This window comes from Balaenoptera physalus (assembly GCF_965194825.1).
Source record: "Balaenoptera physalus genome assembly, chromosome: 3".
Lineage (NCBI taxonomy): Eukaryota > Metazoa > Chordata > Mammalia > Artiodactyla > Balaenopteridae > Balaenoptera > Balaenoptera physalus.
Window position 1 is genome coordinate 155,542,840 of NC_138890.1, and position 144,179 is coordinate 155,687,018.

The following is a 144,179-nucleotide window of genomic DNA, read 5'->3' on the forward strand; positions in this document are numbered from 1 at the left end:
CCAGTCTTCCACAATAGTGGTCATTACAGAGTTGAGCATAAGTCTCTGCAGTGTCAGAGACATTTGGGGGCACTGAATGTAGATATGACAAATTTTAAGGACCTGAAGCGCAGAGAAGCTGATTTTTGCACGTTGGAAGGAACTTGATGGAAATTGAAGCAAACACAAAAGCAAGAAAAGCAGAAAGGAGAAAGCAAAAGATACCTGATAAAGTAGTTTGAGCCCGGGAATCTAGCTAGCTCTTGGTATTTTCATTTATGAGTCAGTGAACTACTTTTCCAGCTTTTTCCTTTTTCTCTCTTTCTTTCTTTCTTTCTTTCATTTTCTTTATCTCTGCTTCCTCCCTTCCTCCCTCCCCCCTTCCTTCCTTCCTTCCTTCCATCTTCCTGTCATTCTTCATGTATGTATGTATGTATGTGTGTGTGTATGTATGTATGTATGTATCTATCTATCAAATCATCATGGTAAAGCAACAGAGCTTGGACTGATAGCTCCTGAACACTGCTCCTGAAAACTTTGCATAACTTCATATGCACCAACTCTCATCTCTCTCCTCTTGCCATATTTCCCCTATTCCATCTGGAAATCCTGAGCCATAATGACAAAAATCATATTTATTTTATATTTCCTTATTAATTTCCCTGCCTTCTCTTCGCTTTTCTGAAAACTATTAATTTGAGGACCTACAGCTATCCCAAGCTGCTAACTTTGGCTAACATTGGAACCACCAGGATGGCTTGTTAAAACACAGATTGCTGGCCTCCCCACAAAGTTTCTATTTATTCTAGTAAGAGGCCCAAGAATTGTCATTTCTAAAAAAATATTGATGCCCCTGATCTGTGATCACAGTTTTATCTGTTATCGTGGTAGAGTGATGACTTCCTAGTTCCTTATTTGTCAGACCAGAAACTAGAAGTTTCTGTCAGTCAGACTTTATCAACTTATGTGAAGGTTAACCAGTAACCTTCTTTTCACTGAAGGTATGCTGAAGAGATTACCACAAATATGGAAGATTTTTAGGAATAACAATAATCCTTATAAAACTAAAAAAAAAAAGTAATAATAATTTGAACATAAAAAAGCTAAGCAAACATCACATTTATATTGAATAAAAAGTAAAAAAGCAATTAAAATAAAAATTATGAAAATTTTAGCAGTTATTTGAAATATATACATACATTAATAAAACAAATGCGATTAAAACTGATATGATTAAACTGTATAAAGAAGATAATAATAAACCAAAAAATACAATTACACAAAAATATTTACCTGTAAAAATAACATTTACAGTGCTAACCATTCTTTGCGTTTTGTGATTAGGGGATTTTCTAATGTAAAATCTTTGTACAGTATCCACATTTTCTATACTGAGCCTGTTGCTTTTACAACAAAGATTATTTCTTTATATGTTATGAAAAAAGTTAATTGCTCACTCCTTGCATATCTCCAAGGGAACCTGGAATCATGTTGACCCTTGACCAACTCTTGGGAATGTGGCCCTCAGAAGGGTCTTAATGTTAATTATTAAGGATTTTGTTGTTTACACCTAGAACAATGGGCCATGCTGCAGCAGCTTGTCAAGCTCCCTTGGCACAAGCCTCAAGAGTGATGATTTGCATCGTGGCTCAGTTGGTTAGAGAGTGGTGCTAAAAAAAAGATTGATGATTTGCACTTTCTGTGCTTGTTGGGGGTCCTGACTTTTTGTTGCCATGGCTGGGAATATAATAGGGTGGGCCTATGTGACCTGCCTTCCATACATCCCCAAATTCTTAGACTTAAATGGATTTCTATGGGCAGAGAAATTCCACATATATTCTGGTAGTATGCTTCTAGAAAAAAAAGCATATTCTGTGTAGCCTTAGGTGAGAAAGAACTTAGATGCCTGTGTCTTTTCTTTGTGGACTCCACCCAATGTACATTTGTTTTCTGCTGCTTTTGATCTGTATCGGTTGCTGTAATAAACCTTAGCCATGCATATAACTTGCTATTTATGGAGACTTATGTATCCTTACAGTGACATCAAATTTGAAATGGTCATTCAACCTCTAAACAATATCTATATATGTATGTATGAATGTAGGTGTGTATGTGTGTGATGAACATACAGCAAATGATTATCCAATAATTCTGTTCCTATCATAGGCAACTTATATACTTTATTAGAAATAAACGGTCCCTGGGAACTCTACTCAATACTCTGTAAGGGCCTATACGGGAAAAGAATCTAAAAAAAAAAAAAAGAGTGGATAAATGTATACGTATAACTGATTCACTTTGCTGTACACCTGAAACTAACACAACATTGTAAATCAACTATACTCCAATAAAAATTTTAAAAATGGAAAGAAATATAAAGGGTCAAGTATACAAACTATTAAACAATTTAATCAGTCACACCTGTAAGTTTCCTGAAAAATTTCATTCATTTATGCATGAATTTGTTAATTTATTTAACAAATACTTTGTTAAATAAATATATTATATGCTATATACTTGGTATATAGTAGAGGACAAAATAGTCCTGCCTTCATTTTTACAATTCTTATTTTTAAAAAACTAAAGACCATACAGAACACTGCAATGCAGAGTTAAAAGTTACATCAATAAAGGAAATCAATAATATCTTCATTATTGTTAGTGCTAGTTTATATTTGTTGAGGAGTTACTCTGTGCCAGCCAATATTCTAAGCATTACCATATAATATTTCATAAGTCATATAAATTTCTATGATGTATGTCTAATTATGATTCAGATTCTGCAGATGCAGAATTGTGTCACTGAAAGATTGAGTAATTTGCAAACCATCACAAGACCAGTACTGGGTATTGCGATTTAAACGCAGTTTAGTCTGATCCTGGAAACCATACTCTTCACCTACATCAATACCACAAATTGTTTCAGAAATATAGAGATTTCAAGTCTTTTGAAAGGGTTAGTTGGAAAAGGCACCATAGATAAACTATACATTTACAAAACCCAAAGTATGAGTAGAACAAAGTTTACAAAGGGCACTGAAGTTTATAGGAAGGAAGAGGATAAGTGTTCTAGACAGAGGGAACAGCATGTTCAAAGACCCAACTCTGAAAGCAGGGATGGCTTCAGGGATATGTCCTTAGAGGGACTGTGTACTTGGGTTTTAATGATCTGTGATTACCATCTTGAAATGCTTAATAATTTTATATTCGAATTTATGTTTCAAGAGAAGTCTGATCAGTCAATAGAGCATGTGCACTGAACTCCCATTGCCTCTCTGTCTCCTTGGAAAAATTCTCTGTAGTTCCCCTATCCCGGGAGCCCCAGGTATCCCACTTGGCTTCACTTTCTTGGCCCTGATCCAGTGAAGTCTGCCACATTTAGTCTTTGGTGGGGATCTGGGCAAGGATGCAGGAAGGGTCAGAATTGGCAAGTCCCCTGCAGCCTTGGGGCAGAGCATGATGGAAGACATCTCTATCACGGGGTAGCAGTGCCATACACTTTCCCAAGGTTACTTGGTGGGAGTGAGCCTGTTGCCCACCACTGATTCAGGTACATGTCCTGACACAGAGTTTCCAGTCTCTTGGGTGTTCCTTTGTGGGTAGGGAGGGGAATCATGAGATGGGGAGATCCTTGCATGAGGCAATTTGATATTAAATAGCAAATGAAAAACACTATGTTGGGTTGAGAGTGAGGGTTTAGAAGAATGGAAAATCTTTTGTATCTTAATACCATCAATGGCACTCTTTACTGGCTTTTTGAACAAGCGTACCAGCAGTCTTTCATTTTGCACTGAGCCCTTCAAATTATGTTGCAGCCATGTGTGAGAGTCCATGGTATGCTATGCTTTAATAACCAAAAAGATATCAGTATGTGTATCAGATGGTCTTTAATGATGTGACTAAATTCTGGAGAGAAAAAGGAAGAACAAATTAGATCATACAGGAAGTTATATTCTAAAAGCAATGAAGAATGAGTGAGATGTTTTAGGTATAAGAATCTGGTGAACATATTTGTGAAATACATGGCTAATTCTCACTTATATTCTTGAGATGGATTTTATGGAATCAAGACTAGAATCAGAAAGGCTTGTTAGAATACAATTACTCTCATTTAGATAGTAGATTATTATGACCTGAATGGAGTGATGACAATGGAGAGAACTGGACTGCCTTAAAAATTTTTTGGAGATGAAATAGACAGAAATTTATGAATGAGAAGATATGGGGGGTGTTACAGGGTCAAGAAACATAACTTGGATTCTTGCTTGGCCACAAATATATAGAGGTGTAATTTACTAAAATTGTGGCAAAATCTTACTTTGAGATAATAGTTTGGAAATTCATTAACATAAAAACAATTATTTAAGCAATGAGAATAAAGTAGATGACCTGTGGAGTGTGTCTTATTTGAAAAGATAGGAATAATTGAGTCATTACCTCTAAAACCGTGCTGTTTATTACATTAGTCACTAGCCAGGTTTTTTTTTAATAATATTAATAAAATTTAAAAATAACTTCCTTAGATGCACCAGTCACATGTTAAATGTTCAATAGCCACATGTGGCTATTGGCTGCTGTATTGGACATTGCAGATTACAGAACATTTCTTTCATTACATAATGTTCAACTGGACCGCACTGTCTAAAACTTCTGGATTTCAAGGATAGACGAAGGGATAGTAATTATCATGCAAGACTGAGAACTGGTAGCTAGAAAAAGAGGAGAAAAACAGAAAGAAATGATGTGAAGGAAAGAGAGAGAGTTTTTCAAGGAGAGAATGTTCAACCACATCATATGCTAAGGGGAGTTCAAATAGCATTAGAATAAAAAAGGTCTTTTCTCAATCCCAAAACATTCAACTGGTTTTATTACTGACTTTCAAAATCAAGCATATAACATATTAACTGGCTAGAAGATGCTTAGACAAGTGAGATTTGGAAGTTACCTTTGACATATTCTGAAAATTTTGAAAATTTTTGCTTCCTCACTAATTTTTCTATATTCAGTAACCACTATACTAGACAGTACATTACAAGAAGGTGTAAAGAGCAAGATATAAACACTTAATGTTTAAGTAATGAACCAACAAATTTTCAAAGATTGTTTTGCTCATCTGAGCAGATTAAGATAATATGTACACAGGATCATTTCCAGGAAAAGTTAAGGGTCATTAATATTGCTAAATAGAAATAATACTGTCATCACAATAAAAGAAAAGTGGGCTTTTCTAGCAAAACACGTTACCTTTCTACACTTTAGAAACATTGCTGAAGTGGAGGCTGAATTTCTCATCTTTTATTCTGAAAAATATTGGTTGTAGAAAATAGTTTTGAGAGGCACTAAAGTATATTCCACTTGCTTTTATTTGAAGGTGAGAGTCCTTGAAAATGCTTTATATACCTCTTGTTACACATAATCATTTCATTCCTGGAGACTTTTGTTCCTTTTTTATTGTATTGCTGGTATTTTATTTCCATGCAGGCTTTACAGATTTCTTCTTTCAATATGTAATATTGAATATCTCCTTTCTTTAATATTTGATATAGAATTATCTTCATAGCTGTCTGTGAATGCCAAACTCTCCTGACATTCACCTACCTTCTCCATTTTCTCCATCTCTTTTTTTTTTGGCTTGAAGATCTATTTATGTTAGGAAAATCTTTTCACATTGCTAAAATGATAACTTTCTGGGGAAAAAATGAATGTGTAGGAATAAAACAAGCCAAGGAGAAAAAAAGAGGTAAGAGCATATCAATAACATATATACACCAGGAAACAAAGAGACAGATATTTATAAGTGTGTTTACATGCACACACATAAATAAGTCCATTTAACACAAAGGAAGGTTTGGAATAGTAGTGAACCATTTTATAGGATGTATAATAATCATAAAAGTTCTTGAAGAAAAAGAAAATGCAATTAGAGTTGTGAAAACTGATTTAGGATTTATGAAGCATAATTATAATTTAATAAAATGTATATTTATGTGATACTTATTAAAGCAGTTTATGATTTCTAGAAACAAACGTATTTAGCATGACAGTGAAATATTAAAATTAATGAAATGATAAGATCATTTGTGAAAAATCATTTTGGAATTGATACAGCAAATAAATAGTAAAAGCTAATAAAATATGTGTAATCTACCATGTTTATTTGACTTTGGAAAAGCTGCTTAACTTAGTCAACACTATAAATTCTATTAAAACTTTTAATTTGTTTGTTTATGTACATGATTTTTTAATGTGGAAATTGTAACTTTTCTCACTACATACAGGAGCTTTATGTTGAGACAAGGCAACCATAGAATGAAATAATTGAAACATTTGAGTCTATACTTAATTATTTTTCTTAATTGATTTTCCCCTTATTGACATGGCAGAAGAAACAAATACTGTAAAATATTTATTGTGCCAAAGTGTGTCTTTTAATGCAGCATTACTTTTGAATAAATATATCCAAAAGAGAAATATTCTTTGATTGTACAGTATTATACAAAAATTAGCAACAGATAAAAGCTAATAAATATTTGAAAAATTCTCCTTCAATATTTGTCTTGTGAGAGTTATTCAAATGAAAATAATCTATTCTCAAAAAATCTCCTTTTGAGTGGTATAGAACTTTTAGTATACCATTGTGCTGCACGTTACAGTGTACCCTGAAATTACAGGGTTAGGCTCAAATCTTCTTGCTTAATTTTTGCGTGTGCCTTTGGGAAAGGTTGGTTCTTTGCCGTACTTTTGTCATTTGCAAAATGGGGATAATTATGCCTAACATGCAGGACCGTTACAAAGATATTAAGTAATAATACACTTAAAACATTTAGTGCAGAATGTTGTACTAAATATCTGTATGTTATTTCTCTTAAGTATATTCAAAACACATGCAAATAAGTGGGTAGGGTTTGACATTAAGGAATTGTTGGCAGGCATTGTTTTTTTTTAAGTCTACTGTATTTTTGCATTTCTTACTATTGTGAATAACAAAGATGTTTGTATTCAGTGAAATGAAAATGTCTGTACTATAAATGAAAGACACACTTGTAAAGTAATAGTGAAGATAGAAAATGCTTGCACAAGATGATTATGTTACTATTGTGAGCATTTAAAAAATTACATGATATAATTGATCGAACATATAAGTTTAACCATATTTATTATATTATTTAGTCCTGAGGGGTCACCTTTTTTTTTAAACTGGGGAGAAAAATATTAAACAGAATCTCACTGAGATGTGATTTCCCAGATTGAAATTTGAATCTGGATGAGCCAACTCACCAAGTTTCCTTTGGCTCTCCTTTTGAAAGGACTGTTCATTGTCATTTTACATTCATGAAGCAATCCAATTTAATACTGAAAAAGGAAATCTAAATTCTCAAAGGCACAAGAAAGAAGATTGTTGATAAGGTTATTTGTGTATGAAACACAGAATATTTTTTCTACAAAACAGAATAATCCTCAAAGTCTTTCAGTACTTAAAGTGACTTATTATTCTTGGTATTATTTGAATAACACACACATATGCACAAACTAAAGAAAAATCATTAATTACTATATAATCATCAGATTTCTTATTTTTAAAAAAATGGTAGCTTAAAAAGTTTTCACTTTAAACTAGTGAATTCCTACTTTAAAAAATTATAGCTTTAAAACTTTAAAAAAATTTTATCATAGAATAAACTTCATTTGCTCATTCTCTGGCATTTTCAGTTTAAATTTTTTTACATTTAAATATTCGATGTTTTTAGAGTTAATTCTGGTTTTCTTATGAGGTACAAATTAAATTACCATTTCTAAGTCTTTGAAGTTGATTATGCAATTTTTATTCTTTTACTGATTCATCTGAATATTTACATTAATAGATTTTCTAGTAATGGATAACCTTTGAAATTATGAAATACATGTCTCGATTATTATGTGTGACAATTTTTAAATGCAGTTTATCCTGTTGTAGCGTATTTAATTTTAGTATTTTATATCCATATTAATATGTGAAATTGGTTACTATTTTACATTTTTATGCAATCCCGATCAGCACTGAACTTTTAAATAAATATAATTTATATGGTTTCCTTCGTTAACCATTCTCAAAAACAATGTAAATGCAACGGAATTACCTGCCATTAATAATCTGAGTAGAATTATCTGAAATATTCTGGTCTGGTTCTTTGGAGCGTTATTCTTTGAGAACTTTTTCTGTTTTTCATATGGCGATAGATATTTTTGACTTTGTACCTCTACAGTGAATTTTAATGCAGCATTTTTCAAGAAAATTACACATTTTTTAGGACTCAAAATTTATTTTAAGATGTGGTAAAAAGTAGTCACATTATTTATTATTCATTGCCCCCCCCTTTTTTTAAACACCTTCATTGGAGTATAATTGCTTTACAATGGTGTGTTAGTTTCTGCTTTATAACAAAGTGAATCAGCTATACATGTACACATATCCCCATATCTCCTCCCTCTTGCGTCTCCCTCCCACCCTCCCTATCCCACCCCTCTAGGTAGTCACAAAGCACTGGGCTGATCTCCCTGTGCTATGTGGCTGCTTCCCAGTAGCTATCTATTTTACATTTGGTAGTGTATATATGTCCATGCCACTCTCTCACTTCGTCCCAGCTTGCCCTTCCCCCTCCCCGTGTCCTCAAGTCCATTCTCTACATCTGCATCTTTATTCCTGTCCTTCCCCTAGGTTCTTCAGAACCACTTTTTTTTTTTTAGATTCCATATATATGTGTTAGCATATGGTATTTGTTTTTCTCTTTCTGACTTATTTCACTCTGTATGACAGACTCTAGGTCCATCCACCTCACTACAAATAACTCAATTTTGTTTCTTTTTATGGCTGAGTAATATTCCATTGTATATATGTGTCACATTTTCTTTATCCATTGATCTGTCGATGGACACTTAGGTTGCTTCCATGTTCTGGCTATTGTAAATAGAGCTGCAATGAACATTTTGGTACATGACTCTTTTTGAACTATGGTTTTCTCAGGGTATATGCCCAGTAGTGGGATTGCTGGGTCATATGATAGTTCTATTTTTAGTTTTTTAAGGAACCTCCATACTGTTCTCCATAGTGACTGTATCAATTTACATTCCCACCAACAGTGCAAGAGGGTTCCCTTTCCTCCACACCCTCTCCAGCATTTACTGTTTGTAGATTTTTTTGGTGATGGCCATTCTGACCGGTGTGAGGTGATACCTCATTGTAGTTTTGATTTGCATTTCTCTAATGATTAGTGATGTTGAGCATCCTTTCATGTGTTTGTTGGCAATCTGTATATCTTCTTTGGAGAAATGTCTATTTAGGTCTTCTGCCCATTTTTGGATTGTATTGTTTGTTTTTCTGACATTGAGCTGCATGAGCTGCTTGTAAATTTTGGAGATTAACCCTTTGTCAGTTGCTTCATTTGCAAATATTTTGTCCCATTCTTAGGGTTGTCTTTTCATCTTGTTTATGGTTTCCTTCGCTGTGCAAAAGCTTTTGAGTTTCATTAGGTCCCATGTTTATGTTTTTATTTCCATTTCTCTAGGAGGTGGGTCAAAAAGAATCTTGCTGTGATTTATGTCATAGAGTGTTCTGCCTATGTTTTCCTCTAAGACTTTGATAGTGTCTGGCCTTACATTTAGGTCTTTAATCCATTTTGAGTTTATTTTTGTATATGGTGTTAGAGAGTGTTCTAATTTCATTCTTTTACATGTAGCTGTCCAGTTTCCCCAGCACCACTTATTGAAGAGGCTGTCTTTTCTCATTGTATATTCTTGCCTCCTTTATCAAAAATAAGGTGACCATATGTGCACCGGTTTATCTCTGAGCTTTCTATCCTGTTCCATTGATCTATATTTCTGTTCTTGTGCCAGTACCATACTGTCTTGATTACTGTAGCTTTGTAGTAAAGTCTGAAGTCTGGGAACATGATTCCTCCAGCTCTGTCTTACTTTCTCAAGATTGCTTTGGCTATTCAGGGTCTTTTGTGTTTCCATACAAATTGTGAAATTTTTTGTTCTCATTCTGTGAAAAATGCCATTGGTATTTTGATAGGGATTGCATTGAATCTGTAGGTTGGTTTGGGTGGTATAGTCATTTTCACAATGTTGATTCTTCCAATCCAAGAACATGGTATATCTCTCCATCTGTTTGTATCATCTTTAATTTCTTTCATCAGTGTCTTATAGTTTTCTGCATACAGGTATTTTGTCTCCTTTGGTAGGTTTATTCCTAGGTATTTTATTCTTTTTGTTGCAATGGTAAATGGGAGTGTTTCCTTAATTTCTCTTTCAGATTTTTCATCACAAGTGTATAGAAATGCAAGAGATTTCTGTGCATTAGTTTTGTATCCTGCTACTTTACCAAATTCATTGATTAGCTCTAGTAGTTTTCCATTGCCCCCTTTTTAATTGTTCTTTTCTCCTAGTTACATCTTATTTTGAATATTGTTAGCTTTCTGTTCTTTTTCTTGATTAGAGGAGTTGATGGTTTTCTCTAGTTTTTAAATGTTTTAAAATATTGTCTGGCTTTCCCTATGAATTCTCTTTTTACTGTGTTCTAATAAATTGGTATCTGCTTTCCTTTTTTTGTTTATATTGTTGTACTTCATTTAACTTTTATATCTGATGGCTAAATCTAATAGCTAAATATATATACCTATGCACACAGACATACATATGTATAATGTGTATATATATACACTAATATCCATAACATATGTGTATATAATGTATAATGTATGCATAATGCATATATATGCATACGTATAAATATATATTTAATATATATAATATACATATTGATTTTAAGTGTTTAGGGCTTTAAATCAATCCTTAAGTATTGAATTATGTATTCATACATATATTAATATATGATATTCTCAATGTCATTTTTTTCAAAAAATTCTATAATTTTAATTTTTGTCCAAGAGTTATTTGATAGACGTTTTGTGGTATTGCTTTGTTTTGTTTGACTTTTTTTTGTGAGCATGTGTATGTGTTTGTTTTTAACCCAAGGTAGTCAGAGAATGCTGTCCATATTTTTTTTTCTAAATTAGTAAATTTAGTGAATTGGTCTTTTATCTTTTGCAATATATGGAAAATTTCCATGACTTTCCATGGCTACTTGTCAAGAATATATATTTTCTTTTATTAAGATTACATATTTCAATACATATATTTATAAGATTTATTTTTTACCTTGCTATTTAGATTGCCTATATCCACAGTTTTTTGACCATCTCATTTCTCTTGACTGTAGACATGTTTCAAAATCTACAATTAGTATATATTTGTTTTCTTATATATCCTATAGATGTTAATATATTTAAAATTCTGCTATGATATTTGTTGCATAGATATCTCTAACTTTTAAATAGTCTTTCTAAATTGTATCCTTTAGTCATATATTTTTTGGTCATAAATGCCAGTAAAATTGATAAAACTTTTGGAAGTCTGATTAAATAAAATATGTGGAAAAGGAGAAAAAACACACATAGATATTGGAAACAAACAAAGAAACAAAAATTCTGAAACTATTTTCAGGCAACACTATGGCAAAAATCAGAAATCCTGGAAGCAATGGTAAATTCTGCCAAAACAGAAATTTTGGTAAATAGAAAGCAAAGATTATAATTTTCCTTGAGTAAATAGTTTTGAGTTTTGTTAACTCAGACATGTTATTTCTTTTATGCAATCCTTCATATATTTTATCTGAAAAATAGTGCTAATTATTGATAATTATGGCACCAACTTAATAAGATTTTTGTAATTATTAAATGAGTTAGTTTATGGAAGTGCTTAAAACAGACTGGCATATTTTAAGTGGTATATACATATATGCTATTATAGTCTTATTATCACATTTATTATTAATAGATAGCTACCTTTTTTTTAAACCTAAAAACAAATGATGGCATTTGAGGATCATATTTAAAGTTTCTAACAGTATTTTCTTTATATTTATTTTTATATTTTTACTTATTTCTGACTTTGTAAATCTAGAAAATTATTGAAATTTGCCTTTCTTATTTTTATGAGGCCAGCAAAGAATTCTTTTAAAATATCTATGGAGGGTAGTGTCAAGAAAGAAACATTTAACTAATCTTTTTAAATAAATATTTAGTAAAAATTGTAAAAAATGTAAAAATTAAAGAAAAATATTAAGAAATTAAACAATACACTATAATACAAAATAAGATACTGTATTTTAACATAATAATTGACATAATAAATACATAATAATACATTGTATGAAAAAATTAATACTAATTGACTAAGTAGTTTCTAGTCCATAAATGCAAGAATGGCTCAATGAAGTTAAATATTAAAAACAATCAAAAAAATAAAATGAGGGTAGTTAATAGCATAAAATTTATTAATCACAAATCAATTTATAAATATAAATCCAATTAGAATTCTGTAAATTAGATTAAATATTTTATAGTTCCAAAGTAATAAAAGTGATACGAGGATAGCCTAGAAACATGAAAATCACCACCATATTAGAATAGTTAAGAGGACAAATTCTGGAGTCAAATTCTGGGGTTAAATTCTGAATATGCAACCTTACAATATTTCCCTTACCTATAAAATAGAGATGATGGTGATGTATCCTTAATTGGATTTTATGAGAATTAGTTGAGTAAAAGAGTTGTAAAAGTCTCAGAACAATGCTTGGCACATAGTAAGTAAAGACTCTTTGTTGAGTAAATAAAAATAGAAAAAATATGCCAAGTAGGCACTGGACTTAAATGTTATTAGTATGATTAAACAATGATGTTAATGGCATAGGGATCAACAAAATTATTGGTGAAAGAGGTTAGGAACACCCCCAAATAGTTCACTTTACATGCCAATAAATCACTTTCTTGTACTTAATCTCTTGCCCTCATTCCCACCCCTGTTCCACATTACTTCCTTGGCTACTAGCTACCCAAGTATTTTTTTCCCCTCATGTTCAGCATATGTAATTGTTGTTGAACTGTTATTTGATAATTTGTTAACGTACCAATTAATAATACTATACCATATGAAAGAAAAGCATTACAGTCTACAATCATTCCTGTTCATTGTGAACAAAATTGCTGGTAAATGTAGATATCAATTTTTGTAACTGAACAATGGCAACTAAATTATCTTACTTGTCTTAATTCTTAGTGACTATTTTAAAACAGAATGCAGATCTCATTTCTAAATCCTATAAATCAGTACAGGAAGAACATTTGCATACTGGAGAAACTATTTGAAGGATTGATAAATTGATAGTATTTGTCCAAAAAATTACTATTCTTCTCTTTAGAAAGATTTGGAACTTTGTATCAAAGACAAAGCTTGAAAATACAAAAAAGTAAAATGTAATAAAATTATCTAGGAGCTTATGATAGAGACATTGTTTAGGCATAGGGAAGTATGATATTTTCCAGCCCCATTTTGGTTAGATGAGAATCTTTTGATTGAATTCTAACTAATAGGATGAGAGTGGAAAAAGTATAGCATTTCTAGACCATGAAATCATTTACCATTCCACACTCCCCTTCCCATTCTTCAACGACCATGGTGGCTATGTACAATATCATAAGATGGAAGAGGCCACAGTTATCTAACTTCAGAAAATGTAAATACACTAATTGGAGGAGTACCGCCAAGGATAGTGGTTCAAACTCATTCTCGAAAGGGGTGTGAAGGAGAAATAAGATTCTCTTGAAATATGTTACTAAGATTGGGGGGAGGGGATGTTTACTACAAAGAACTAATGTTAATTCTGCTACACAACACTGAGCCATCTAACTTAATATGATGGATGCCCACAAGTATTAATCAGTATCCCCAAAAAATGTTTAAAGGGGAAAGTCATTAAAAACTTATATTTGAATCATTTTACATTAACTAGAACATAAATGCATCTATTTTGAGGAAGATATAGGTCCAACTTTTTTTCTTGGAAAATGGACATTCTAATTAGAATTCCCTGTTTTTCCTTGCATAAATTGCATTGATAGTGTAAAAGTGGCACTTAAAATTTGATATCTATAAAGGGAAAAATAAGTCAAAAATACAAAGGAAAAAATTTGAGTGCATAGGTGGGTGTATATAACCTGTTTCCTTTTATTTTTAACCTAAATAGATACCATTTTTTTAGCTTCTTATTTTCATAGAGATTTTCAATAAATACAATTTTTTCACACACATTACACTATATTATGTTTAGGAATGAGGCATTTTCTATATACAGTCCATTCTAATACAATGCTTTTTTTAAAGAGGAATTTGCTCCAACATGATTGCTATATTAGGGGATATTTTGAGCGTAAGGCTAATTTCACCTTTGCTTATGTGTGACTTTGAGTCAGGAGATAGATGGGCTCCAGGCTAGGCATTTACAACTGGCCTCCTGTTTACATTTTTTGGGGTGAGAAAAAGATGGGCTTCAGGCTGGACACTTAGAACTAGCCTCCTGTTTGCATTTCCTGATTTAGGAGATAGCTGGACTCCAGGTTAGGCATTTACAGTCAGCCTCCTGTTAGTACTTCAAAATAGAAATAACAACAGAAACAGGGTAAACAGCCAGGTTTTGTCTCCTGAGGACACTTTAACATAACAGTCATGGCAGGAGCAGAGAGAGGCTAAACCCTGTTGGAGTAAAAGATCAAGAGGTCACATATTTCCCATCCTTGGGACAAGGGAAACATGCACACTAGCAGAAAGGCTCATTGGGGGGTCAAAAAGGAGGGAGCACCACCCCATAATATGTGATGCCAAGGGTCCCCCATAGGCCTCTGGGCTTGAATCCATCTTGGAAGAAAGTTGCGCATGCATGTTGGGGAGGGTCCTTGGGCAGGTCAGGTGTGGAAAAAGAAACCAGATAATTGGTCAAAGGTAAACAAAGCCCCAGAAAAACTGCCCTATATAAATGATTTAACCACCCATTTCCTGTGCTCCTCCTCATTAGGGAGGACACCCACACCCTTGCTCTCTGGGTGTGCATCTCTGCCTTGCTTCGGTCTTAACAAACTGTTTCTCTGTGTGCTCTCCCACTTGTTGTTGTGCTGTGTCTCTAATAATAAACTTTGTACCTGTTTTTACAGTTTTTGCCTCCTTGAGAAATGCATTTTTCAGTGGGGGCAAGAGCCAGGGAAAATTTGCTTCTAGCCTCTAGCTCTTGCTGGTCTAGTGGCTAGGGTTCCTGGTTTTCATCCAGGCTACCAAGGTTCAATTGCTGGGCAGGGAACTAAGATCTCTCTTCAAGCCACCACTCATAGTTGCTGCCTCGCCAAGATCAATTTCATCTGCAAAAATCACTAGGTGATTATAGAAAATTCCACCCAGCTGAATAGAGCCTTCTAGGAATACACAAAAGCAAACACACACACATACACACACACAAAGCATCAAGCATCTACTAGTTACCTTAGTTCACCATATGTGCTATAAGCCATGTTCATTCATACCTGGTGTTACAACTTTCCTTCTGATTTCAGATAACCCTTCCATCACGTCTTCATAGTAACTAGTAAACTGTAACTCTTCTGATACTCACAAACAAATTTTAGGGCTTTTCCAAGGTGGAATACTATATCATAATTATGCATTTAACTGTTAATGTATGTAAATCTGTGATATTATTTAATTAGGTTACTGTCAATTTTGTGTATGTGTCACTGAAAATGTTCTGATGGTTTTGCCCCAACCTTATTTTTCCCTATGCTCAATTATGCATAGTGAGGTGACCTTTAGGAACATGTATATTATAATATAACTGACTGTAAATATAACTTATTGCATCTCTCCAAATGTCATAGAAAAAGTGGAAAGCATCAGTTAGCCTGGCAAGATTGTTCAAGAGGATTTGGTTAAGAGAATTCTAATGTATTGATTTAAAAACAACAAAACACAGTGATGAGAATAAGATAATACTTCTTACTTTGAAATGTTTATTGGTAATATCTGTGTTGTCACGGGTCCTTCCTCAGCCATTCTTAGGCCTTGAAGTTTGTTACCATTTCAAGAAGTCACAGAAAACCTTTTTCAGAATTTACTGTTCAAGAAGATTGCCTGATGGGCATATACTTCCCTGTACCCTCAAAATTCTATTCATAATACATACATATGATAATAAATGTATAATATACTGAATACAGAAAGGTGTGATGTCAGCAAGTGAGATAATTTGAGGAATTTCAGGACAAAAATTGTTTCAAACTAGGGCACACCCTAATGACCACATTTAACCTTAATTACCTCTTTTGAAATTAATTACATTTAATTACCCTATTTTGAAATACAGCCACATTCTGAAGTAGTGGAGACTTCAACATGTGAATTTGGATGGAAGGGTGCAAAATTCAGCCCATAACACTATATCATAAAGTAATATTAATTATTATTATTAATCAAAATAAAGTGAACATATATTTTGCCAAGGGAGGTGAGTTAAATAATTCACATAGTTTTCCTCATTTATTTATAAAATTAGTGGTTTAAAATTTTAGAGAGTTAACCTGAAGTAGACTGTATGTGCTCCATGTGCACATACATTAATGGATGTTTCACTTTGATTTTTATAAAGTTGCTATCTAACTTCATAAAAGGATTAAAATAATTTATTTTCTTTACTGTTTAATCACAAAAAAGCACCATAGTATGTATTTCTTGAGGGGTTCTTTTCTTCAAATGCTATTAAAATGCTCCCTTGTTTTCTGAACTTAACTGTTGCTTTAGGGACACATGAGGTCAATAGAATGTGTCCTGTCTTTTTAAAGAATTGCCTATTTTGTGAAGCAAACAAGACTATTTTCTTAATTTTAACATGTATTAAGTATACTTATATTTTTCTAATTGATTTTAAATGTTTCAATTTTGGGGAAAATAATGTTGCACATTATATTCATTTGCTTAAGGAAATACTTTTTAATTACATAGTAAACTATTTTTGTATATTATTTAATGTTATTCTATTTTTTAGAAATATCAATTATATTTATGTGGAATTCTCAGTTATCTCAATAGTTATCATTTTCTCTAATAATTTTTATCTTTATTTCCTTTTTATTTTGTGTCAAATTCTGAAACATATTCTCTACTCCCATGAATTTATTTTTAGCCAAGTCTGTTCTGTTTCTTTCTGTAACATGTAACTTTAATTTTGTTAAATTAAATAATTAAAATAGGCTTACTTTCTATTTCTTTATTAAATCTTCCCATTGCATTTCATATAATTTATTCTCTTCAGTAATTAATCCTCCTTTCTTATTTACATATTTCTAAAACTATTCCATTTTCTTTATAATGAGTTGTGATCATCTGCTTGAAATTTTGTTCAGGGTCATGAAAATTTTTCCTGTTATATATCCTTCATCTAGATTTTTCTTGATTTTTTGTTTATTCCATTTTCTTTGTAACATTTATGCATGCGTGCACTTTCTGCTCAATAGCGATATTGGAATAGGAACAGATCTGTCTATATCTCTGTTTACTCAACAAAAATATTTGTGTTTGAGGCAGTAGCCTGGGGGGAAGGGGAAAAGGTAACCGGTAAGTTACTTTTTGTATATATTTTTAGGCTAGGTTACCTCTCATCATATGTAGGTCTTCTTTCATTGGGGGTGTATATCTCCCTGTACTTTAGGAACTCCTTTTGGGACGAGCATATGCTCTAGGTAGGAGATCACCATGATGACAAACTGTAGACAGAGTGCTCTCTGGTGATTTACAGTGCATTCATTACTCTTCAACCGACTTTGGAAAGCAAAATTACAGGTCATTGACACTTGATCTCTTTTCTCCTGTGATCTCACCTCCAGGCCATTTTGTTGTTGTTGTTGTTACTATTGCCTGTGATGTGGTAATGGATCAAACCAGGAGAGTTCCTTCTCTTTTCCAATGCCCCATTCTCATCTGTAAACCTATAAAGCATCATTGGTCAGGTTTGTTTGTTTTTTTCCCTTTTAGAACTGTTTCATTTAGCTTTATTCTAATTTTGCCCCAAATTTAGTTATTTGATAGATATTATTAAATTGTATTATTTATAGTTATATAATTTAATATAATATGGATTTTTTTCTAATTTTGTATTATCTGTTTGCTTTCAGAAAAATATGGGAAAAGTAGAATAATAATAGCTAGATTCTGCTATCTTTAAAAATATTGCGTATTATAATTTTAAAGTCATTTTAAATAACTATAAACTGTATATTCATACCCATCAGTTACATTTGTTTGAATAAGGCGATATCCACCTTTGTAAAATATAAAAGTATGTAATATTAGTTCATATATATAAAGAAACTACATATTTTTTATGTCTGTCTTCTAATTTTCCCATTTACTCCTTAAAATGCAATAGAGTTGTGTGTACATTTCTTATAAGTAACATTTCAAAGGCACTTTATTTTTGACAGGGTATATTCTATCTAACCTCTTCCCTCCTGTACTTTGTTATGGTGAAAAGAAATTATGAAAATTAGCTCTTTAGAAATTAGATGCATAGAAATACTTTCCCTTATTATGTCCAGTAATATAAGTAAGCAAGCTCTAAAGTAATAAGAATTACTTTAAAAAGTGCCAGAGACCAATAACTGATTTAGATGTTCTTATTTACTAATTGTATGTTGTTACTGACATATATAACAATTGCTTGATAATAAGCACACAATTTCCTTGTTCTCAAGTCTTTAAAACACCATCTAATCAGGGAAAGATTTATTGGGAAATTTTGAATCTGAATCTTAAAAAGTGAAAGTTATCGTAATTGTGGTTAGAAAAACTCACTTCCAATTCCTCCTAGATTTCTTCCTCTGAGGAACCACCCACACAGTTATTACAGGCAGCAGAGTCATTGCAGTAGTGTGGCAAAGCAGCTTTCCTTCCTGCCTTCAGGCCCACTGCAGGCCATGTTCAGTTTGAAAGCTGGCACACTCTATTATGTGTGCAGAGAAACCCCATAAATGTGCTGCAACTACATGGTAGAAAAATCATTCTCTCAACATACTGCTCCTATCACTACTGAGACATGACACATAGATAGCCTCACATGTTTTCTATGTGTTTGTAGTTATTTTTTCTATTTTTAGATGTTTTAAATAGAAATTTAAAAGCACTAACAAAAATGGAGAGACGAATATAGTAAGCATCTATATGCTTGCCATTCACATCCAAGAATATCAATGTTTTGACCATGTTATTTGTTCTACTTCCTGTGCTTTCCAATTGTGCTTTTTTCTTTTTTCTGGAATATCGTTGATTTACAATGTGCAATTATGTTGTTTTATTTTAAAGTAAGCCCGTGACTTTATTTTTTTCCTGTAAATATCTCAGTATGAGTGTCTAACTGATAAGGAATTTGATAAAACCGCTGTGACATTTATCATATACCAATGGGTAAATTACATCATTTCTCCCACAGTACTCTCTCTCACCTAGTTTGGATCACCATTATTCTACCTAGTTTCTTGCAACAAATGTCTAACTAGTTTTTTTCCTCCAGTATTGTTTTTCTCTAATCTATTTTTTTTTAAATTTTATTTATTTATTTATTTATTATTTTTTTTGGCTGTGTTGGGTCTTCGTTTCTGTGCGAGGGCTTTCTCTAGTTGTGGTGAGCGGGGACCGCTCTTCATCGCGGTGTGCGGGCCTCTCACTGTTGTGGCCTCTCTTGTTGTGGAGCACAGGGTCCAGACGCGCAGGCTCAGTAGTTGTGGCTCACGGGCCTAGTTGCTCCGCGGCATGTGGGATCTTCCCAGACCAGGGCTCAAACCCGTGTCCCCTGAATTGGCAGGCAGATTCCCAACCACTGCACCACCAGGGAAGCCCCTCTAATCTATTTCTTAAAGGGCAACTGTTCTGGTCTTTTGAAAAGCAAATCTGATCATGTCACTCCCAAGTTTAAATATTTTTAAGAGTGATCTATGACTTTCTGAATAACTTTCAGATTCCTTAATATGCCTCATATGGTCCTTTATAAATTGGCTGCTGATCACTTCTCCAGCCTTATAACCGATTCAATTTAATGGCAGCATAGTCAATATTTTATCTGATATTAACCACTGGGTGTTTATATACACCATTCCTTGGCTGAAATAATCATTGCCCATTCTTTGCCAGTCCTTTAGGCTTAACTTAGATATCCATTTTGGCGGGTTGTGTTAACTGGTCTCCCAAGTCCTGGTTATCTATCCTTTCTGAATATTCACATAGCACAGTATAATTACCTCATCACTTACTACACTGCAGAGGAAGTTCCTGAGCACTTGTCTCTATTATTATTGATTTATCTTTTAACCCTGTAGCTAGTCAGTCAGTAGACTTGGTTGATCTTACTGCAAAACAATTTGAATATGTTCATTTCTCTGCATATCCACTGCTTCTAACCTAACCTAGTCACTACAAGTTATGACTTAATTACTAGTCTCTGCTTCATTTCTTACTAATTCTACAAATATTATCTACAACATGATTTTTAAAATTTCAGGTGAATTTTCCTATCAGATTATTTTTAAATCACATGATAATGATTAGTCTTAGATTAAATTACTTTTTTTTCCAATATGCTCTATATGGTCTAGCCCTTGCCTACCCCTTCTCCATCATCATTTTATGTCCCTGTCCCTTTCATATTGCTCAAGCCACACAAGTTTTATTTTTTCCTAGAAAACATTAATTTTTTTTTGTCCATCCAAGGGAATTTTTAATTCTGCTTCTTCTCTGTAGAGTGTTCTTCCAACAACTTTTGCAAAGATGGCTCCTTCATATCCTTTATGTTAAATGTTGTGATCAGGGACATTTTCCTTGAATTCTCCCATTTTCTCAACAACATTTTATATTTTTGACCTATTAAATTTGTGTACTAGAATATGGTTGAACCTTAAATGACACAGGGGTTGGGGCACTGACCCCCCACACACTCAAAAATCCATATATAACTTTACAGTGAGACCTCCATATCCATGGTTACATATCTTTGGATTCAACTAACTGTGGATCACAGATAGTATAGTATTGTAATATGTATTTATTGAAAAAAATTCATGTGTAAGCGGACCTGTGCAATTCAAACCCATGCTGTTCAAGGGTCAACTGTATAACCAATTTTCCTTTGTTGCTTGTGAATATTCTAACAATTCTTGAAAAGAAGGTGTAGTCTCTTTTTACTGGAGGTCTGTATTAGTCAGGGTTCTCCAGAAAAACAGAAAAAATAGGGTGCGTACATATACAGAAAGCTATTTATTATAGGGAATTTGCTCACACAATTATAGAAGCTGGCATGTCCAAAATCTGCAGTGTGAGCCAGCAAGCTGGAGACCCAGAAGGGCTGATGTTCCAGTTCAAGTGTGAAAGCTATCCACTGAAGAATTCTCTCTTACTCTGGGGTGGGTCAGTCATTTAGTTCTATCAGACCTTCAACTGATTGGATGAGGCCCTATGGAGGGCAATCTGCTTTACTCAAAGCCCACCAATTTAAATGCTAATCTCATTAAAAAACACCCTCACAGTAATGCCTAGAATAATGTTTGACCAACAATTTGGGCATCATGGCCCAGCCAAGTTAATACATAAAATTAACCATCACAGGGTCCAAGTTCCATAATTATATATAAGAACTTTTTTACCTATTATGATTATGTGGTTTAGATCTACTCCACCCTACCTTTTTCTTCACTTTTTGTACTTAGATTGAGAGAGGTATGTTAATGACATTTTTGATACTATGTTATTTTTTTTTCTCTCTTACATCTCAGTTTCAGATTTCTGAAAATTGGGGTTGTACTGTTTTCTAGATGAATAATTAATAATATAAACTGTATAAACTTCATTGTTATTTGTAGCTTATATCATAAAAAAGTTTTGTGCTTCATTTAATTTTATTATTTTAGCTTTAGCCTTCTCTAGGCATGTTACTTTCATTCAGAATGATTTTAGATTTTTCTTTGATAGTCAATCTGAAAATATTTTTAATCGATGAGTTGAAGCTATTTATATTTATTTTATCAACATTATTGATGTTTATTAACCTCAGTTCCATCAAGTAATTTTACATTTCATTTATTTGTAATGAAGTCTATGGTAGTATTTACTGTCTCCTTTTTTGTGTTTTTCTTTCTTTAAAACATACTTTTTGTTTATAGGGAAGGTTTGAACATTTTTCTAATGGCTACATTTATACTAACATTTCTGTAAAATATCCTTAGTTCCCTTTGTTTAATAGTGTTTATTGTTACTCTAAGCAATGATTAAATTTTCTGGTAACATTTCCTCCCATCCCCTCCTGGTTTACACCTATTTAATCATAATTATAGGGCTTTCGGAAAGCCTTATCTATTTTGACATATTGTATTCATTCTTCTCTCTCAGGTTTTGATAGTGTACTGGTTCTACCTTATTAAAGAAAGCATCTATTGCAAACAATTTTTTCTTTGTAACTATATTTTAATCTTATTGCAAAAAGAAATATATATGTGGAGATCAGCAAAATTCTTTATGTTAACATTATTTCTAGTCATTTTGGTTGTTTGAAGTCCTTTTGATAGTTGATTTTTTAGGAAGCCTCAAAAATAAAATATTTTATGAGACTTTATGTTACTAAAAGCATATCTGTGGCCTTTAAGTTTGAAAATGAGTGTGTTTAGATATACCCTTGGTTCACAATTCCTTTCTCTGAATATCATCAATAAGTTAATTTATTGTCTTCTGGCATGAGGTGCTACTGTTGAATAATATGATGGCCTACTAAATTTTTTATTTGTTTGTTTTCATTTTTTATTTTATAATTGACTTGATCTTTTTGCCTACCAGAAAGAGTACTTTTCAAAATTTAGCTTTATTTATTAAAAAAATTTGTTAATTAATTTTAGCTTTTAATATTTTTCTAAGTACAGTGTTTGTATTGTATTTTTGTATTGGCTTTAGTTTTCCTCTTCAGAAATTCATATTCATTAATTTTGCCTTTGACCACATGAAAATGTGTCCTCTTCTCTTGGAACAAGATTACACCTTCCAATATTTCATTTTTAGTAACACATTTTTCTTCTTCTGCTTTCAATTTTTCTTGACATTTCTGTTGTATTTTTCAGTGTTGTTTTCTTTCAGTTTTAGACTTATTTTCTAAATTGATATTTTTTTAAACTCATAGATTTCTAATTCATGAGATTAATCACTTAATTTCTGAGTATTACTAATTTTGATTTATCTTTCTCATATATATTATGGAATTTCAAAAATTTCTGTTAGTCCATTTGAAATATTCAGATGAAATCTGTGTTTGTTTTATGTGCAAACATTTTTGTGTGCTTTCATGATCTCAGAGGGTAGGATTCTGCTCCAATTCCTCCCAGAATTTAATTTCTCATAATAAACGGTCATGGGTTTTATAATAACCCTTTTATTTGACAGCTTTATGAGAATTAAATGGTGTTAGAATTTTTAAGGGAGATAAACCTCAGGATATATGTATTTGTGACACAAAAGTGTTAGTCTAAAAGCTAGCACTATCTGACAAAGAAGTAAGGAAAGAAGTCTCTTTTACAAGAATATCAAAAACAATAAAATACTTAAGAATATATTTATCCAATGAGGTGAAAAATCTCTACATTGATAAGAGAAATTGAATATGACACCAATAAATGGAAAGATATACATGTTCATGGATCAAAAGATTAAATGTTGTTAAAGTGTCCACACTATCCAAAGCCATCCATAGATTCAATACAATTACTATTAAGATTCCAACGGCATTTTTTACAGAAGTAGCAAAAAATAATGTTAAATTTCGTATAGAACCACAAAAGACCCTGAATAGCCAAAGCAATCCTGAGAAAGAAAAAGCTGAAGGCATCACACCCCCTGATTTCAAACTATATTATAAAGCTGTAGTAATCAAAATAGTATGGCACTAGCATAGAAACAGACACACAGATTGATGGAACAAAATAGAGAGCTAAGAAATAAACCAATGCATATATGATCAACTAATATTTAACAAGAATACTCAATTGAGAAAACACAGTCTCGTCAATAAATAGTGCTGGGGAAATTGGTTATCCATAGGCAATAGGATAAAATCTTACACCTCACAAAAAATAAAAATAAAAAACTTAAAATGATTTAAAGACTTAAATGTAAGACCTGAAATCATAAAACTCCTAAAAGAAAACATAGGGAAAAAGCTTTTTGACATGGGCCTTCGCAATGATATTTTGGATATGACACCTAAACAGGAAGAAAAATAAGTTAGACAAGTAGGATTACACCACACTTAAAAGCTTCTGCACAGCAAAGGAAACTATCAATGAAATGAAAAGACAATCTACAGAATGGGAGAAAATATTGGGTTGGCCAAAAGGTTCCTTTGGGTTCTTCTGTAAGATGTTACAGAAGAACCCAAAGGATCCTTTTGGCCAACCCAATATTTGCAAACCACACAAATGATAAGAAGTTAATATCCAAAATATATAAAGAACAGATACAACTCAATAGTAAACAAATAAACAATCAAGGAAATAAACACAAATTTTTAAACTTTAAGTTTAAAAATTTAAATTTAAAAAAAAGAGAAAAGAACCCGAATAGACATTTTCCCAAAGAAGATATTCCAGCAGCCAACAGGTACAACAGAGGTGCTCAACTTCACTAACATCAAATGCATATCAAAACCACAATGATATATCACCTCACACCTGTTAGAATGGTTATTATAAAAAAGACAACAGATAACCAATGCTGTTGAGAACGTGGAGGAAAGGGAACAATTGTGCCCTGTTGGTGGGAGTGTAAATTGGTACAGCCACTATGGAAAACAGTATGGTAGTTCCTCAAAAAAATTAAAAATAGAACTGTCATATAATTCAGTAATTCCACTTCTGGGTATTTAGCCAAAGGAAACAAAAACACTAACTCAAAAATATATATGCACCTTTATGTTTATTGCAGCAATATTTACAATAGCCAAGATATGGAAGCAACTTAAGTGCCCATTAATGGATGAATAGATAAAGAAAATGTGATTACACACATACATACACACACACACAATGGAATATTATTCAGCTATAAAAAAAGGAAATCTTGCCATGAAAGAACATGAATGGACCTTGAAGGCACTATGCTAAAAGTGAAATAAATCAAAGACAAATACCATGTGATCTCACTTATATGTGGAATCTAAAATTTTTTTTAAAAAAAGAAGAAGAAATAAAAAACTGAACTCATAGATACAGAGAAGAAGAGATTAGTTTTTTCCAAAGTCAGAGTACAGAGCGTGGGTGAAATGGGTGAAGGGTGTCAAAAGGTACAAACTTCTAGCAATACAATGAATAAGTCCAGAGGATGTAATGTGAGAAATGGTGACATAGTTAACAATACTTTATTATATATTTAAAAGTTGCCAAAAGTATAGATCTTAAAAGTTCTCATCACAAGAAAAAATTCTTAACTACGTATGGTGATCATGTCAACTAGACTAATTGTGGTGATCATTTCACAATTATATCTCAAAAAAAGTTTAAATAGGTGAAACTAATATTAAAAAAGACATTAAATTTCAATGTGAAATTTCTATCTAAAAGGAATTCAAAAGCAAGGAACAGAAACAATCCATGCCAATAAAAGTTCTCTCAGTTGAAGAAAGTTTCCCATCTAGAGAAGGTCGTGAAGCTTCAGATTGAAACATATGTAGATAAATACACTCATATTTAGAGATATCATGGTAAAATTTCAGAGCCGCAAGAACGATGAGACAAAGTAAAATGCCAGAGAAAAGGGATAGAGACAATGAAAATGAGAAACAGAATACAGAAGAGAAGGAAATAAAAAGCTACCATATGTAGAATTTTGAAAATCAACTAGTTCAATTTCTTGAGAATACACAGTAGAGAAATGTACATAGATGAACTTATGTATAGAGTCCAAGCACAAATCAGTAATTATAAAACAAAAATTTTAAATATCTAATAAAGTATGGGAATGTGGTAGGTGGAGAGGGAATTTGTCAAAGTTCCTTATTTTGATGGAGATTTAAATTGATTTTTGATGTTGATAAAAATATATACATTTATAATTATTGATAAAAATTTTAAGGGAAGTTACATAAGTAATAGAAATAAAATGTGAACTTCTCAAACTATGGGAGGGGGAAATGCTAACAATCCAAAGAAAGTCAGAAATAAAATGCAATCAAGAAAATCTGGTGTATAGAGCACATATACTAATATGACAAGCCAACTTCATTTGCTAAATAAAAATAAGAAAGAACAAAGGAAGTGATAAAAAAATACACCTTTTGTGATACAATGCAATGGAATGATCACAAAATCAATCTATAGAACAGAAACGTCTTTCCCAAACACTATGCCATCTGGAATCAAATTGAGGAAATATTTTTCATAATTCTCAGGCTGGCAGCAGAAACCATAAGTAAACTTCTTATAAACAGGTCAACGAGATCTGAGGTTATGAATAGGACACGGGAGAGGGGCATGGCCCCAAAGAGACCTTATTACACACCACTTAGATAGATAAGGAAGGAGACAGAATTCTGCTGGAGTCCTTTTATTTTCTATGACCTATTTCCTCTTTAGGGAGCCTAAAGCAGTGAGGAGGATGAAGAAGGCAGTAACCACCAAAGCACAAGAGAGAGAGCCTGTGTAGAGGCTGAGTTTGGGGTCAAATTATCCCATTTAATAACATTAAGGTGCATGTACTTACATATAATAATGATAGTACTGACAGGGTGTTTGAGAGGATGAATAATTAAGATGTGTTGACTGTTTCAGCTCATTCTGCCTACAGTCACCCTTAATTAAACGTTTTAACAATGTAAAAATACTAGAAGAAAAAATAGGAAAACTTTTTTAAATAAATAATATTCAGAAAATGATGCATTCTTGAGTTTTAAAAAATTGGAAATCAAAAAGTTGGTATTTGGTATAGCTGATTCACTTTGTTATACAGCAGAAACTAACACATTATTGTAAAGCAATTATACTCCAATAAAGATGTTAAAAAAAAATTTGGTATTTGCATAGATTTTGTTAAACAACAATCCTAGGTGTTCCACTACTCTGTGTCTATTATAAATAAGGGATTGGTCAAGTGCAGAAAAGGAATACACTAAAGGAGACTAATTCCTACACCGTTTGCAAGAGAAAAATTAAAAATGAGGAAAATACGTAAAACCCATTATTACTAGGCTATGTATTGTGGGACACTGCAGCAACTGAAATAAAAAGTCAGATTTATACCCTTTGCTGAGACAGATCATAGTATGGAGTAATGCAGTCACTCGGTTTTTAACTCAAAGGACAGGTTTCTCAAAAAATTATAACTTATAATAAAGCCTCCTCAATAAGTATTCTAAAGGTTCCTATGAGTCTTCTGAGTTTTCTAAACTGAAGTTTACTCCTTTTCTTAAAATTTAATAAATGATATATATCTATTAGTATTTAATAATATTTGTAACATCCTTTTATAAATACAACTTAAAAATATTTGCTCAGGACTCATAGTGCCAGGCAAGGTACGGATAAAAATATTTCCTATGCACTTAATTTCTTTTTTACTCCTGATAACTTTTCTCCTTGCCCTGGAACTGGGTTCAACTTTCTGATTCAGTAAAACCTCTAAATCCTTAAATGTTTCCCTTTCTGAAGTTCCTTCCAAACCCTTGCACTTAATCTCACAAATCTGAAGCAACATTGCAGAGCTCCTAGGAGTTTTTCTTACTGAATGTTTGTAAGAGTGGTGTCTATTCATTTTCCCAACTTATGTACAGTCCAGCCAAATATTTTACATATATTATATAGACACAAAAATTATACGTGTGTGTGCATGTGTGTGTATGTGTGTGTGTGTGTGTGTGTGTGTGTGTGTCTGTGAGAGGTGAGAGAGAAGAGAGGGAGAGAGAGAGATTCCTGCAAACTGATAAAAATGTCATTGGTTCTTTTGGGCTTACAATGAACTGTGCATCCTATAAGGGACCCATTCTTGTATATACATGAGGTATGAGCTAAAACATTTGAAGTATTGTAAGGGAAACATGCCAGGAAAATAGGAAAATGTTCTGATTAACCACTGAGGAGGAAGCTGTGGCATTATGCTTAGTGGACAGAGAGAAGGTGAATAATCAAATAAGTAAAGACATGGAGAAGCAGAGGAGGAACAGTACTGTACAGTGCACTGGAAGCCAGGGGGAAGGAGAATTTCCCAAGACCATCTGTTTAAGAGCATTAATACCACAATCAGTGTTTTCCCCTTTCTCCTCACTTACTAACTTTCCATACAGCACTCAGAGGAGTTATTTTGTAATTTATGTCAGAATATGGATCTCTTGTGCTAAACCTATAAATTAGCTTCTCATCTCACTCAAAATAGAATCCAAAATTTTTCCTTTGGTCTCTTCTTCCTTTGAGCCCAAGTAACCTGGCCTCATCACCTAACACTGTCTCTCCTGACCACATTATTTTTGATCCTCTGTAAGTTCCTTAAACAGACCAAGCTTGCTTGTGCCTTAGACACACTCTCTCCTGCTTCCCTTGGGAGAACTCTCTACTTTCCCACAGATTTTGTCTGAAAGGTTGCCATAGGAGAGAGCCTTCCTGATCTTTCTATTTACAAGGCCACCTTACATTCCTCTATTCACTTGCCAGGTTTTGTTCATCCATAGTGTGTTTTTTAATTTTTAATTTTTAATTTTTTTACAGTAGGTCCTTGTTGGTTATCTATTTAAAATATAGTGTACATGTCAGTCCCAAACTCCCCATTTATCCCTCCCCTCACCCTTCCCTCCTGGTAACCATAAGTTCATTCTCTAAGTCTGTGAGTCTCTTTCTGTTTTATAAATAAGTTCACTTGTATATATATATTTTTTAGATTCTGCATATAAGTGATATCATATGATATTTGTCTTTCTCTGTCTGACTTACTTCACTTAGTCTGATAATCTCCAGGTCCATCTATGTTGCTGCAAATGTCACTATTTCATTCTTTTTAATGGCTGAGTAATATTCCATTGTATATATGTACCACATCTTCTTTATCCATTCATCTGTTGGTGGACATTTAGGTTGCTTCCAGGTCTTGGCTATTGTAAATAGTGCTGCAGTGAACATTGGGGTGCATGTATCCTTTCAAACCACGTTTTTCTCTGGATATATGCCCAGGAGTGGGATTGCTGGATCATATGGTAGCTCTATTTTTAGTTTTCTAAGGAACGTCCATACTGTGCTTTTTATCACCTGAAAATAGGCAATAAGACACATTCCAAAGAGAGTATGTGAGTGATTGGATATGCAAGTGGTTAACTTGAATCAATGCTTTTTGCTTGATAACTGTAGTTCATTGGCAAAAAGAGGGAGCACCATTATAGATAAAAGCATGTTAAACATATTTGACTGAGGAAGAGATTGATTCACTGCAGGTAAAAATTTGATAGATTAAGAGCAAGATGTCGAGAGACTAATCGGTCAAACAACATGTTTATGAAAGCTAGAAATTGATGTAAGAAGAAAGAAGCAAGACTCAGTATAAGTTAAACGATACAGGTATTTTGCAATGTAAAATAAACCAGGGAAGTGCAAAAACACTTTTGAATTATCCTTTATTTTCAACATAGGAATTTCACATTGCTCCAGCAGAACAGATTGAATGATTCAGTATTCACATGGTTTTTCTCTGGTATTTATACTTTCTATTTTACTGACTGCTAGCCTGAGAATGCTCTGCAACTTACTCCTCCCCACAAACACACACCCACAAACACACACACACCATGACCTGCCTGTCTCCAACATCCTTTGCTACTGAATTCTCAGAAACTTGACTTGCTTCAGCCCTCATTCTCTATATGTGTGAAAATGTTAACTAACCTGCTGTGTTTTCATATTAAATGCTGAATTTGATGCTGGTTGTGTTAGGATATTCGGAGACAATATTAAAAATAAACACAGGATCAATTCCTCTATCAGCTCTTATCCCCCTTGTAAATAGCCTATTGCTTAAATGGGGAGGGGGAGAGGTCAGTTTCATATAAACTATGGAAATATTAGTGGAGCCATAACTGTTTTTGAACATATGTCTTATGCTGTAATGACTCTTGGCTTCTGGTATTTAAGTCTTTATCATTTTAATAAGAGTAATGCTAAAATTAATGAAAAGCACAAATGGCTCTAGAAACTTTTGATAATGTAGCGGGATAGAATTCTCCTAATAGCAGTGATTATTCTTTATTTGTACTAAGTCAAGCTGGATTATAAGAAGTAGATTCTATTTCATGCTATTAATTTCTCCTAGTAATTAGTAATTAAGTTGATCTGTAAAATCAATCTAAAAGTCCTTTTTTCACCTTTATTATTATTTTTTAAACATATTATGATTATTTTGTTCATATTTAGTTGAACATCAAAAACTTTAATGAGTTATATTCTCTGAGAAAAATTCTTCTAGTACTCTATTTTTAATATTTGAACTAAACATAGTGCTAATTTCTAAAGCGTTCCCTTTTTTCAAGAGTGGGTATTGTGCAAAATGGAATGATCAATTATGATATTATCAGCCGTGCAGTTCTAATTGTGATTTATTAATATGATCTAGAAATTGGCCATTGTTCTTTCAGACAATTAAAAAACACAGATTGCAATATGTAAGACAAAGTGTTGTTTATTTTTTTTCAAAGGATGAATAGCTAAATACAAATATTCTTAAAGAAGGGCAGAGAATTAGCAATGGATAATGAATGAACAAACCAAAAAATTGAAAAGCTAACAGACATGCCATATTTAAAAGTTGAAGATTTTTAGTGATTTTTCTAAGGTTTGGATAGATCTCAGATTTATTATTATAAGTAATAGTAGCATGCAATCATATTTAAACAGCTAAGGTAAGAGCATGAAACATGTTCACCAGAGTAATACCTCTGAAACTCCTCACCCTCTCACTTCACGTATATCAGGACTGATCTAGAGGCTCATTTGCAAAGACCACTGTACATAAGATACTTGGAGGTAGTATAATAACAGATCTATACCACCCTATACCTTCAAGAATTTCCTATATTTTTCTTCATCTTCACCTGAATGTGTTCCTTTCTAAGGGCTCCACAAATAATGCCTAAGAAGCTCAAATCCACAGTGTGCTTTATAGTTTTTTTTGTTAAATGTCAGACCAGTTGAAGCCAACTCAAATGTCTTCTCATTTTAGGAGAGAACTTGGACGTTTTTTACAATAACATGGCATTCATGGGGTTTGGATCATATTACACTTATGTAGACAAGGCTTTATATAACAAGTATGCAGTAAATATATTGAATTAATATATTATTATCTTTTCATGGAATTTGCATAAATTTAGGATATCTTTAAAAGTTACATATGTTTAAAAGCTTTCTCAACTTCTGATATGCTACAGTTCCATGCTCTCAGGCCAATTAGAAAGGATCAAGGCCCTCAAAGCAGTTTATGTGTTCAATAGGGAGATTATTTTTTTAAGTATTACATAGCTAAAATTATTTTTAGAAAATTACCATATGCCTCTAGGTTACAAAAGAACTAATATGTTTCTGCTTTCAGCTGATTTTTTTCAACATCTAATTTTTTTAAGATAAAGGGTATTTTTTAAAGTATATTTATTTTTCAGAGGCTCAGTCATTTTCTTTTCTCCCAAAGTAATGTATGGATTTGCAGGCATTTTTACATAATCTGCTAATTTCTTCTGTGTTGATGAAAATTAGTCCTTATTATTCCCCATTGGGGTAATCAAGTTTGATGAGTAAGTTAGCTGTCTACAGTGTTAAAGTTGTATGGGCCTTTATGTATTTTTCACAATAGATTTGCTTATTTAGCCTAGAGATATAGTTTACTGTTGTAATTGGCATTTAGTGAAATTTGTTTCCGGTAACCTTCAACTCTCTTAAATTTTTTTCATTTCTTTTTTTTAATAGTACCTGTTTTATTAGCTTTATGTTTTCCCTTTCAAATGCCTCATCAGTTTTTGAAAATCTTTTTTTTTTCAGTTAAAGAAAATTGCCAGTTACAGAGAATCTCTTAACCCAGTATAACCTACTTGACCTATTATCATTTTTCATAGGAGTTTTTTACTATAATTTTCTTGTGATCATTACACACTGCCATAGAGAATATTTTCAGAGTTCTTTCCTCAACAAACAACAAAATAACAATGAAAACAAACGATAACTTCAAACATGGGCAAAGTGAAATAATGAAATTTTCTAAAGACACAAGTTTAAAAGCAGAGTCAGAGAAAATAGAATATAAAAAAAATGAATATATGGAGATGAAAGATGATGAAAAGAGGCTTTTTAGCTCCCCAAAGAGAAATATCAATACATTCATATTTGCTGCTTTACTAGTCAGTGTGAGCCCTGCTTATAGAAGAGACTAATGTATTCATATCTGAAGTTATTTGAAAGTTTAGTTTTTATCTCATTGTTTGTAGGTAAATATAAAAACTACCTATAGAATTAGTTATTTACAAAGAGAAACTTTAAAACCTTCTGAAAGGTACACAGAAATATTTTTATACACACACACACAAACACACAATGATGGACCTAAAAATACCAGTGCAAATCCTAAATACATGTTTTCTCTCATATTCTCAATAAAGAGCTATTGGTAATGAAACTATGAAAGTCAACAGCTACTTCTACCTTCCTAGAAATAAATCTTACCTCTAGTGAGTATCTTTTAACACGTTATTTAAGGCTATTCACATTTACTTCTATACTTTATCTACATTGGTTAATTTCTTATGTAAAACGCATGTATTTTGTATGATATCTGAATCAATTTCTTAACCTTGAAATCCATACGCTGACTTATCTTCATTTATATGAGTCTGAAAATTAAATTTGTTAGAGAAATTAAACACTATCTAATAGTGTCCTCATATTCTAGGAAAACTTGAATAAGACAATTTGAGATCATGTGAAATTATATATACATGTTGTATTTCAGGATTAGCAAGAGGAGAAAGCTACTTTTATGCCAATGATGCAACACCAGTGAAGAATACTTTTAGCTAATTACTAGGGAATTTTATAGGGAAATATATTAAAATTATAATAAAATGTAGAGTTAAAAGCACAGACAAGTGTACTATAGTAATGAAATGTGGACACTCTTACTCGTTCTATAAAGTGTAGTGATCCAGAAAGGTAATTCCTTTGCTATTTCCCTTGTATGATTTGACCTTTTCATTTATTTTCCCCCTGGTGATTTTCCCACTGATTATCTCTTCCACTAGATGTCAGGCAAGAGGAGGGAGTGGTAATGAATCTAAAACTAAGAACACATTTACTTTTAAAAGTGTTAAAATTATGACTAAATGCAGCCAAACGGAGTAGTGATTAGGCACGTGGAAGATAAAATGCTCTGATAATTAGTTTGAAGTAAATATTAATAACAGCAGCTGCAGGAGGAACCATATTCTTTTATGATAATATCAGTCTTTATTTTGTCTTCCTCTGGGAAATATTCCCTGTTTAGAAAGTTTAGCTCCACTTCTGCTTTCCAAAAACAACATGTATGTGTCCTTTGTAGCACTCAATACAATTTTAATTGAATAATTAATTTTGTCAAGGTCGATTTAATGCACATCCCACTACCACCTCTCACATGTTAATCTCGTAAGGTAGGGACTAAGTCTGTTTTGTCAATTTCTTTATCCACAGACTCAGCATAATACATTGGGAGAGTGTAAATGAAGAAAAAAAAGTGTATTGAAGGAGTGACTAAATTTAAAAAAGGAATAAATATGAGTGAATGAATGAATGAATGAATGGATGGCATTATAGAGTTATCCACTTCAAATAGAAATACAGTCTAGATTCATTGTTTGAGCTCGATTTACATATATTATCTTAACAAATAAGACTCATAACAATGATATATGAAGGCTTTGTGGTCTCTTTATTAGACAGCCTATAATATTTTGGTTAAGATGTCCTCAGTAGGACATAAATGATGGTATTGACACCAAATAAAAAAGACAGAAATTAGGAAGATGTAGCCAACGCACAACAGGTATATGAGCTCTTCTGAGCACATTATCCATGTTTTACCATATTGTAGTTCACTTTGTTGCATGCCAGTTCCTCTGATGAGGACTTTAAAATTGTACAACAGAAGATAACTTACGATCCTTGCTGCTTCTTGTCCAGCTCATGTCCCGTGCCTTTGAATAAACTGTCTCTTCTCCCTAGAAAATTCATCTTCCTCACTCTTAACAGCTGTGAAGATTTTCTTACGGATTCCTCAGGGGACATCTACATACTACCTTCTCAATAAAGCATTTCCCAGTTTCCTAGGTATATAATTGCTCAGTCCTCTATTCCCATTGCACATTTTGTAGCCTCTGCAATTAAACTGAGCAAATTTTATCACAGCTTAGCAGTTTATTTGCATGTTCCCCCCTAACTATTGAATCCCCTTATAAAATGGCCATCTCTGTATCTAGAGTACTTTGCAGAGTTCTTGACAGGAGTTGAACTAGTAAATTTGTCAAATAAATTAATAAAGTAATAAAGTACATTTAGGCTGAGGGGGAACTAAGACCTTCATCATTGAGAGTAGGCATTGAAATAGTATAATCAATCAAAGATTTAGTCCCATTAAATTATGTAATTTGAGTATAAGACAATTATCAGGTTTTAAGAGTTGCATCCCTATTTTTCTTCTCTGATCTGATATTTAGCTCTTTACCTTCAGGACTATGGCATATCTTATTTTGCTAGTTTCCAGGAATAATTTTCCTTTGCTTCATGACTTTAAATTCTATATTCCTTTGATGCCTTCACCACTCCACAACAAGTATTTCTTCTTTAGGACTTTGTGTTGTTTTTCAGAGTTCTAAACATTTCAACTGTAATATACATGGTTGCCAATCATCAATCAATAGTAAATTTAATATTAATAAACTTCACATTGTCTTTCATGTACAGAAAAACATGATTATAACCTACTACAAAACATGAAGTTTAAGTGGATTATTTATGCTCACAAAAATCTAGCTTTTCCTATTTTGAGAAAATTCTATTATGGTAATAAATGTATGAAAATAGACTCAAGAATGGATGAATAACTTCTATACAGAAAAAGGAAATTATTTTGTAAGTTTTTTCTCAGTGCATTGATTAAATGGGAGACTTAGGATTTCAGTAGAATAAGCGTGTTACGGTGTCAACCAAATTTATCTCAAACATGTCTCATTTTATTATGCTTCATTTTATTGTTCTTCACAGATAATGCATGTTTCACACATTGGAGGTTTGTGGCAACCTCTGTCCAGCAAGTGTATAGGCACCATTTATCCAATAGCATCTGATCAGTTTGTGTCTCTATGTAACATTTTGGTAATTCGCACAATATTTCAAACTTTTTCATTATTATTAGATTTGTTATGGTGATCTGTAATCAGTGAACTTTGAGGTTACTATTATACTTGTTTTTGGGCACCACAAACCATGCCCATATAAGAAGGCAAACAATTGATAAATGTTACATGTGTTCTGCCTGCTCCACCAACTGGTTGTTCCTCCTATTTGGACCTCCCTATTCCCTGAGAAATAATAATATTAAAATTAGGTAATTAAAAAAAATAGGTAATTAATAATCCTACAATGGACTCTAAGTGTTCAAGTGAAAGAAAGAGTTGCAGTTCTTGCACTTTAAATCAAAAGCTAGAAATATTTAATCCTAGTGAGGAAGGCATGTTGAAAGCTGAGATAGGTTGGGCTTCTTGCACCAAATATTTAGCCTAGTTGTGAATGCAAAGAAAATGTTTCTGAAGGAAATTAAAAGTGCTACTGTAACAGGGAAGAGCCAAATCAGACTACATGTTGGATCTGTTTCTTTTACTTTAACCTTTGCTTTCCACTGCTTTTGTTCACTGAAAAGATACTGTCTATACATAATGGCCTGCCTCAGGGAACCCTGCCCCTCTGCCTGAATGTTAAACCAAAGTGCCTTTGTTCAGGGAAACATCCAGACCCTGTTCCACCTGCAGATGACTACAGGAAAGAAGAATTTTTTTTAACACATCCCCTCCCTGAGGCTGACCATTCAGGGGATATTTGCAAAACTTATAGCCTTTTTACTTTACTTCCCCATCTCCTTCCCATCTCTGTGCTATAAAAGAAACTGGCATCCAAACCCCGATAAGATGGTTATTTTGAGACTTTAGTCTGCCATCTTCTCGGTCTGCTGGCTTTCCAAATAAAGTCATATTCCTTGCCTCAACACCTCGTCTCGGATTTATTGGCCTGTCGTGCAGCAAGCAGAGTGAGCTTGGACTCGGTAACACTACTCCAGTGAACACACAAATGATAGGAAAATGAAACCGCCTTATTGCTGGTATGGAGAATGTTTTAGTGGTCCGGATAGAAGATCAGGCCAGCCACATTTCCTTAAGCCAAAGCCTCATCCAGAGCAAAGCCCTAACTCTCTTCAATTCTATGAACGCTGAGAGTTTGAAGCTAGCAGAGGTTGGTTCATGAGATTTAAGGAAAGAAGCCATCTCCATAACTTCAAAGTGCAAGGTGAAGTAGCAAGCGCTGATGTAGAAGCTGCTGCAAGTTATCCAGAAGATCTAGGTAAGATAATTAAAAAGGTGGCTATGCTAAACAAAAGATTTTCAATGTAGACAAAATAGTCTTCTATTGGAAAAAGATGCCATCTAGGACTTTCATAGCTGGAGATGAGGAGTCAGTGCCTGGTTTCAAAGCTTCAAAGGACAGGCTGACTCTCTTATTAGGGATTACTGCAGTTGGTGTCTTTAAGTTGAAGCTAGTGCTCATTTATCATTCCAGAAATCCTAGGGCCCTTAGTAAATTATACTAAATCTACTCTGCCTCTGGACTATAAATGGAACAACAAAACCTGGATGACAGTACATTTATTTATAACATGGTTTGCTGAATATTTTAAGACCACTGCTGAGAACTCCTGCTCAGAAAAAATAATCTCTTGCAAAATATTAGTGCTCATTGACAATGCACCTGGTCACCCAAGAGTTCTGATGGAGATGTGTCGATACAAGGAGGAGAACATTGTTTTTATGCCTGCTAACACAACATCCATTCTGCAGCCCATGGATCAAGGAGTAAATTTGACTAAGGCTGCCATAGATAGTGATTCCTCTGACGGATCTGGGCAAAGTCAATTGAAAACCTTAATGAAAGGCGTGACCATTCTAGATACCATTAAGAACATTTGTGATTCATGGGAAGAATTCAAAGCATCAATATTAACAGGAGTTTGGAAGGAGTTGATTCCAAACCTCATGATTGACTTTGAGGGATTCAAGACTTCAGTGAAGGAAGTAACTGCAGATGTGGTGGAAATAGCAAAAGAACTAGGATTAGAAGTGGAGCCTGAAGATGAAACTGAATTGCTGCCATCTCATGATACAATTTGAACGGCTGAGGAGTTGCTTCCTATGGATGAGCAAAGAAAGTGGTTTCTTGAGATGAAATCTACTTGTGATCAAGATGCCATGAAGACTGTTAAGATGACAACAAATGATTTAGAATATTACATAAACTTAGTTGAGAAAGCAGTGGCAGTTTTTGAGAGGATTGACTCCAATTTTGAAAGAAGTTGTAGTGTGAATAAAATGCTATCAAACAGCATTGCCTGCTACAGAGAAATCTTTCATGAAAGGAAGAGTCAAGGGTTGTGGCAAAGTTCATTGTTATCTTATTTTAAGAAATTGCTACAGCCATCCCAACCTTCAGCAGCCATTGCCCTGAACAGTCAACAGCCATCAACATTGAGGCAACACTTTCCACCGGCAAAAAGATGACAACTTGCTAAAGGCTCAGATTATGGTTAGCATATTTTAGCAATAAAATGTTTTCAAATTAAGGCATGTGCATTTTTTGGACATAATGCTATTGCACACTTATTAGACTACTGGATAGTGTAAAAATAACTTTTATGCACACTGGGAAACCAAAACATTCATGTGATTCACTTTATTATGATATTTGCTTTATCATGGTGGTCTGGAACCAAACCCACAATATTTCCCAGGTATGCCTGTATCCTCACTTAAATGTATTCTCAACACCTTGCATTTACAGTTCAACTGCATCCACATGTTGGAGTGAGTTCTAGTCTTTACCATTAAAATAAAGAACAAAATGACACACACACAGGGCAATAACAAAGTATCTCTTTTTTCCCCATACTCCTGTACTCTGCTACTAGCTCATTTCTTTTCTCTAAAGTTCTGTACTCATGATTTCTCTTTCACAACTCTTATTGACATATCATTACACATCAGTGAACCTAAATTTTTATCCATAAATTTACCATTGACTTCCATATTACTAAATTCAGTGGACATATCAGTTTTCATGTTTGGATTAGCTCAGCATTGTTCTCCTGCACTGGAACTTTTTTCTGTGTGTGTGTGTGTACACATATGAGATGAGTTTTTAGGGATTATGTCTTCTGTTCTTAACTGTACATGACAAGAATGCTTAGCCTATAAATACTTCTCAATAAATACTTATTGAATGAACAAATAAAAATGTAAATTAATAAATTATTTAATTGGCGTTACCAATTTTCCTAGTGGAATAATTTTAGAGATGTTAGTCTCTAAATTTATGTTCACAGATATAGTAAAGGGAGAGATGTCTTCTATATTGAAACATTGTTATGAAGATTACATTTGACTATCTATTAAAGGAACACTTAACATATATAGTCATTTCAATTTGTTGACCCTAAGGTACTTATGGTACATCCAAGTGAAAGTCCAAAACTACCTGGCAAATTATTCAGGAGAAAGCTACTTAGGAAGTAATTAGAGGGAGAAATCTGTACATTTGCTCTCAGAATTTTTCAACCATTCTGCATTGTATAAAATTGTGTGTGTGTGTGTGTGTGTTTCTGGCAAGATTCTGTTTTTGAGGTTATGTATTATTAAAAGTGAAATGCTTAGGCATGGTCTTAGATACAATTTTTTTCTACCTACATCACAGGATCTCAGTTGTCTTTAGGTGGCTAAAAGAAAAAACATCCTGTGAGTTATTAGGACCATGCTCTATCCTAGTGAGCTTACTGACCCAAAACATTCTGTTCTTATTCTCATACAGGAAATGAGAAAGCTGAGACATTAGCATCATGTCACATGTTTATGGTATTTCCTCACAATTAGCATAACCTTTGTTGAACTAAAACTAGTGATAGCTATTTCAGAATGAATGAAATTTTACTCACATATAGTCTATCAGCCATCATTTACTGCCTGCCTTCTATAAAATAATATGATCAAAGCTGTCGTCTTATGAATATGCTTTATGTTATGAGTATACTTTATGTTATGCCTCATTTTTTCATGAATATATTTCTAAATGCCTACATTGCTGCTATTATTTATTCATAACCATCTCCAAAAGAAAAATAAAAACAGCAGGTTGCATAAGCAATGGTAAGCTAACATGTTGACAAGGAAAACATTTCACCAAAATTGCATTACACAGTTGAGGAATTGAAGACAACATTGTCACCCATCCAATGCATTGATGATGTTTATTTAGGAATTGGAGTTTAGAATTACAGCAGATATTCAAGAAGTATATGCTCTACATATGAAGAAAGTGTTAAATAATTCTTGGTATCTGTAAGAACATAAAGCAAATATTTTGATTTTAAGTATGTGATACCAAGATGAAGGGCTCAGTAGGAAATGGAAGCTAATACTGAAATATGTGGAGTAAAAGTACAGATGTGTTATAAAAGAATAAGAAATAGTAAGTGGTTATTTAAAAAAACATTTAATACTGAAACATTTGTAGGAATAATATATATCAAGAATTCTCCTAGGTGCCAGGATATCAGAGATAAATAAGATAAACAAGTCCTTTCCCAAATAGAACTTACATTATAATGGAGGAGTTAGAAAGTAATATATATATAGTAATTTATATATACACGTGTATATATACACACATACAAATATACAATGTGGAAAATATACAAAAGCAGTAAAGTGATAGAGAATTACTGGGGTGGAAATGTTAATGTAGAAAATAAAATCAGCGAATGTCTGGTTAAGGAGTTTTCATTTTATTACAAACCTGAATGAATGAAGTGAGACTGAGAAACAAGTGAAATTACTGGGAGAATGTTCATACAAAAGCCAGTACACAGGTGTTAATAGCAGCTTCATGTGTAATAGCCAAGAACTGAAAACAACCCAAATGTCTTTTAATGGTGAATGGACAAACTAGCTCTGGTACAGCCATACAGTGCAATAATACTAAGGAACAAAAAGGAGCAAACTATTGATACACACGAGAACTTAGTGGATTTCAAGTGTTTTATGCTGAGTGAAAAAGTCAATTTCAAAGGGTTATATGCTGAATTATTCCATATATATAACGTTCTCAAAGACAAAATTATGATGGACACAGATAAGTGTTTGCCAAAGTTTAGGGTTGGTGAAAGGGTTTGACAATTAAGAGCTTATGTAAGGGAATTTCTTTGTGGTGATGGATGGAATCCATATACTGATTGTGGTGATAGTTACTCAAATATATTCTATTTATGTGATAAAACTTCACAGAACTATACACCAGCCAAATTCATACCACTCCCCAAAATAGTGCATGTAAAAACTGCTGAAATCCAAATAAGTTATGTAGCCAAAATAATAGTACTATACTAACATCAATTCCCTGTGTTTGCAATGTCCTATGGTTATATAAGATATTATCCTTTGGTACACTTCAACTCTTTGTGCTATTTTTGCAAGTTCTTCTGCAAAATAGTCAAACTATTTCAAAATTAAAACAAAATAGTAGAAAAAGAGCAACTGTTAGATATCTAGGTGTGAAAAAACATAACATGTTAGAGGAACCTATTAAACTTTTACTGCCCATGGAGAGTACTATGCTCATATTTGTAAAATAAATAAAAGTAATTAAACAACAAATCTTCAAATATAATTAAAGTGAGATAATCAAGGGATACATGTAGAAGAAAAGGTTAGAGGTAACGAGGGTCTCATTACTATTCAAATTTTATCTTAACTGTTACAGGAAAACATTAAAGTATTCGGAGCCAGAAAGTAAATTGAATTCACTTTTACTTTACATAATAGCCAGGTTTCCCTCTGAGAGCAGTAATATTCATCATTGTACTAGTGGTTTTAGCCAGTGCAATAGGTGAAGAAGATAGAGAAGGTATAATAAATTTAAAAGAATTGTAATTACTGGAAGATAGTATGATCTATTCTTTGAAAACTGCAAAGAGACTTTCAAGTAAGTTTTATTTGATTTAAGTGGATCTAAAAAGTTTATTGTCACAAGGCCACTGATTGCAATCAATGCATTTCTATATGTCAGTGATACAAAACATAGTTTTAAAAAATGATATAATACAACTGAATGAAAAATATCAAATGCCTAGGTAAAGAATCTAACAAAAGATATTCCAGACTGTGCACAGAAAATTAGAAAGCATTACTGTAAGACATTATTGAAGACCTAAATCAATGGATGGTTGCTTAAAGTATTGTAAGTCTCATCATCGTGAAGATTTAAATTTTCCTCAAATTTATCTATTGATTCAATGCAATTCCAATCAAAACCCTATTGAATTCTTTTGGTAGATTTTGAATGTCTGATTCTAAATTTTATATGGAGTACATTACTCCAAGAAGAGTCAAAATATTCTTGAAGAAGAAAAAAAATAGAAGATTTACTTTACTAGATATCGTTAAATCTATAACAATGAAATAACGTGGGTTTGTCACAAGTGTACACATATAGCCCAACATGTATTATAAAGAGACCAACAGTAGACCAATATTTACAAAACTGGCATTTCAAAGCAGCATAAGAAAGACAGTCTTTTCAATAAATAGTAATTATTAAATTGGAATATCCATATGAAATGTAAATAAATAAAACTTGGTACATACGTCAACCTTTCACAAAAATTGGACTTAGGTAGAATTTATATCTAAAAGAGAATGTTAAAAAATGAAGATTACATTAGATGACATATGAGAATACTTTCACTAATTGAAGAAATAGATTTAATTATCAACCCAAGTTTTTGGATTATGTTTCTGCCATTTCTCCTTCTAAAGAGATGAGGTACATTCACCTGTTGTCCCCTCTTGACTTCAGATGTGACCATTTGACGTGCTTTGTTGATTAAATGATCCAGAAATGACAAGAAGCCATTTGCAAGCTTGGCACTTAGCAGACTTGACTGTTTGATCTTCTACTCTGCTCTGCCTAGAGAAGAAGATGCACCAGCAAGCCCTCTAATTCTAAGAGGAGGATGAGAGGCACTTGGAGGGCCATCCCAGCTGAGCTGAAGCCTGAAGCAGAGGCAACACAGCTGCACCACACATGTGCAGTGAGAAGCAGTGTCAACTTGCCAACCCTGACCCTCTGCATACTTGTTAATAAAAATTAAATATCGTTGTTTGAAGCCACTAAATATTGGGGTGGCTTGATAGTGATCATTAGAATAAGTTAGCATAAGTTAGTACTGGGGATAGCTACCATGAATTTGTGGAAGAAAACTCTATTTTTTTAAACAGAAATCAAACAATTCTCAACATAAACAAAATATTGATAAAATTACATTAAAATTAACAACATTAAACATTAACAACATCAAAAACTACATACGAAAGTAAAATTTAAAGGAGACTTTTTTCCAGAAAACACGAAAATATTTTACAAATCAATAGGAAAAACACATTAAAATAGAAAAATGAGCAAGAAGTTTTCACAGGTACTTCATTAAACAGCATATCCAAATGAACAATAAACATTTGAAAAGGTGCCTCATTTTATTATAAATTGCATTAATGTTAATTAAACACAGATCAATGGAAACTCATGATTTCATTAATGCAAATTAAAACAAATATGAGACACCACAAAACACCCCAAAATTAACAAAACTTAAAGGCCTGAAATAACAAGTATTGGATGCGAGGCAACTGGAGCTGTCAAATGTTGCTTGTGAGATTATAAATCAGTAGAGCAATGTCAGAAAACCATTTGGTACTTTTTAGTAAATTTAGTAATACATGCACTCAAGATTGATAATTCTACTAATAGGTATACATAAGTGTTCATGAACACTGAGATATTATAAGAATGTTCAGAGCAGCATTATTTATAATGACAAATATCTAGAAACAGACAAAATATTCACTGACAGTGTAATGATGGAAAATAAACAAAATATACTTACAGTCAGCAAGGATAACTCTCATGAGATAATGCTGGGGAAAGAAGTCACACAAACAAAGTATACATATTTTATAATTCATGTTATATATATTTTTTAAACCAGACAAAACTAATACATAATGTTAGAAGGCAAGATGGTGGTTATCATCGTGGAGTAGGGAGTTTGTATTTGTTGGGATGTAAAACTAGGGTGGCTTCTGCAGTGTGGGTGATCTATTTCTTGACCTGGGCCATGGTTATAAGAGAGCTCTCAAACTGTGAGGTTCATTCAGTTGTTCATTAAAAGAATATACATTTTTGAGTTTGATTATTTTGCTACAGTGAAAATTTACCCATAATGATCTGTAGAGAAGAGACTATAGTGAGTCTCAAGTGTAGTTAGAAATGCCAGTCAAATGCTGGCTGGGATTATGTTATTAGTGGAGGGGGCTAATAGTGATGAGTTGTAGTGGGAAGCTATGGATGCAGTTAACCTTAGGTTAACTTATGATGATCATAGTGATGATCATTTAATGGTTTGTCACAGCCCATGACAACTCCAACAAAATGCTTTTTTTTCCTACATTTAGGCCCACATTTTTCCCCCCAGTGGTTTACAACAATGTTTATGTATGTATTTATTTATTTATTTATTTATTTATTATTTCAATTATATATATACATGTATCTATTCTTTTTCAAATTCTTTTCCCATTTAGGTTGTTATGTAATATTGAGCAGAGTTCCCTGTGTTATACAGTAGGTCCTTGTTTGTTATCCATTTTAAATATTGCAGTGTGTACATGTCAATCCCAAACTCCCTAACTATCCCTTCCCCCAACCTTTCCCCCCTCATAACCATAAGTTCATTATTTAAGTCTGTGAGTCTGTTTCTGTTTTGTAAATAAGTTCATTTGTATCATTTCTTTTTATATTCCACATACAAGCGATATCATACAATATTTGTCCTTCTCTGTCTGACTTACTTCACTCAGTATGATGATATCTAGACCCATCCATGTTGCTGCAAATGGCATTATTTCATTCTTTTTTAATGGCTGAATAATATTCCATTGTATATATGTACCACATCTTTTCTTTATTCATTCCTCTGTCAATGGACATTTAAGTTGCTTTCATGTCTTGGTTATTGTAAACAGTGCTGCAATGAACACTGGAGTTCATGTATCCTTTTGGACCATGTTATTCTCTGGATAGATGCCCAGGAGTGGGATTACAGGATCAAAAAACAAAACAAAACAAAAAAAACAGAACTAAAAATAGAGCTAGGCCCATCTTTTTGAAACTTAACAGAAGATGTTTGTTCTGAGGAGTGTAAGTGTTGACATTGCTGCACAAAAAGAAGCTATTTTGATTTCAGAATATCAATACTTTTTAGCCATTGATTAGTTGAATTAATTAATAGGCTTTTTTGACTACTCCTCATTCTCTAGCCAGGCACACCATAAACCCATATGGACAAATTTGTTTATAATAGGCTATCTTGATGGACCATGTATGCCTGCTAAAGCTTTTTATAAATCAAGGCCCTCCATTAATATTCCACTGGTAAATACCATTAGAATGTTTATCAGGAATTCTGATATATTGCATTTTTTTTCTCCAAGAAGATTTGACTTAGATTATTTCTTCTTCTGAGACTTCTGTGATGGAGTAGTCAATGGTAATAGTCCTCATGCTTACCTCCATTTCTTTACTGTATGTAATTGCTTTTTCTTAAAATTATGGCTTATACTCTCAAATAATATGTAATAAAAGATATTAACTCACCTATTTAGGTGTTGATATAACACATATTGAATCATTATATGAGATAAATATTTTTGTTTTGTATAATATGACTGGCCATATATTTTTAAAAATTACTTTTTAAAATATCTATTTAAGTTTTATTCTAACAATTTATCTCCCAAAAAGAAATGGGAGATAAAAAGAAATGACTTTAAGGTCTAATTTTTAAAGATATCAATGAAAAAATTTGCAAGAAATGATTTAAATATTTAGTTGAAAAGACATGAGTTAAAATATCTTCAATTCTATTATGAAATGCTACATTATATTCCAAGATTTATATTCTAATTAACAGCTTTATCTAAAATAATTAATTTGTAGATTTTCCTGATGTATCCTACAATATTTTGTCTTTATTAAATCTAAATTTCCTCAACTTAAATTCCTAATAGTAACAAAATCGATTAGATGGGAACACCACTTCATAATTATACTGTAAGACTAACACATCTCCCAGGAGCAGATAAGATCAGTAAAAAAAAAAGTAAGGATATAAAGTATCTAAACAACATAGTAAAAATGATCTAATTTAGATATAATATGTACTAAAGAATGAGAATTCCCATTGTTTTCAATGATATATGTTACATTTACCAAAACTGACTATGCTGTGTCATAAACTATTGAAATCATTAAAATATGTTATCTGTTTACAGTGGATTAAGCTAGGAATAAATATTAAAAAAAAAGATAATTCATTCATTTGGAACAAATCACTTCTAAGTAACCTATGATTTATAAGAAATATTTAAAATTTTAAATAAAGGATAGTGAAAAAACAACATATAAATCTTGTGGGATGCAGTTACACTTTGCTCAGGGAATAATTTTTGCTTTAAGTGCATATATTTATAATGAAAGAAGGCAGAAAATCATGGATAAAATATTTCATATCAAAATGCCAGGAAAAAAATAAAATCAAGTATAAAAACACAGAATAAGGAAATAATAACAGAAGAATATCATTAATAAAATTGAAATTAAATGTAAAATACAGTAACATTGAAAAAAGAAAATAGTTGTTTCTTTGAAAAGATTATTAATTTTGATAACAACTCCTCCATAACAATGATGAAGAAAATTAATTTAAAAATACAAAAATTTATTTCAGCAATGAAATAGGAGACATCCTCATACATTTAATAGGAGACTGTTTAAATAATTTAGATTCAATAAATTTAGCATTTTTGAGTAAATAGAAAGTCATTTTTAAAATAAAATTATAAAAACTGTCACAAAGAGTTGAAAATCTCAGTGTCTCTAAACATTTTTAAGGAATCAAACAATTTTTTAAAATTATTTTTGGCTGTGTTGGGTCTTCGTTGCTGTGTGCAGGCTTTCTCTAGTTGAGGCAGCAGGGGCTACTCTTCTTTGCAGTGCGTGTGCTTCTCATTGTGGTGGCTTCTCTTGTTGCAGGGCACGGGCTCTAGGCGCGTGGGCTTCAGTAGTTGTGACTCACGGGCTCTAGAGCGCAGGCTCAGTAGTTGTGGCGCACGGACTTAGTTGCTCCGCGGCATGTGGGATTTTCCCAGACCAGGGATCGAACCCATGTCCCCTGCACTGGCAGGCCATTCTTAACCACTGAGCCACCAGGGAAGTCCCCAAAGATACTTAATGTACATCTTCCTGATATCAGTGAGGGTGAAATTCCTTTTATATGATTATTGACCTTTTATGTGTCCTTCGTGTGTGTGAACTGACTGTTCATATCTGTCTCTGACTGGTAGAAAGGCTGTTCAAGCCACTATTTGGATAAATCATATGAGACTAATCTGTTCCAAGAATAAAGAGGGCAGAGTGTCAGAATACCTCATGGAGGGATCAGCACCATCATCCAGGACAGTTGAGGTCTAGTGTTTGGAGCCCTCCAAAGGAATCAAGAAATTTAAGAGAACAGGCCATAAAGGATTGTGCTGCACTTTAGATGTACTTTTATTTGGAAGAAAAATAGTAACAAACATATCTTGTAAAAATAGAAGAAACCATTAAATAAACTTTTTCTATCAGAAATTTTGTAAGAATGATTTTCTCAGTCTGGTCAAAGTTATGAATGAAATTTCTTTTGAAATGGAAGTGAAAGATTTTATATGTGATAGCATTTTCTGGAAGAAAACAAAAACTATACTTTCTCATGGCTGAGTGTAACTTCTGTTTCTGTATTAAGAAATGCAAAAGTTTATAGCTGACACACATTCATTTTTAATACATTTATATGAACATCTACAAGCTGCTCAGCCTCCAATTACTTTTTTATTGCTTTATAAGGAAAGTGCTATATTCTAAAAAACTTAATGCCCTGTATTAAACTATATTTTATATTTTACAAGGAATATTAATCCTCAAAGTAATAGTACAAAATTACTACTTACTACTATGACTTAAATAAATGATACCAACTTGAGAAACACAGCTTTGTCATTGTGAAAAAAAAGGGCACTCTTTTCAAAAACCAGAGTCAGGATACAAAAGAGAATATCAATTAAATAATATCTTCATGGCAAAAATTGTTTTTCCAAATATTAATATATTACTTCAAAAGTTTGAATCCAGCTATATACAATTCACCAAGTCCAACAATTATCATTCAAAATTATTCTAGCTTTATTCACTTTGAAGTAGTTAAATACAGGATCTTTTTTACTACTTATAGAAAAGCTCACACTATCTTGACCAAACAAATTCATCAAGATGTATGACTTATACCATCTAGGAGATATTATTTCAAATATGTTTTATCATTATATGATATGTGAGTATTTTATGTAAGGTAGTACAAAAAATTAAGATATTGCCAAACTCTTTCATTCTACAACTCAATTTCAAAATATAACAACATATGTAATATAGATAAAATTTACTTTTCAAAATAGTAATTACAAACTTGCCATTCTATTTCTAAATAATAACAACATAAAATATGTTTTAATTTTACATTATATATTGAAGGTAGTTATCATTTCTTAATATACTTGTTTGGGATAGTTATCAAACAATGCTAAATTAAGAGGAGAAAATCTCTAACTGCAAAAGTAACTTTGTGCCCCTCGGACATTAAGACAATATCAAATGGAAAGGCAGCAATGATTAGCAAATATTTTAATACAATTATGTTCAGACACTATTTTAATACACGGAGATAACTTCTTATACAACTATTTGATCTCTTAATTTACATAATTCCATTAATGACAACATTATTTGAACTTCGTTTTAAATATGGATTTTGATATGTTTCTGTGAGGGTTTCTGCATGGTTACATTTTGATAAATCCCATAGTACAGCTTTATACTTTTTAAATTGCCAAAACAAACAAAAAAAAATCAGTACTAAAAGTCAGTATGTTGGGTTGTGAAAACAGTAAGTGGAATTATATACATATATATATAATATGGATAGCAATGATATCTATACACATATGTATGTGTATATATATTTGTGTATGTGTGTAAGTAGGTGCATATTTATGGATGATGGATTAAACAGAATGACATTGGTTTTGGTATCAGAATGAATTTGCAGGTGTTTATTCACTTATCGACCCTCAATTAATTTTAGTTGATTTTTTTTTAAATTATCTTCTTCAAGGCGTTGGATGCTACTTAATCCTTGTACTTTATCGTAATGTATTTTCTACCCCCATGAGCTCTCAGTAAACATCCAGTAATTACAGGAGAGCTGTGTGAATGTGTATGGACCAGTAGAAAGAGCACAGGCTATGGAACTAGTCAGAATGGATGCCTCTCCTTCTAGCATAGATACTTCCTTTAATAACAGAAAACACCTGTTATTAATTGTATTCATTTTTCTTTTACCAGACATAGTTCCTGATATTTTTAAAGCATTTGCTAAATATGTTTATACATGAAGGAGAAAGTGGATGAATAAATAAACAAATGTGTATGTTCACTATTATAGAATTAGACTTTGAGAACTTATATGTGTGTGTGTATATATATATATTTTATATATATATATATATATATATATATATATATATTGCATGTATGTCTTTGTTTTTGATGATGCTGATGCTGTTTTTAAAATAATTGCATGCATTCACTGATCCTGTCTTAATATTTAATGGTTTACCTAGTATTTTTCAGGAACTGATTGAGAGGATGTAGGTGATAGCTTACAATTATAGCAATGATGATGATGATGAAGAAGAAGAAGAAATAAAAACATTGTCTCTCTATTCATTGAACTTCTATTAAGGAAGAAGTTACCACAAATGCAGAAAGAAGATTAACATGCAGTATAGCCTGAGAAATGTCATGGTTAATATCCAGAAGTAGTTTCATTTCATCTCTCTCTAGTGAGCGGCCTCCAGATACCAACAATAGTTAGAAAAGTCTTCCTGAGTGAAGTGATCAACAAGCTTAGTCTTAAAAACAAGAAATTTTTAATTTTTCAGTGGTTATTGGGGCCGGGTAGGGAATAGGAGATTAAACTAAAAAAGTATGCCAGGATCAGTTGTTGAAGGTTTTATGCCAATACACACACAGATACACACTCTTAGGTTGCTTCCATGTCTTTGTTATTGTAAACAATGCTGCAGTGAACATAGGTGTGCAGATATCTCTTTGGCATCATAATTTTATTTCCTTTGGGTACCCAGAAGTGGAACTGTTGGATAATACGGTAGTTATATTTTTAATTTTTTGAGGCCCCTCCATACCATCGCTATACCAATTTACATTGCCACCAACAATGCACAAGTGTTCTCTTTTCTCCACATTCTCTCCATCATTTGCTACCTCTTGTCTTTTTGATGATAGCCATTCTAACAGGTGTGAAGTGATATCTCATTGTGGTTTTGCTTTGAATTTCTCTAATAAGTAGTTATGTTGAGCACCTCTTCATGTACCTATTGGCCATTTGAATATCTTCTTTGGAAAAATGTCTATTCAGGTCCTTTGCCCATTTTTAATTGAATTATGTTTTTTGTTTGTTTGCTATTGAGTTGTATGAGTTTTTTATATATTTTGGATATTACTCCTGATCAGACATAGGATTTGCAAATACTTTCTTCCATTCCATAGGTTTCCTTTTCATTCTGCTGATTGTTTCTTTTGCCGTGCAGAAGTGTTTTAGTTTGGTGTTATTCCAGTTGCTGATTTTTTATTTTTCTTCTTGTGTTTTAGGTGTTTCATCCAAAAAATCATTGCCAAGACCCATGTCAAGAAGATTTTCCCCTAGGAGTTTTTTAGTTCCAGGTCTTACATTTAAGTCTTTCATTAATTTTGAGCTAAATTTCATGAGTGATGTAAGAGAGGGGTCTAGTTTCATTTTTTACATATGAATATTCAATTTCCCCAGTGCTATTTATTAAAGAGGCTGTCATTTTTTTGTTGTTATTTGTGGCTCCCTTGTGAAGTATTAGTTGACTGTATATGCATGGGTTTATTAAGTTTATTTTCTAAAATTTTACAAGGTGAAAACAACTAGATAGAGAGCTTAGATAATAGAAATTGGGGACAAATAAATGTATGGCTTTTGGCCAATGATAATAATGGTTCTTGTATGAATTAGAAAATTATTGTTCTTTTTATAAAATTTTGGCATGTCACGTGACCAAACTAATTTCATTCCCATGAACAATGGGCACTGTGCAATATGTTATCACAAATATTATTTCATGGGGGGTGGGATGGACTGGGAGTTAGGGGGAAAAAGAAGAAAAATTTTTTTCATTTAATTCCCATAAATGATATCCACCTCTTTTCACATAGATATGTATTTGCTGGATAAATAAAAAAAGCATCACTAATAATTCTACTGATAATCTAAACCCTCTGAATTGAGAGAGGCACTGACCTCAATCATTTTCATTTGATTCTGTGCTGAAAATATATATTTCTGTAAATTCATAAAGACTTTATCTTATAGTTTTATAATCTAGTCTTAAACTGTCCCTCTTTAATTAAATTATTTTAAAAATTGAGGTATAGTCTCAACATCTAGTTTTCTAAAGAAATGCTGAGAAGAGCATAGCTTCACATTATGAGTAATATTATTTTACCATTCCTTTATCTAAAATCAAGAAATTATGCTAATAAAGGAAGCAAGAACTTATTCTCCGCAAGAGTATTCAAGGTATTTTAACTTTATATTATGGTCTATTTCACAGATTTTGTCTGAAATCCTAAGGAAAAGTAATGTCTTTTTTAAAGTTTTTACAAGATCCTCTAACTATATAGACATATCTATTCAAAACATTTTAAAATTTGTTTTAGAATGTCTTACTGCCTTAAGAACCAAATATCTAGATAAGCCATGGTGATTTAGAAATGGAGAAGAAAGATTAAGATACATAATTGTAGCATTAGTAATGTAAGTTTTTTTTTTTTTTTTTTAGTAATATAAGTTTTAAGAAAATCTACTTATGGTAGCATATGAATTCAAGAAATGCTAACCTTAAGGTAATGGAGCTAAAATAAATATGTTCAACATCAGTTTAGGATCAACTAAATATAAACTAAAATTGAGGATAGTATTTTCTCTTATCTTCTAAAAGAACATAAATTAATTTTAACATAAATTTAGCAATTAAATTATGAGTGTCCACAGAAAAGCTCTGTGGTGTTTATTATAAAGTGTTTTCATTAAATCTGAGGATTGCAGTAGGTCCTTGTCTTATTTAGAAAGAACAAAATAAATGGTATATGAATAATGAAAATATGATATGATAATTTGTACAGCTATATCATCATAATGAAATACTTGAAAATGCAATTCCTTCCTTAAAGTGCATATTTGAAGGAAATTACCATAATGACTTGTTATGCTTATCTATGTTATGATATGCAGGTAAGAAAAGTATTATTCACTGGATAAATTACCATTACTATGAACAGATGATGATTTACATATATTCTCAAGCACCAAAATATTTTATTAAACTTAAATGTATTGCATATTTCTAGCCTCTAAGAATAGTGTTTCTCTTATTAAAACATGCTAAAGGTAAAAATAAAACTCACAGTATGGAAGCCCATAGTTTGGAATCGCAATTAAGACAGAAATAAGTTATATCTCTGCCCATTCTCTCTAGCTGATAATAAAAGGGATAAAGGAAAAACAGAAAGAAAGCTATGTCTCCTATGCAGCAAGGAAACACATAATTCTAGCAAGAGTTTATATATGAAGAATAAATATTAAGTAATATGAAATAAAATCCTAGGAACAGGCAGATCATGCATCAAGGAAGTATTTATGTGGAAATCTTGGCACAAACAAAAATAGTAAAGACAAATCAAAACTAAAACTCAGAAAAATTGTATTATGAAACATATATAAATTATTAACAATGGAGTGACATCATGGAATTTGGTGGAATAAGAAGCTCTAAGAATCAGTTCCTGGACTGAAACAACTATTGAGCTGGCAAGAACAGTCAGAATAAAATATGTCAGAACTCTGGTGTCTAGGTGTCCAGCGGAGTGTTTATTAAAGTGAGAGGCTGATATGTTTCAAATGTTGGTATTTCACATAGTAGCTATCATTCCCTAATTCCCAGCCTATGGAAGACATTCCTAGGGTTGGCAGACTACATTCTTTATGTGGTTTGCTGGTGCCAAGGTGGACATAAAGACCTTGTAGTCTAAAAATTGGGGTTATGTGTTTTAAGCATCCTGGAGGTTCACTGGCAACACAGGCTGGCCTTTGTTTTCACCCCACTGGGCTGAAGTGACTTCCTGGGAAGCATCTGTCAAAATAATTCAAAGAGGCAGAATGCATTTTTGCTTAGCTTGTCTTTTGGGATCCAGACGTTTAAGGAAATCACTCTGAGGTCACTGACTGACTGAAAAGTTAATGAAACAGAGATTTGAGTGACCACACACAACAAGGAATATCGTCATTGCAAAATATTTTGAAAAGGACACTAAACAAATGGATGACTACAGCTCTCAACCAAACAACAGCAAACAGTGGGGAAAGGGAGAATCTGATTTCCAAGTTTACTAGATTACAATCTTCACTATGTCCAGTTATCAACAACAACAATTACAAATGACAAAACACACACACACACACAAAAACACAAAAGAAAAAGAAAGAAGAAAAGTGACCAGAGCCTAAGGGACCTATGGAACGCCATCAAAGGTACCACCATACACATTATGTGAGTTTCAGAGGAAAAGATGGAGAGAAAGGGGGGGAAAGAAACATTGGAAGAAATGATGACCTGCAACTACCTGTTGAAAGCCAAACCCAAAGAGAGTATCTTGTAAGTAGCAAGAGAGAAGTGACATACAGGTGTATCAATCAGGGTTATCCAGAGAAAAAGAACCAATAGGATATAGGAGATCTATAGAGAAATTTTATGGAAATGGTTTACAAGAAGATTGTGAGGTCTGGAATGTCCAATATTTGTAGGACAGGCTGGCAGCCTGAAAGTTCAGATAAGAGTCAAATAACCCAACTGAAAAATGTGCAAAATATTAGAATAGACATTTCTCAAGGAAGATATACAAAAGACCAACAAGTACATGAAAAGATGTTCAACATCACTGGTTATTAAGGAAATGCAAATCAAAACCACAATGAGATACCACTTCACACTCAATAGAATGGTTACAATAAAAATAAAGGAAAATAGCAAGTGGTGGTATGTTTGCACTTTTAACCCTCTCACTTAGTTAGAACAATCATTATCGGACCTCACTCTGTTCCTGTTCAGATCCCACTCAACTCACAGATTTTCAAGCTTCAGTGCTCTGTGACTCAGCAATTACTTTGTTGACAAATTACCTGCCTAACCTTGGGATTTATGACTCTTGTATCTGTGGACTCTATACCTGTTCAAGGCAAGCTGTAGTCTGTGCATAATCCAGCCACTTAACCACAGAGACCCTTAGATCTCACTAACCTGTCCTCTTGTGAACATTAGTCACCCAGTGACAATGTACCCATCTCATTATTGGTTCTTTTGAATGCAGTCTTCCTTCATCATGGTACCCATTCTGTTCTTTCAGCCATGCAATAGCATGGAAAACCACCTCATGTGAGCAGCTACTCTGTGTTGCCTATGAATTCATCAGCAAGTATCACAAAGAAGAATTAGGCTGTTACTCATGAGCAAGAAATCAGCAGGTACATGGACAACATCCTGTGGAGAAATATACTTGGACTGGAACACAACTGTGTACACTGTGCGTCTGGAGTCCAACAGAGAACCATCCCTCTGTGGCTCTTTCATTTTATAAAACATGCTTGAGGGGTAGTGGTTGGGTTATAGGGAGACAATTGTTTTGGGTTAAGGCACCAAGCAGTCTAAGAAGATAAGAAACGTTCAGAACAAAGAAAATTTATTTTTGATGCCATGGGAAGTTGAGTCTAGATGGGAGTTGTAAGTGGGGAATTGAAAGATTTTGTTGGCAGACAAAAAGAAAGATAGTTAAGCAAACAATCATATTTTTTTCAAATATTCCATTGTAGTCTATGAATTTGGTTTATTATTATTGTATAAAAGAACTATAAATTTTAAGAAGAAATCAAAATGTTTATTATTTTTTGACTTCAGAAATTTTATAGAGTTTGAGTTACCTTTACACTATATAAATATCCACAATTCAATAAAGGATTATAGACACTGGGAAGGCACATTTAAAATAAGGAGAATGAATTCAATTACCATACTTTTTGAATACAGAATATAATTGAATGCACTTCTATATTATCAACTTAAACTGAGGCCTGGATGTTCACAGGGTCTCCAACTTTTCACTTTATTTCTGTTCAATGAATGGGAAAACAGCATTGTAATGCAACAACTCTAAATTCTTTTACTTTTTGTACCATTTAAATGAGTGAAGGGATATTTAGCTATTTCTATTGTTGCAGAAAGGCAGTGTTTTTGATAAGGCATTATAATTTATTCATGTTAATTATAAAAGTCATACAATAAAACATCTAATTTAGAGGTCAAGAACCTAAGAACTAAGTCCTATTCAAATGTAGGATAATATGAGTAACTATCCTCCAGAGATTTTGTTGAAAGCAAATCCAAGTTCAAACTGTGACTCTAACACTCTTCTTTTGAATAATTTCCTACATCTCTAAATTTTGTCTTTTAGACTGGCTACATGACTTTTATTCTACTGTATTCTAAACAGTTTTCCAGAGAAACAGAACCAGCAGGATGTGTATATATGCAAAGAGAGAAATTTAAGAAATTGCTCATGTGATTGTGAAGGTTAGCAAGTTCAAAATCTGCCAGGCAGGCCAACAGGTTGGAGATACAAGGAAGAGTTGATGTTACAGCTTGAGTCCAAAGGCAATCCGGAGACAATTCCCTCTTTCTTGAAGGATCTCAATCTGTTTTCTGTTAAGGCCTTCAACTGATTGGATGAGACCCACCCACCTTATGGAGGGTAATCTGCTTTACTCAAAGTTGGCTGATATAAACGTTAATGTCATCTTAAAAATTCCTTCACAATAACATCCAAACTGGTGTTTGACCAAATATCTGGGTACCATGGCCCAGCCAAGTTGACACATACAATTAACTATCACATATACCTAATAATAAAGTAAGATGGACTAATGCATTCCTGATTTTCTTTTCTCTACCTTTAGTATGCAGAGCTTAATGGAGATTCATAAACCTACAGGTGACCAGTTAGTGTTGATAGTGCCTTTGGTTGTATATGCTAAAAGTAAGTCAAAGAACAACAGAAGGCATCAATGACAAACATGTCAGTTGTAAAGGAGAAGAAAAAAGGAAAAAAAAAAGCTAGACGAAATCACTAGAAAGGAAGAATTGTTAGAAATATGAGAGGAAATATGCTCACATTAGTGAATCAAATTGAGTCAACAGCTTTTGGTCTTAGACAAAGTATACACTATCAATTTTATCTATCTTCCTTTTTTATACTTCCGTGTTATTTACATTTTCTTACCATAGAAATAACTTTCAAGTCTTTGTAGACTTTTTTTTCAGATATATGAAGGGTTGATGTCAACTGAATTAAAAGTTTAGTGCTTAGGTACTTCTGTACTTTAATAACCATATCAATTTTAAACAGATGCTACCATCTGTTTTTAAAGCCTCCAGGAAAGTTTAAACTAGGTTTAGGCTGTAAGCAGGGGATGACTTACTTCTCATTGAAGAGAAGGAGAAACTAATGATTTAGGTAAAATGATTTAGAGTAATTTGCCACTATTCTTCCAGTTGAATGACTGTCAATCAAAATTGTTTACAGAGATTCCACAATTTGAAAAATTTTAGTTCATTTTATGCTCACTCATTTTAAACGTTTTGCCTTTAGACTTGAATCTTCACAAAATCTTTACTTTCCATGTACTTATATGCTATACAACATAGGAAAAAAACAACAGGAAGGTTGAAAATATGATATCCAGTAAAAAGGCAATACAATCTGGAAGAGAAATGAAGGAAAGATTCAGAAATATGTAACAGCATAGAGAGCAACCCATGAAGACAACAGAAAGACATAGTAATCTAGAAGAAAAGATCAAAAAAATAGAATATCTCAGTTTCTTCAGAATTCTATCAAAGAATTAGAGATAAATTAGGAATAAATATATAGTGTACATGACCACACAGGGCAGTGATTCACTACAAAACAATCATTGTACAAGAAAATGAATGTGATATTACTTCACTTGGCAGTAAGCAATGTGTTTAAAATTATAATTAAATAATAAATATTGATATAATCAAAAAGCTCTTATAAAATTATATTGGGAGAACAAAGTGAAATGTTTATGTTTTTGTTGAGGCATGTAAAAGAGATTAAAATCTAAATTGACTATTGGAGGCATTCAATAGATAATGTATATAATACAAAAAATAGTTATGTAAATAAGTTGGTTAAAAGGAGTTAACTAATGGAGGAAGGGCGGTAGAGATGTTAAAGCACACCTTCTTTCCTTCAAGTCTAGTATCAGAGCTGTGAATTTCCCCCAGTCAGTTCTATATATTCAATTTTAGAGGAAGAGCTCTAGAAGTTCTTCTTGGAATGACAAATGGGCAGTGCTCTTCACCGGACTCTTTTATCACCCCAAATCAATCTTTTACAACTTGGCTTTGTTTTTTATGTTTATCCCACAATCTTAATGGCTAAGATTGTATAGGTTCTCCAGAATCTTGTCTGTATGTTGCAAATAAATTGCGGTCTTACAGGGGAGTTACAGTTGAAGCTTTTCCAATAGTTTATCTCTTAATTAGCCTTTTGGTAATTAGAGGAACAGTCTGAGACTGTTTTCAGAGGTGTTTCAAATCATTCTGTCTTTAGAGAATCTCCTCTGTCTGGAGGAGAATAAAGGCAAAACTTCAGATTTGAGAATTGTAGCCTTCCCTTCCCTATCCTATCTGGTAACTTTATCTAGCATCTTGTATTTTCATTAAAAGTTAATGGTCTATTAATATAAGTAAGATTGATCTGGTATTTTAACTTTATCTGGCATCTTGTACTGAAAGCTAATAATCTCTTCATATCAGATTTTGAACTCTATATTTTCTCTAAATATATATATATATATATGTACAGTACATATAATATGAAAGGCATTATATGTTATATTTATATTTATAAATATAATTAAATTATTTATATTACATATATATAGTAGCTCTGAGATATTGGGATTCTAGAAGTCCATATTTTCAAAGGTGCCTTATTATATTTCTTTTTAAATTTTTAATGATTATCAAGTAACTATTCCTTAAAATTTATACAGAACTTTTTCTACAACAAAAAGACAGGTAATTACTAATTTAGGACAACTTTAATAGCTGTAGCTGACAAGCAACCATTTTCTGTGATGTCCATTTGGCTCTGATGAATTTGACTTGATGCCCTCCTTAGGGTTAATATTATGTTTATACAGTTTAAGTTAGGACCTATAGACTACTTTCAACTTTCCAAGCATCAGATTTTATTGCCTGATACAATGGTTGTCCCCTAGATGGAGGTATAATTTTATTTTAATCATTCACTCTATGGAAAGACTCTTGGCTCATTCCATTTAGAGCAAAAAAAATTTTTTCTCAAAATTTCAGTGACCCATATCAAAGTACAGCATATTTTAAAATTCCATACAGATCAGCAAATATGAAAAGGGAAAATGGAAATGGGAAAAATGACCAAATGTTTTACCCACCATGTCTCAACACAATAATTATCCTCTCACAAAAGGAAAAGCCTCACGTTTTCACTTAATAACATATCAGAGTACTGAATTTACTCACAACCTTATCATGCTGACTATACTAAAGTTTTATGGAAATTCTTGCCTAAATAGCAAGAGAGAGTCCTTTCTCCATGCTAGACAATAAATTGAATTATATTTTATGATTGAAAGATTTGGACCTCAATAAGACAGACAGAATTGATGTGATTTGTATTAAAAATATTATTTTCCCATTTGTTGTTTAACCGAAGATTGTGCTGTCATAGATGTCTGCTCATTGTTTTACTTTCCTTTAGTTGCTTCACATATCTGAGCAGTGATAATCTGTTCTGTTAAGAGTGGCAGACGAATAGGGATTCATTAATTGTGATATTCCATGGATGTGTCCTTTCTACTGTGATTGGTAAAAGCAAAATAAACCACTCAGATTAGTATTTTTAAGAAAAAATTGGCTTATTAGATTGACATAAAATGGTAACATTTAATGAGAATGTTGTGCATGCAGTAGATATTAAATAGCATATTCTTCCATCTAGCTCTTTTTTCTCCCTGATTCTTGGTTGACACTCATTTGTTGGGTCTGCTTCTGCTTTCTAATATGTCTGTCTCTGAAAACAGGCTCAGTGGGAAAAAAAATAAACAAACAAATAACTAGTTAATCTAAGAAACCCCTAACATAGTCTTTTTGTAACTCAGTCTTGAAATGAATGTGAATTTTGGGATAGTTAGATTATTTTTTAATTTAAAATGATTATTATCTTGGGAGGAAGTATCTCAGTATTTTTCTTCCTCATTGGCAGCAGGAATGACAAGTTATAAACTGGCAAGGGTTATCTGGAATACATGCTAAAAATATATATAAATATTATAATAATATACTTTATATATACATTTAATCAGAATAGGCCTGCATAAGCCATGTCTTAAGTGAAGGGAGTTTGGACTCCATAATGGACACCAGGCTCCAATATAATATCTAAGGAGCCAGAGAAATATCTCAATGATGTAGGCATGTATGTTGAGAGGAATGAAAGAAGTATGACCCTATTTTTGGTACCACACTTTGTGTATTAGTCAAGGACTTGCTTTTATCTGCTTGATATGTACATAGCTCAGTTTAATTGGATACTTGAGGCAGCATCATGAAAAACTCTCACTAGAACTATTCCAGAACTCTTCATATACCCCAATAAGTGCTAATATGTTTGAAAATATATCTTACCTCTTACAGTTTAATCACTGCATAGATATCTGGCATGGATATATGTGTGTTAATACATTTGACACTCATGGTTTTCTTCCCTGAAAATGTTCTTCCATAAAAGTGGAAGCTCAAATATTCTTGAATTAACTATCATAAATTTTTAACAGTGAAATTCAAACTCTTAAAAGATTGCATTATTATAAAGCATACTATTGGGCTTTTATATTTTTTCCAGTTTTATTAAGATATAATTGAGATATAACATTTTGTAAAGTTAAGGTGCACACAACATGTTGATTTGATACACATATGTGAACAGAATTTTAAAAACTGGTTTTTAAGTATTTCTGGATTTGAAAAGTTTAGGGCAGTGTTTTATACACAGAACATGCATAATTCAGTGAAGGTAATACAGCTGAGCCCTGAGATTTTTTTGGGGGGGCAGGTTTAAAAGTAAAATTGTCAGTGGAAAACAGTCACATAGATACAAGAAATATTGCCAAATAGGAACTATAAACTATATTTATTACAAATTACAGACAAAAGATTCTGAAAATTGAACAATTTCTATAAAAATAAATTGCAACTGGAATGGGTTAAGGCTAGCTTGATACATTCAATGTTTAAGAATTTATTAACTCCTAAATAATAATTTTTTAATCTGTTTCTAATTTCCAAATAATTCCTAAGTAATTAATTCATGTATTAATCAATTTATTGATGCAACATCAATAAATTAAACTTTAAATTTTCTAAACTCTTGAATTTTTTTCTTTGTAGTCATATGATTTAAGTAAATTTTAAGATGTGATGTTGAATTTAAATATCTTAAAATATAATTGACAACTGGCTTCCTAATTGTCATGTAAGATAAATCAATTCTAGGTTACTAATTATGTGCAGCAGCAGTTTTGTGGAATTGCACATTGTCACATATCACAAATTAAGAAATCAGTTCCCTTGGGGAAAGAGAAAACTTTAAAGCCCATTCAACAAGTAAAAGATGCAGATTCCCAACTTTCCCATTACTTGCATAAGAAGTATCAGGGTTCAAGCTGCTTGTTGGACATCAAGTATATGTACATGATTTAGTATTCCATATTGCTATAATTGCACATTCTAATAGTGCGAGTGTGAGTGACTTTATCCATGAAATGTGCTATTAGATGATCTGGTACCAGCCTCTTCTGGATTTAGGTACCAGCAAGTCAAAAGAGTTGTCTGGCATCAGCCTTGCCCATAACCTGGAAGTCTTGGTGAATGGGACATTGTAGCCCTCTTACCAGGATGTGGAAGCCACAGGACAAATGGGAAACAGAGGTTGTCTACATGCTCTCTGTGAGAAGAGGAAGACAATTCCTTTCAACTAATGTTGTCCAGACCACTCAAATCAAGATCACAGAGCCATTTTTGGATAATCTGATTTCTGCATCAAGTGACATCACTGTTAATGGTGATATATCTAAGATATACCATTCTGATATGAAAGCACTCCAGTTACTACTGTCGACTGAAAAAAAAATGCACGACCTAAAAGTTGAGAGTTGTGTTTGATTTGGTGCACATTCTGAGGACTTCAAGTCCAGGAGACCAGCCTCACAGATAGCTCTGAGAGGCTGCTCCAAAGAGGTAAGGGAGGAACCAGGATACATAGGAGTTTTGCAACAAAGACCAGGTAGTCGGAACATCAAAAGATTACTATTAATTAAAGAAAACCAGACATTTCAAGTTAATGAATTTAGTGCTTTTCTATGAATGGGAAGATGCAAAAGTCTGAGCTCATTGAAATCATTCCTTTTATATGCACCTCAGCTATCTGGGCCCAGTAACCTGTGCTTTCTCATCCTGAGTCTCCTCAGGGTGCATTGCTGGGTTGGATGAAATGGCTGACTGCTCGATGGTGGGCATCCTCTTTCTATCCTGAGTTTCCTCAAGGCTCACCATCGGCACCATTGTAATGTGATGGCTTGATAGCTGCAGCATCCTTTGTTTACTGTTATGGCAGCCAACATTTTTTTCATTCACACTATTATGTGTAACAATCCACCCCAAACCTAGTAGTATAAATCAACATTTGGTTACTCCTATGAATTCTTTGATCAGGAATTTGGACAGATAGAGTAACCTGTTTCTGCTCTACTCAACAGTGTGGCACGGGAGTCACCTGGATGCATCTTCAATTAGATGTCTGAAAATTTATGTGTGCTGGAACCTCAGCTAAGCTGTCAACCCTAACAACCCACCAAGATATTCCACATGGCCTTTCTGCACAAGCTTAAGTTTCCTTACACAATTATATCTGTGCTCAAAGAATAAGTTTCCTAAGAAAGAAAGGTGGAACTTCATGACATTTTTATAATACAGTCTCAGAATTCAAAAGCATCACTTTTGTCATATTCTATTAATCAAAGCAGTCTAAAAAGCCCATCAGATTCAAGGAAGGATAAAGTCAAGGGGCTCCTCCTTATGGGGGAGTATCAAGGTTCAAGAAGAGATAAGGGATAAGGGGGATAATGTCTTAAAATCTTTGGGAAACATAATATGCTACAAAGAGTTAAAAGCATTTACATGATACAATTATACTCAAATTATTGTAAAAACATTTAAATTTACCAGCTCCATTTCCTGCTTTTAATCAAATTCACTTTGTTTCTGCCTGGAAAGTGTTTTTGTTACATAGGTAATAGAGACTTAAAAGAGAGAGTTAAAGGAATACCTCGGAAAAATAAAAATGACTGAAAATTCTGAAAGGGCCAAGCACAATATATTCATCTATTAATTGTCTAACAAAGAAATAAATCAAGAACAGCTATTAACCCTGGGCTAAGAGGATAATGAAACTTCCTCCTTCCCTTCCTTTCTATTTTATTTCTTTTTTGTGTTTCTTTTTGTAAGAAGAAAAAAAAAAAAAAAGGAAATCTATCCATCAGGCTTTTGTTTTGTACCTCTAGAGAAACTTTATAAGGAGTAGATTTTTGTCATCTGAGATTTTGTGCTGTGTTTGTCTTTATCTTAGTAGAAATCTTCAGTCTTGGGATTTTAAAGGGGCCAAGGCCATCAGAAAATTTCTTGTGGGAGGTGATTACATAAAGTTTGTTCTACTTAATAAGAAGGTGGCAAATAAATATGTGTGATGAATTCTGTTCCCTAGATTTTCTTTCATATTGCTTGGCTAAAATAAATAGGGTAGGAAGGTAGACGATGATTGATTCTATTTGTCAAAATCACGAATTTAGTACATAAAGAATTTAGTACAGGGCTTCCCTGGTGGCACAGTGGTTGAGAATCTGCCTGCCAATGCAGGGGACACGGGTTCGAGCCCTGGTCTGGTAAGATCCCACATGCTGCGGAGCAACTAGGCCCGTGAGCCACAATTACTGAGCCTGCGCGTCTGGAGCCTGTGCTCCGCAACAAGAGAGGCTGCGATAATGAGAGCCCCGTGCACCGCGATGAAGAGTGGCCCCCACTTGCTGCAACTAGAGAAAGCCCTCGCACAGAAACAAAGACCCAACACAGCTATAAATAAATAAATAAATAAATAAATAAATAAATAAACCCAAAGTTAAAAAAAAAAAAGAATTTAGTACATAATGTAGTGAAGCATCAGAAATTCTAAAAATATTTAACTATAATAAGGAAACATTTAATTTTATAATTATTGAATTTATTAATATGTCAATCAAATTATAGTTACATTGTAGACGCTTGAGGTAACATTCTACATATGGCTATTTATACTTTTAATCAAAATAAACTGTTGGACTTGTCAGTTTTTTTTTTTTTTTTTTTTTTTTTGTCAGTTTTTTGAGTCAACAGTACAATTACTTTTGACATATTCTTGGTATTTAAAATTGAAAAGAATTGAGGATTGAGTAGCAAATAATTCAGGGCATCAAAACAGGAGTAGCAAAAATGATAATTTTAAAAGGTGCTATTTTTACTTTGAAATAATCTGTATAGTTTATTCTGTAATTCTTTATATTCCTGTGCCATAAGTGATAATATGTAACCCCCCTAATTCATATGGATTTTAAAACCTAAACTCATGCTAATAGGTGCAAACTGACTGCCAGGTTTTAACTTCCTGTAGTTAGGTCAGAGTCTTATTTTCAAGTAGAGCAGACAGTTAACTCTACTTATCACCTAGCATCCATTGTCATGTAATTGTAGGTTAATTAAGATTTGTTACGCTGCTGCTCTAATAAAATGTTTTGACTATCTCTATGGATTATGACAGAGGTATATTTATAAACTATGCTATACTTTGATCCCAATTCAGGCCACTGTTAAGTTTAACTGTATCAAAATATCCTTTGTACACCATAATAGCACATATCATTTCATATGAAAAAGGCTCTACCATTTAGCAAAAAAAATTCTCTCACATTTTTTATTCTCCCTGAAACTTTGAAGGAATATGTGTAGTTCTCATAAGATGTAGGCTCTTAGAAATAAGGCATTCATATGTACTAAGATTTAACTATTGTTCATTGAAATTAAAAGAAATACACAAAAATTACTAGGAAGAAAATAAAATATTGAGTAGATTTTGTAATTTTTTCCCAGATTTACCGAAGAAAAATAATCATTTCTGTGAAGTTGTATTTATAATGGGGTACACAGGTTATTTAGATTGTCAAAGATAAGACCAAATTGTTTGATTGCAAAGTTTAAATCATCAACAGAAAAAATGCAATTTAAACTAACAAGGTCTTATTATTGGCATAATAATCTTCTGAAGCTTTTCTGTTGAAAGCAAGATTCCATAAATGTCTGAAATCCACACATGACCCAAAGGTCTTCTTAAGTATATAATCCATTGCTGAAATGAATGAGTACATCTAATCTAAGAATCAACATTTTTCCGAGATGTGGATTTAAGTGCCCTCATTCATGATCATAGTTACTCATCTAGTGACAGAGGAACTCATGTGATAATGGCAGCTCTGATCCATAAAAGCCTATCTATTTGAACTTTATAAGCATTGAAATTTTTTCTGTTTCTAAATCAAACCTTTTATTGTGTCATATTCTTAGTCCATTAATACACTGACATATGTTTAAATTACATGATATATCTCACTCTAATTGATATAAACTGTATCACTTATGTCTTATTTCCCTTCCATTTCTGATGGCACCATCTAGTTTATTTTACCATATGCTAACACCCTCCTCCTGACTTCTGAGGATCCCTTCTTTCCAAACACCAACCAATTATGTTGCCTCCAGTGATCATTTCTAAGGACATAATGGTTGTATTATATTATTTCATCTCTCAGAAATATTTAGTGGACTTTTATACTCTATTAAAGAAAACAATCCTACTCTCCTTACCATCACTACTGACATATATATATATATATATATATATATATATATATATATATATACATATATATATATAAAACATACACACACACACATAAAAGATATAGCCTTTGTATTTTCTATGCCTCCATACTCCCTTCAGTCATATCTTCTTCTCAAGAATCTACTTGCACATATATTATCGAGTGGACATTTAACAAAGGAATTCCTACAGGGCTAATGTTTCTCTACCAGTGATTTGTAATTTGGTCACAGTAATTTGAGTCAGTCTCATGAATATTCAGTCTCAGAAAGGCATATAGAAAACTGGAGTAGGCATTTTCCATTGTTTGTGTAGAGAAACACTGAACCGTTAAACAATATTTATGTACAGACAGTATGTGCCAAACAACATATTAAATAGTATTTAATACAATGGGAGCCTCAAAAATAGTCTCTCCCTTTTGAATCTAGTGCAGACATCCAATCCTTAAACAGTGGGAAGAATGAAGTCATCACTAAGAGAGAAGAAAAAGTGACAGTGCAGGTGGAAACTGAAGCTGGTTCTTTAGTTTCTGGTTGCTTTCCCAGTTCCATGTTCCAGTCTCCCAGCAAATCTAGCTTAACGTATTTACTTCATTTTTTTTTTTTTTTGGTGAGATTTCAGAATCCCCTTTCACAGATGAGCCCATTGTCCATTTACTCAATGTAGGACATGCAAGATGTTTCCAATTTCTCATACATTATTGTTTCCCTAAGGTAGTGCACCTGCACTGTTATAGCCAATGATGGGGTGTGAGTTGAATAGCTTTTTGACTTTGGAGCATTTGGATGTCCACTCTATTATGAATATATTATTTTGCAGCCAACTTTGATTTATGTCTCACAGTGTGCTACCTACTCAGCTAGCTCATGCCATAAAGTCCAAGGTTTAAGAGTTATATTTCCCTCTTAAAATATTCTATTCCTTGGCAACCTGCCTCCTCTTTTCAGGTGCAAACATTTAATGTAACTAATTAGCCATAAGAGAACATTAGAGAGTTACAGTGATGAGACATGGAAACATTTAGGATTTGGGGGATAAACACAAGGGGTATTAAATCTATGATATTAAATATATCTTCATAAAAAGTAAGTAGGGCTTGATAATCAGAGATCATAAGCCTAACAAAGATATTCTCTTATTTAATTTTTTAAAAATGTGTTTTCTTACAACCAAGTGATTCCTGACTGCAGTTATATTCTTCAATGTTACCTGATTATTGTTAGGGTAATATATGTTCTCCATAAAATAAGTTAAAAACACCATATTACTTACCTCTCTGATACTATATCCCCATATAGATGCTCACTCACTACCTGTCCCTTTTCACTAACACAAATCTTACCTACACTAAAATTAGCTCGCTTTCTATTCATTGAGTTCACTTAGAAAATGTATTTTGTTTGTTTGCTGACTGTGCTTTAATGGGATAACTTCTACTCTTAATTTACAATATAGGTTTTATATTCTCCAGTTGCCTTCTTTCACTACACACTCCTCCCTGACTTAAGTTCATAAATTTTTCTTCATGTCCTTTTATGTACAGCTTATAGCACCTTTTCCATACTTCTACCATAAGATCAATAAAATATGTGGATTCCTTGATTTTTTTTTTTTTTTTTTTTTTTGCCTATTGATGTCACTAGACAGAGATGGTATGGAAAATGAATTCTATTAGTTCTTGCATTATCTGTATAAAGTACATTTGGCAGATATTAGGCATTTGGTAATTATTTGTTGAATGAAAGAACGTCCTTCCTCAGTTATATTAGTCTAGATGAAGTCATTGCATCCTTTTTTATCACTAAGTTCTATATTGCTACCTTTGAATTAACATTGCCCTGGATTTGAATTTCAGCATAGCAATTCACTGTAGGGTTTGGAGCAAGCCTTTTACACCCATGAATTCTAGTTTTATCATCTATAAATATAAATAGCCAGCTTTTATTCTTTCATATTTAATGCGATCAAGCTACCAACGATGGATGGGAGAGTGGGGAGAGGGAACAGTAAATATAAAGTATATAATGTAAAACTGAACAGTAACTGAAACACTATCCTAACTCCTAAGCTATGTGGAGAGCCTTATTTTATAAGGTGTATAGTTATAATACAGTGATGTAGAGGATAAAGGATACTGATGAATGGAATGAGACAACATAAGGGAATAAACAACAGAACAATATCAACCTTACTTTTTTTCCCTTTGTCCCACACTATCCTCATTATTTCCTTATCTTACTCTTATTGCTCACTGTATTCTTTGTTTTACTAACTTCCTCTAGACATGGCTAGTACTAGGTCTTTGTACAGACTGAGTTTTTTTCATTTTCCTTTGTTGTATCTGCATATTCATCTTTAATTTCTTTGTCTTTTTCTTGCACTTCCTATTTTCTAGGCTGTTAAGAATCCACTTAAGCATTATTATTAGCATATATAATAATAAAATATGGAAAAGAATATTATGGTGAAAACATCCATTTTTATACCGCAATTCCTAGTCAAAGAATTTTCTTCATTCCTATGTATGAATTAGGTAAATTTTAAGTACTGCATTTGATCAAATAAAGAATGACTTATAATTTATTAACCCCATTGAGCTAGAATTGTTTCAAAATAAAATCTGTGAGACTATTTAACATTTATAATAGTATAAAATTTGGGTACACAAAAGTTGTTATTGCATTTTTTTTCTTATTTCCAAGAAGGAGAAGACCAATGGTCAATGACAAAACAATTTTACCTATTTGGTATTAAAGAGTTAATATAGTTGTTGTTTTTTTACATTTGTGGGTTTTTAAAATTGAAGTAGAGTTGATTTACAATGTTGTGTTAGTTTCAGGTGTACAGCAAAGTGATAATATGTATTCTTCTTCAGATTATTTTCCATTATAGTTATTAAAAGGTGCTGAATATAATTCCTTGAGCTATACAGTAGGTCCTTGTTGTTTATCTATTTTTTATATATAGTAGTATGTATCTGTTAAACCCAAACTCCTAATTTTCCCCCTCTCCTTTCCCCTTTGGTAACCATAAGTTTGTTTTCTATGTTTGTGAGTCTATTTTTGCTTTGTAAATAAGTTCATTTGTATCATTTTTTTAGATTCCATATATGTGATATCATATGATATTTGTCTGTCTGATTTACTTCACTTAGTATAATAATATCTAGGTCCATCCATGTTGCTGCAAATGGCATTATTTTGTTTTTTTATGGCTGCATAATATTCCATTGTACATATATGCCACATCTTCTTTATCCATTCATCTGTCAATGGGCATTTAATGCCCTTGTCTTGGCTATTGTAAATAGTTCTGCTATGAACATTGGGGTGCATGTATGTTTTTGAATTAGAGTTTTCTCTGGATATATGCCCAGGAGTGGGATTGATGGATCATAGCGTAACTTTATTTTCAGTGTTTTAAGGAACCTCCATTCTGTTCTCCATAGTGGTTGTAGCAATTTACATTCCCACCAACAGTGTAGGAGTGTTCCCTTTTCTCAACACCCACTTCAGCATTTATTATTTGTGGACTTTAAAAGTTAATATAGTTTTTAAATAATCATATAAAAGGATATTCAATTTTATTGATAAGCAGGAAAATACAAATTAAATTCACACTGGGGGTCTGCAGGACTGATCCTGCCTGAAAATTTCAGTACTGAATATATGGTAGTTATTATTATTTCCATGTCTGTTTCTTCATTCAGCATTCATATTGCTTACCAGTTTCTTCACCTCCAAAGAAACCAGACAATTGATTTGTATGCTCTTGAGGCCTTTCCAAATTACCCTCATATCTTTATCTATTTTTGTATTTCTTAATATTAATTAGTTTAGATTATGTCATATGCCCTCTCTAGTTGGTAAAATCATTATATATTTTACACAACCAAGCTTATTTGCTTATACTAAACAAAAGTTGGTTGAATGACTTAGTTTATCCATTTCAGTTGGCATGATTAAAATTTTGAGTTAGTTTTTCCTCAAGAGCTAAATCTTTATTCCTTGCTGATGATGTCCCCAGCATCCCCCCATGTATCATTTAATTTTCTCCAGTTTAACACATATAAACCTTCAATAAACCTCTTAGATTCTACTTACTGCTCCCACATTGGCATGCATTGTAGCTGAGCAGTAGGGGAGATATTTCTATTAAGAGGATTCAAAGGTAATGCTATTATTACCTTACAGCTTTCAAGCTTCTTTCACATTATCATTTTGCTTAATCTCCAAAGAAATAAATATTATTATCATTTACTTTATTCCCCAAAAGAAAAAAAGGCAATCTTACTTATTTAAAAGTACATACTTCAAAACACATATTTATTTTCAGACTGTCCTTTTCTCCTGAAATATGTATAAATCTAGCCAATATATTAACTCACATGCATTTCTTTGAATCCTTTGATCACTTAGCTAAATCTTTATGTCAAGATAGTAAGTATGAATGATTGTTTCTCTCTTTTCTTTTAGATAACTATTTTTAATAATCTCTGTTAATATGAAAGTTTAACTAGGTTAAATTTCAATACAAGTAATTAAGAGACATCACTTTGGAAGTAATTAAAAGATAACTCATGCTAATTATAAAACCAAACCACTGAAGTATAACTTTATAATAGTGGCTACTTTTATAGCTAGATAAGGTGCTATTATTTTAAGATTTAACTACACTAGATCTTGTCAAAAAGTCCTCAACGGTTACAGAATCTTGTGAATAACAGGGTAATAAAATCCTTTATCTTTAGTGCAAATATGTGCTTTAAAAAAAATACCAAGACTCAAATTGTAGTCTAGAAACCGATGAGTTAGTGTAATGCCAAAAGCACATAAAGGTAGATTCTGTAAATTTCCCATGAGAGATGATTCATTATTTTGACGATGTCAATCAGACAGATGTTACATTAGAGTTACTTCCTCTAGTTTCTCTCAATTATCCTTCACTTGCTAGTATATGTGAGAAATACAGATTTTCTAGAATGATATTCCTGTCTAATGTTCATCTTTTGCTCTCAGTTCCTGGGGCTTTGAACATGCGAGCATCTATTTTTGCAAGGAAATGATGGCATAATTAATTTTTGAATAGCAATGTTCTCTGAGTAACTATTATCCCTGAGTAATTATTCAGTAAATAATCATCTAGCATTATTCTGAACTGCATATATTTGCAAGTGAAGCAGCTATACTTTGAAATCTTGTCTGAGGCACATCAACACATTAAGAGTGAATTATTTTATGTGTGTTAAGTCTATGTTTGTTTACAATTTCAGCTTTTATTTCATTGTATTAAGGATATTTATCATGTTCATTATCATCCATGCCTAGGATTTTTTTTTTTCTTTGAAAAATGCCATTGGAATTTGGCTATGAATAGTATTGAATCTGTAGATCAACTTGGGTAGTGTGGAGATTTTAACAATATTAAGTCTTCCAATATATAAACAAGGGATATCTTTCTATTTGTTTGTGTTTTCTTCAATTTCTTTTATCTATATTTTGCAGTTTTGCATGTACAAGTCCTTCACTTCCTTTGTTAATTCCTAAGTAGTTTATTCCTTTTGATGTTATTATAAATGAGATCATTTTCTTAATTTCCTTTAGGGTTAGTTTATTGTTAGTGCACAGAAACACAACTGATTTCTATATGTTGGTTTTGTATCTTGAAACTTGACTGAATTCGTTTATCAAATCAAACAGTAGTTTTGTGGGTTTTCTACATATAAGATCATGACATCTGCAAACATATAACTTTACTTTTTCCTTCCCAATTTGGATGTCTCTTATTTCTTTTTCTTACCTAATTCCTCTGGCTAGGACCTCCAGTACTATAGTTAGTAGAAGTGATGAGAGTGGGCATCCTTGCTTTGTTCTTGATCATAGAGGACATGTTTTCAGTTTTTCATCATTAAGTATGATGTTAGCTGTGTACTTTTCATGTATGTCATGTTGACAGTTTTTCTTATGATGAGTGTTGACTTTTGCCAAATGCTTTCTCTGAGTCTATTGATATGATCATATGATTTTTATCCTTCATTCTCTTAATGTGACATATTGCATTATATGTTTTGCCTATGTTGAACTGTCCTTTTCTCCCAGTGATAAATCTCACTTCATCATGATGTGTGATCCTTTTAATGTGCTGTTGTATTTGATTTGCTAATTTGGAACCACAAAAAGACTCCAAATAACCAAAGCATTATTGAGAAAGAAGAACAGAGCTGGAGGTATAACATTTCCTGACTTCAAAATATATTATAAAGCTAGAGTAATTAAAAAAGCATGATACTGAGATAAAAATAGACATATTACTCAATGGAACAGAATAGAGAGTACAGAAGTAAACCCATGAATATGGCCAACTGATCTTTGACAAGAGTGCCAAGAATACACAATGGGGAAAGGTTATTCTTTTCAATAATGGTGGGAAAACTAGATATCCACATGTAAAAGAATAAAATTGGATGCTTATTTTACATCAAAAATTAAAATCAACTCAAATAAATTAAAGACTTAAATGTAAGATGTGAAAATATAAAATTCCTAGAAGAAAACATAGGGGAAAATATTCATGACACTGTTACTGGCAACTCTTTCTTGGATGACACCAAAGCACAAGAAACAAAAGCAAAAACAGACAAGTAGGACAATATCAAACTAAAAAGCTTCTGCACAGCAAAGGAAACAATCAGCAGAGTAAACAAAAAACCTATTAAATGGGAGAAAATATTTGCAAACCATATATTTCATATGGGATTAATCTCTAAAATATATAAATAGCTCCTACCGTTCAATAATATAGGCACAACAAACCCTGTCTAAACAATGGACAAAAGACTTGAGTAAACATTTCTTCAAAGTATACATACAAATGACAACAGGTATGTGAAACCACACTAAATATGACTAGTCATCAGAGAAATGCAAATCAAAACCACAATGAGGTGCCACCTCCCACCTGCTAAATGACTATTATCAAGCAAAAAAAGGATAAGTGTTGGTGAGAATGTGACTATATTGGAATGTTCTTATGCTATTGGCAGAAACATAAAATGGCACAGTTGCTATGGAAACAGTATGAAGTTTCCTCAAAAACTAAAAAAAAAAAAAAGAACTACCATATGATCCAGAAATCCCATTTCTGGGTCTATATTCAAAAGAATTGAAATCAGAATCTCTAAGAGTTGTCTGCACTCCCATGTTCATTGCAGCATTAGTCACAATATCTAAGATATGGAAATAACCTAAATGTCGTCAATGATGAATGGATAAAGCACATACAGTAGAACATAATTCATTCTTAAAAAAAAAAAATCTTGCTATATGTGATAACATGAATGAATCTGGAGGACATTATGTTAAGGGAAATAAGGCTGTCACATAAGGAAAAATACTGAATAATTGCTCTTATATGAGGAATTTAAAATAGTCAAGCTCACAGAAACAAGGCAGAATGGTGGTGTTCCAGGAATGGGAAAAGGAGAAAAAGGTGAGTTGCTCTTCAAGAGGTATATAGGTACAGTTATGCAAGATGAGGAAATTTTAGGTGTCTGCTGTACATTGTGCCTATAGTTAACAATACTCTATTAAAATTTAAAAGTTTGCCAAGAGAGCAGATCTCATCTTAACTGTTCTCTCCCAATAGCAGTAATTAAATGAGAGGTCATCTAAGCCTAGCCCAGAACTAACACAGAAGCTTACCCATTGAAAAAAAAAATTTTTTTTTCTAATTGTGGCTCGCGGGATCTAGAGCGCAGGCTCAGTAGTTGTGGCACACAGGCTTAGTTGCTCCACGGCATGTGGGATCTTCCTGGACCAGGGCTCGAACCTGAGTCGCCTGCATTGGCAGGCGGATTCTTAACCACTGTGCCACCAGGGAAGTCTCCCATTGAAATTTTTGTACTTACAGAATATGGTTTTAGCAGAGAGTTAGTGGTCTCTGACACCACTAACCATAGGGATACATCTTGAATTCCACACTTGCTAAAATACAAATCTTAAGGAAATACCAATTAAGGTATATTTGAGAAAGGAACAGCAGGGTAGAAATCAGGCCAATCCTGAACTAGCTAAAGTTATAGAACAAAAATCAAACTGTAAATCAAGACATCTGTTTCCTTGAAGTAGCTGAAGCTAATTTCTGAAATAAGGCCTCCATGTTCTCACTTATACTTGAGGCTCTTGATGCAACCTATCACCAGTAATCTTTCCCATGTTACAATTTTAGTTTTGTAGAAACTTGTGATTTTTTTTTTTAATCAGCACAAAAGTTATGTTTTAAAAAAACGATATTGCATTGAGTTTGCTGAACTGCATATTGATCATATGAGCAGATCTGTGTCAGAGTGCAATAAATATGTTTAGAAACTTTGGGTATTTCTCTTCAAGAAGGTCTCCATTGAAAGAGCATGGACTTCGAAATGGCTCTGCTGCTTGTCTGTCATTAAATTACATTGGACAATGCACCCTACTGAGACTTAGGCTTTCATCTCCAAAGTAGAAAAGAGAAGGGATAAATTTTAGAGGTGTTGGGAAGACAAGCAGTAATCTATATGAAATGAATATTATAATGCCTGACATAATATAAACTGTGATGATATAAATAATTACCAAAATTAATAATCTGTGGTAAATGTATAGAGGTGGCTTGAAGATTGAACCCTTATAAAAATTAAATTATTTGGTTTGGATAAAGAAACTCTATATCTGAATAACCTTAATAATTAATAGTTATAAGAATATCTATGCCAGACAATTTTACCTATGTTATCATATTCAATAATCACAATATGTTATGAGTAGCTATTTGGAATAAAATCAATAAAAACAGCAAATAACCATATACAGCTCATCTCCTTGGAGCATGTACTTCACACTATTATTTGTGTTTATGCACTATCTAGTCCCTTCAGGGAGCTGCTTTTTATATTATGTACAGAATTTATAGTTGTTATCTGCAAGAAGGTCTACCTGAAAGGCCTTACTCAGACCTCACTGGGGGCAGAATTTCCACTGATCTATTCTTAAAATGTAAATTTTATCATCCTTAAAAGCCATCAACGGCTTCACATTGTTCTTAGGATAAAACTCAAAGTATTAGATTTGCCTGGTTCTTAATAATTCTAATACAGCAGAGGCTTCCGCTTCCCTCTCTGCATTTCTCAACATGATTCATTTATGCTGCCTTCTCTCTTCCTTTAATCTCCTTTTGTCTCTCTGTCTAGGGCTTTCATTTATGTAGTTCAATTTATACACATTCCTTTCCTTTTCTTTTCCACCTAACTGCTATGTTGAAGTGTGTTTTCCTCAAAAAAGCCAATACTGTCCTGCCATTCAAGATGAGGGTCCATTCATAAATTTTCTTGAAACATTTTATAATTTTTCTTTAAACTTTTAGAGTTATTTATGTAATCCCTTGTATTTACATGTTTAGGTATGAGTTCAGTCATTGCAAAAAACATAATTATCATATTCAGTAGTTATCACATAGTAAGGTGCAATAAATATTTGTAGAAGGAATGAATGATTGAATCCTAAATGAGGCCACACTATTTTACCTTGTGTGTTTGTTTGCTTATTCACTTGATTTGGTTTTATTTTCTATTTCAACATTATTTTACTCCATTAACACACTTTAAAGAATTTTGAATAAAATGACTTATCAAAGTTATCCTTCTAACAACCTTTCCTCAGAAAGAGACTGAACTAAGGGTTTGAGGATGTATACTATGTTCTCATATTTTATTTTACTATCCAACTTGTGTGGAAACTTACAGCAAAATTAAATAATTATTAGTGGTATAATTTAAGTAAAATAAGGTTAGCTTAATTAACTTCATCTATAAATTTTAAGGAATGAACATTTTTCGTTTAATATCACATTTTTTCAAGTTACCAAAGTTTCAAGAAAGCTACAGCAAATTCATTTTAAATTAATTAACTCCACTTAGACTAGAGACTAGAGAAGATATTCCAAAAAAAATTAAAATGTGTTTGTAAACTTGTGAAATTCCCTGATGAAATCTCCCAGATTTTATTATTAAGTGATCTTTATATGTATTTCCTACAGAGCAGCAAACATAGATCTCAGCAACACCTTCTCTGTGTATCACCACATAATATATATAAAATACATAAATTGACTTCTCCATTCTACTTTTGATAAAGTCATCCTCCTAGACCTTTACGTTATGTGGTATTGGAATTTTGTGTTAGGTTCCTCTGTTCCCATAGTACCTGGTACTTCAATCTCTTGTTAAAATTATACACTCCATTCTAACAAGTTAATGTCCTGACTCCTTCCCTCATATAGTGTGATCTACTTTAGGATAAGAAACACAGGACTTTTATTTCATTATCTTAAAATCTTACACTTTTCATTGTTACAATAACTAAAATCAGGTTTTATAGGCAAAATGACATAAGTAGATAACAGAGTGATAAAAAGATTAATAGGGGTTAGAATACCTTCCTGATATCTATGAAAGCATGAGATTGGAGGCTCTGTTGAATGTGGATAGAAAGAAAACACAAAAATCTGTGAGCAATTTGCCAGGTGTTCAGGAAAATGCTGAGGCTAACACAGTTGCTTTAATGATGTGAGATGATATGAAATCTAACAATGGATGGACTTCTGTGTCTCAACAGTTCACTCTGTGCTTATTCACATCTTTAATGATGCTCTGAAGAATTACTCACCAATCCAGAAGGTTAGTTATAAATCAGTCCCTGCTTTTGAAGTAGGTGATTACTATAGACAAAGGAATAAAAGGCAATACATCTTGTGTTTTAAGTCAGATGATACTGTCCACGATTATGACAAAAATTATCTAATAGTACATGGAAGTCAACAGAACAAGTTTCCTCACTTGTTTTCTAGATGGAAAACTTTGGAGTAGAAAAGTCTAAGACAAATGTAAAGGCAGAAATTAAAAGTGATTGAGGGGAATTTGGGAAAGATGACATCAACAGCAGATTTTGACTTTTCACATTAAAACAAGAGAACGAGCAAAACCCCTGAAATCTTGGGCAACATTTACAACAAAACTAGTTGAAAAATTATCCTACCTCCCCCTAAATACAAGCAAATGGTGACAAATTGTCAACACACACAAGATGTGCATGGTGTCAACATCTGTGGAGTGAAAAGAAGAAGGAAGTAGAAAGATGGAATCTGGTGGCATTGAGAAAAGGAAAATATTAAGAGAGCCAATAGATATTCACTAAAAAGCAGGTGAAAATGGAAGGGTTTTACCCTCTCCAATGCCTGGTGAATGGGAGGAGCATACAGTAAGGACTGAAGGAGCTGTGATCCCTTAGAAGTCTTAAAGGTCCTTTCTATATGGAAGAAAAGAGGAGGGCCAGAACAAAATGGGATTAGGTAACAGCACCAGAAAGTTCCGGAACACAAGCAAAAATATTTTTGAAAACTACACAAAATTTAGGTAAGGTGAAAAGTCTGTGACATTAGAAACATATCCTGATCCTTGCTTTATTCAAAAAGTGAGAAAAACTAATTTCAAATGGAAATAAGGAACATAAAAGTATCAATGTAAAATCTCATTAAAAAGTACTATAAGGAGAGAGAGAGAGTGAAAGAATTACCTCCCTGCAAACATTAATTTTCCCAGAAAGATATGTATCCAAAAATGATTTAAAGGTAATGTACTCTCTCAAAATGAGTTAAAATAAAATAAGAAAATAGCAAAAGACATTAAAGAACATAAATCAGAACTAGATAAACTCAGAATGAGGTGAAAGAAAGTAGATAGAAAATTATTTTAAAAATTAGGATTAACTAGATGCAACACATGAGCAAATAAGCATAACAGATAAGAGAAAAAGGAGAAAAAGGAAAATTTTAAAAAATGAAAAATGCAAAATAAATAAAGAGACTTCCATCAAGCGGATAACATTGACTGGATATTCCCTCTTACCTGAAACAAAGAAACAAACAAACAAGAACAGAAGAACATTCCTGAGAGATGAGAAATAAATAAGATAAGCTCTACAAGTGGTCCAGTCTAGTGCCTTAATAGATTCTAAGATTCTGTAGAATGAGGGGAACCCAGACAGGCACAGCAGAATCCCACAGTTGAGGAGATGAAATTAAGAATGACACTGTTGTGAAACAGATCTCTATAATTTATTCATCTTGTATAAATGTAACTTTATACCCATGAACAATAACACACCATATCCTCCTCCCTCTATCCACCAGGAACCACCATTATACAATCTGCTTCTATAAGTTTGACCATTTTATGTACCCCATATAAGAATCATGGTGTATGTATATGTCCAAACTCATCGAAATGTATACATTAAATATGTGTAATTTTTGGTTTATTAATAATACTTCAATAAAGGTGTAACAAAAGAGACATTTTGCCTATTAGATAGATTTAAAAAAAGAATCTGGGAAAACCAAGGAAGCTAGATCTCACAAGATAGTGTATCAAATGTAAACAAAGAGAGCCCCTGAAGATCTGCAGAGGGTACTCAACAGAGTTCTAGACATGATCTAAGGCTGGATAGATAACTATCTGAAAGAATTAGAGAAAAACCATACAGGAAAACTGAAATGGGGTTAAGGATAATACCTATTTCCACCAACTTTATTTGCAAACCTCAAAATTCACATAGCACTGAGTATTCAGAATGACCCTGCCTCAATAGTGAGGAATAATTAGCCACAGACTAAATGCTTAAGGTTAGGTCCCATCTAACATACCCAAAATATTTATGCACCTAATGACAGTTTCAAAATAAACCTGATAACAGAGAAGCCAGAACCAAGAAAACTGAAAGAAAATATAGACATATCAACAATCATACTCAGGAATTTCAACACTCTTCTCTCAGTACTTAATAGAACAATAGATACTGTATTAAATCAGCAAGGTTGTCTTAGACCTGAACAGCACCATCAACCAACATAACCTAACTGGCATTACAGAATACTCCACCCGACGCTCCACACTAAAAGAATACATATTCTTTTGAAGGACTTGCTGAATGTTAATCAAGATAGATCATGTTCTGAGTCACAAAGCATGTCTCAATGAATTTAATAGGTTTTATGTAATACAAGATATGATCCCTGAGACTAATGGAATTAACTTAGAAATCAATTACATAAGCATATTTCAAAATGCCCCCAACATGTGGATAGTGAATACACACACTTTTCATCAACCAATGGGTGAAAAAGAAATTGAAAGAGAAGGAGGCTTTTTGAACTGAATGAAAATGAAAACACACCATATTGAAATTTGTGTGATGCCACTAAAACATCACTTAGGAGTGACATAGTACTAGACACCTGTATTAGAGATAAAGTTCTTAAATCACTGTCAGGAAATCAGTAAAGATATAGAAGATTTGAGCAACTCTATCCACTAAGTTGATCTAATAGACATTTGTAGATACACCACGCTAAAGGCATGTAGAATATACATTCTTTCAAGTGCATAAGGACCATTTACCAGTATAGACTAAATTGCAAGCCATAAAACAGATCTTGGTAAATTTAAAGTAAGTTAATTCAGATAAATTATGTTTTCTGATCACAGTGGAATTACATTAAAAATCAGTAACAGAAATATGTCTGGAAAATCCCCAAATATTTTGAAACAAATAGCATACTTTTAATAATAAATAGGTCAGAGAAAAATTCAAAAGAAAAATTAAATTAACCATACTTTGAACTGAATGAAAATGAATACACAATATATAATTTGTGTAATGCTCTGAATAGCTCTGAATGCCTATAATTGAAATGAAGGAAGTTCTCAAATTAATGATGTCAGCTTCCACTTTAAGAAACTAGAAAAGGAAAGGTAAATTAAGCCCAAAGAGAACAGAAAAAAAAGTAACAAGATAAAAGCAAATATTTGTAAAATAGAAAAAAGAAAAATGATAAAGAAAATCAAAGAAACAAATGTTAGTTCCTTTAGAAGATGATTAATATAGATCAACCTCTATTCATAATTTGACAATTTCAGGAATGAGAAAAAAATGAGAGGAACACCTATTGAATCACTAAAGAGTCTATAGGTACTAAATGAATAATAAGGGGATATTATAAACCATATTGTACTATTAAATGTGAAAATTTAGATTAAAAATATAAATTCTTTGAAAGATATAAACAAAATTAACTAAAGAACAAATAATAGATAGCCCTATGTCTATGAAATGAATTAAATTTGCAGTTAAAAACAATATTTCAAAGAGAACTCCTGATCCAAGTGGCTTCACAGTGAATTCTATCAAGCATTTAAGGAAGAAATAATAATAATTTTACAAAAATCTTTCAGAAACTTAAAGAGGTTATACTTCCCAATTTATTCTATGAGAATAGCCTTACCTTTATACCAAAGCCAGACAAAACATTAGGAGAAAATAAACATCCCTTGTGAACTTATATTATTCATTAACATATGTGCAAAAATTCTAAATAGTAGTTTAGGTATTCAAATCTAGCAACATATAAAAGTAATAAATATATCATGATCAAGTGGAGTTTATACATAAATATAGGGTTGTTTAACATTTAAAGCTCTATCAGTATGTTTTGTCACGTTAAAAAAATTTTAAAGAAAAAGGTATGATCATCTTCATAGATGCAGAAAAACATCTGACAGAATCTAACATCCATTCCTAATAAATAAGTGAAACAAGAATAGAAGAAAACTTCCTTAATCCAATAGAGGGTATCTTAAAAAAAATCTACAGCTTATCTAATATCTAATGATGAAAGATTTAATTCTTTACCCCTAAGATCAGAAATAAGATAAGAGTGTCTGCTCTTAGCACCCCTATCAGCATTGTACTAGACATTATAGTCAGCGCAATTAGGTAAGAAAAAGGAAGAAATTAAAACCAAATTGGAAAGTGTCAACTAAAAAACAATACAGGATGCTGCAAATAAGAAAAGAGTTTATTTGAGATCTTAAGAGCTGCAATTCAGGAGATACAAATTTGGATAAAACTAAAAGAGTGTTCTGGGAAAAAGAAAGACTCAGGGGCTTATAAGGAGAAAAAGCCAAGAGGTTGTTAAAAGTTGCCTGGTAAGATTTTGATTGACTCTGATGGGAGTCAGGAAATATTTGTCCTTGAGAGATCACAAGTTCCTTCAGGGTAGGGGTCCAATAAGAATCTTGAGTTTCTGGCTGATGTTCTGGATGACTTCATCAGGACAATAAATGATCAAAAGATCAGATTCTATCCAGGCTGAGATGTGTATAAGTCACACTTCCTTAATGGCCACATGGCTCCATTTTAGAGAGCTCTCTTAGCAATATCAACTCCATTTTGATTTTCCTTTCACATTTTCCCTTTTGCAATGATTTGTATAACTAGTTGCAATCCAGATCTCAGTAAGCCACAAGTCCAGAGGGGAACCAGCTGAAAAAGATTTTTTAGATGTCACAGTCAAAACATCTTTTTTTTTTTCTTTTAATTCACAAATTCATTAATTTTTCTGGGTTTTCTTAGACAATGAAAATGTAAAAAAAATGTGGAATGAACATTTTCCATGAGGTTGAACAGATAACAACATTTGGAAATAAAAGTATTAAACAGATAACAACATTTGGAAATAAAAGTATTAAAATAAAAAAAATGTGGAATGAACATTTTCCATGAGGTTGAACAGATAACAACATTTGGAAATAAAAGTATTAAACAAGGAATAGATTCTTCGGATACTAAATTCTTTGTATGCTATAATAATTTAAACTATAAAAATGGCATCATGCAATGGAATATTACTCAGCCATAAAAAGGAATGAAATTGGGTTATTGGTAGAGAGGTGGATGGACCTAGAGACTGTCATACAGAGTGAAGTAAGTCAGAAAGAGAAAAACAAATATTGTATATTAATGAATATATGTGGAATCTGAAAAACGTGGTAAAAACGATCTTATTTACAAAGCAGAAATAGAGACATATTCAAAACATCTTTTGCAGTTTTTAATATGTCTGATGATGTCATCTAGTGTTTATGTAGAGGGCAGTTTTAGTTCTCAATGATTCCGAAGATGGAAATGTCAGTCTGGAGAGTCATAGCTAAATATTAGAGGAAACCAGAAGAATTTAGGATCTAGTCCAGTTTACAGCTTAAAAAACTTCAAAGATGGTTAACAGCACTATCCCCTAATATCCACAAAGGTATATTATTAAAACATAATTTTTCTCTCCAAGATCACCCTTGTTTCTAACAAAGCTAGTCATATTAAGACTAATTTGTTTGCAAAACAGGTCAAGTTTCAATAAACCTGGCCTGATTTTTTACATATGTCTAACAAGGATACCAACTGATCATATAGGCTCTCTTAAATCTACTTTGTTAGAACTTTTCACAAGGAGTATCAGATTGAACTTTTAAAGACCTCTTGGGGACAGGAAAGCCAAACCAAGGACCTGCCAAAAGACTTTACCTGCAACACCTACACACTTGGGTGAATTCCTCTATTTTCAAGGTCCCCCAAATATCTTGAGATTCCTGTACCTGCCAGGAAGTGACCTTCCTTACACACCTGGTAAGGCTGCTGGGAACCCTGTAAATGAGGTACTTGGCTGTTTTTCCAAGGGTCTTTATTGGCTCCATAAAGTCAGTCTTTGTTCCTTAAAGCTGTCTGGTCATATCTGAATCTATGCACGTCTCTCTCAAATATGACATTCCTGCTAAAGCCTTGGTAATATAACCAATATTTCTAGCTGTGTCTTGTTATGAGCAGAATGGATTCTTATTTAATTTATTCAAATAACTATATTGCCATGAAAATAAGAATACTCACTAATAGTTTCTGAATTCTGGAGGGATCAGGTAGGGAGAAAAAAACTGAAGTTTCATCTTTGTTTACAAAGGTATACTTTTCAAATTTATGCAAGCCAATGATAGCTTGAGATAAAAGGTTACCTTAAATCTGGAAAAGCAAAACATAAAAGAACCAGTAGTGTTTAAAATAAAAAGTCAGTCATAAAAATTATAATCATCCTCATCAGTTCATTCAGTCCCATGGAATTAATTCTTGATCTTGACCTTTCATTAGCTTTTTTATGAAACCATCAGTTTCTTCATTAGAGTTCTGTAAACTCTTACCCAGTTCAATGATGTGATCTGAAAGTTGATCAGAAACCTGTACTCCAGAGTGTCAGAGTCCTTTCCATGAGTCTCTCTGAGGATAAAACATATTTGTAAAAGCAACATAGTGAAACAACAACTGTTTTTAAATGACAAAAGACTTTAAAATGGCATGGTTAAAGAGCTGATTACAATGCAGTTGACAAGAAAATTAAGTTATTTCTGTGACATACAACAAGTTAAGATAACAACTAGAATTATGAATGATAACATTATACCAGGAAATACCGTATTTCCAAGAATTTCACATAGTTTCTGAAACACTTATACATATAGAGACTCCACATAAAGAAAGCTTAGTATTACATTTTATTTCTCAATACTTCCCATTTAATTTAACATATTAAGTAAGCCTGATTAGTTTAACATCTCCCTTTTAATAAGGATAGAGAACAAATCTTTGCGATATATCAGGGGCCCTCTGAAGCATCTCATCTCAAAGTTAGTTGTAAGTCGAAAGAACAAACTTAGAATTTGATTTTGCGAATTTTGTCAAAAATATCAAAAATTTTTAAAACACTTGGTCAAATAGGATCATAGGTCACTATGAAACAATGCGTAGATGTCTACTTAACAAAATGACAAGCAAAGACCTCATAGGCAAATATAGAAGGTTGCATAGTTGTAAAAAGGCTTAGCTACAAGATGGAGAATCTTTGTTTCTAGACAGATTACATTAAAGTAGAGAAAATCTTTGTGTACAATTTCGTATTAAGAGCAGATCAATTATCCAAGAAAACTTTGTCCTTTTAAAAGAGAGAAAACCGAAATTTTAATTTTGCACCAGCTTACTTTTGATATTAAATCTCATTCACTTAATTAAATTCACTTCAATTTCAGCCAGTCACACTTACAATTCTTTTCTAAAATGACCTGTATTTCACAAATCTTTTGCAACTCCTTATGTCCATTTTAGTTTCTCACAACAAAATGCATTTTCATTCCTTATACCTTTTTTTGGAAAACTTCCTTGCATACAAATACATTTTTCTTATTAATTTTGTAATCTTAATTATATGTATACATTAATTAGAACTTTTAATCCTTAGAAACCTTAATTTCTAATGAAAACTAAGAAGTACACAATTATAAACTGTCTTTCACATTAGGATTCTATAGGTTGGCAAACTTATAAATACTTTCATAATTTCTGGAATCGTGTTTTCTCATAGAAAATATCTCAGTGTGGCACTAAATATGTTTACTCATAGTCCCAAATATCTTTAGTGTCTCTGTAAATGGCAGTTTATATTCAGTAATCAATGTTTAAATATTTTATTTGGGAATTATCTAGATATTCAAAAAATGTCTATCATTTAATTTAACAAAACTCTAAAGTTTCAAGTTGCAAAAAGTTTGGAGAAACTATTTTTAAGTAGACATATCATAAAACATCATCATTCTTAAAGAGTTTACCTAAAACTCATATCCCATTTACATTTAATTTACTTATAAAAACATTATCATACCAAGTTATTTTTCTTGCTCACAAATTTTTTAACGGAGATAATATAAACTTATTTGACTTATAGTAAACCTAGGTACAATAAAAGTATTATATTTAATGTTGCTAACTCTAAAGACATGTTTGTACTAACTAAACCAACAAAGTAATTTTAATACTGAATATTAATTTAATACCAAATATTTCCCAGATCATATAAACCTGAAACTCATTTGGGTGAGTTTCCATTATATTTCTGAGAATTTATATAACTGCCTAATTTTCTTTAAGTCAATTGAATACAGTTCTTTTACAAATTCATTTTGGCAATAACATCCAAAGGTAGAAACATACCATATCTATAACATACATACATATATATACTGTGGTACACAATGGAATACTGCTCAGTCACACAAATGAATGAAATAAGTGCATGGAAACATGGAAATGTGGATGAATCTCAAAATAATTTTGCTGAGTTATAGAAGCCAAACAGAAAGAGTACATTTTACATGATTCCATGGATGTAAATTCTAGGCAATAAAAACTAATGTATAATGACAGAAAGCAGATCAGTGCTGGGGAGAAGGGTAGTCTGGGATGAGGAGAGGAGAAAGAGAGGGAAAACAAAGGGGTTTTGGGGAAATTTTGGAAGCTAATGGATGTGTTTATTGTGGTTTCATAAGTATACACATATGTCAAAACATTTCATCTCAAAATTTGAAGAAACACCATGTGTTATATTCTTCACTAAGACACATTTTTATATGATGGCTGAAGGTAATAACATGTTTTGTCACAAATTCCTTTTGGATGTAAAATATCAAGTTATTAGTAAACCAAAATATTTTTCTAACTTGTGATGAGTTCTCAAAAAATTCTATATTGAAGATGCAAAGGCTTAATAAACATTTAATCTCACACAGAGAATTAAGGAACCACACAGTAAACTCACCACAAAATAGTGGCAGAACACCAAGTGAAACACAACTTCTGAATCTGAAGAGTTATATATTATGCATTGTCCTCTATTAGTAGAGAAGCCCACATTAAAGTGGAATATCTTTCAAGTTCAGTCAGAAATTATTTTTTAATATGTTGGGAAGTTCGTGTTCTATAAATAATGATATTAATGATATATAATAGCTCAAAAGGCCAGCACATTAATCAAAAATATTCACTGAAACATTGAAAATTGACCAAAATCATAAAGCATTTTGTGTAGTTAAAGTGATCTTATAGTAGACTGTGTCTTACATACAAATGCTTAAGGAAATGTAATTGTGGGAATTGGTACATGAAAGCATTACTAAAAATCTGAGGAAAGCCCTAAGGTGTTAAGAGAATGATCATGCAGATTTAGTAGTTATCTAATTTCACTTGAAATATATGACTTTCCTTTTCCTTGATAAATGCATATTGAGTTAAAGACATCTAGGTGTCATAAAAACAAAACATTATAATGCTGACTTCATCTTTTTATTTTATGCTTCACAAGGTAGTGTAAGAACTGGCACATATTCTAATTGATACTCAAGTAAAAGTAGGTATTATTACTCTGCAAACACCTAAACATGCACATACATACAATCCGAATAGGTATTAGTAACCAGAAAGTCCTTGGTTCCTGAGCATTAACATTATTTTTAGAAAATTATTTTCAGACGTAGCCCAAAAGCCCAAGCTCTCTCTGCTCACCACATGACAGGCAATAAATAGGGAGACGAATTGTTGGATCAAGGCGTAACAACTTTTAATCGGAAACCTAGCAGACCAAGAAGATGGCAGACTAGGGTCTCAAAAAACCATCTTCTCTCAGTCCAAATTTAAGTTCCTTTTATACAGAAGAAGGAGAGGGTGGGTCCCCACTGTGATGCCAACCAATGGCTGAGAGGGACTGCTATTGGTCAAGCCTGTCCCACCCCTATTGCAAAAATACTCTGGTAAACTCCAAAACTATTAACATTCCAAGTAAGTGAAAGTTTACCTCCTCTACCTAGTTTATGAGGCTGAACAAATTATTGAGAATAGAAGTCTCTTATAGGGCTTCCCTCGTGGCGCAGTGGTTGAGAGTCTCCCTGCCAATGCAGGGGACACGGGTTCGAGCCCTGGTCTGGGAAGATCCCACATGCCGCGGAGCAACTAGGCCCGTGAGCCACAACTACTGAGCCTGCGCGTCTGGAGCCTGTGCTCCGCAACAAGAGAGGCCGCGACAGTGAGAGACCCGCGCACCGCGATGAAGAGTGGCCCCCGCTCGCCGCAGCTGGAGAAAGCCCTCGCACAGAAACGAAGACCCAGCACAGCCATAAATAAATAAATAAATAAATAAAAATTAAAAAAAAAAAAAAGAAGTCTCTTATAAATGTTTACGTATCTGTAAAGGGTACTTGGTGAAACTTTCAAACTCAGTAAAGCCATACCCCCAGGCACATTCTGAAACCACCTTGTTAGGAGTCCAGGAAACAGCATTAGTTTTGCATTGGAAAAACAAAAAAAAAAATACAAATTCCAATTTTTATTTAGGATAATCCTAGCACCCACTTGTTCATTTCTATCCCAAAAATTCCATGGGATCAAACAAATTGGCTGTCCTAGTTACATATTCAAACATTTTTAAAAAGTTATTTTAAGAAGTACATTTACAGTAAAAAACACAGTAAATTAAAGGAAATAAAACCAGTATTTTAAAATACCTGAAACTATTTTGTTTGGTTTGATTTTACTGTTTGTTTCTTCTTTATCATTCCAGAGAGTACTTTCAATCTACTGTGATTATAGCACTCTGGCAGCATAGTGATTTTATGTTCTACTAAAAATGATTACTTTTCAAACCAAAAAAAAGGAAAAAAAATTCCATTTTGGAGTTTCACCCCCATAACTACCTAGACCCTATGTCATATTTAATTTATTCCATCTTGCCTCTGGATGAATAGAGCAGGTCACACTTTAGAGAAAGGAGTGGTGTTGGTTTCAACAGATGGCTTTGTGTCCTCCCTGATTCAAGGGCAACCATGGCAACAAGCAAAGAGGAGGTGTTGCTTAACAACTAGAAACATTAATGAAGAGATTTCCAAAGTGTATTTAGAAAAAAGATGCTTTGGAAGAACTTCAGGACTTGGCATAAATGTACACCAAAATTAATTTATGAAACATGCTGAGTATGTAATCAGAAATCTGGAAAGCATAAAGCTTTATAAGGGAAAAATATCAAATAAGTGGCTTATTTGACATTTTCTCTAAAAATAATAGTTTTGCATCAATAACAGCATTTACGTAAAAATACAGAAAAATGTTAAAATCACAAATCTTTTTTTTTGAGATGTAATAATTTAAAAAGTTAGGTTAATTACAAAATCTATTATTATCTTATGCTGTAATACAACCTGAGGTTTTAGGTAGGATCAGGAATTTAGTTGAGCTGCTATGCTGTACCATGTTTGCTAATATCCATGATGCAGTCACCCAAAACTTTTCAGAGGGTTCTCTCTCAAGCTAGAATAGGCACTGTGGTTACAAACTGTCAATGTCTGTGTTGGTTAAAATTATATTTTCCCCCAGAAAATATTTTTCTTATCAGCATTTTCCCCTGTATTATGTCTTAAACTTAATCTTGAAAAAATGACTCATGAAATATATATATTTTTGGAATTCATTAGTGAAAATAGAGCCAAACTGGGTCTCTAAGACAGGTGTGTAACTATTTTATTATCGTAAGTGCTTTTGCACTTAAATATAAATTCTAATTGATAGGTCATGTCAGGTTTGATAGAAGAATGTGTGTGTGTGTGTATATATATATATATATATATATATGACCTATACATATTTTTTATTTAATATATATGTTTTTACAAGTGTCTATCAATGTATAAGCACTGGTTTTATAATGACTATCACATCATCAACTTAATATCTTGAAATTTATTCTTCAATGATTCATAGATACTTATAAGGCAGCAACATTTTGCTAGGCAAGTGTTAAACATATTGTAAAGGAAGAACATCCTTCTGAGTTTCTCCTCCACTCTATACAACACTCAACATTTCTGTGCTCTGGTAACCAAGGTGTGGAAGTTTTTCTCATATCAAGCAATTCTGCAACACCAGCTGGTTGTCCTACAATTTAACTCAATTCTGGTACTATCTACCTGAGATAGCATCAGATCCCACAGGTTAAGGTCCCAGTCTCACAAGACTCCCCTGTCCCACTTCAAATGCCAGTAACAAGTCTAGGTTGTTACCTGTGCTTCTGACCAACATGCTGTAAATCAGAGGTTCTCACAATACCCTCCTTTGCTAGAGCAGCTCACAGAACTCAGGAAAACATTTTACTTACTTACTAGGTTACAAGTCTGTTATAAAAAGTTGTAACTCAGCAACAGTTACATGGAAGAGATGCATATAGGGCAAGTATGTGGGGAGGATGCTGAGCTTCCATGACGTCTCTGGACTTACCATTCTCCCAGCATCTCCAAATGGAAGCTTCATTAGGTAGGAGTGATTGATTAAATCATTGGCCTTTGGTGATTGAATCGATCTCGAGCCCCTCTCCCCTCCCTGTAGGTTGGAGATGTGGGACTGCAAGTTCCAACCCTCTAATCACATAGTTGGTGTCACTGGCAACCAGCCTTCATCCTTAGGGGCGTTCCAGAAATCACTGCATTAACATAAAGTCAGGAGTGGTTGAAAGGGGCTTGTTAGGGTTAACAAAATACACCTTTATTACTTTTCTTTCTTAGGAAATTCTAAGGGTTTTAGGAGCTCTGTGTAAGGAGAGCCGGATGAAGAGCAGATACCTATTTCTTCTTATAAGTCACAATATCACGCATATATTGATAATCCTCTCAAAATGTCTGCAAATTGTTAATGTCTCCAATTTCAGATGAGGTGATGGTGACTGAGAAAGTTTAACCAACATGGACATCAGTATAGCCTACTGCTTAAAAACACCTGAATTACATGAGTTCAAAACTCACCTCTGCACAGTGTTGTGCAAGCTATTAAATCTCTCTGCTCCTCAGTTTTTTCATTAAAAAGAAAAAAAAAAAAGAAAAAAAATCCTGAGTACTTACTACTGTTAAATTAATTGAACAATGAGGCCATTAGACTGGGGGTGCTCTAATGCTTGGCAGCTGTCATAAGCAAACCCAAATCTAAACCTGGAAATGCCTCAAGGTTACAAAATCGAAATCTAAGGACAACCAATCACAAACAGCCAACTAGGTTTTAAGCTATAGCCAAGCAGTAGTTTCCTTGCATTACTTCCACCATTTCTCTGTAAAAGTCTCTCCCTAGTTTCTAATCACAAAGCCATTTAAAAGCATTTCTGGTTTGACCCTGCCCAATTCTAATTGATAAATGTCCAAACAAACTCTTAAAATGTTTTAGTATGACTCAGTTTATCTCTTAACTCTTCATAAATACTCTTAAGGATTGATACACATAAAGCACAAATACATGGATTGTGAGAATTGAATGAATTAATATACTTGAAGCTCTCCGTGCTGGTGTATGCATTGATGCTTTCACTTTTGTTGCTTTTTTACTTTGGTATTATTTGTTTGTGTTATTATTACATACACTATTCATATAACAAAGGACTCCTCTGGGATTTAGATGTGGTTGTGATTAGCACTAAATACTATTGATTTAATAAAAGTAATTCAATGTATGTTAGTTTACCAATGGAATAGAAAATGTTTAGCATTAAAACAATTTTAGAGTCATTAGTTTAATTTTTTTTCTTTTGTATAAGAAACGATTCACCCAAAGTAAAGTAGTCTGTGTTTTTCTCCTTCACTCATTTTGTTTATTGTGTGATTTTTCCAGCCATATGCTCTGCATTTTAACCATATTATTCCCTCTCCTACATCCCCTAAAATATATTAGCTAGAAATTATTAGTTCTTTATAAGTCGCCCTGTTTGTACATCAAAGAAAGTGTCAGAAACTGGATTCACATCTGTATCAGTTTTCAATTGCTGCATAACGAGTTACCACAAACTTAAAGGACAAAAGCATTACCTGTTTACTGCCTCATGGTAAAGTCAGGATTGGGTCAGCTGGACTGAGTTCTCTTAGAGTCTCACAGGCTGAAATCAAAGTATTGGCAAGGCCAGGAACTTGCCTAGGTGCTCTGAGAAGAATCTGCTTCTTAGCTCATTTTGATTGTTAGCAGAATCTAGTGACTGATGTCTATAAGTCTGAGGTGCCCATTTTTTTTTTTTTGGTCAGCTCTCAGCAGGCCATTCTTCACTCCTAGAGGCTGCCTGTATTCCTTCTCACATGGCCCTCTCCACCTCCAGGGTCAGCAGTGGTTCATCCTTCTCACACCTACTATCTCTCTATTTTCCTTTCTGCTACCAGCCAGCAAAAACTCTAAACTCTCTGCTTTTAAGTGGCTTTGTGATTAGATTAGGCCTACCCAAATAATCTCACTATTTTGACTTTTATTAACAGCTTTTATTACACCTGCAAATTTGCTTTTGCCATGTAATACGGCATAATCATGGAGTAATATCTAGTTATGTTTACAGATTCCACTCACAATGAAAGGGGAGATTTATACAAGGGAAAGATCATTGGGGTTTATTCTTAGAATTCTGCCTTAGAATTCCCAGCACCCAAGCCTATGACACCAGAGAACATTCTCTTAAACACATGCGATAACGTGAGACAATATCCACGGTGTTCCTAATATCTGGTTGAAAAAATCTTAGGGTGAACAGTCATTAGAAGAATCAATTTAGCTGGATATTCCACTACATTAAAATAGAATTACCCCTGTCTTCACAGGTTTATTTTGTTCTAAATATCACTCTTTTAACTCTCTTTCATGCTTCAGGAATGCTATCAAGAGATCCAAATTAGTTGGCTTTTTGGCTCCAGATTTAAGATCCAGATGTATTATTGGAAAATGTGAGATTAATTTCACAGAAGTCTCTTTTTTCTGAGTTGTACAAAATTTACTATTATAAAAATCAGTATATAATTATGTACTGTGTTGGACATAAACAATGAACCCACTTTATTATTCTCAATTTCATCTGCTTGAAAAGATGATTCTATTATTAAGGAAAATAAATTTGTCATCATTTCTACATTCTTTCAAGTAATTATTATATATTTATTATAATACCTTTCAAATAATTATCAGAATCAACAACTGTTAAAACAATACTGAAACATAAACCCTAAATTTAGTAACACATTTTATAGTTGGGAGGAAAGTTTGTCATTACGTACTCTCTTAGAATGTAAGCTTTATGAGAGGTGTCAATTTCATCACCAGTACATAATAGAACAGCACCTATAGTACCTCAGTTGTTAAAAAAAAAAGAAGTTTCAAGTAAAAAATAAAATAAATAAAATTGGATTAACTTTATAAATCAATAAATTAATTCAAATGATCATCAAAAGTTTTGGATGCAGGTACATCTAATTTTTCAGAATAAGGTATATGCTAGTTTTAAACATTGTCTTCAGAACAATTGTTCCAACTAAAATCTGCAACATAGTTAACACAACACCATCGCTTATTTCTTCATCTCTATTTGACAAAGTTTTGCTGTGTATTTGATTTACTATTATTGTAAATAAGATCTGATTGTTTTAAGTTTTATTATCTATGAAATATTGCTCACATTATGCTTATGTATCTGTTAAATAATCAGAGATAAATATAGATCATATGTATTAAGGATCAAAATGTGGATTTTTTTTTGTATTTCTCTTGTTTTAATTTTTAATCCTATATTTGTATTGTTGTTTTAAAAATTTTGCCCACTAGAATTACATGGAATGAACAAGACACATCTTAAAAAACTAAATCAAAAACTCTGCAGATAATGACCCCAGGGTTTCATAGTATTTGTGTCTTGTCTTGTGATCCTAATGCACAGAGTTGACAACCAATGACCAGTACTCTCAACTGTGATATTTAACTATCCATCAAAATATAGCAGAAAAATGTCAAAATCAAAGAAGTGTGCTTCAGGTTCCCTGAGGTGGCACAGAATATAAATGCCCATACTAGAATCTGAGTTAGCTCTTTTTGATTCCTGGGAGGGAAGCACACAGTCCAGAACAGATGCAGGTGAAATTCCTTTCCACCTCCTAAAAATATATGTGCTTGATGAACAATTAACAAATTGTTAAACAAATAATAAATACGGAAATGGCCAAAGCAACAACAAATCTTTAAGATGAAGGGTAAAGAGGACACAGTAGACAAAATCTATATGTTAAACTGTATCACGGTATAGTCCAAAAGAAACAAGGAAGGGAAATATGAAAAAAGTTTAGATTAATAGCTTCAACCCAAAACTTCTAAATACTTCTAATTAGAGTTCTAAAAGAAAGAATGGTGAGCATGGAAGACAGGAAACCTGAAACAAATAAAGACCTCAAGTTTTACATAATAAAAAGTGATGATTATTCAGAATTAAAGTATCTGCTATGTACCACTTCAATCAACTACAGCTACAACAACACCAATACAACAATATATACAAATTTCAGCAACAACAAATAAATAAGCATTTTAATGAGACTTCAGTGTATAAAGGATAAACGGAAAATCCTGAGTAAGTAGAGAGTGCATTGCATACAGCATATGAGAATCAGTTTTGTTTGTTGCTCAACAAATGTTGAATTTTGTAATGTCAGGCACTCATGTATAGGACATGTAACTGATCAGAACAGCAAAGATGGATGCTCCCTGCCAATCTTTTATTCTAGAGGAAGGAGATGGAATATAAACCATAAAGATATATTGTAGTGTTATGGAAAGTGATCAGACCTCTGGGGGCATAGACTGGATTGGACTGTAAATGTCAGGGCAAGGCAGAGGTTAGTGTACTCGTCTTTGAGAAAGTGACACTGAGTGAAGGTATAAAGGAAGTGAGAGAGATATCTATGCAGATGTCTAAGTGAAGAAATAGGGAGTGTAAATGCTTACAATAGGAGTTTACTAAGCATAGTTGCAGAACAAAAGCAAATAGCAGGGGATCAGATTAGGAAAGGATCCTGTTTGGGGATCATAATGACCTTTTTAGGTGACTGTAAATGTGCTTTTACTCTGAGTGAAATGAGGAGTTTAAGGATGATTCTAAATAGAGGAATAAACATCATCAAACTTAGACTTTAAAAGGACCACTTTCACTATTTTGTTGAGAAGAAATTTTGGGAATTGGTCAAGAATGAAAGCAGAAAGACCAAGTAGAAGACAACTGTAGCTGTATCTCTGAGAGATAACAGGGACAGGCACCATCAAGGTAGCAGGAGACATGGTGGGAAGTGGCTGAATACTGGGCTTTAAGAAACGAATTGAATGTGTAAGAAAGGATTCAAGTATAGCTCTAACTGGAAAAAATAGAATTGCCATCAAATGGAATAGGAAGGACTGTTGTTGGATAAGATTTGGGGCAGAAGATCAGAGTTCATCTTGGACATGTTAAATTAGAAAAGCTCATTTGATATGTAAGAGGAGAATTCAGGTAAGAAGCCAGATATATGTGTTGACTTTGGAAGAGAGGTTTGTGCTAAAGATATAAAACTGGAAGTTGTTGCTGTGCCAAAACATGTTTAGGGTGTGAGAGCGTATCAGTTCAACAGTTGACAATGAATGAGCACTGATAGATAAGAAAAGAACATCACAAAGTCATAGGATACTACACATTTAAAGATATCTAGAAAAGGTGAATAACCAATAAAGCAGACTTTGAGGAAGGCAGCCAGTGAAGTGGGAGAAAAACTAATATAATGTGTTATCTTAGAGATTACATTTTATTATGAAGTCTGTGATTAACTCTGACAACAGCTGTTGGGTTAGGCAATCTGGGAACTAAGAACTGACCCTTGGATACAGCAACATAGATATCATTTTGATGACCTTGAAAAAAGCAGGTTGAATTGGTTGGTGAAGGAAAAAGTGTTTAAATAGGGAATAAGAGATGAGAAATTGGAGACACTGTTTATACAGATCTTTCTCAACTTACAATGGGGTTATGTCTCGATAAACTCATCGTAAATTGAAAACATAGTAAGTCAAAAATACATTTTTTTCTTGAAGTATACTTGACTTACAATATTATATTAGTTTCAGGTATACCACCTAATGATTCAATATTTTTTTAGATTATACTCCATTTAAAGTTATTACAAAATAATGGCTATATTTTCCTGGGCTGTACAATATAACCTTGTTATTTATTTTATACATAGTAGTTTGTATTCTCTTAATGCCCTACCACAATCTTGCCCCTCCCACCTTCCTTCTCCCCACAGTAACCTCTAGTTTGTTCTCTATGTCTGTGTCTTTCTGTTTTGTTATATACATTAGTTTGCTTTATTTTCAAAATTCAACATATAAATGATAACACACAGTGTTTGTCTTTCTCTCTTTGACTTAGTTCACTCAGCATAACACTGTCTAGGTTCAACCACTTCCAAATGACAGAATTTTATTCCTTTTTGTGGCTGAGTAATATTCCATTGTGTGTGTGTATGTGTATATATATATATATTCATTCTTTATCCGTACATCTGCTGATGGGCACTTAGATTGCTTCCTTATCTTGGCTATTGTAAATAATGCTGCTGTGAACATTGAACATTGAGGTGCATGTATCTTTTTGAATTCATAGGATTGCTGGATCATATGGCAGTTCCATTTTTAGTTCTCTGTGGAACCTCCATACTGTTTGCCACAGTGACTGCACCAATTTACATTCCTACCAACAGTGAAATAGGGTTACCTTTTCTCCACATCCTTGCCAGCATTCCTTATTTGTAGTCTTTTTGATGATAGCCCCAATTGCATTTAATACACTTAACCTACTGTACTGAGAGTGAAAAACAGAATGGTTGGGCTTCCCTGGTGGTGCAGTGGTTGAGAATCTGCCTGCCAATGCAGGGGACACGGGTTCGAGCCTTGGTCTGGGAAGATCCCACATGCCGCGGAGCAACTGGGCCCGTGAGCCACAATTACTGAGCCTGCGCGTCTGGAGCCTGTGCTCCGCAACAGGAGAGGCCGCGATAGTGAGAGGCCCGTGCACCGCGATGAAGAGTGGCCCCTGCTTGCCACAACTGGAGAAAGCCCTCGCACAGAAATGAAGACCCAACACAGCCATAAATAAATAAAAATTTTTTTAAAAAATATTAAAAAAAAAAAAACAGAATGGTTGTCTTGGTACAGAATGGCTGTAAGTGTAGCGATTATTTAGTATTGTGACCGTGTGGCTGACTGGGAGCTGCAGCTGCTGCTGCCCAGTATCATACAGCATATGGGAAGCCTGGGAAAATATTCAAAATTCCAAGTGCGTTTTCTATTAAATGTGTATAGCTTTCACACCACCATAAAGTAAAAAAAAAAAAAAAAAAAATCACAAGTCAAACCGTTTTAAGTCTGGGACTGTCTGTAATTTATTCATTTGAGAAGTTTTGTTTGAAGTAGGGGAAGCAAAACTTGACAGCTGGGGGTTAGGAAAGAATTCTTCCTCTTTTTCTTCTTTTTCTCCTTCTCCTTTCCCTTCCACATCATCACTTCTTTTCCTTCTTCTTAGCTTTTACCTGCCTCCTCCTTCACATTCTTCTCTTTTACTTTGAGAAGGGCAATTACCTGAGCTATATTTGTGAGTAGGCAAAAATATAAACAAATTAATGCTTGAGTTAGGACGTTAGCTGTAAAGAGGATCATGAGTGGTTCATATATAATAAAGAGGTAGTAAAACAGATTATATGAGTTGAAATTTGGGAGGTATGCTGGTATGGCAGAGGAATCTGGAGAAGTTCTCTTTTAAGTGCTTCAATTTTCTTAATAAAAGTAAGGTTATAAATTTAGAGAAAGGGCAGAAAAGGTGGTTTTGGTCAACTGAGGAGAGAAGAAAAGTGAAATAGTTGTAAAAGATAGAGGAAAATTAATTCAATATAAAAAGATTGTCAAGATGCCTGGAAACGTGAAGACCCACTTCAAGTTCCAGATTTTGAATTTAAAGTGTATTTTTCAACATTCCAAACACCTGCACTAATGAAGGTTCAGACAAAGTAGAGGCACTATACTTCCATAGTGTGATTTTTCCAGCAAGTGAGATAGAAATACAAGGGAGAATTATTATGATTGACTATAGAACTTTACCTGGGTAGGGAGGGACAGGATGATCCCTTAGAATTGTGGGAGAGAAAAAAGTTGCTTTTATCAACGGACTCGAGGTTCCAGAGGGATCACAAATACCTGGGGACTGTAGTACTAGAATTGGCAAAGAGTTGAAAATGGGGGCTCCTTTCAGTGACCAGTGCAAGCCGGGAAAAAAGGTGGATCAGTCATGGTGTTCTCAGAGCAGATGCTGTGTAATTGTCAGGGAGAAAGGAAAGGGAGATATCTGTAGCCCATGCTTGACCTAATCACACTCAGAGGACTTGAGCCACTACAAATGAAGGCAGAAAATCTAAATGAGGTGTGGTTTTGGGCTGACTAAAGTGATTATTTTTGACAGCCATCAGGGAAGAACAGATTTACCAGGAGTGTGCAGAAGCCTTGTTGATAGTGTTTGCTGTGGGCAGAGCTCCTTCTACACAACCTAGAGGTAGAAGACCTGAGAAGGATTGGACTTTGTGCCAGTAAGGGAAGGACCAATAACTCAGACTGCCAGAATCCTCACTTGAATTTGGGATTGTTAGTGAATATTTAAAGAATTTATGATTGACTACTGTGATTTCTGAGGTTGGGAATAGGGTTACAACTCCACCCTGGCTGAACACCTTTACTTCAGAATCCACTGGGTCTTTTTTTCTTCATCAGCCTTTGGCTAGCTTCATTTCTTTGTGTGTGGTTGATATTAATACATTTTTATTTTTAATGAATTTAAAATAAATATATTTTAACATTTCTGGAGTAAGCAAAATCTGTGATGCAGTATCAGTCTGCCATATTACCCCAAAATTTTACCTTTTTTTGTTTTTTGGTTTACCTTCACAGTCTCTCCACTTTCACTTTTTTTCTTTTCTCTTTCTCTCAAACATACATATATATTTGCAAAGAATGATAAATTTTTTGGTTAATAAAATGTCTAAACCATGGTTTTGCTCTTTCAACTTCTTTGTAATTTAATGTAAAGAATTAAACCAAACTAAAAAAAAAAAATCACATATGTTTTGATAGGATTGATATTGACTCACCTTTCTTCAAGGTACATAATTAGTCTTCTCACCTCATCTTTTCATAACTTATCAGATATTATAGAGAATATAGTTGCTATTAGAGTGAGAATAAAAGTTGACACCTATTTATCCCAAAAAATTTTAAAGTATAATATTCATACATGTCTTCTAGTAGTAGTTTCATTATGGTTGTAAAATTGCTAGCCAGAAATTGAAGTGAAGAAATGATGACATCAAGAGTAAGATACCCCAGGGAGAGAATTAATGTCAAAATAATTACATGGTTCACAAGTCAAGGCTATATGGTTATTAGCGACTCTAGAGAAGCTAATTAAGTCAAAAATTGTGTTTAATCTGGTTAGGTCGGAGTGTTTCTATGGCTTCTGAACAAATAGGTAACACCTAAAAGCTGAGAATGTACTCATTAATCAAAGGAACTGAAAATTATATCACACTGATTAAAACCACATGTAGTAAAAATGCCTATTTAGTCTTCTTTTAAAATGAAATCTTAGAAAAAGCTGAACTGCTACTAACTATAATTCACTCCAACAATAGACAAGTTTTTCGTCTTATTATATTCAACTATTTTTTATAATTACCTAATTTTCTTCAACTCCTCAGTCCCTCTTTTTTTTATCAGTATGAATTATTAGTTCCTAAATTAGAAAAAAATCACACATTTAAAATATAGACCCAACTTCTTGTGTGAAGACTGAAAACAAAAAAATAGAATGTGCAGCGGGGTACCACATTTACAAAAGAACTAACATGCAATCTTTACTCACCACTCAAATAAATGTTACTATAGTTCAATTTAAGTAAATTTGCCCTTAAGTCTTCCAAATATTTTGTTTAGAAAAGACAAATAGAACAATAGAAATCTCTGTGTATACAACAATGGCAGAATTGTAAGCTTTGGGGGAAAAAGAAGGCAGAATTTGAAGGATGAATAGAGACGTCATGGATGTCATAAACATAATACAGTGTCAAATTTTAAAACTTGCTAGTATTGAAGGCTTCTAATCTTTCTCCTTTACTGGGCTATCTTAGTGGTCATGGTTTATTCTGGAATGTACCACTGCAAAATTTTTAAGAAGATACTCCTCAGGTTTTCATGAACTAAATGCAACATAATTAATTAACTTACCAAACATTTTCAAGCTTCACCTCCCATGACTTTAGTTCAATCCATAACCAGTTAGAGAAGAATATTAATAATTATTCAGAAAAAATACTTATTTTCAAAGAATACTTCAAATAATTTTTAGGTAGTGAAGTCAGTTAAATTTTAACTTTGTATTCAAACAAACATTGAGATAATTTTGGAATTATAATTTTATGTTGAAGATTATAAACATTAAACAAATTAGAAGTGGTGGAGTGCGTATCTCTTAAAAGAATACTGTGTGGTATAGATTACATGAGACAATGTATCAGGTAGGCAGCATACCTGAGGAGTAGAAATGGATATTCTGAAATGTCCTTATCCTTGCAGCAATGTTTTGTTGCCAATTTCATATATATACATGCCTTATGTATATATATATATATATGTGTGTGTGTGTGTGTGTGTATGTATACATGCCTTCAATATATGCAAACTAGCTAATATCCTCTAACATTTATTCTAAATTTTTAGTGCTATTCCATATTTGAATATCTTCATTTTGCATAGAATTTGGTGACAAGTATATATTGCCTGTACTTAAAAATACTAGCATAAACATGTCGAGGACAATAATTCAATAGGCATTTTAATGGTTCTTAAATCTCTGAGACTGTGCCAGCCTCTAGAGAAGAGAAAATTGAAGAGGATGAGTTCTGTAATCTGACACACCTTTTTAAAAAAATTTTGGCTTTTAACATTATTAGATGTGTAACTTTGAACAAGTTACTTAAATTTTCTTAATATCTGTGTTTCATCTTTAAAGTAGGAGATAATAATATCTGACTTACTAAGCCATTTTGACACATTGAAATAATTTATTTCAAACAAGTGACGATGTACTTGGCACAGAAGGGAATTTTAGAATTCTTAGGCCTAGAGATATTCAGAGCTTCCTTCCACTGTTTTATACCTGGGCAGTTACTAGAAGAACATGCAGAACTTTTAAAATGTTAAAATGGTCATGCCATTCCCCAGACTAATTAAATTATAAACTCTGCAGGAAGGACCCAAGCATTACTATCTATTTTAAACTTCTCAAATGATTGTAAATTGCAACCAGATTTGAGAATCATTGATTTTAATATAAGGCAAATTAGTATTGTTGCTTCATTGCAATAGTGTAAAACATTCCTTGGTTATAAGTATTTAACAAATTCAGTATTAACCGCCCTGGATGGAATCAACAACAACAATGAAAACCTTTATTGTTAACAAATGGGGGAAGAGACATTGCTTGGGGAAATGGCAGGATGTAAATTTTAAAATGACAGAAAATAAGATGAATTCATTGCTTTTAGTTGAAAGGAAGATAATTAAGATGCACTGTATTTCTATGGAAAGTTGAGGTATGATAGCATTATTATAACACTTCCATATATTTATATATTTCTGATCAAAATAAAAAGGCAAGTCCTAGGGTTAAATTTCCAAAGTTATATCTAATGATGCAAAAACATATAATTTCATATGCAAAATGGGTAATTTTGCATGTAATCTATAATTTGCTGTTGTTTAATTTGAAGGTTAGCTAAATTACTGCCTTTGCCTATAGAATTTTAGGTTGCTATATTTTTTACCATTTGAGATGTTTTAAAGTTATTCACCTATATTTGCCTTGGAGAGTTAAGAACTGATCTTAATTCAATATATATCTATTACATGTGGGTCCCATATAACCATAGCAGTTTTAATAGCTTTTATGAAATGAAAATGGGCTTGTTTAAAAATTTTTCATGTATAATTTTGTCAAAGAAATTATGAATTATTAAGCACTGGGAAAACTGTATGACTTTGTTCTAATAGACAAGTGAAATTTGTTAAAAAAGAGGATATTGTACACTTCCACTTTTAAATATTCCTGAGAAAAAATATATAGGTACACACGCATACACATACACAATATAGAATGCCTTTGTTTACTTAGCAATTTGAAGATGATCTGATTATCTATTTCTTTATTTTAAAATATGATAGACATATATTTTTGTAAATGAAATATTTCTTTTTGTATAACATTTTCTTTAGGGTAGTATTTATACTGCCATATATTTTGCATGTATTTTATTCTATCATCCAACCCTGGAGCACATTTCTTTTATAATTCCTCTTCTAACATTTGAATAATATGAAAGAACTAATGCTTATTTAAGGGTAGAACTTCCAGTTCACTGGAGCAGTCATTTATTAAATAGCACCCTGTGGGCTTAAAAATCAAACACACTTCTTCAAATGTTTTGCTTTCAGGCAAGAATTATATTCTCCACACAAAGATTTAAATACCTCGTTTGCAGATTTGTGTTTTAAAAGTATATAGTATATATATAAAATATATATCCACACATAAAATATTTGCATCTTAATACCTGGAATCTGTGAATATCTTACCTTACATTATAAGGGGAATTTTACAAATGTGATTATAATAAGGATTTCAAGATAGGGAGATTATCCTCAATTATCCAGGATGGCCCAATATAATCACAAAAGTGCTTAAAAAATGGAATTGAGAGACAAAAGAAGAGTCAATGTTATAGTTATGTGACGTGATGTGATGTGAGAAAGATGACCGGCCATTGCTGATTTTGAAGATGGAAGATACAAGTCAAAGAATGTGGGCAGCTTCTAGAAGCTGGAATAGACAAGTAAGTAAATTCCTCTCTATAGCTTCCAGAGGGAACATAGCCCTGTAAACACCTTGATTTTTGCCCAGTAAAACTCCATAACTATAATAAGATAATAAATTAGTGTTGTATCAAATCACTAAGTTTTAATAATTTGTTAAGCAGCAATAGGAATATAATAGGTGTGTGTATATACTTGCAGCTGTGTATACATATATGTGTAATAGTATACAGTACATATTTATTTATTTATATTTATACAATGATCTTAAAGAATACTTCTCATTATGAAGAATGGTATCCTGACCTACCAGTCTATGATAAAGTCTGCTAAATTGAATTCCAGGTAGACATGGAAGCGAAAACCCTGGGAAACCAGAATAAGGAACTATGCAACATGATAATATTGTTTATTTTTAATATTTTTATTATTATTTTTAAATCAAGCATCTTCCTGTATGTAGTAAACACTTTTGAAAGAAAGCCATGTTGCCCTCTAAGATCTAGGATTATAGGAAACTGACAAGCCAACTATTTAATCGGAGTTGAGGGGCTGGTAATAGTGGCATCCTGAACTGGCATTTAAGTTCTTCTGAATAAAAAGAAAAGGAGATGGATGGACTTCAGAGTGCTTTTAAGAAATAGTATGTTTACTTTGACATAAATCACAGCAAGATCTTTTTTGATCCACCTCCTAGAGTAATGGAAATAAAAACAAAAATAAACAAATGGGACCTGATGAAACTTCAAAGCTTTTGCACAGCAAAGGAAACCGTAAACAAGATGAAAAGACAACCCTCAGAATGGGAGAAAATATTCGCAAATGAATCAACGGACAAGGGATTAATCTCCAAAATATATAAACAGCTCATGCAGCTCAATATTAAAGAAACAAACAACCCAATCCAAAAATGGGCAGAAAACCTAAATAGACATTTCTCCAAAGAAGACATACAGATGGCCAAGAAGCACATGAAAAGCTGCTCAACATCACTAATTATTAGAGAAATGCAAATCAAAACTACAATGAGGTATCACCTCACACCAGTTAGAATGGGCATCATCAGAAAATCTGCAAACAACGAATGCTGGAGAGGGTGTGGAGAAAAGGGAACTTTCATACACTGTTGGTGGGAATGTAAATTGATACAGCCACTATGGAGAACAGTATGGAGGTTCCTTAAAAAACTAAAAATAGAATTACCATATGATCCAGCAGTCCCACTACTGGGCATATACCCAGAGAAAACCATAATTCAAAAAGACACATGCACCCCAATGTTCATTGCAGCACTATTTACAATAGCCAGGTCGTGGAAGCAACCTAAATGCCCATCAACAGATGAATGGATAAAGAAGATGTGGTACATATATACAATGGAATATTACTCAGCCATAAAAAGGAATGAAACTGAGTCATTTGTTGAGACATGGATGGATCTAGAGACTGTCGTACAGAGTGAAGTAAGTCAGAAAGAGAAAAACAAATATCGTATATTAATGCATGTATGTGGAACCTAGAAAAATGGTACAGATAAACCGGTTTGCAGGGCAGAAGTTGAGACAACAAATGTATGGACACCAAGGGGGGAAAACCGCAGTGGGGTGGGGATGGTGGTGTGCTGAATTGGGCTATTGGGATTGACATGTATACACTGATGTGTATAAAATTGATGCCTAATAAGAACCTGCAGTATAAAAAACAAACAAACAAAAAACAACTAATACTAAACTTTCTTTGGGTTATTTGTATGGAAATATGTTAATATAAATATTTTAGACATTACATGAAATTTCTAAAAATCTTATATGTTCTGGTATAATGTTATAAGTCATAATTCTAGTTATTACTTTAAAATGTATATCTCAGAAATAACTAAATTTCCTTGTCAATTGCATTATTATGAACTTTCCTCAAATCTTTAACCGTGGTCATTTTTAAGTCTTTTGTCATTTACAGACAGTTCTGGGTGTACTCTGATACTTTTGCAAAAATGTTCTTATAAAAGGGTTTCATCTTCAAGGAATTCATGGAAAAGACTGACAAGTACAGGTTTCTAGTAACTGAGTATACTGCTGAACTGAATGAATAAGCATTTTCAGAACTCTAATGGAAAACTGATGAATTCATAAAAGTGCTAACAAAAGATAAAGATGAAAAAAAAATTAATTACATGGGACTGAGTGAACTGATGAGGATGATTATAATTTTGGGGACTTTCTGTTTGAATAAAAAAAAAAAATCCCACAAGGACTCAGAGACAAAAAATATACAAATCAATTTTCACCGCAAAGTAAAGGAGCTGTTACAGTGGAGGATTACTGGACTGAATGTCAATATTATGACATAGTATGAGTGTGTTTCGTGTTTGGTAATTACAATCATTGTTGCTTTTGTTGTGGTCATCCATTTACGATGCTTGGTGTCAATTTATTTATCTCTTGTAAAAATAAAATACAGTGTGTGTGAAAAATAAATAAATAAATAAATAAAAATAAATAGTGTGTTTAAAAAGCTAGATTCATAGGTCAACAAGTTCTATCTGGTCTTTTGAGAATGGTGAATTAGTAGGATTGTTTTGCCTTTGAATAAATTAATCAGTTTCTGCATTTTCATCTGTAAAATAAGAATGGTAACATCAATTTCAAAGTTAATTGTAACAATAAAGAGACAATAAAAAATAAGATGATTTTTCTGATACATAACACATGCCAAAAAATGTTTGATCCTTTTGCTTCTGTATCCCGACAGTGCCTAGTATTATATTGAGTAGACAAAATAAAAATGATAAAGTTTAATAAAAAATATAAGGAAGATTGAGAGTGATATTTTAAAATATTAGTTTAGATGAGATTGATAATCTAAAACATATTAAGTCTGAGATTTGATAAAATATCATAAAAAATTTGAGCACAAATAATGGGAAGTATTTCAAGTTGAATTCTACCTTTGATTTGAGGAGATAAGCTGTTAATCTTACATTCACCTAAATATGTATATTACTACAAGAGTATATATACTTTTTTTTCCAGAAATAAGGAGCATGAAAAATATCAGATCTACCAAATTGTCAAAGCCTCCTTCAGTTTTAAGCTCCATTTTACCCTATTTTTCATAATGGGACAAACCCCTGAGAACAGATACAATTGGCAATAGAGAAACAAAATTTTGTACTTCAAATTAATATTTTTGAAAAACAGCATTTTTGAAATTCTAGGGAGACCTGTTTATTTTCTACATAAAAGTTGTATGTCTCTGAATAAATATTCAGTCATAAAATCCCCATCAGTTTATAAAAATAGTCCTCACAGATCACTGCTATAAGTTACTAGTTTCAAATATACTTTTATATTCAATCTTTTATTTCAGAATTAAGAAAATTTTTAAGCAAAAAAGTCTGAGTTATTCTATAAAGTCACAATGAAAGTCATTTCATTTAATAATTCTGCTGTCCTTAATTTGTTTGCTTGCCTATTTCTATCTTAGGTTAAGCTTTCAATGTGTCTTAAATACTTTACAAGTGTTATTGTGTGTATATGAAAATAAGTAAACAAATGGAATTAGAAACATAGAGAAAAGTCACACAAATTAAAGAACTATGTACTCTCATACCTTAAAGTATTTCAAATACACTTAGGAATATATAATGTATGTACATTGACAAAATACAATGAAACTTGCAGATACAACTTAGACGTGGATATAAATTCATTATTTCCAAAACGGTTCTTTAAAAAAACTACCATATGACCCAGCAATCCCACTCCTGGGCATATACCCTGAGAAAACCATAATTCAAAAGGCCACATGTACCCCAATATCATTGCAGCACTATATACAATGGAATACTACTCAGTCATAAAAAAGAATGAACTTGGGTCATTTGTAGAGATGTGGATGGACCTAGAGTCTGTCATACAGAGTGAAGTAAGCCAGAAAGAGAAAAAAACAAATATCCTATATTAACACATATATGTGGAATCTAGAAAAATGGTACAGATGAACCTATTTGTAGGGCAGAAATAGAGACATAGAGGTAGAGAACAGCCATGTGGACACGGTGGGGGGGAAGAGGAGGGTGAGATGAATTGGAAGATTAGGTTTGAAATAAATACACTACCATGTGTAAAATAGATAGCTATGGGAACCTGCTGTATAGCAAAGGGAGCTCAGCTCATTGCTCTGTGATGACCTAGATGGGTGGGATGGGGGCAGGGGGTGGAAGGGAGGTCCAAGAGGGAGGGGGTATAAGTATACATATAGCTGATTCACTTCATTATACAGCAGAAACTAGCACAACATTGTAAAGCAATTTTACTCCAATAAAAAAAATTTATCTAATTCAAACTATTTAATCTGTGTTGGAGAATGGGGAAGATGGTTTTTATTCCAACTCCCTTGCCAATTAAAATAATTTCATTTCTTCATTCAATAAATATTTGTTAAGTGTTTACCATTATATGCTTATATAAACTCGACAAACATCACTGAACAAAATAGACAAAGATCTTTGTCCTCAGTCCTAAAATTTCAGCTGGAGAAATTGACAATAAAAAAAGCATAATTAATAAATAAATTGTATCATATTTTTTAATTGAAAAATATTGAGAAATAAGAAGTAGAGCAATTAAGGAATATATGATTTTGTTCTTATAGACTGAAACAATAAAAATTTTCAAAGATAAAAGTACTTATCAACTTATCCCCAGAAGAATAAATCTCTTTTTGTTTGTGTGAAATGAAGTTTTTTTATTTTGTTGTTGATTTATGTTGGTTATTGGAAGTTTAATATAAAAGAAGGGATGGCAAACAGTGCCTTTTGAATACCTTTGTATATATGGGGAAATCTTTATGTTGTGAATTCTGCCATCATGGCAAAGGAATCAAGACATATTTCCAGGTCATTTTCAGCTAGAACTGCCACTCAGATATGCCCACGTGAGACTTCTCTTCAAAAGGGAAAGGATGAGTGAAGGAACTCAGTATAGAACTTCCATTTTGTGCAGATGTGAGCAGTGAAATGGAGTTAGTTTTTACATTTAGCAGCAGCACGGGTTTCTGATGGTTGCCAGGTCACAGAATGGTATCTGTCTGGTGGCAGTAGCTATTGCAGTCTAGTCAACATACTTATTTTATGTTCCACAGAGCGGAGATGACATTTTATCTCCAGGTGATTTCTTGCTGTGTGGTTCTGATGAGGCACCTGGAAGGGAAACTTGTACACAATTTCTCCGTTCCTCTGAATGAATCGGCAAGTTCCCTAATAAACATTAACGACTTCCTCTTCCACTTAAAGTAGGTCGAGTGCTTTCAGTTTTTTAGTAAACAAGAACCATAACTGATATACTAAATTTTAAAGAGTGGGAGACTTCCTGATTCGCCTTCCCTTGTATCTGAAACAGATTGTTTTCCATTTTTTTCTCTTTAGGATCCCCACTTGAGGCATGGGTGAGGGAATCTGAATTTGTTGTATGTACTCCAATTCGGAGGTTTTCTCTATTAAATGTGTGTGCTCCTTCATAATTTAAGACCTGTCCCACCTGCAAGACAGGTCTCTTGTCCACTTTCCATCTGCCCCTTAACATCACACATATCTCTGGAGCCCCTCTTGTTTCCACCAGTGTTTTCCACCTTGTTCACCTCCCAGTTTCATCAGCTGTTCCCCAGTGGCCTTCCCCTACTCTCCAGGAAAGGACAAGAAAACATACGGTTTCCCCTCGATACTCTTCTCACCAGATTCAAGATTGACTTCAGAATTTCGTGGTGTGGCTTTTTCTTTACAGGGCACTCTTAGGAGCCTTAGTGTGATGCTTCTGCTCCGTGCCATCTTTCTTTTGATCAGTTTTTGAATCATATTACATAAGAATGAGCCCCATTTCCTCTGCAGTTGCTCATGGTAAACTGTTTTTGTGATATTTTAATTTTTTTATTTCATCTTATTTAACATGCTTGCTATGTGCCAAAGCTGATTTCTCTCTAAGGACTTTATTAATACCAACTTACTTAAAATTTATACAAATGTGATGATGTAGTACTATTACTTTCCATTTCACAAATAAGCTTATTGAGATGAAAGGAGTTTAGGGTAACTCATCAAAGCCCACAGGCAGTAAATGGAGAAGCCATAATAAAAAGCAGAGTATGACCCACAGTCTACATTGTTCTTAACTACATTATCATTTCCCTTCTCCATTTCATTAGTAATCTGCAAAAAGGAAGCTCTGTAATATAGTCTCTTTCTACTCTTATTGCAAAATTATCTTTATTTCATTTTCCCATATTGATCTTTACCACTTAGGAAGTATAAAAATAGGACACATTCCTATAATTCTCCATTTTATTCTCTCTTCTGTCCCAAGTGTACCTTTTCCCCAATATAGTAATTATGCACCAAAGTCAGATAAAATCCTAAAGAGTTATATAGTCAGTCTTCCATATCTCTGGATTCCACATCTGTGGATTGAACAAACTGTGGATCAAAAATATTTGGAAAAAAATTCCAGAAAGTTCCAAAAAGCAAAATTTTAATTTGACCCATGCTGGCAAATATTTACATAGTATTTTCATTGTATAAGGTATTATAAGTAATCTAGAGATGATTTAAAGTATACAGAAGAACATGCATAGGTTATATGTAAATACTACGTCATTTTATATGAGACTTGAGCATCTTTTGATTTTGGTATCCTTGGGGGTCCTGGAACTAACCCGCACCTTGGATACTGAGGGACAACTGTATGATTCTCACTTGCTCTGAGTCCATGCCTCCTAATACAGGCTTATCCCTAATTCTAATAAGAACCTCACATGGACTAATTGACATTAACTCTTTTTTGGGTTTTTTTGACATTAACTCTTAAGACAGCTATTTATTGGGCATAGTCCATAAATGCATAAAGAACGCCACTCATGTAAGGGATTCTATAGTGTTGCCATTTTCTTTTATTCAGATCAAACTACTACAAACTCCATTTTGGACATTTATATAGCAGATGGGATGTGAGAGAGAATTAAGAGCCAAGACACCTTTTAAAGAACCTTCTAAATAAGGAAGACATCCACTTGAAGCAGCCCTAGTCCATAGGCAGGATTTAATCTTTTTCAAAACTTTCACTGTCCATGTTAGCAAGTTCTTTTCCCAGTCCAACTTTCAAACGTACTATTTCAGTGGTGGAGATTGATTTCCCATTGGTTGATTACCACCTCAGTTTGCCACATTAAAAGAATAGCATACTCAATTTTGAGTATAGAATTTTATATATATGTATATATATATTATTGCTAGATATATTATGTATTATTAAAATACATAATTATGATATAAAATAATTATATACTTTTAAATTTCTACTATAAAAAATAGGGACTCTCTAAGAGAATTTAGTCAGCAATTATTGCATTGTATGGGTCACTTTGTGTTTGCTAAATGGCACTTATCAAAGTGGGCCTCCTATGTTTTCACAGAGACAGGAATATAGGGGTCTTTATCTTCCTTGATGATTACATTTTAAAGTAATGGCCCCTAGGTCCTTGAAAAAAATAGTCCTGGGTTGTAAAACTGGCAAGGGGCTGAAAAAAAATTTATTTCTCCAAGGGGCAGAGAAAGAATTTACACTGGGGAGTTTTCAAAAATAAATGCTGTAAGAAAAGGGAGGTCAGAGACCTATGATCACGAGGAAATCTGTCTAAAATTCAGTCAAGCTGGGGGGAACATGAAGGCCATCTTGCTCAGTGTGTGTGAAAAGCCAGCAAGGCGCTTACCTCTATTCACATAGAAAACCTGGGGACCTCAAGGTGAGGAATTAACTTGTCAGGGATAAAGAACTCGGGCACCTGAGCTTCATGTAAAACATGGCTTGGTTTTTAGTACACCATGGATCCTATTGCTGTGTAATCCTCTGGCCTGGCTTCAGTTCCACTCCTCATCCCCAGAGTCCTGTGATGAAGTCTGAGAAGTCTGTAATGAGAAATAAATAAATAAATCATTAAAATAACTGTGAGATAATGAGTGCTTAGGGCAATTTCCAAATTGTTGTCATTGTAATGGAGTGAAATAAAAGCCAGGAAGTAAAGGGTTTGCTCTAGTTCAGCAAAGTGATTATGGGAACAGAATAAGGATGCAGCAGCCTTAGGGAAGCAGAGGCCTGGGCAGTGAGAAAGATCAAGATCCCAATGGAACAGGAAGCCACAGAGCCAGTGGTAGGAATCTCAACAGCAAGCCAAGTAGATTCTCTCAGGAGTAGAGAAGAAAAAAACAAAAGACAAAAAACAAAAAAAAACCCTAATATGAAATTTGCTGAGATGTCAGTGGATTGAAGTCGCAAATCATCCCAGACGTTTATGTTGGAAATAGGAACATAGGAAATGCTTAACAATGGTTCCTAAAAACTTAGAAAGACAGCCTGTGAGAGGATTTACACAATTCCTTAGATCCAAATCACCATACTGTTACCCTTAACACACCCAGATGAGTTCAATCCATAGAAATCTGTTACACATATGACCTTCTCATCATAGATTAGAGTAGTTGAGAATCGATCATCACCCTTTATACCGATACTGTTTTATGCATTTCACAAAGAATCTCAAAACTAAGAAAAAATATATAACTTGAAATAGCCAAATAAACCAATTTGATGATGACACAGTCTTTGAGTGTCTTAGAAACAGAAACATTAAATTGCACATATTTTAAGCCACAATTAAAAGAACAGGATATGTGTAATGCTGAACTGCATGATATTCCCGATAAATCTCTGCTTTTGAGAGAAGTAATTACTAATGTTCTTCTGAACTTTTGGTACCTGCTATTAACCCAGTGGGAAATTTTAAATTGTAACTTACCCTGAAGTAAACCACTCATAGAAATGAATGGATTCCTCCTTCTAACAGGAATAATAACATTCTTCTATTCCTTCTTTTGAGCTAAAGGGGCTGAACATTGAATATAAATACTAAGTGTATTGTTTTCCCTTAAGTATTCTTTTTTGCTGTATTAGTTCACTTAAACCAGTATGAAGTAAAAAAAAAAAAAAAGGGAGTAGGTGTAATGTTTTCATTTTAATTGTTGTTATTTTGTACTTATACTAAATGTAGACTAAATATGATAAGGATCAGGAAAACAGGTATCTGTAATCCTTTTATTTAAAACATTCACAAGAGAAATGTAAAGCACTTTGTGTCTGTTTTCAAATAATCAACTAGTTACTCCTTGCATCTTCTTACTAGCATAATTTTTCAAAATTTAATTACTGAGTAGAGAAGTACGACTCTATCGGTCACAATTTTGTGACTGATATAAATATACATTTATATCACTTTCTGACTAGATACTTAGGAGGAAGCCAAGGAGCTATAATTTGGAGAAAACTGCACTTAGAATATCGGATAATAAATGATTTCCAGTTTAAGAAAAGATGTTTCTGAAATCTCAGAGTTTTGTGTATGCACACGTGTGCATTTGTCTGAATGACTGTACTTCTGACTCCCAAACTATCAAGTGATGTTCCAAAAGACATTGTTACATGACTCATCACATTAATTTTTTTGTAAAGTAGCTAACATTGAACACATGCTCCAAAATTAATATGTGGTATGGGCATGCAGGTGGTGATTGATGGATGAATGAGGAATTCACATTAGTAATAGGGAAGAACCAAAGGATCAGGTCTAGAGAAGTTCATAATGTGGAAGTTGTAATGGAGAATTTAGTATTGAAAACGATCTTGCATTTAGGAGGTTTACAGGAAATAAACAGACCCAAGAGAACTCAGTATCTCATTTTACCACCCCTTTTATTTTTTCATAGAGACATACAAGGATAGCAGAAATATTTCCAAAGAAGTTTTGTATTTAAAGTTAATGCCAATTTCTGATATATGTATGATAATGTTCACAATACAATATGTCTTAACATACTCAAATGGGAGACATGTCTTTAAAAGCATATACTATATTATAAAAAGGGAAAAAATCTTATATGTAAAAGCCAGTTTCTTCTCTTTTGTTTTATCCTTATTTAATTAATATTGTAAAATGTGTTAAACAGGAACTCTGGGAAAATATCCCGTGTTTCATAGGCACTTGTAAGGAAGTAATAAATTTGCTTAGTGCTACATAAGACATCCTGTGAGAGCCCAATAAATACTTGTTGACTTGCTGACTAAAATAAAATATACCGTATCTCATGAGCATTCAGTCGCTAAACAGGTATTAAAGACATTCTAACTGCAATAATTCTAAAAATGTTTTGAATTGGTGAAATTACACTTTATAAGCAAGAATCTTCATCAAAGAGTTATGGCAGTTAAATTAAGTAACCTATAAAACATATCAAAAAGACTACTACATAGTGACAGTAGAAAAGAGTACATTTTACTACAGTAATTGTATTATTAAGAAAATGCTAGTTTTCAAACTGATATTCTATTATTAGTGTAGAAATAGGAATATGGGGTTGACTTGAACATTTTTACTCCTGCTTATGTAATTTTATGATAATCAAAACTCATGTTGAAAATAAGATGCTAAAAAAATCACAACATTAAAATAACTTTTAACACCTCTCAGAATCACCAAATGAAAGTAAAAGAGTATATGCAAAGCCATTAGATAGTGAAGCAAATACAGTGAGGCATGAATAAATATTAGTACTTTTTAAAACTTTAAATCAACTTTATTGAGGCCTAATTTATATTTAAGAAATGACATCCATTGTAAGTATACCTTTTTAATGGAGTTTTGATAAAAGCATACACTATGATATTCCCTATATTCCTATATATCACCCCTATAAAGATAGAAAGCACTTTTATAACCTTCAAAACTTTCCTAATGCTTTTTTCCCCCGTCCCAAGTAATAACTGATATGCTTTCTGAGGCTATAAATTAATTTCCTCTTCTACAATCTCATATAAATGGAATTGAACAGTACAGAGTTTTGTACCTGGCTTGTTTTACCCAGCATTATGTGGTCATAAATGCTTTGGAATATATCAGCAGTTCACTACTTTCTGTTGCTAAATAGCATTCCAATGTACTGGATTTATTACAATTTATCCATTCACCAGTTGATTGGCATTTGAGTAATTCTCAGGTTTTGGCCACTCTGAATAATGCTGTTATGGACTTTCATGTGGATCATTGTGTGCATGTGTTTTCATTTCTCTTGGATAAATATGTATGAGTGTAATTCCTGGGTCATATGGTAAGTATATGCTTAATTTTATGCATTTTTCTGCATTTTAAAACTCTTAGATGACCTGAGTTTTATTATATTATAGTCTTTTTCTATAGCCCTTATTAAATATAAATTGGCATCAACATCTAAGAATTAAACACTGCATTTAAGCAGCAAGTAGACTCATTTTTATACATTTTGTGTCTATGGGGTATTGGAAATAATAAGAGAAGATGGGGCTCTTAGGTAACGATGGCAGTTGGGAAAGGGTTGTCTTCCTTGGAACATGAAATGGAAAATTTCACTCCTACTCCTCCTATCACTCAGAGGGCATGCATAGGCTTTCTCAGGTTACTGAGTAATTATCACTAGGATAATTTGGGGGAAAATTTACATTTATGTAATTTTAATAGTTTATGAGTAGCTTAGATGTATATGACATTTACTGCAGATGAAAAAGTTCTCTACTTTGAAGACTCCAGTTTGCCATTGAGAGCTCTAACATTTTGTTATCATCAGTGCATCTGCTCTGAAACCAAGAGATTATCAGTGGAATACTAAGCTGATCAACACACCTCCAAGACGAAAGAGATGAGCTGAAAATAGAGTAGAGCATTTTTTCCTCATCATTATGGTTTTTTTTTTTTGCCAGACCATACATGGTGGGAAAAAAATGGTTAATATGGAATACTCATAACACACACACACACACACACACACACACAACACACAAGGGACAACACACTTATTTGTATCAATTGTTTAAACTTCTATACAAAGGATTTTCAGAGATTAGGTTTACAACACCTTAACTTAAAAAAATAATGCCTTTAATGTATCTATTCTAATTTGGATACTTTACTCTTTACAGAAGTATATAGTTGATTTTAATTTTATTTGAAATAATAATGATTAATCTGAATAATGTCATATATATGTTAAGCTTGATATTAATTTTACACTCTACTTAAATATGTTTGAATTGTAAGATTCTAGAGGATCAGCTTTGTTTATCTGGTAATAATATCAATAATAAGCAAAAAAAATGATGGGTTAATTGAAACTACAAGAAACATACCCTATAGAATATAATTCAAAATATTCAAGCATGATATGATAGTACTAACAGGAAGACTTCCAGCAAAAACAGTTAATTAGCACTGAATCATGATGTTACTATCTTCGTGCATGATTCTTTAGCTGTGAACTGTGAATAAACTCTATGTAAATGATGAATAGAGTATGATAGCCTTGACACATTTTCAGCTTAATCTAGGATGCAACTGGTCTTATCTTTGTCATTGATGGTGCAGTGGAAAAATATTTTCGGCTATATTATAAAATATAGCTATTAATTCATTATTGATTAAAATCAGATTTATGTATGATTTAGAGTCTAGATTACACCATTCAACAGAGAGTTTTGAGATATTAACTGTATATATTTTAATTTAATTTTGAAGAATACCCATTTGTTAATTTGAATGAATGGGGATTATCATTCATTTAAAATTTTTATCTTACTTCTTTATTTCAAGTATAAACCGATATTAGTAAAGTCATCTTGATGTGAAATTGCTTAAACAGTATAATATTAAGGATCATAAGCAAAATATATAAGGCAGTAATGGTTATTCTTATTTATTGACCTCTATTTTTTTTCTATGGTAATTAGCCTAAGTTTAGTTCCAAAATATGTAAAACATTCTTAAGCACATTTGGCAATACCTCAGTTACTCTGTTCACTTTATTCTATTCTATCTTCATAAAAATCAGGGTCAATGTTTCATTTTTCTATAGGGATAGTTTAATACACATACTCATTTAGATATTGTAAAACTTATCAACAGTTTAAAATATAATTTATTATAAAAGGGATATGTACAGTTTCACTTTTTCAAAAATCCATAAGTAGATAAAATAATATATCTATTGACCCAATTAAATTCAGAATTTTTATACCATCTAAAATAGTTAGTTTGCACAAGCTAAGCAAATTAGCTTTATTCTTTGCTTTCCTTTAAATATTTTTGTTTATTATCCACACCAATACAAATTCAGATATACATAAACACAAATTCACACATACATATATATATTTCCCATGGAACAGGCTTTGGGCATTAACTTATAAATTCTGACATCCATCAAACAATACTCTGAAATTATGTTGGTGTGTGTGTGTGTGTGTGTGTGTGTGTGTGTGTGTGAAGTTGGAATGTGATAACTAACTTGCTAGAGGAGAACAAACTTAACCAAAAATTAACCTCAAAATGTCTTTAAAAATAGATTCTACATACATATTATTAAATAATTTATATGTAGGTTCAGACAAAACAACTAACAGTTATACTGTTCAATGGTTTGCATATTTATTATCTGTATAAATACACTGAATAGTTTTATAAGTTGCTTCAAAATAGTTATCATTATATATCTTTCTTTTTTAGAAATAAGAAGTACAAAATAAAGAATATAATCCATTCAACTAAAATTTACTGAGGTACTCCAAAAACAAAGTGTAAGTGGAATTAGCACTATTTTCAAAGATCTAACAGTGTTTGAATAGACATATTAAACAATACATTTTATAAGAATACAAATATTAGGAAAAGTTCTAGATGCCAACTCATTTTCTTGGCACTTCCTAACTCATCCATCAGAGGTCCCAGCTGGTCTCTGGAAAGGACGGTACACAGAAAAGGCTGGTTTAATTTTTTTTCCTGTCATTCCCATGGAATGGTGATTCAGTAAGAAAGCATTATATAAAAGTTTCTTTCAAATCTCAATTTGAAGGCTGAGATCCACTTCAAATTCATGTGGGGGCTTGGCATGTAACAGATATGTGTTTCCAGGATCACATATGTGCACAAAGAGCATATTAATAACATTTAGAATTGCAACCAATTACTTTTGATATAATAATAAAGAACCTCTTTGATAATAGATGTATGGTAACAAAGATAAGTTACAACCATTTTGGGGATACCAGTGGACCACTTTGAGACTGAGTTGACAATGTTATAATCTAATGAATGCATGTTTTAAAATCCCTGGCTGAGTACAGTGTGGCTGGAAAAGAAGAAAATGCAGATTGTTTGAATTTGCTAATAAGAATACATTTCCATGGTATTCCAGAAAATTATCTGAAAAGAGAAGGCATAGAATTAGTTGTTAAAGCCCCTACTTTGGATCCAGAATTTTTCAATTGAGTAAAAATCTCCCTAGAAGTATTGGGCATAGCACAAGCTCAGGTTTAACATGTGCAGATGTGATTTACAAACCTAGACTGGTTCTTTTGTGTATTTGAATTAACTACATATGCTATATAACTTATGCTAGCATCCTTTCTCTAGCTTCCTAATGACAATATTCCAGCACAAATGGACCCTGGTATTTCACCAGGCATATGTCCATTTATCATCTGAGGTATGGATACCTGAAGGCAGACTATGACTTAGAAGACTAAACTCTGTAGAAGAGTAGAAAGTTCATAAAGACATGTGTCTTACATCTGGTTAGTAGGAAAAGTGGCAGGTTTAATTCTAAGACATCTATTATGAGTTTAGAGAAGAGAGTCTGCTTTTTCTTTGGGAGTTCATGGTAAAATTTTCCCATTAAGAGCTCCCAGGTCTGTAAAGCTCAAAGCTAAGGAAAACTTAACTGAGTACGAGTAAGACTGAGGAGCCTTGGAAATCAGAGAAAAAAAATTGTTTGGTGCCACTCCAGCCAGGAAAATGTGTATGATCAATCAGCACCCATTTCTGTTCTCCAGACTGGCATATGTAGTCCAGAAGGGTGAAAAGAAAAAGACAAGAAATTCCATCTTTTGATTATACTAGGTAGGTACTGCTCACACTGCAGCTTTCTTCCTCATCTATCCCCCTAGTGGAAATACCTGAACAGGGAATGCCTTGTTAGGTCTAGAGACTGGATGAAAAATAATGTATCAAAAGAGAAATTGTTTATGGCTGCAGTTACAGGATAGGGAACCACATGGTTAGGTGCAAAAAACTAGAAACTGAACAAGTTGGCTGTTCAAGCATTTTCCTGTTTTTCACCTTCTAGCCACTTGCTGTGGAGCTCATCTTGTTTGGGGAATGATTCCACCTGTGCTAGGGGTAATCACAGTGAGAAATAAAATAAGGTAAATAACAGAAGGATGTAGATATTCAGCCAATATCTAAGTTTATTCTTCAAACACTCAGAGACCTTGAGGAAAATAACACTTTCATAGCATCGTGCTGCTTTGCAGATAAGCATTACTGCCTGGAAGGGAACATTCAGATTCTCCATGGGAGGGAGATACAATAAAAAGTGAACTATACAGAGGGTTTGTTGTGAAGGACTGTGTCTGGCATATTTTGTAATTCTAATAGTCTCCCATTGATTCCCTCTTCTTCCTCTTCCATGGAAACATTAACTTTCCTGTGTCACTGTTCACAAAACAAATGGATGGAAGGCAAATACAACTTTGGTCCCAAGCATGGCCTTATCTAACTTCATTTCCACATGGCAAGAGAGAGAATTCATAGATAGAAAATACACTGCTCAAATGTTGAACAGGAGAATCACTTTCCCAGATGGAAAATAGATTTCTGATTGGGTTGTATACAGGAAAGGGGAGAGAAAAGTCTGTGGATTTTGAAAGTAGGGAAAAATTTCTCAAGAAGTGGAAACAAAACATAGACGGATGAGCACGAGAGGCATCTAAGACAAGGAGGACCACACTCACACTTAACATTTCAAATTATTTCCCAAATACAAGCTATAAACATGATGGAACAGAGGAAACCTTCTAAACCTGAGTTATGTGAGCATAAGAAATTTTCAGCAGTTAGGAAGAAGAAAAGTAACTTTTGGCTAGCGTATTTCAAGAAAGGTTTTAGAAATAAATAGAACCTAAATGGGTAAAGTAGCCAACATTTTGGATAGGTAGAAAGAAAAGTTAGGACCATTTGTGTAGGAATAAACTTATGATTTCATTTTTAGCAGGGAGAATATGTATAAAATTATAAAAGATAAATAGATACTCTTGGCTGCTTTGGGAAGAACATTTACTTAGAATATAGCAGTCCTGGAAATGGACAAGCTGGGGCTCTGGATTTGGAAAAGATGAATAAATTCCTGGATGAACCTATGTGTCTTTGGGGAAGTCATTCAACTTCCCTAATGCTCTTCTCCCTCATTTGTGGAATGGGGATAATAACTGTATCTACTAAGTAAAGTGTAGAATAATTCTAGCAATATCTTTCAAATATCAAAACCAAATAAGCATCCAATACACCATAGTTTGCTACCATTTTTAAATGAAAATTCTTGGATTTTCAGAATTTAATCTTTATTTTATCGATAATAAGAAATAACAAAAAAAGTTTTTCAACTTGTTTTGAAAACTAGCAGTTGAAGTGATCACTGTTGATCTCTAATGAAAAATTTCTTAGTTCTAATGAGCAGTGTGAAACTGAGTAGAGAATGGATGATATAGTCAAAAACATCAGTTTGTGGCCTTAGAAATATAGATTGACATTGTTCATTTTAACAAATTATTGGATAATGTCCTGATTATGAATGTAGGAAAAACTATGGAAACTATATCTTTTTTTCTGAATGACACACTTATGTGTTTAAATGCATTTTAATACTTTTTCATTTTATCCACTAAAACTTTTTAAATTGGCATATGAAATATTTGCCCCATTAGTTTAAATTTTATTTCAGAGACTTTTACTATTTTAACAGTGTACTGCAAAATCTGAAATGTTAAAATCTCAGAGTCCTTTTAATACAATCCAGGAAGGAAGTAAATATTTTAGTTCTCAAGTATAAATCTGTTCATTAAAAAAAGGTGTAACAGAACCACAGGAAACAAGAATTTGAAACTTTTAAATATAGAAGGACATTAGGTATCAGAAATTGGAGTCTTGAAGACCATCTCAGAAATTGCAGATAGAAAATTAAAGGCAAGTTGATTTACCCTAAGTGAAATCAATGTAAATATTATTCAAAGAAATATAAGTGTTTGCCAACATTAAATAAGATGGAATTAAATGTAAATGGCGCACAGAGAGAGTATGCAGAGTAGTACATACTGTATGTTCTGCGTGATTCCATTTATATAAGGTTCAATTTTGACAAATCTAATCTACAGTGTCAGAAGGCAGGATTATTAAGCTACTCTTTGATACTAGTGTTGTGTCTCTGAAGATGTTATATCTTTTATTGCCAGCTGACTCTTTGTTAGCTTTTAATACTTTGTTAGGTTTTAATACTAAGTGACTTTGTTAGTCACTGAAGGAAGACTGGAAGGCAGGAAGAAGGAGAGAGGACTTGCTCCATCCTGTTTGTTTACTTCCTAAGAGACTTGCCACAGAGATGGCTCTTCACCCATGCAATGGCTGATAATCAACACCTCCAGCTTGTTTTCTGGCACTCCCAGAAACAGGATCTTCCAATATATGTATATTAGATTTAGTATAAGAAATTGGTTCAGAGATGATGGAGGTTGACAAATCCCAAGATCTGCATTCAGCAAGCTGGAGATTCAGGAAAGCCCATGGCTTAGCTCCAGTATGAGTCCAAAAGCATGACAGCCAGGAGACCCAAGAGTGTAGTTACAGCCTGCAGTCTTGAGAAAGGGGACAGCTGATGTCTCAATTTGAGTCCGGAGGCAGGAAAAGACTAATATCTCAGCTCAAGGCAGTTACACAGGAGGAATTCTCTCTTGCTCAGGCTTTTTGTTCTATTCAGATATTCAACGAATTGTATGAAGCCCGCCCACCCACACTAGGGAAGACAATCTTCTTTACTCAGCCTATTGACTTAAATGTTAGGCTCATCCTAAAACATTCTCACAAAACACCCAGAATAATATTTGACCAATATCTGGCCATTCCATGACCCAGTCAAGTCGACACTTTAAATTAAACATTATATCTCTCCTTCAAGTTTCTAGATTCTAATAACCAAAAGCTTTCTTCTTTGTCACCCCAAGGAGTTACTTCTTTCTGAAGTTACAATTTCAGTGTTCCCTTGTGTCCTTGTTTCATATTTATTTCTCCAACAACTTATATTCTATCCTCAAATTAACCTCTCAGTTTTGACATACCTAGCTTATTTTCTGCTTTCTTGATGGGACCTGGCTGGTTCAGCATATGGTCTCAGGAGTGTTCCCAGCAAACAGACCCTTAAAAATGAGATTTAGGAATTCATTTGCATGTATCCTTGCATTTAATATCAGTTATATAGCCAATGAGAAATGGGATAATATCAATTAGTGACATGTATGGGCATTATGAATAATTAATTTTGAAGCAAGAGTTTTGGTGATCAAATGACTGTTGCACTTGTTTTTTATGTTAAGAAGAATAACTACCAGGACTGTGAAATGGGGTGGCTTTTTCTGACCATCCTGAAAAGCCTAGAAGTCGGGACAGTGGCTTCCTGGAGGATTGTAATATTGAGGGGACATGAGGAGAACTGCTGAGATTTTATAAAATGTATTTCCTTAACCTGATTAACAGATAAAAATGTTAATTCCTTTTGTAAAAAGTTATCAAGGAATAAAATTGTTTATGCATTTTTCTTTATGTGTTTCATATTTCAATAACATTTTCCAAAAAAGTGGGATGTAAGACTAAATTGAAGAGGCTGCCATTGATCATGTTGACAATTTGGGTATAAAAAAGAATCATGACAGTAATAAATTATAACAAATTGAATTAACTAAAAAAATTACTTGAATCCATGAAGAGAGAGAGAAAAGAGTAAAGTTAATAAATGTACAACAAATGATGATATTTTTTAAATCCCCATTTTTTTAGACAATTTAAAGGAAAGATTATCAAACAAAGATTCAGGCAAGGATAATCAAGAGATGCTAAAATTCATTTTGTGAATGTTTTTTGAGGAATAGACCATTAACATGGTCTCAAAGAATAACCCCGTAATTTACTTTTTAATTACACATTGAAAAATATACTCTTATAATAATGAAATCTATCATTCTGCTCCTTAACTAAATGTTCAAATTTTCTATCAGCAACACTAGACAACTTATATGAATGTCATAAAGTAGGAGTTAAAGGCATCATCTGTATAATGTTCTTTCCAGAAATTATTGATCAGAATGTAGTCAAAAGAAAATAGACAAATTGACAGTGCAAGACATTTTCCAAGGTAACTGGTCTGGATGTTTCAAAGGTTTAATGCCATAAAGAATAGAGAAAAGCAATGGGAATGACTTAGTTTGAAGGGGTTAAAAAGGACTTCATAGAAATGTGCAACGCATGAACCTGCATTGCAAAATTAAAAGATAAAAGAGAAACTGTGAAGCCAGCTTGGGGATCTTGTTTGATTATACTATCGTATCGCTATTGATTTTTGTAGGTAATTTATAGTAATTTTGTTAAGATTACATAGAAATTAATGCCCTTTTTCCTAAGGGATACATGGCAAAGGATTTAGGGATGGAAGGTCTTGACATCTGCAATGATTTAGTGATAGGGAAGATAGAAAGAGGTAGAACAGGTTTGGAAAGATATTAACATTTGATGCATCTGTTTGAAAGGTAAATAGGATTTTGTTGTACATTAAAAAAAAAAGAAATAAAAATAAATAATTTAATTTAAAATATACACACACATGTATTTTTTTCCCATCAGAGCTTTTTAATTTCATGCAGAGTAAGCATAGAAAATATTCAATATAAAAGAAAAATACCTTTAAAACCGATATTTTACCTTCACAAATTTCTCAGCAACTTCACAGTTTGCAAATACCCTAAAACAAACACATATGCTTCACTGGTAAATACCACCACAAAGTTTCTCACATAAAAAAGACAAATGAATGTGCAGGAACAAAATCTAGAACTAAGATAGAAAACTACATTAGTCCTTTACACTAATTTTAGCCTGTTGATAAAAATGTAAATACTTGTAACAAAAAAAGCATTTTTTTTTTCCTACCAAGCTTTATATTTGACTTCTTTAACCATGGCTTGATATTTTTTCCTCACATTATTATTTTTTAGAGAAATTTCCTTATAGACATAATGATTAATTGGCTTAGCAATTGGATATTTCTACCAATATTCTTAATATATGAGTTCCAGACTTATATAAAAGCTAAGATGGCATAGAAAAAATACTAGGAAAAAGCACTTCTCAAAGTAAAACTGAAAATATAGGTTGAGAACTTAGATGATATATTTATTGTACTGAAAGTGTTATAGCACATTTTAAGAAGTTACTCCTTTGTCTAAAATTAAACTTTTCACATATGACAGAATTGCAAATGGAGAAACAGAATAAAAATTAAATTAGTATGTTGGATGCTTTTCCTTGTAAGTAAAGTAAAATTAAATGTTTTTTAAATGTAATGTTTATATTTGGTTTGGTTAGGATGTAGTCACAAATAACCATCACTCTAATTAGAACAATAAAATCAGCCATTGTAAGTTACAAAATCATAACCTTCTCCTTCCCGTAAGAGCACTAACCATTAGAAAATCTAAATAAAATAAATTCTAAAATAGAATTGCCCTTTAGAGGACAAAAGCTTCCCTGGGCTACTTTCATTCTGGGAACAGAACAGAATAATAAGTGAACACACAAGGGAAAAAGAAAAAGAAAAGAAAAAGAAACACATGGACAATTAATGGCCATATGTAGGCTAGCACGATGAATTAGAATCCTGAGCACCCCCAGTCATGAAGTGAGTCTCCTCCCACTTGCAAACACTTACCCTAACAGTCTTCACCAAGTAAATATGAAGAGGAGGCCAATAGCTGGGAACCAGGAAGTAGAGCTGAAATCGTTCTCCATAAAGGTATATAGGGCATCCCAGGGTATAAAGCAGCAATCTGAGGCTCAGGACAGGGCAGGAGGACTGAGACACGTACTGCCAAAGCAAGAATGACCTATACCAAGTGTCAGCTAACAACCTGATAAAAGCCATGGACCAGGAAGCATGGTAACAAGAGGAGATTTGAGAAACTTAAAAATTGGAGCAGGAGTAGAGGACATAGAAAACACAAACAAAAACACCTCCTCCCCCCAAAAAATTCTGGCACCAGGTTGCAAAACAAAAAGGAATCTCCCACAGTTGAGAATGATTGGATCAGAGCTGTAAATCAGCATAAGTTACTCAGATCTCATTTCTACTAAAGGGAAGGTCTTAATCATGCCCTCAAAATATTTAATGAAGTAAATCTAACAATAACTGTAAAAAATCCAGATGCTTCTAAGCTACTGACTAGATATCAGTCATACAGGCTAGCATCTTGATAGAATATGGGGTATGCCCTTTTCTGGAAGTCATATTATTTATATCAACCTCCAGTGTTTGGTTTTTTTATAGACAGTGACCCACATACAAAGAAGATTGTGCAATTACGAAGTAGCACAAACATATACCCATAACCAAGAGCAAAATGTATCAATAGAAGAAGATTTTGGAGTAATAAAAAAATCTTTAAAATAAGAATGAAAAATATTAGGTAAAGCGTCTATTGGAAAAATTTGACAACTGCATAAAAAGATGGTGATTTTTCAATGCAGAAATGGAAGCTATAAAAAGAAGCAAATGGAAATGTTAGAACTGAAAAATACAATAATGTTAGTAAAAGAAATCCATCAATGAAATTCACAATGGATTAGACACAATAGAAAAAAAAGGGGATCAGTCAACTTAAAGCTAGTCTATAAATTATCTCAATGAAGAGGAGTTAAAAACAAATTAATAAATGTAAACAGAATATCCAAGATCTGCTGAAAATATCACATGTTCTAACATACATGTGATTGGAGACCCAGGAGAAGAGCAGAGAGAAATTGTATACAAGACATATTTGGAGAAACAGTGGCCAAGAATTTTCCCAAAATGTTGTAGTGCCTCAACTCAAAGATCCAAGAACCTCACTCTGTCCAAAATAGGATGAATACAAAGAAAATCAAACTAGGCACATCAAAATCAAGGGCTGTGAACTAAATATAAAAAGGAAATCATAGAAATTGTTGGGGTTAGTGGGGAAGGACACATTACAAAGAATGACATAGAAAATGATGCCTAAAGTTGCATCACAAAAAAAGAAAAAATAGAGGAAGAAGTCAATGTGCTGGGATCAAAATAAACTGTAAACCTAAGATTCTACATCCTGGAAAAAATAAGCTTCAAAAACGAAGACAAAAGTAAATACATTTAAAAAGTAAATTTAAAAAAATCTAAATTAACTTGTCTCATGTAGTACTTCACTACAATAAATAACAATAAAGGTTTTTCATTCTGAAGTTAAATGATGCCAGATGGAAGTCCAGATGTGTAGGAAGGAATAAAGACCAAAATAAATGGTAAATATATGAATAAGCATAACTTATCTGCTCATCAAAAGACAGCATAAGAAAAATGAATGAGTGAATTACACACTGGGAGAAAATATTCCTTGTAGGTGTATCTGAAAATGCATTCATTTCCAAAATATATAAGAACTCCTATAAATCTATATTTAGAAGATAACCACTGAGTTTAATAAATAAGCAGTATAAAATTTGAGCGTAATTTCACTAAAGAACATGTACAAATGTTGAATAAGCACATGAAAGTTATGAAACATCATTAGTTAACAGGGACATGAAAATTAAACCACAATGGGTTATGATTTCATGCCACTGGAATGACTACTATTAAATAGAACTTACAATATGTTGGAGAGGGTGTTGAAAAAGTTGACTCTCATGTATTGCTCATGGGTGTGTAAAATGTTAAAATTTTTGAGAACTGTTTGGCAAAATCTGAAAAATGAAATGTACTTCTTTGTCATGATCAAGAAACAATATTCCTGGAGAAACTAAAACATGTGTCCACAAGAAATTGCATTAGTCTTATTCCTAGTAGACCAATAAAATCCCAACAACTGCTTAGGAAATTCTGATATTCTCATAAGAATGGAACACTATGTAAACATAACAAGATATTAACTACATACACACAATACAACATGGATGAATTTCAAAACACAGCCATCTTGAAAAAATTATGAACAAAATAAGCAGACATAAAAACATGCATAATGTATGTATTAGCTGTCTATTGTTTCTTATCAAATTGCACCAAAACGTAGTGGCTTAAAACAACAAACATTCATTTTCTCATGTTTATGTGAGTTGAAGAGCTGAGCACAACTTACTGGTTACCTCTGACTCAAAGTTTCAGAAGATTGCAGTCAGTGTTAACTGGGGCTATGGTATCTGAAAGCTCAATAGCAGAAGGATGTTTTCAAGTTCACTCATGTGGCTATTGGGAGGAGTCATTTTCTTGTGAACTGTTGGTTGAGTCTTAGTTCCAAACCGTGGGCTGGTAGAAAGCTTTCCTCAGGTCTTTGTTAGGTAGAACTTTCAGAACATCATCGCTGCCTTTCCAGATTAGTAGCAAGACTGCTCCCAATATAGAAGCCATACTCTATAACCTAATTTCTCCCCCAGCTCTGTTGAAATATAATTGACATATTATGTAAGATTAAGGTGTAAAATATTTTCATACACTTAAATAATAAAATATAATTATCACTGTAACATTAGTTAACACCTTCATAATGTCATGTTTATTTTTTTTGGTGGAAACGTTTAAGATCTGCTCTCTTAGCAACTTTCAAGAATATAATACAGTATTATTAATATAATCACAATGCTATGCATTAGATCCCCAGAACCTGTTAATATTATAACTGGAAGTTTGTACTCTTTGACAAATATATCCCCATGTCTCCCACATCCCAGCCCCTGGTAACTATCACTCTTAACTGTCAGTTTCTCTGGACTTGGTTTTGTGTTTTTTTGGTTTTTTAAAATTCCACATATATGTGAGATCATACAGTATTTGTTGTTCTCGGTCTGACCTTTTTCACTTATCATAGTGCCCTCAAGGTCCATCCATGTTGTGGCTAATGGCAGGATTTTCTTCTTTCTCTTGCTCAATAGTATTACCTCAAATGTATACATACCGCATCTTCTTTACCCACCCATCCATTGATGGACATTTAGGTTATTTCTATATCTTGGATAATGTGAGTAATGCTTCAATAAACATGGGGATGCAGATACCTCTTTGGGATAGTGGTTTCATTTCCTTTTGATATATACCCAGAAGTGAGAGTGCTGAGTTATATGGTAGTTCTATTTTTAATTTTTTGAGGAACCTCCATTCTGGTTTCCATAGTGGCTGCACCAATATACATTCCCACCAGCAACATACAAAGGTTCCCTTTTCTCCTCATCTTTACCAACACTTGTTAACCTGATGTTGTTAGTGATTTCCTTTTGCCATATTTCGGTCATTAGATTTTACTAGATCCAGCACACAATAAGGAGAGGGAAGCAAGAATTATCAGTGGTCATGTTGGAGGTTGTCTACCACATCTATAATTCCATTTACATAAAATTAAAAAAAAACAGTTATTTTGACTGAAATCAGTAAGTGGTAAGGTAGGGGAATTTTAACTGGAGAGAAGAATGAGTGAACTTTTCGGGGTGATGGAAATGATCTATATCTCTGTGGTGATAATGAGTATTTGCAATTTTGAAAGCCTAATACATTAATGAAACTGAAACATAGCATATGTATAATTCTACTTTTGCTATTTATAACCTTAATAAACTTTTGAAAACAAAAGCAACATTAAATAAATATTTGAATTATTTGAATATTGTAGAATGAATGAAGTCTAAAATTATTTAAAGGACACTAAAGTGTCAGTATATCTAATTTTCTGCAAAACAATCTGTCAATTTGTTTACTGAAATATACTTTTACTCTAACATACTTTTTTTAAATGATAGCTATATCCAATATTTGGACATAATATCAATATATTAAAGATGAGCACATTAGCTATACATCAACTTTTCTTGAAAGATCTAATGTTTTTCTAAAAAATAAATCTTTCACTTGATTTTTAGTCTTTTTAAGAAAGTAAACTAAGAATATATGTTGAAAAATCCACAGCAACCTTTGACATATATTAGTAGATCATAAATGTTTTTTTAAACTTAAATATACATAGAGGTGGTATTTACTGCATGTTAATGTCTATCTGTCTGACTGCATATATCTGTCTATCTATCTATAATCTATCTAGAGCTATGAAAAAATTCCAAACTAGATATACAAGGGTAAGTATGCATATTAATATTGCAGATTTCCTGTCCTTGGTCCCCATGTATCCTTTCTGTCCTCAGCCTATTGTAAAACTTCCCATCCTGGCCACCACATGTTCTGGTTAAATTGAAGTCAGGGAAATCAGGCAGAAATTGAAAGAAAAAAAATATTTTAAAGGTGGTTTGGATTAATATTTAAAACTTAGAAACAATAAAAGTGAACAATTTCCACCTGAACTCAAAAACAACAATTACTATAAGAAAAAAGAAAATGACATAGTAAACTACACAACACTTATTCAACAAAGGAATATCAGTATAGAACACTGACACTTAAAAATATCATAATGAGTGTCTAATGATTAGCCAATCATAATGATAATGATTAATGATAATTCTTGTGGTACTAAACATTCACTTTTTCCAGAAAACAATATAAATATTTTGATTTTTGTAGAAATTATTTCAAAATTTGATGCTCAAATGCCAAAACATATTACATAAAAATATAAGACAAATAATTACTCTTTAAGATGGAGAACTCAAATAAGATTATTGTTTAATGGTTAATTAAATTATATACTATAATATACATACATTTTTTAAGTAAATATTACTCAGGCCATCTAGTCATGTTAAAAAGCTGAGATTCACTTTACATATATTTGAACTATAAGAGTAAGAAAACAGCTAAGTTTAAACTCATGATTGTTTCATTGATTCTTTTACTTGTAAAAATACAGAATTTTGACTTAAGTGAAGATTGAGAAAGCAACCAGTGATTATAATTCTTGATTATCACATTAATAATGCTGCTGATAAAAATAAAAAGAAATTACAATCCAGAATTATGGCTAAAATTCCAGGAGATTTTTTTTGTGCCCTGTGTGGTGTATAATTGAATGCATTACTGGGAGACATAATCTCAACTGTGCTAGCTACAACAATCTTTAGAATATTCAAACATCATTTATGATATTTTCTAGAATCTCTTAAAGTTAAAATTATTTATTTTTTATTTTTTTAATTGAAGTATAATTGATTTGCAATGTTGTGTTAATTTCTGCTGTACAGCAAAGTGATTCAGTTATATCACATATATATACGTTATTTTTTATATTCTTTTCCATTATGGTTTAATGAAGCACACATCAAAGACCAGTTTACAACTACTCTCAGACACTCAGTGGAAAGAATTACTAAATACTATTATAATAACTGGATTTAATTTAGACGGTGAATATGATTCAATATAACAAATAAAACAGAAGATCCTTTAAAAAAGGAGCAAATCATTTTGAAAGCATTTTGAATATGCACAATATACTCTTATTTAATATGAACTATTCTTTGATTTTTGTTATGACAACAGATATTTACAAAAAACAAGCAACTGTGTGTTTTATTGTTTGAACCTATTAATAGGTTTGAAATATTTTTATAAGATAGAGAAAATTTCTTTTAACAGAAAGAAAATGCCTTTGTAATAGTCAACACAGTTGCATTCGAATAAATTTTAAGCAGATTGGAACAAATAAAAGAAAACATTTGCATGACTCTGAAGGAGAAAATTCACATAAACTAATCCCAAAAGCAATGTTAGATGAGACAATGATCTGACCATTTTAGATCATGGTATAATCTTGTCGACTGAAAAAAAAAAGCACAACATGAGAGTTGTGAGTTAAGTTTTATTTGTGGCAAAATGAGGACTATAGCTCAAGAGAGAGCATTTCAGATAGCTCTGAGAAACTGCTCCAAAGAGGTAGAGGGGAAGGTTAGTATATATGTGATTTTGGTGAAGGCGGAGTACATGCAATTAAGCACATATTTTTTGCAAAAGGTTTCTGCTGGTGTCGTGAAGGTTACTGCTAGTCACGAGGAGCAGATGTCACCATGAAGGATTTTAGTGCTTTTCTAGATACGAGGAGATACAAGAATTGGGCTCATAAAATTTTCTCCGGAAAATATCTAACTATCTGAAGGCCTGTTCTGTCAGTTTTTCCCAGAGCACAGAGTGCCTCATTCCTGATCTCCACCCTGAACTCCTTTCGGGAGGTGTTGAAGGTCAGTAGGTGCAGCGGCTCATAATTTAATCCTTGTAGAGGTAGATGGCAAGTGCCAATTTGTAGGTGACAGTCTCAACTGAAAGGAGATGTGAACACAGAGAGCTGTATACTGCTTCTTTAAAAGTTTTATTTATATTACCCCAGTATTGAAATTCTGAAGGAAAAATAACTTAAACCTTCATGGATCTAGACATTACTTTAAGAATCACTGAGATTCTTGATACAAAATTTGATCCATAGGCTAAAATTAAAATAAAACAATAAAAATAATGCTTTGATTTGATTTTATATTTATTTTATTTTATATTTATATAAAAATTCAGGGTTCATTTCTGAATCCAAATCTTGCTTACTAATTCTATTGACAAACCTAATTGTAATCCTCAGCAGATGAAATTTCTTTAAATTGAAACTATTAAGACAATTTTGGGAACTACAGTGACTCAAAGCATTTTTAGTTTGTTGTTACATGAGTTTAATCCATTCATGTGAAAACCATATCACAACATAATTAGCAGATTTTGTGAAAACCAAGGCAATATAATATATACTAACATAAGTTACATACATTTTTATTTTATTACTTATCCAAACATTGCCCTCGCATCAATAGAACATCTAGATATGTGCACTAGCTCTTGTACGCTGGCCCCCTTAGCACAAGAAATTCTTCACAAACAATCAAGAGCACACACCAATTTAATATCAGTGTCATTAGATCCTTCAATGAGAAAGGTAAATTAATTCAATAATGGTTTTATTTTTTCCAACCAACTAACGTAAACGAATGACAACTTTTAGAATTCATTTTGCCAAAGATGAAAAAAATCTGACATTTGTATAAGTGTTATTTTAATTTCAGTCTAAAAAGCTAATGTTAAAGAAAAAATGTATTTGCTAATATGAATGCAAATTTTGTACTATTATGAAAATTTGCATTTTGATGGAACGCAGAGTCATATTAAAAAGTATTTTTATTAAGTTAAGGAACTTATGGAGCAAAAATGTACTTCGAATTGATAGCTATATAAATATGCAATTTATAATTGCATCAAAAAAACTTTGTGACTTTCTGCCTATTGAAACAAAACTGATAGTTGTAAAACCAAAAGCATATTCTTATACAGACACAGTTACAGAAAGTGTACATAAAACTGTTGGCCTGAAATAAACAGACTGCCAGATATTTCTCCAACAAAGATGGGTTTATTCAGGATCAGCCAAGAATTGCAATTAGGGGTCGGCCACAATGGCAAGCCACGTGCAAGAGAGGGAAAACGCTTTTATAGAGAGGAGAAGGAAGCTGGGAGGGCTCTAGTAGACAAAGAGTGCATGGCGTTTCATTGGCTGAGTCCTTGCCAGGAAAGAAGGGGAGTCTTTCTTCTTCTTGTTGGGCTCTGCTAACATCACAGGGTGTGAGAGCTACCCCTCTCTGGTCTCCCAATTCTATTTAATGGAGATTTCCATTTCTTAATTAGCTTATACAAAAATGTATGATAATGCAATGTGGGATAAAGACCAGCACAGCAGAGAAGTTTTCTTTCTTTGCTACCCACGTGCAATTAAAAAAACAAAACCAAAAGGACAGAAAACCTTCAAATCATTCTAAGATCCTACAACGGCATTAGAGTGCTATTGAACGGACTCTTTTATGAAGAAGGTTCATTTACAATAAACAGACATTTTAAATCAAAGTATTGAAAAATGGTGCATTAAGTCTTAGGTTTGAAGTTTTTAGGTAATAACAATTACTGAAAATAAACCTTGCAACTGGGCAGTAACTTATATATAGATTTACTCTAAACAAGAAAAAAATTGCTCTTGAAACATTGTACAGGATTTTATTATTAAGATCATATTTTGAAATATCTCAACTTGTGAGAGAAATCTTTTGAATGGGCTTTTTAAAATTTGATACATTTATTCTAATGCCAATTGAATGAAACAGAATAGACCTACAATTTTGCAGAATCTAAAATCAAATAATGTAATAAAGTCAACTTATTTTAGGAGTGTTCCTTATAGAAATACTTTTCTAGTTCCTGAGAGAGTAGATCTTAACATTTCTCAACACAAGGGAAAAAATTATAACTGTGTGATGATGGATGTTAACTAAACTTATTCTCGTAATCATTTTGCAATATACACAAATATCAAATTATTATGCTATACACCTAAAATTAATACTATGCTATATATCAATTATATTTCAATTAAAACAATAGAATGTGACTCTTGAGAGCACAGTCTAGCACTTGGCCCTGCTTAGGACACTTTCTTGGACACTTCACCTCTGGGCTTGGAAAAAAATCTCAGCCCAAATGGTAATAGTTTTAGAAAATTACCAACCCTTGAAAATGAGGGTGGAGGATGAAAATGCTATTTCAGCCTTGAATGTAAAGAATTAAATGTCAGTACATCCACCCTGGTTCCATTATTATCTATAGCTAAAATGTGTTAAAGAAAGCAAATATCACCTGGGAAGGCTCCCTGCAGCTTTCAGGACCCACTCCACAGAGGTCTCTGGACACCCTGATTCTCTTGCAAGTGGTAGTGGCACTGTAGCCCACAGGGCAGGAGAGAGGCGTTAAGAGTCTTCCAGACCCACTGGGGCTCAGTGACTCTTTTTTAATAATTACATTCTCAACTTCAACAGTTTTTACCTTAGGGTTATGGGATAAGGGATATTCTTTCTAGAAGGGCTGATTTTTGTGTTTTTTTGTCAGACTTAATATTTAAAATTTTTACATAGTAACATTTGAAGTTTGTCCCCAAAGTCTCCTGGGAGGACTCAAGTCCGACTTTCCCAGGTCTCTGCTGGGTGACCCCAGATAGACCAGCTGTACAGGCAGCTGGGTTGGTGAGGATGGTGAGACCAAGAACTGTCCTTCCTCTTCCTGCTCCTGACCAGTTGGTTGGAGGCTGCTCTCCCTTCCACAGACATACACCGACCCCTGACCTTGACCCTGACCTTCCAGATCTGTGCTTGTTGACCACTGGGCACAGAAGCACAGGTAAAAGAGGTGGTAACCAGCAGGCTAAACTCTCACCTCTGCCACAAAGGCCCGAAGTGATGTGGAATTGGAGTCTGATGCTCTGGGTTTTTGTCCTTCTTACTAGCAGTGGAACCCCCTTGAATCTACTTTTTTTTTTTTTAATCTGTAAAAAGGCTATTATGATAATACACACCAGCTTATCAAGTGAGAGAGTGTGTGTGAAATTGCTTTACCAAGTGCCCAGTCCCATAAAAGCATAAGGAACCTGTAAAAAAATGAAATATTTTTCTAAAATGTGTTTTAAGTATATGAATGGAAGTAAAACAAAAGCATTATGAAAATATCTGACCTGAAGTATTTACACATTTTAATATGAAAAATGTTAGACTAGAGAATATGATCTACATAGCAAAATTCACTCTCAGCTTATATGATAACTTTGGCCTCTAGGGAGAGTATATTCCTAGTTTTAAAATATTTTGCTTGTCGAGAAGAATCCTTTGAAGGTGTCAAAGATTTCAAGTTGCAAATTCAAGAAGATTGTTGATCATTTTAATTTAAATAATTAACATATATGGTCATATTGGGGGAAGCTTTTTTTTTTTAATTTTATTTATTTATTTTTGGGTGTGTTGGGTCTTCGTTTCTGTGCGAGGGCTTTCTCTAGTTGTGGCAAGCGGGGGCCACTCTTCATCGCGGTGTGCGGGCCTCTCACTATCGCGGCCTCTCTTATTGCGGAGCACAGGCTTCAGACGCGCAGGCTCAGCAGCTGTGGCTCACGGGCCTAGTTGCTCCGCGGCATGTGGGATCTTCCCAGACCAGGACTCGAACCTGTGTCCCTGCATTGGCAGGCAGACTCTCAACCACTGCGCCACCAGGGAAGCCCGAAGCTTTTTTCTTAATTTCTGAAAATACCAAAGTGTAGGATAGATACGGTACGTGAATGTCCATCAAGAATTAACACTCTACTTATTTTTAATTTTTATTTATAATATTTGTATTTGATTTATATATTATATAATAGTATATATTATATTATATATTATATTATATATGTATTTTAGAAACAAAAGGGTTTTCTGCTTCATTTAAATGTATGTGTCTCAATATTTGTAATTTTTTCTATTTAGAAAGAAATTTATTTTTATAATAGTTGTTGAATGTACTTATTTTATGGGTTCAACAAGATAATAGAACCAATTTATCAGTTAATAAATTAATGTTTCAAATATAGTGTAATTTTAATTTATTTAATTTTTTCTCACTTTCTATGTTTGGACAATTAATATATGATCCAATTCTACTTGATACTTCCTGTTTATCAGTTTCAATCAACTCTTCCTTCAGTCTAACACTTGAAGGTCCACTCCCATATGGATTATTTCTTCTACTAGTAATATTAGTCAAGTCCTGCATTTCTTTTGATAGTAAAATGTTTTATTCTGAGGTATTTTCTACCCTTGCATTAAGCTGAGACTGGTCCATAATTATTAACCTGGAAACAATAAGGGTAGATGGATGAGGATCATCAAGAAATGCATTTCTTAAGGTTAGATCTTTCCAGTCTTCAGACAAGAAGAAGCTCATCTCCAGCAAGCAAATCAGAGCTCATTCTGCTCTCCTACATAGTTCATGGTAATCTATGGAATTTACAGGTGTTCAGGTGCATCCATCCAAACATCTTCAGCCCAGTAATAACGATCCTAAAACGTTCCATTTCAGGTCTCTAACCTTGGCAATAGAAACCTCTCAAGACTATACATTATACAGCTCTGCCGTATGGATGTGCTTTTTTCCCCACAGTCCTTGATTCAGATGTAGGAGATGAGGGTTTACTTAAATAACTTTGAAGGAGTTCTGGATTTCAGCATTTCTGAAATTGACTACCCTGAACTTGCCATTCTACACTTTAAGGCTAAAGGCAGTTAAACATAAATCACAATTCTTACAATCACTTTTGCCCTCATACCCTTCAAATATTTGGGGACAGCATTACATAAGCCAATGTTTCCCATTCATCTGCACCTCATTTCATACCTCCACAGGTAAGCTCTTAATCATTGTGATGCTACAGCAGAACCCAGATTATTAACACCCACTTCAGCAACCAGGTTTTTCTTGCCATCTGACCAGTAATTGACCCAGATCAAGAATTCTATACTGAGAGTCTGCTCTTTGGGGCTTCTTTTAGCAGAAACTGTTAATGGGGATTTTCCCTCAAAGACACGCCTTGTACATGGGCCAGATAATATATTTGGGAACGAAGTAAATATTTACGAGTTTATCTCAGTAGGAAGGAGTGAAGGAGGAAGGAGAATAAGAGGAAAAAAAAAGCCAATTAAATGTTCATTATTAAAATAACTGCTATAGTCAATGAGTGTTTGACTTTTTAGGAACCTCTGAAAATTTTACAGTGTCACTCAAATTGTTACTGTTAGAGTTTTTAGTTTCGACACTTAACCATGGACCCCTGTTCACCAGTGTTGCCTATCTGCTAGCATGCATGTACCTTCTTACCATGCAGCCCTTAGGGATGCCCAGCAAAAGAAGAGTAACAACCCCCATCCCTCAACCTCAGACAGTCCCTCTGGCAGTGATAGAGTTTCCTCTGTCACTCTCTCATCAGAAAGAGCCCACTGTGGTACCAGATTCCCACAAATGAACCTGCCTTCCTGGGTCTGGGGAAATCCCTCCTCCCTTTTTTTCCTATAGCCTCAGGATGGTAGTAGCTTCTGTTGTTGACAATTATCTTGATTTTGGCATCATCCTATTTGACCTCTGATTTTCCATTACCTAGGTAAGCAATACCCTGCATTAAATTCACCCACTTAATCTTATATCCATTTCTCCACTTAAACTCCTTTATTTATAACACTGACTTAAACCATGTTCCCAAGCACTTGTTCACTCCTCAGCTTAGGTAGTTCTTATCAGCATCTGATACTGTTGATCACAGCCTACTACTGAAACAGTTTCTCTCCTTGCATTCACTGAACAAATTATTTCCATTGATACTCTTCCTTCTCAGTCCTTTTTACAGAATAAGTCTCCTCCACCACCCACTTAATGCTGACCATTATCAAGACTTAGAACTGGATGGGATTTCCTTTCATTCTATAGCACTTCTACCCACATACACAGCTTCAATTACTACCCACTGGCAGAAGACTCAGAAGTTTGTGGCTCCAGCCCGAATTTTTTTGAGCCCTTCACTTATATTAAAATGCCTACTTTCATTTTTACTTGAATGTTTCAAAAATAGCTGAAATTAAACATGTGCAGGACTATTTCATGATACCCTCCCGAATCTGCTTGAGTTATAATCAGAAACATGGTCTCCTGGTGTGGCTAATTTTATTTCAAGGGAATGGGTTGTTGGTTTTTCTCTGATCTCAAAAGTTTTAAGTCACATTAACAATCCCAATTCATCTCTGCAATGTATATAATCGAGAGGTGGGAAGTGAAAGCTCATTTCTATTATTTCCATTTAAGTTAGTGTTTTGTTATTAACTTTGGGGCTCTGTTTCTTCTTTGGTATTTAATATGCACTAGCATAATTCCATTGGATTATTTTAACTATTTCTCACAGATTTCTTGATAAACATCGATGAATGATTTAGATATTAGGCATATATTGATCTAAAATTTTACTATTATTTGGAGGAATGGAAACTTACATAAATATCCTTCTTAATTTCATATGGAAAGTAGAAAAAAAAATCAGGTTACCCTGGTCTTTTGTTCCTAGACTGTTTGTACTAGGAAAAATAGAATTAAAGCACTTTAGATTATAACTATTCAAACCTCACACCCAGTTCTGAGTCACAAATTTTATTAAATTCACACTGCTTATTTAGAAAGAATGTGGGTAGAAAGACTATGAATTAAATACTATTACCACTATTTAGCTGTTGATTATTCTATAACTAATTTTTTTGGATTACAGTTTCCATAGGAAATAATGTAAAAATTATCTATATTGGAAATTAGACTTACTATACAATAATTGCTTTCAAACTTATAGAAGAGCAATAGATAAGAGTTAATACTGCTAATACTGCTAAAAATTCTATTTCTGATATTATCATGTTAGTTTTAATAATCTTTACTTTTTACTCATGCTTGAATTATCAACACAGCTGAACTTACTGTCTCCTCAACTTTAAGTTTAAAATAAAAAGAAATTGATTTTATATAATATTAATAACATAAAATTTATTTTGGAATTTTCTGTTGTTGACATGAGAATTTAAGACATTCTTAGAAGGTGATACAAGTGAAACATATTTCCCCTCCATATTAATTTTTGTTTCTGTCTTTTTCCAATCATTGTTTGGTGCCCCACATTGTATAAATCCATTATTAACAAAATAGAAGCAAGCATGCCATCAAAATTAAGGTCTAGTAAGATGTATCTTATACTTCAGAGTTTCTGTAGAGAGGAAAGCTGTCAACCTTCTTTTTAATTCTAATTCTTATTTGAAAGATCACGGTAATTACAGAACTCCTGGCATGGCATTTATACTTCCATTCACAGTGATGGATGTACATTAATCAAGTTGTCAATTCCAAAAGATTAATTTAATATATATTTATTTTAACTATTTCATCTGCAGCAAGGTATAACATCATGCAAATATTGCTCTGTAAAATATTTGTCATGAATAATACAGTCATTTGTCTTTCAATTACAGCATTAATTTGAAACAGGAATGAATATGGATTTTCTATGCAAATGAAGGAAATTCATACCATAATTGGGTTTCTTTGCACTATGATGTAGACTCCTCCCAAATATCTTCTTTCAGCTCTGAAGCTAAGCATGGAGAAAGCTGCTGCTAGGAGCCAGGGGTGGTGTTCATCGACCACTCTGCTGTGGGAACTGGCAGCCCTCCACTGTGTCAAATTTTCTGCTGATGGTTTTTCCCAATAGGTAACCTCTCTGACTCCCTCCATTCAAGCTATTAGTACTGATTATATTGACTATATTGCCCTGTTACTGTGCTGAGTCTAGATTCATAGAGAATTACTCAATATTAAAAACCATTACTGAGATTTACTTCCAGAAAGTGGTATGGGAGCAGAAAACTTAACATGGATTTCTGACATTATGATGTCTTTTTACTGCTATTCTAATTATCAAAAAGAGTATAGGATTTTTGTTTTTTATCTAAACCATTCCAAACTCCTTCTAACTGTTTTCATGGCTTCCCTGGTGGCACAGTGGTTAAGAATCCACCTGCCAATGCAGGGGACATGGGTTCGAGCCCTGGTCCGGGAAGATCCCACATGCCACGGAGCAACTAAGCCTGTGCACCACAACTACTGAGCCTGCGTGCCACAACTACTGAAGCCCGAGCACCTAGAGCCCATGCTCTGCAACAAGAGAAGCCACCACAATGAGAAGCCATTGTGAAGTTCTTACTTCATTCTAAGACATTTTATACATGACTTCCAAGTTAAACTATCTACTTTAGCAGTTTAATTGTATTAATTCCTCAACATAAGCACAGACAGTGACATCTTTTCTGGGTTTATGGATTACAGAATATCAGTTAGAAGTTAGCACAGAGTTTAGCCAGGACGGATCAAAGTTTAGAAGTACCAAACTCTTAAACGACTTGTCTGAAGTTACACAGCTCAAAAGTGACAGACTCAGATATTAATTTATTAAAGCATTATTATAATCATGATAAAAGCAATATTATTTTCAACTTTCCATCCTGCCTTAAACTACTGTATAAATGGCATTTGTGTAGTCCTCAACTCCATCTGATACCCTTTTTCTATCTAAATTAGTCTTTTACTCTAACAGGAAATTTCTCCTTTAGTCATATTATATTCTTCATTTTATCCTTTTATGCTCTGGTCATCTATGTGATAGTTTTCTTCCTCATGCTCCCACAGAACACCAACTTCAGTGCCTAAACAATTCTACTTCTGCAGTAACTATTTAAAGATTATGTGGATAGATAAGCAAATAATTCTAATATTTCCTTAAAAATAGATAATTCCAGAAGACCCATTAGTATGGGCATACAATAATCTTATGTTTTGACTCAATCCTAAGTATTCTAGTACTGGCAGAAAGTATAATATTTGTATAATATATTCCATGCACTGTGTAAACATTTTTTTCTTGGAATTACTGGATTAAATTTCTTATCCAGTCAAGTTTGAGTACAAGGGTTAACTAAGAAATTGGTAGAATTAGAAAGTGCTATTAATTGTACATTCGCTACAATATTTTGGTGTTACAATAAAAATGAAGCTCACATTATGGGAACATTTAAAGGAGGAGGAAAGACTGGTGAACCAAAGTATTTTTTGTCAAACACATTTCCTCATGTTAGAAATAGTTTCATTTAACCTCTACATGTGACCTGCTTTCACTGGCAATCATTAAATTTCTGCGAGGGAAAAACTGTAAAATCAATTTTGATATTTATTTTTATTGGCTTAAGAAGTGAAATATGTCAAGTATTAATGTTCTTCCAAAATAGACAAATTATGAGAAAGGCTTTCTGTGTCTAGAATGCTAAAGTATTGTTCTCTGATCAGAGCTAAATTATTCTGACAAAAAGCAAAATTGAAGTTGTCCAAAGTGATTTCTGAAATATAAGCCATGTCATTAACAGCTAACTAAATAAAATAAATACCTCGTTTTCTAATTTATTATTAGATATATGAATTCAAGTCTAACAGGAAGATTTCCAAATTCTATTAAAGAAGGCAGTACTAGTTTGTACATTGTGTTCTGTGGATAATTTAAAGTTAATTTGGAATAATAATAATTTGGTATAAAATAGAGTAAAATATTTTATATCAGAGATAAAGTTTAGAAATAAGGACCATTAAAACTTTCCTCCTTATCCTGCCGGACCATTGCCCTCCCCTCCAGAAATTATTGAGTCAACTTTTCATTATCAGATAAACTATCTGACTCCAGTTGCCTCATTTACAACAGAAAGATAATAATTCTATTTTTGTCTGAGTATTTGACTAAAACAGATAAATTTGTTAGAGATCTTTGTTAACTTTAAAACCATTGTTCTCTTGGTTAAAATTATGCCTACTAAGGAAACTGTTTTAAGCTATTTTTTCTATATTCTAATTTATTGTCAAGCACTTAAAAACTAATTTAAAAAATAAGGCAGATTTTTAAAAATTAGACATTCATTTTCTTACTTATTCCTTATTTCCAGATACTTTTCATTAAATCTTTTTGGACAAATACTGAGTGGTAGTTTTTCAACAAAATGTTTGAATCCTCATTACATTTCTTATTTAAAATCATCTTACTGTATTATAGGTAACAGATATATTTTTAAATTATGATAAAATGCAAATTCTATCAAATATAAATATTGTTTCATTCTTTTAGTGGAAGAGCAATGGAAGACTCTCTTATTTCCTACTTCCTTTTATTTAGAAATAATTATTTTGAAGGAATTTCCATAGTAGGAAGTCATGATTTATGCTGTTCGCTGTTCACAAGACACTTAGGGGAGAAAGTGGCAGGAGAAAAGAAGAAAATCAAAGTATGTCATCAGTATAGTCAAGTCAAATAAATCCAAACAAAGCAAAACCCAAAAATTTAAGGAAAATGTAATATATGTTGATCTTAATTTTTTCATACTCCAAAAAAGCATGATTCTCTGAAATCACAGATAAATATGTACCAATATTTGCAAAGAAATCATTTCCCATGTGTTTGTTCTTTTTAACAGCACCATGTATTTTAACCTTTAGCGATTTTATGTAAGTACTTTTACTATAAGCCATATATTATCCTTGCATGGTTTTTAAAGGAATGAATTTTGGAACTAGACTGCTAAAGTTGAAATCTAAGTTGCATTGCTTACAGTTTACTCATTTGAAAAGTAATAATCAGAACAATGCATTCCTATCTAAACATGAAGGTGATTGAATGTAAAATGCATGTACATACACACACACGTATATCACACAAATATATCTTGTTTGTAACAATGCCTAGCACATGGTAAGTACTATAAAATGTGTTATTATTTTTGATATTTCTACCGAGGTATTTTTCCTTAGAAAATGTAAAAGTAATACATTGTTTAAATTTGGTTTAAAACAGAACTTCTTATATAATTATGGCTAAGAAGGTTATATTTTATTCATTGAAAGAGACCACTTATATTTAGATACATAAAGTAGTTGAAAGCAGGTTTACATCAACATCAACATTTTTGTTTAGACATAGGCGGTATCATATACTTTTGAATTCACAAAGTTAATATAAAGTTGTTAGTTCATAATGACATAACCATTACAATGCCTCATTGTCCTGATATTATTTTGTTGCTAAAATTGCTTTCATTTTCTTATGATACAACTCTGACTTCAAGATAGAATAATTTTAGTATTTGATTATTCTAAAAGTAAATCCTAAGATGCTATTGGCGTATTAATTAAATTTTCTGAATTGTAATACAAGGTTTATGATTTTCCCCAGGAATTGCATAATCAATCACAATTATACTTACATTCTATAATGTACAAATGACATTCTAACATTATTATTAGAGAACTATGCGTAGTGGCACCTTATCTGAGTACATAGATTTCTAAGTCCATCAAATTAAAATTATTTTTTTCTGTTGAAAGTCTTCCTCCTCCTTCCTCCTAATTACTTGGCTAATGTGTATACAGAGGCAGAGATAAAATTTCGATAGAGAGAAATATTGACATAGAGATAGGGATCAGGACAGGGATAGAACCTTACACATATGCAGCAACAAAAAACAACAGGTTTTATTTTACTTTCCATATTGTTTATATTAAATCTCTTTAGGACCATTATTTTATGAGTCCACTTTTATGAAAGCTCCATGATTCCAAAAATCTTTATATCATTATTTTTTTCAATGATTTCTCTGTAAAACCTTAAAAAATGACTGGCATATTATAAGCAATCAATAATTTTTACAATAAAAATGAAAGTAAAAAAAATACTACAGATTGACTTCCCATCTGTGTATATTCTGCTGGCCAAATTATGCAGATACATAGGAAATCTGAATATTTTGGTTTAATATTATATATCACCTGATGTAAAATGTTAAAAACACATCAGGCCAGGTCAAGGAGAATAAGTAATGGTCTATGTGAGTGGGGCTTTCTGATAGTTTCCTAGGACTGCCATAATAAAGTACCAAAATCTGGATGGCTTAAAACAAAAGAAATGTATTGACTCATAGATCTGGAATCAAGAATTCCAAAATCAAGGTGGCAGCAGGTCTATGCTCCCTCTGTAATTTGTAGAGGAAGTTTCCTTCTTTGCCTCTTCCAGCTTCTGGTTGCCCCAGACATTCCTTGGCTTCTAACAGCATATTTTAATCTTTGCCTCAAATTTTATATGGCGTTCTCTTGTTTCTTCACATTGCCTTCCTTCTATATGTATTTGTTTCTGTGTCCAAATTTCCCCTTTAGGAAGGACACCAAACATTCTGGATTAAGGCCCACCATTATAAGCTCATTTAATTTGATTATTAAAGATTCAATTTCCAAATAAGTTCACCTTTTGAGGTACTGGAGGTCAAGGCTTCAACATATTTTATTGCGGGACAGAATTCAACTCAAAACAGGCTTTAAAGTTACAGGAGGGTCTTTTCCTTCCAGAGATCTGGCTCAAACAGCTGGACCTGGTCAGTTAGACAACTACATTTAAAGCTGAAGGCAATAACTAGAGTATTGAATTTGTTGAGAAAATGAGACATGGTAGATTCTCAATCAGTATTTGTTGAGTGAATGAATTAATTAGTTTCATTTTGTCATAAAATAGAATCATGGAATCCTAAAAGAATTGGAGTAAATATTGCAGTGCTTCACATATTTTTTAAAAAGCTATGTCAAGGGGCTTCCCTGGTTGCGCAGTGGTTGAGAATCTGCCTGCTAGTGCAGGGGACACGGGTTCGAGCCCTGGTCTGGGAGGATCCCACATGCCGCGGAGCGGCTAGGCCCGTGAGCCGCAACTGCTGAGCCTGCGCGTCTGGAGCCTGTGCTCCGCAACGGAAGAGGCCGCGATGGTGACAGGCCCGCGCACCGCGATGAAGAGTGGCCCCCGCTTGCCGCAACTGGAGAAAGCCCTCGCGCAGAGGCGAAGACCCAACACAGCCAAAAATTAATTAATTAATTAATTTTAAAAAATGCTAAAAAATAAAAAAGCCATGTCAATAGTTTCGCCTTTTAATCAGTGGCCATATGTCAAAGTGTCACTTTTTTTTTGTTTGATCTGATATTTTTTAGAATTTCTAGATTAAGAAAAAAAAGACACAGTTAAATTTGAAACTAAATTAAACAACAAATAATTTTAATAAAAATGTATTACATTCAATATTTGGTAATCCTATTTGTTTTCTTTACTTCCAAAGTTATTTATATTTTATTATATTTGTAAGAATAAATTTTAGAAAAGTTGTGGTAAGCTCAGTCTACTGTTGATAGGTAGAAAAAAGTAAACAGAGAAACCAGATTTGTAGAAAATAATCTTTTTTGCAGTTTAAGATAAACTTTTTGTTATGAGTCATCTGAAGTCAAGAATTTAGAACTTCGTAGGAGATATAAACATATACTAAGTGATTAAAATGTATTTTTAAAGTACACCTTTAAAGATTTTTTATTTAATTATCTGTTGCAAAAATATCAAGTTATTTTCTGCTAATTTTTGTATAGATCACCCTACAAACCTAATACAAATAAAATCCAGGAATAGTACATGATCAAATTCATGTTAGTAAAAGCGACTCCAATTGTCTGAGAACTTAAAATGATGCAAATTTTATGAGAAGAATGAAGTAAAGTTGAATGAAGAGAATATATTAAAGGGCAGCAAAATAATGGAAGAAATTGTGGCTTGAGGTTTGGAGGATAAGTGGGATTAAATGTGTGCGTGTGTGTGGTGTGTTTAAAAAATGACATGTAAAGAGGAAGACGGAGATATAAAATGGTCCATTCTGAAGCAGAAGATGGATAACACCTACACCATTTGAACAGTGAAATTGAATTGTGAATAAGAAATCAGAGATTGAAAATTAAATATAAATGCAAATACTTTCCCCTGCTTTACAATTTTATTGTTTTACCTGAGTTCATAAGTATCCCAGAGTTAAAATATCCAAAAGCAGCAACTTGATCCTTCTTCCTCTATCCTTGCCCAACCCAGACTACACTCCCGGTGTCTTCTCTCTCAGTAAGTGGCAACACCATCTTTCCTGTTTTTTAGGCCAACAAACCCAATTTTCTTCCCTATCTCTTCAAGGCAGTGATTTTATTTCCTTTGGGTATATACACAGAAGTGGAATTTCTGGATCATGTGGTGGTTCTACTGCTAATTTTTTAAGGAACCTTCATGCTGGCTGCACTGATTTACATTCCTACCAACAGTGTATAAGGGTTCCCTATTCTCTAAGACATCCCTACCAATACTTGTTATCTTCTTTATTTTTTTTAGGCTTACAATTTTTTTATTGTGGTAAAAGTCACATAATATAAAACTTACTATTTTAACCATATTTAACTGTACCGTTCAGTGGCACTAGGTACCTTCACATTGTTGTGCACCTCTCACCACCATCCATCTCCTGAATTTTTCACCTTCCTAAACTGAAACTCTGTCCCCTTTATTTATTTATTTTTTTTACTTGTTATCTTTTGACTTTGTGATAACAGCCATCCTAACAGGTTTGGAGTGATGTCTTGTGGATTTGATTTGCATTCTCTTAATGACTAGGTGTGTTGAATATCTTTTCATATACCCATCGGCCATTTTCATGTTTCTTTGGAAAATTTCTATTCAGGTCCTTTGCCTATTTTGAAGTCAGGTTATTTGTGTGTTTTTTGTTTGTATGTTTGTTTTTTGCTATTGAGTAGCATGAGTTCCTTATGTATTTTTGATATTAATTCTATATTAAATATATGATTTGCAAATATTTTGCCCATTCTGTAATTTGCCTTTTCAATTTGACAGTTTCCTTTGCTGTGCAGAAAATTTTTAGTTTGATATTGTCCCAATTGATTATTTTTTTTGTTGCCTGTGTTTTTTTTCTAGCTTTATTTAGACATCATTAACATATAACATATAACATATTCTAAGCTTAAGGTATACAAAGGCAAAATGATTACCACAATTAGGTTAGTTGACATATCCATCACTTCATATAATTTACAATTTTTTGTGTGTGTGATGAGAACTTTTAAGATTTACTCTTATAGCGACTTTCAGGTATCAAAAAACCTCCCAGTATTGTTAATTATAAGTTAGTTCATGCATGTTGTCACAAATGGCAAAATTTCCTTCATTTTTATGACTGAATAATGTTTAATTTTATATACATTTATCCATTTCAAAGACATGGATTTATCCATTCATCTGCCTAAAGACACTTTGTTTCCATGTCTTCACTATTGTAAATAATGTTGCAATCAACATGGGAGTGCAGATATCTCTTCAAGACATATGCTTTGAGATATTCCTTAAGATATATACTCAGAAATTAAATTTCTGGATCTTATGGTAGTTCTATTTTTCATTTTTTGAGGAACCTCCATATCGCTTTCCGTAATGGCTGTACTAATTTACATTCTCAGAAACAATGCACAAGCTTTCCAGTTTCTCCACATCCTTGTCAACCTTTCTTGTTATCATTTGGCTTTTTTTTTTTTTTTTTTTTTTTTTTACAGAGACATCAGTGGTTTAATGGATGGGGAAGCTTACACATCTGAAGCAAACTTCTGGAGCGACACCCCACATGTGTGGTGGATGGCACGCAGGACATGGTGGCAGTCTTCACTCTATTACTTGTTTTCTTAATATGACAATTCTAATAAGTGTGATGTGATATCTCACTGTGGACTTGATTTGCATTTCCCTGATGATTTGTGATGTCAAACACTTTTTCTTGTACCTGTTGGCCAGGTCCCCAGACTTATGGGTCTGGGTCTGGGACAGAATCAAGTAGGGCTGGAGCCAGGTAACATGGCTGTTACCAGCTCTGCAGTTGGGTCTGAAGGTGGCAAACTTCTTACCATGGGTATGGTTAGGCATGGTTCCTACTGGATACCCAGGTGGAGGAAACTGCTTCTGGGACCAGAGCTGACCATAGCTGCAATCAAGTCTACAGACAGTGGGCTTGGGAATGGGGAAATAATGGATGTGGCTCCCTCTGGGTCCCTGAGTAGGCTTCTGTCAAACCCCTGGCCATGCAAGACTGCATCTGGTACCTTGACAGTGTAGGCGGGGAGCCAGGTAGCAGGGCCACTTCAGGATCTGTGGTCAGGTCTGTGGCCATGGTGCCTATTACCAGAGATGTAAATAGGTGTGATTATTTTTGGGTCCACTGGTGGCTGGGGGTGGTTGCACACTGCAGTATAGTGGGGCTGGAGCCAAGTCTATAGGGAGATGAGGCTGCTTCTGGTCTATAGGCAGGACCACATTGTAAAGCCTGCTTCAATGTCACAGGCTTGCTTCTTCAAAGCATC